The 103,633-nt window shown below is 45.6% G+C and overlaps 1 protein-coding gene across 38 annotated transcripts; it reads left to right on the forward strand.

The window, feature by feature from the left end:
• Window positions 1-7,907: 7,907 nt before the first annotated feature.
• On the forward strand, window positions 7,908-81,920 carry LOC135970120 (beta-glucuronidase-like). 38 transcript variants are annotated; one of them, XM_065541853.2, is made up of 12 exons: window positions 60,379-60,601; window positions 62,284-62,469; window positions 62,728-62,912; window positions 63,097-63,239; window positions 66,235-66,422; window positions 67,369-67,521; window positions 67,734-67,912; window positions 67,997-68,143; window positions 72,276-72,360; window positions 74,748-74,924; window positions 78,151-78,286; window positions 81,559-81,920. In XM_065541853.2, the coding sequence occupies exons 1-12, from the start codon at window positions 60,392-60,394 to the stop codon at window positions 81,723-81,725; spliced, it is 1,956 nt and encodes a 651-aa protein (XP_065397925.1). In that variant the 5' UTR covers window positions 60,379-60,391; the 3' UTR covers window positions 81,726-81,920. The 38 variants fall into 38 exon arrangements, 2 of the variants coding, with proteins under 2 accessions (XP_065397925.1, XP_065397926.1); XR_010585588.1 differs by lacking the exons at window positions 60,379-60,601; window positions 62,284-62,469; window positions 62,728-62,912; ... (7 more) ...; window positions 78,151-78,286; window positions 81,559-81,920 and adding exons at window positions 7,908-7,998; window positions 11,796-11,962; window positions 12,881-13,542; ... (6 more) ...; window positions 46,065-47,700; window positions 49,814-51,935; XM_065541854.2 differs by lacking the exon at window positions 62,728-62,912 and having other exon boundaries at window positions 60,467-60,601.
• Window positions 81,921-103,633: the final 21,713 nt, after the last annotated feature.

Below are 103,633 nucleotides of genomic sequence, written 5' to 3' on the forward strand. Positions count from 1 at the left end.
TTTTTTGAGACGGATTTTCACTCTTGTTGCCCAAGCTGGAGTGCAGTGGCACAATTTCGGCTCACTGCAACCTCTGCCTCCCAGGTTCAAGTGATTCTCCTGCCTCATCCTCCTGAGTAGTTGGGATTACAGGTGCCTGCCACCACACCCAGCTAATTTTTTTGTATTTTTAGTAGAGACAGGGTTTCACTATGTTGGCCAGGCTGGCTTTCTTTTTTTTTTTTTTTTTTTTTTTTGATTAGAGACACTTGAGCCCAGGCTGGATCTAAACTCCAGGCTGAAGCAGCTGGGAATATAGGCACATGCCACCACACCCAGCTAATTTTCTGTATATTTACTAAGACGGGATTTCCCCATGTTAGCCAGGCTGGTCTCGAACTCCTGACTTCAGGTCATCTGCCCGCTTTGGCCTCCCAAAGTGCTGAGATTACAGGCGTGAGCCACTGCACCTGGCCTGTTTTTTTCTTTTTTTTTTTTTTTTTTTGAGATAGAGTCTTGCTCTGTCACCCAGGCTAGAGTGCAGTGGCGCCATCTCAGCGCACTGCAACCTCCACCTCCAGGTTCAAGTGATTCTCCTGCCTCAGCCTCCTGAGTAGCTGGGATTATAGGCATGTGCCACCACGCCTGGCTAATTTTTATGTTTTTAGTAGACACAGGGTTTCACTATGTTGGTCAGGCTGGTCTCGAACTCCTGACCTCAAGTTATCCACCTGTCTCAGCCTTCCAAAGTGCTGGGATTATAGGTGTGAGCCACTGCACCTGTCCTCTTTTATTTTTTATTTTAGTAGAGATGGGGTTTCACTGTGTTGCCCAGGCTGGTCTCGAACTCCTGAGTTTAGGCAATCTGCCTACCTCGGCCTCCCAAAGTGGTAGGATTACAGGTGTGAGCCATGGCGCTTGGTCTTTTTTTTTTTTTTTTAAGAGATAGTATCTCTGTCGCCCAGACTGGAGTGCAGTGTTGGTCACTGTAACCTCAAACCTTGAGGCTCAAGTGATTCTTCCATCTCAGCCTACTGAGAAGCTGGGACTACAGGCACATGCTACCCTGCCTGGCTAATTTTTTGTAGAGACATGGTCTCACTGTGTTGCTCCATCTGGTCTTGAATTCCTGGGCTCAGGCAATCCTCCCACCTTGGCCTTCCAAAGTGCTGGGATGACAGGCATAGGCATGGCCTCTGGCCAATAAGCATTCTTATGCAGTGTTTACTAAGTGCCAAGCGCTATCTCAAGCACTTTTCTGGGGACTGCATATGTTTATGGAAAAAAGCCCAAGGCAGAGGCCCCAGGAGACAGGCCTGCCTGGAGGGCTGGGTTGGGAGTGAAGAGCAGGCCCCCTCAGGACCAGGGAGCCTCCAGGAAAGAGTCCCTCCTCCCAAGGGTGCAGAGCTAAGGCTCCTGCTTGGTTGGAAGGTCCAAGGGGCAATCCTGAGTGGAACACTGTGACTGTCACTCTGATTGTCTCCCTACAAGGCCCCACGGACTCCAGCAGGCAGAGAATGAAAATACTAATAAATTAAAGCAACTCAAGGCATCTGCAGACACGGTGTCAGGCAGGAGGCCATGCCTCAGGGCACAGGAATAACAGCAGCCTGGCCTGCTGCAGCAAGGTAGCAGCCCCTACTGCAGAGGCCAGTGGCAGCCACCATTGGGGGCACAGATTCTGGGGGTGCTTGTGCGTGCGTGTGTGTGTGTGTGTGTGTGTGTGTGTGTGTTTGCATATGACATTTTGAGATACCTGGATCTATCTAGGAGGTATCTGAGAGGTACTCAGCCTCCTGCAGAAAAGGTGGGGACAGACCAGGAGAAGTAGCATTTTTTTTTTTTTTTTTTGAGACGAAGTCTCGCTCTGTCGCCCAGGCTGGAGTGCAGTGGCCGGATCTCAGTTCACTGCAAGCTCTGCCTCCCGGGTTCACGCCATTCTCCTGCCTCAGCCTCCCGAGTAGATGGGACTACAGGCGCCTGCCACCTCGCCCGGCTAGTTTTTTGTATTTTTTAGTAGAGATGGGGTTTCACCGTGTTAGCCAGGATGGTCTCAATCTCCTGACCTCGTGATCCGCCCATCTCGGCCTCCCAAAGTGCTGGGATTACAGGCTTGAGCCACCGCGCCCGGCGGAGAAGTAGCATTTTGTAACTTTCCACCCTGAGTGAGCAGGAGACAGTCTGCACAGAACAACAGATGTGTGCGGGGATGTACTGATTTTCAATTACGGCAATAACAAACTGCTGCAGAAAACCCCACAAACTTATTGTCTTAAAATTCTATAGGTTAGAACAAGGGTCCCCACACCTTGAACCACAGACCAGTACCAGTCTGTGGCCTGCTAGGAACCACGTCGCACAGCAAGAGGTAAGTGGTAGGTGAGTGAGAGAAGCTTCTTCTGTATTTACAGCAGCTCCCCATTGCTCGCATTCCCACCCGAGCTTTGCCTCCTGTCAGATCAGTGGCAGCATTAGATTCTCATGGGAGCATAAACCCTATTGTGAACAGCGCATGCGTGGGATCTAGGTTGTGTACTCCTTATGAGAATCTAATGCCAGATGATCTGTCAGTGTCTCCCATCACCCCCAGATGGGACTGTCTAGCTGCAGGAAAACAAGCTCAGGACTCCCACTGATTCTACATGATGGTACTTGTATAGTTATTTCATTATCTATTACAATGTAATCATAATAGAAATAAAGTGCACATTTAATGTAACGTGCTTAAACCATTCCGAACCCTCCCTGTCTCCCAGTCTGTGGAAAAACTGTCTTCCACAAAACGGGTCCCTGGTGCCAAAAAGGTTGGGGACCACTGGATTAGGAGTTGATATGGTTTGGATTTCTGTCCCCGCACAAATCTCATGTCGAATTGTAATCTCCGTTGTTGGAGATGGGGCCTGGTGGGAGGTCATTGGATCATGGGGGCGAAGTTCTCATGAATGGTATAGGACCATCCCTTTGGTGCTGTTCTTGCAATAATGAGAGTTTTCACGACACCTAGCTCTTTAAAAGTGTGCAGCTCTGGCCAGGCGTGGTGGCTGACGCCCGTAATCCCAGCACTTTGGGAGGCCAAGGTAGGCAGATCACCTGAGGTCAGGAGTTGGAGACCAGCCTGGCCAACATGGTAAAACCCTGTCTCTACTAAAAATACAAAAAGTAGCCGGGTGTGGTTGTGCGTGCCTGTAATCCCAGCTACTCGGGAGGCTGAGGCAGGAGAGTCACTTGAACCCAGGGGGCGAAGGTTGCAGTGAGCCGAGATTGCGCCACTGCACTCCAGCTTGGGCGATTGAGTGAGAATCCGTCTCAAAAAAATTAAATAAGACCAGGCATGGTGGCTCACGTCTGTAATCCCAGCACTTTGGGGGGGCTGAGGCAGGCAGATCACGACGTCAGGAGTTTGAGACCAGCCTGGCCAACACAGTGAAAACCTGTCTCTACTAAAAATTAGCTGGGCGTGGTGGTGCATGCCTATAAATCCCAGTTAATCAGGAAGCTGAGGCAGGAGAATCACTTGAACCTGGGAAGTGGAGGTTGCAGTGAGCCGAGGTCGCGCCACTGTACTCCAGCCTGGGCGACAGAGGGAGACTCTGTCTCAAAAAAAAATAGAGAAATAAAATAATAATAATAAAATTATGTAGCTCCTCCCCTCCTCTCTTGGTCCTGCTCCTCCTTGCCTTCCACCATGAGTAGAAGATCCCTGAAGCCTCCCCAGAAGCAGATGCTGCCATGCTTCCTCTAGAGCCTGTGGAACTGTAAGCTAATTAAACCACCTTTCTTTATAAATTACCTAGTCTCAGGTACTTCTTTTTTTCTTTTTACTTTTTTTTTTGTGAGTGTGTGTGTCACCCAGGCTGGAGTGCAGTGGCGCAATCTCAGGTCACTGCAAACTCCGCCTCCTGGGCTCAAACAGTTCTCCTGCCTCAGCCTCCCCAGTAGCTGGAATTTCAGGCGTGCACCACCAGGCCCAGCTAATTTTTTTTTGGATTTTTTTTTTTTTTTTATTTTAGTAGAGACGGGGTTTCACCATGTTGGCCACGCTGGTCTTAAACTCTTGACCTTGTGATCTGCCCGCCTCAGCCTCCCAACATGCTGGGATTACAGATGTGAGCCACTGCGCCTGGTCTTAGGTATTTCTTTATAGAAGTGTGAGAATGGACTAATACAGAAGTCTTACATGAGTCTCACTGGGCTAAAATCAAGGTGTTGGTAGGGCTGCAGTCCTTTCTGGAAGCTTCAGAGGAGAATCTGTTTTCTTCTTTTTCCAACTTCTAGTGGTTACCTATACTCCTTGGCTTATGGTCCCTTCCTCTGCCATCAAAGGCAGGAACATTGCATCTCTCAGACCATTCTTCCCTAGCCACACCTCCCTTGGGTTCTGACATTAGCCGAGAATGATTCTATGCTTTTAATGACCCCTGTGATTAAGTCGATACCATCTAGAAAATCCAGGATAATCTTTGCTTTTCATCTCAAGGCCCATTCCCTTAATTGTCATGGCGATCAACTACTATCCAGGGCCAGAGGTGTAGACAGTAAATAGAACTTTTACTTGGCTCGCTGCAACCTTTGCCTCCCAGGCTCAAGTGGTTCTCCTACCTCAGCCTCCTGAGTAGCTGGGATTACGGGTGCCTGCCACCATGCCTGGCTAATTTCTGTATTTTTAGTAGAGACAGGGTTTCACCATGTTGGCCAGGCTGGTCTTGAACTCCTGGACTCAAATGATCCACCCTTCCGAACACCTTGGCCTTCTGAAATGATGGGATGACAGGCGTGAGCCACCACACCCGGCCTAGTGGGTACCATTTGAACACCCAGCTAACTCCCTACTCTAAGTCACACCTGAGCCATTTTATCATGGGGGCTGTCAGAGGCACTGCTCTTCTCCACTGAAACCCATACCCAATCCCTAGGCCTTATGTGCTTTTCCCCTCACGCACTTCAAAGGCCCATGACTTTGGGACGCGTCTCTACCTCATTAGTCATTCCCTCTTCTGCCCCATCACGTGGAAACACAATACATTGTAGTTATTTATGTCCAGAGCTGGTTCCCCAACTAGGCTGTCAGCTAGCCAGTGCAGAGGGTATGTATTAGTCACATTTGTATCATCAGTCCCCGATGGGCCATGGCCACATATTTGTTGAGTGAATAATACAAGGAGCATCTTTAGCATTTCTTTGTGGGATCCAGTCTCCTCAATGAAGGTACGGGGAATTCTCCACACTAACCAGGCCAGCTGGGTCTGGGTGGCATTTTATGTACTTTTTGTTGTTGTTGTTGTTGTTGTTTTCCGATGGAGTCTCGCTCTTTCGCCCAGGCTGGAGTGCAGTGGTGCGATCTGCAACCTCCTCCTTCCGGGTTTGGGCGATTCTCCTCCTGAGTAGCTGGGATTACAGGCGCGAGCCACCACGCTGGTTAATTTCTTTTCTTTTTTTTTTTTTTTTTGGTAAAGATGCGGTTTTGCCACATTGCCCAGGCTGGTCTCAAACTGGGTTCAAGCTATCCACCTGTCTTCATCTTCCAAAGTGCTGGGATAACAGGTGTGGGCCACCACGCTCAGCAGAGTAAAAAATGTTTAACAGCTTTATTAATGTAGGATTCATATGACATACAATTTGCCATTTAAAGTGTACAATTCAATGTTTTCAGTGTATTCACAGGGTTGTGAAACCACCATCACCATCCATAATACTTTTAGAACATTTTTGTTTCCCAAAGAGAAACTCTGTATCTATTAGCAGTCACTGCCCATCCCTGCCCCTAACCGCTCTCCTAGCCTTCTTTCTGTATCTGTAGATTGGCCTCTTCCTGGACATTCTATATAAAGTGAATCATACAGTATGTTTTCTTTTTTTCTTTTTCTTTTTTTTTTTTTTTTTTGAGAAGGAGTCTTGCTCTGTCACCCAGGCTGGAGTGCAGTGGCGTGATCTCAGCTCACCACAACCTCCACCTCCCGGGTTCAAGCAATTTTTCTGCCTCAGCCTCCTGAGTATCTAGGATTACAGGCGCCTGCCACCATGGCTGGCTAATTGTTGTATTTTTAGCAGAGACGAGGTTTCCCTATGTTGGCCAGGCAGGTCTTGAACTCCTGACCTTGTGATCTGTCTGCCTTGGCCTCCCAAAGTGCTGGGATTACAGGTGTGAGCCACTGTGCCTGGCAATTTTTGTATTTTCAGTAGAGACGGGGTTTCACCATGTTGGCCAGGCTGGTCTTGAACTCCTGACCTCAGATGATCCACCCACCTCGGCCTCCTGAAGTGCTGGCATTACAGGCATTAGCCACCCGGCCAGGTGATATGTATTATTTTGTGTCTGGTGTCTCTCAATCATTAATAGCATCATGTTTTGGGAGGTTATCCATGTTGTAGCATGTTATCTATTGATCTATTTATATGTTATATGCATTTTTTGCAACAAGGTCTCTCACTCTGTAGGCTGGAGTGCAGTGGTGTGATCATAGCTCCTGCAGCCTTGACCTCCTGACTTAAGTGATTCTCCCGCCTCAGCCTCCCCAGTAACTGAGACTACCGGTGCTCACCACCACACACCAGGCTAACTTTTCATAGAGAGGGGGTCTGGCTATGTTGCCCAGGCTGGTCTGGAACTCCTGGTCTCAAAAAATCCTCCTGCCTCTGCCTCCCAAAGTATTGGGACCAAGCCTGGCCTCCTTTTTATTTTTAAGTAGTTTTCCATTGTATAAATGTAGCACATTTTATTCATCTACTCATCAGTCTCTAGTTAATGCATCCCTTGTATTTCTTCAGATTGACTGGGGTTCAGTATCCACTGGACAAGTTTCTAGGTGAGTGACTTTTGGCAAATCATAATCTCTCCAAGTCTGCCTCGGTTTCTTCAATTGTAAAATGTCAATAATAATGGAATCTACTTCATAGAGAGTCATGGTTGTATTGCCACAGTAATTAATAAAGCGCCAGGCACATTATAAGGACTATCTGACACATTTATTATTTACAAAGTAGGGAACAGAGGCTATTGTGGTGGCTCACACCTGTAATCCCAGCACTTTGGGAGGCAGAGGTGCGAGGATCACTTGAGGCTAGGAGTTCAAGACCAGCCTGTGCAACATAGAGACTCTCCCATCATTACAAAAAAATAAAAAAAAATTCTAGCTGACCCTTTGGACAATAATTTTTTTCCCCCTAGAAAATTAGCCAGATGGGGCCGGACGTGGTGGCTCACACCTGTAATCCCAGCACTTTGGGAGCCCGAGGCGAGTGGATCACGAGGTCAGGAGATCGAGACCATCCTGGCTAATACGGTAAAACCCCGTCTCTATTTAAAAAAAAAAGGCCGGGCGTGGTGGCGAGCCCCTGTAGTCCCAGCTACTCGGGAGGCTGAGGCAGGAGAATGACGTGAACCTGGGAGGCGGAGCTTGCAGTGAGCCGAGATCACGCCACTGCACTGCAGCCTGGGCACGGTGGCTCACGCCTGTAATCCCATGACTTTGGGAGGCTGAGGCAGGTGGATCATGAGGTCAGGAGGTCAAGGCCAGTCTGGCCAAGATGGTGAAACACCGTCTCTACTAAAAAATACAAAAATTAGCTGGTGGCAGGTGCCTGTAATCCCAGCTACTTGGGAGCCTGAGGCAGGGAATTGCTTGAACCCGGGAGGCAGAGGCTGCAGTGAAGCGAGATCGCGCTACTGCACTCCCGCCAGCCGACAGAGCAAGACTCCGTCTCAAAACAAAAACAAAGAAACAAGCAAACAAATAATAGAAAACACGAGAGAATCCTGTCCGCAAACGCTTAGCAGTCTGAAGTCGGCCTGGGCAAAGGATACTGGAACACTCCCCTACCCGCCCCGCCGAGAATGGGGAACCGGCGGCGCCAGGTTGTGAGTCCGCCAAGCTCCCGGCAGGCTGCGCGGCGCTCCTGGCGTGCGCCTTGGCGTGCGGAGCTGGCACCTTGGCGCCGTGGGCGGCGGCGGGGACAGCTGTGAAGTGTGAAGTTCCTTGTCTGCTGGCAGCCAGAGGCGACGAGTCTGGATGTCATGGAAGTGTAAGTCTCCTCGGGCGCGTCCCTTTTGGGCCGAGGAGCCTAACGGTTGGACCGCTGAGAGCCGAGAGCCTTGGGGACTGGGCGACCGTCGTTCGGGAGTGAGGGCCGGCCCTGTCCGGGAGGGTCCCGGGGTGGGGACGGGGTGAACTGGACTCTCGCTTTGCCCCTCCGAACTTTCGCTTCCCCTCCACACCCTGTGTCTGGGGTGCGGGGCCGACCACCTCCGTGCCCAGCTGCCTTTCAATGTGCCCCCTCCTTCTCTCATTCATTTACCAGCATCTTTGGGTCACAGTGCGGGGGTGGAGCCCAGCCTGGTATCCGAGACGGGACTTAGAAGGCTATAAAGGCCTGAGTCTGTCCGCCCTGAAAGTAGCTGGAGAAGAGACGAATCAGGGCCGGGTAGAGCTCTGCTTTCCTCACTGGGCCCTGGGGAGCCCTTACTCAGAAGAGCTGCTCTCAGAGTTTGATGGGAGCAGTCAACACTGTGAGGGAAACGGTGAGTTTTTGGGTGGAGAAGGGAAGGATGTGAGCCAGGACTGGGACCAGAGAAACAGCACGGGGTGTGTGGGTGTGTGCAGGCGAGGGTAAAAGATTTTCTGACGGCCGGGCGCGGTGGCTCAAGCCTGTAATCCCAGCACTTTGGGAGGCCGAGACGGGCGGATCACGAGGTCAGGAGATCGAGACCATCCTGGCGAACACGGTGAAACCCCGTCTCTACTAAAGAAATACAAAAAACTAGCCGGGCGAGGTGGCGGGCGCCTGTAGTCCCAGCTACTCTGGAGGCTGAGGCCGGAGAATGGCGTGAACCCGGGAGGCAGAGCTTGCAGTGAGCTGAAATCCCGCCACTGCACTCCAGCCTGGGCTACAAAGCGAGACTCCGTCTCAAAAAAAAAAAAAAAAAAAAAAGATTTTCTGACAATTTAACTCCACGTGGTCTTTTCCATGGTTGTTCCTTGCGCCTTGTGCAAATGGAAGTTTTTGCATCTACTCTGAATGTGCGCTTTATATGATTGATATCAACTTGTAGATATTATCTCTCTTGTGTTCCCTGTGAACTGATGGATACAGTTTCCTTCACATCCTCTTGCCTCATGTTTAATGGTTATATGTACTATGGCATTTCAGATGTTTATATTTTTATTTAATTACTTTTGTTGTTTCTCAAGAAACAGAGTCTTGCTGTGTTCCCCAGGTGGGAGTGCAGTGGTGTAATCATGGTTCACTGCAGCCTCGACCTTCTGGACTCAAGCAATCCTGCTTCAGCCTCTCCAGTAGCTGGGACTACAGGCCCACACCATCACTCGCTGTTAATTTTTTTAAAAAAAGTTTTTCTAGACAGAGGGTCTCACTACAGCCCAGGCTCATCTCAAGTGATCCTAAGCTCAAGTGATCCTCCTGCCTTGTACTCCCAAAGTGCTGGGATTGCAGGCGTGAGCCACCTCACCTGGCTCCTTTTGATATATATATATATTTTTTGACTTAACACAATATGTCTGTGTAACTGAAATGAAAGGCTCATGAAACAATAATGTGTGGAGTATACTCTCATATTGTCTATTTTTTAATTAAAATGAAGGGGGCCAAGCGTGGTGGCTCATATCAGTAGTGCCAGCACTTTGGGAAGCTTAGGCAGGAGGATCACTTGAGCCTGGGAGGTGGAGACCAGCCTGGGCAACATAGGGAGACCCTGTCTCTGCAAAAAATTAAAAAGTTAGCTGGGTGTGGTGGTGCATGCCCGAAGTCTCAGCTACTTATGAGGCTGAGATGGGAGGATCGCTTGATCCCAGGAGGCTGCAATGAGCTGAGATCCAGCCAGTGCACTCCTGCCAGAGTGACAGAGCAAGACTGTCTAAAAAAAAGAAATATAAGTTGACCCACTGAATTAATTTTGCAACCTACTGATGGGATTTCATCTGCAACCTCAAAAACTATTAATATATTTTATTCTAGTACAAGCCATCATTACTAATTTTTCCCTATTTTCTAAAGCATTTCCTGTGAGCATACAATCCTGCTTTAGTGTATTCATCTTTTTTGAAATGGAGTCTTGCTCTGTTGCCAGGCTGGAGTGCAGTAGCACCATCTTGCCTCACTGCAACCTCCGCCTCCTGGGTTCAAGCAATTTTCCTGCCTCAGCCTCCCGAGTAGCTGGGACTACAGGTGCATGCCGCCACACCCGGCTAAATTTTTCTTTTTGGAATTTTAGTAGAGATGGGGTTTTACCATGTTGCCCAGGCTGGTCTCGAACTCTTGAGCTCAGGCAATCCACGCAGCTCAGCCTCTCAAAGTGCTAGGATTACAGGCGTGAGCCACCGCGCCTGGCCGCATGTCCACCTCTTACTCCATTTCTGCTTCCCATCCCAACAAAACTTCTTGAAAGTGCTGATTAGCCCCTCTTTCTCTCAACCATTCTGTTGGGCTTTCTTCCTCACTGGTCTACAGAAATGAATGTTAAGATTACCTGATCCAGGGGGCACGGTGGCTCACACCTGTAATCCCAGCACTTTAAGAGGCCAAGATGGGCGAATCGCCTGAGGTCAGGAGTTTGAGACCAGCCTGGCCAACATGGCAAAACCCCGTGTCTACTAAAGATACAGAAATTAGCCGGGTGTGGTGGTGGGCACCTGTAATCTCAGCTACTCAGGAGACTGAGGCAGGAAAATCACTTGAACTCGGGAGGCAGAGGTTGCAGAAAACCAAATTGTGCCACTGCACCCCAGCTTGGGTAACAGAGCAAGACTCTGTCCAAAAAAAAAAAAAAAAAAAAAAAAACCTATCCCTCCATTTTGTCAAATCCAGAGGTTGATTTTCTGGCCTCAACTTTTTTGATCTCTCAACAGTGGTTAATACAGAAACTCTAGAAACTTTCCTTTCTTCACGTTATATGTTCCTTTGTGATACTTCCTCCTACATCAAGGACTACTTCACAGTGTCCTTCCCTGGGTCCTGTTCCTCCCTTGCTTGATGTCTAAGTGTTGAGGTATCTTAGGTCTCAGTCCTGGGACCCTTTCTCTCCACGCTCTGTCATTTAACCCATCTGTGTGCTGATGGTTCCCATAGGTGTGTTTCTAGCCTCTTCTCATCATCTATCCAATTGCATAGACCAAAAATCTAGCCCTCTCTCCTCACTCCGTAAATCCAGTCCGTCAGTGGTCCTGTTGTCTCCACCCTAGAATGTATTTTGAATGCAGCTACTTTTCACCGTCTCCACTGTCAGCTTTGTAGTCCATCACCTCTGGGCTGGATTAAGCAATAGCCTTTGAGTGTTCACTCTTCCCCAGCCTCCATTCTGTTCTCCACATGGCAACTGGAGTGATCTTAAGTAATGACTGGAACATGTCACTCCTGGGTAAAACCCTTCATTGACTTTCCATTGCACTTAGAGGAAATCTCCATCTCTTACCAGGACCTGCAAGACCCTGTAAAACCTCACCTACTCCCCAGCCTGACCACTTGCCACTCTCCCAACCTCCCAGACACACACTTTCCACTAACAGGTATTTCCTTCTCCTCTAACCTTCTAAGCACTTTCTGAGGACAATTGCATTGCGATACTCTCTGTCTGGTATGCTTTCCTTCTCGCCCTCACCCTGTTCTCTTCTTTTTATTGTAATTTTTAAGTTTGTTTTTGAGATGGAGTCTCGCTCTGTCACCCAGGCTGGAGTCCAGTGGTGCAGTCTCGGCTCACTGCAACGTCTGCCTTCTGGGTTCAAGGGATTCTCCTGCTTCAGCCTACCAAGTAGCTGGGATTACAGGTGTGTGCCACCATGCCCAGCTAATTTATGTATTTTTGGTAGAGACAGCGTTTCCATGTTGGCCAGACTGGTCTTGAATTCCTGACCTCAGGTGATCTGCCTGCTGCTGGGATTACAGGCGTGAGCCACCACACCTGGCCACCTGTTCTTTTCTTGAAGGCTGTGTCCCTTTTCAAAGTCGCCTTTCCTCTTCAGTAAGTCTAACTAATGTAAGTTCTTTTTGTCTCTCATATCACCTTGATTTACTTTCCCTCAAATAATTACAAGTTGCAATGATAAATGTATGTTTACTTGTTTGGATGGGGGGACCATTGTGTGTTCACCTAATGCTTAGCATTGCATCTGGCACACAGTAGGCATTCAGCAAATACTTGTTCAATAAAGTAATATAACAATACTTTATTAGCTTCTTAAATACAGTCATCGCTCAGTGTCTTTGGGGGATTGTTTTCTGAACCCCCTGCGTATACCAAAATTCACAGATGCTCAAGTTCCTTATATAAAACGGTGTAGTATTTGCATGTAATCTGTGCACATTCTCCCATATACTTTAAATCATCTCTAGATGACTTATTATGATACCGTGACCTGTAATGCCAGTTTTGGCCATGGTTCCTGGCTCATAACTGCCATAGTCCTTATTACTTCCTAAGTGACTAAAACAGTAAGCATAACTTTTGTTAAAGTATTCGTCCTTTGTCCCTGGTTCCTGAAGTGGCTTTGGAACAGCTTCAGAGCAGTAAAGGTGAAAGACAGTCTTTTTTTTTTTTTTTTTTTTGAGACGGAGTCTCACTCTGTTGCCCAGGCTGGAGTGCAGTGGCTGGATCTCAGCTCACTGCAAGCTCCGCCTCCCGGGTTCATGCCATTCTCCTGCCTCAGCCTCCCGCATAGCTGGGATTACAGGCGCCCGCCACCTCTCAGCCTCCCAAAGTGCTGGGATTACAGGCTTGAGCCACCACGCCTGGCCGAAAGACAGTCTTTTGTTAGAATGTTGGGGTGCTCTAAGCCTCAGAAGCAGGCCTCAGAAAACAGAAGCTCTGTCTGTCTCTTGCCCTCTAATCATCCCCTGCCTTTCTGTCTTAGAGCTAGCCGTAAAGAAATCTCTGACATATCTTGTCTAATTGTAGGTTATAAGACCCCTGTTTCAGAAGGGGTCCTGCCCCTTACCTGCGAGGAAGGAATACAGAGAGGCCAAGGAGAATCTGGACGGGCCTTGCTGGGTTTCTGCACTCAGTCTGCTAGTATTAGATCACACTCTTTATCCAGTCAAGTACTGTGAGGTTGGCCATGCTTCAATCATCTCTCTCCAGTGAAATCTCTACAAAACGCCCAAGAGAACTTCTGGATAGCCTAACAGATGGAAGTTTCTGGAGAGTGGTACGCCTGGGGAGGGCATAGAACTCTGCATCCCCTCTCCATCCCTCACCCTGTGCACCACTTCATCTGTATCCTTGGTAATATCCTTTGTAATAAACCAGTTAAACCTAAGTGACTGTTCAAATTAATGAAGCCCAAAGAGGAGGTCCTGGGAACTGCGGCTTGAAGCCGGTCATTGAGAAGTTCTGGAGGCCCTGACTTGTGTGACTGGTGTCTGAAGTAGGGGTAGTCTTCTGGGACTGAGCCCTCAGCCCGTGGAATCTGACACTGTTTCCAGGTAGTTAGTGTCCGGATTGAATTGGATGGGAAGATACCCAGCTGGTGTTGGCTGCAGAGTTGATTGCCTGCTTATTGGTAGAGAGAAATCCCCACGCGTCTGGTCACAGAAGTCTTCTGTATAGATTGTTGTCAGGTGAGAGCAGAGGAAAAACTGTTTGATTCTCAACCAACTTATAATATCTGATGCAATGTAAAGGCTGTGTAAATAGTTATTGTACTGTGTTGTCTAGGGAATAATGACAAAAAGCAGTCTGTCCATGTTTAGTACAGAGGCAGCCATCCTAGGCCTAACTACATAGTACATGTCAGCAACAATGTAGCATTTTCTTTTTTTTTTTTTTTTTTTTTGAGACGGAGTCTCGCTCTGTCACCCAGGCTGGAGTGCAGTGGCAGGATCTCAGCTCACTGCAAGCTCCGCCTTCTGGGTTCACGCCATTCTCCTGCCTCAGCCTCCCGAGTAGCTGGGACTACAGGCGCCTGCCACCTCGCCCGGCTAAGTTTTTGTATTTTTAGTAGAGACGGGGTTTCACTGTGTTACCCAGGATGGTCTCGATCTCCTGACCTCGTGATCCGCCCGTCTCCGCCTCCCAAAGTGCTGGGATTACAGGCTTGAGTCACCGCGCCCGGCCCAATGTAGCATTTTCTTAAAAACTTTTTTTGCGTGTTTTTCATTTAAAGTTGGTTGAATCTAAGGATGTGGAACCTGAGGCTAAGGAGGACCGACTGTATAGGAATTCATTAGCTAGCATCCTAGTTGCTAGGCGTGTATATTTTCTGACTTTCCCAAGTGAAATGGTTTGAATCAAGGGTTTTTGTTCTTGTAACAGCCTGTCCACTTCTGCCAAGTAGTCAGTGATTTCTGGTGACCAATCTAGAATTTTGCGGCTAGTAATTCATGGGAAAATGAGATTTCCTGATACAGACATGTGATTTGGGAGTGGAAGGGCCCTGGAGTGGAAAGGTCTGGAAGCCTAACTTCTGGTCCTTACCTCGTCTTCATCTTCAACAGGAGGTGTGGCGTTTGGAAGTCTGCTCCTTGGAATCTTTAGTAGAACCTTGAGTTGCAGATACAGTTGACCCTTGAACAACACGAGCTTGAACTTCATGGATCTCCTTATACGCAGATGTTAAAAAATAAATGCAGTTGGCCCTCCGTATCTGCAGGTTCCACATCTGCAACCCAATGCAGAGAATGAAAATACAGTATTTCAGGGTTGAGAATATACCCACGTACGTGGAGAGCTGACTTCCTAGCTGCTGGTTCTGCAAGGCTCTCTGGTAGACAAGCATGTTCGGATTGTGGTGTATGTGGGGGTCCTGGGACCAATCTCCAATGAATACCAGGGGATGACTGTATATTGTACCTCATCAGACACTCCCAGAACCTGAAGTGAGGAGGCACAGTGAACAACTCCCCTAAGTTTTTGCTACTTTAAAAATTCTTATTGAGTAAATAACTACTAAGTAAATAATACGTAATAATGACATTAATAATAATACCAGAAATGTCTTCTTTTTTTTCAGACAGAGTTTTGATCTTATCACCCAGGCTGCAGTGCAATGGCGGCTGACTGCAACCTCCGCCTCCCGGGTTCAAGCAATTCTCCTGCCTCAGCCTCCCAAGTAGCTGCCTGGCTAATTTTTGTATTTTTAGTAGAGATGAGGTTTCATCATGTTGGCCAGGCTGGTCTTGAACTTTTGACCTCAGGTGATCCACCCGCCTCTGCCTCCCAAAGTGCTGGGATTATAGGCATGAGCCACAGCACCCAGCCCAGAAATTTATTAAAGGGGAAGAATATTTATGCTTTATTTGATTGACAATTTAAAAATAAAGACTTCTTGACCATTACTTGGAAATACATTTTCCTCAAGTAAAAGGATAGAAATTTTTTTTTTTTTTTGTAATGGAGTCTCGCTCCGTCACCTAGGCTGGAGTGCATGGTGCGATCTCAGCTCACTACAGCCGCCACCTCCTGGGTTCAAGCGATTCTCCTGCCTCAGCCTCCTGACTAGGTGGGACTACAGGCATGTGCCACCATGCAAAATATTTATATAGCGAAGCTAGGTATTTCTGTATGTAAGGTATGTATTATTTGGCTAACTTTGTCTATACATAATCATTGATATGGCTGGAAAGGTTTGTGTCAACTCTTTTATTCTTTTTATTTATTTGTTTATTTATTTTGAGATGGAGTCTCGCTCCGTCACCCAGGCTGGAGTGCAGTGGCGCGATCTCAGCTCATGGCAACCTCTGCCTCCTGGGTTCAAACGATTCTCCTGTGTCAGCCTCCGAGTAGCTGGGATTACAGGTGCCCGCCACCATGCCTGGCTAACTTTTTTGTATTTTTAGTAGAGACAGGGTTTCATCATGTTGGCCAGGATGGTCTCAACCTCTTGACCTCGTGATCCGCCCACCTTGGCCTCCCAAAGTACTAGGATTACAGGCGTGAGCCACCACGCAGCCCACTCTTTTTTTTTTTTTTTTTTGAGATGTAATATCGCTCTGTCACCCAGGCTGGAGTGCAGTGGCGTGATCTTGGCTCACTGCAAGCTCCACCTACCAGGTTCATGCCATTCTGCTGCCTCAGACTCCGGAGTAGCTGAGACAACAGGCGCCCGCCACCACGCCCGGCTAATTTTTTGTATTTTTAGTAGAGACGGGGTTTCACCGTATTAGCCAGGATGGCTCAATCTCCTGACCTTGTGATCCGTCCGCCTCAGCCTCCCAAAGTGCTGGGATTACAGGTGTGAGCCACTGCGCCCGGCAGCCCACTCTTTTATTCTTGAATGTAATATATGTATAATTAGGAAAATGGACACTATCCTCTGTACCATCTTTTTGAGGTAGTGTCAGGATTTCTCTCCTTTTACAGCTGGAAATACTGATATTTAGAAAAGGTGGACAATAGGTACTATAACAACCCAGTAACAGGACTGCAAGGAGGATGCTTGTGTACTAGCTCCCAAGAGAATGCTACAGGGTAATTTGTTCATTGACTTCAGAAGCTGCCCAGTTTGCTTGTACCACAGTTTAGTTTTTCAGAGCATGACTTGATAGCATAGGTTGGGCATAGGAGAATTTGAGCAATTCTTTTCGTCATTGCCTGCGTAGGAGTTAACTGTGTGGCAGTTAATAGGCACTGTTTGCATGTGCTGTTTGTGTGTGTGTGCTTCTAAGGAAAGTTCACCATGAGATCATTTTGTTCTGTTTATTTGGAATTCAGTTTCCCGGAGTAGTTGTTTATATCCATTTAATTGATTCACCAAGTTAAGCAAATTTTACAAATTAAGTGTGAACTAGAAAGTCAACTTCAGTCATCTAATTCATTACTTAAGGAAATTAAGTAACTGCCTGCCTGTAGTATAGATTTAGACAGTCTTTAAAATGTACTTGGAGTATTTGCTTTAAATACATGTAAATAAAATGAGTACTATTTTAAGTCCTACAGGAGAATATTAAAATTTTATGTAGTTAAGCAGTTTCTGGAAGTCTGATTGCATGTGAACGTATTACATAATAGTAAAGTGTTAGCTGTAGAGCAGACAATTCCAGCTTTGTAGAGATCTACAGCTTGTACATTTATAATTGCTAGATATGTCCATTAAGTTCTGGTAGCTCTAAAACATTTTTGAAGGCCTGGCACAGTGGGTCATGCTTGTAATCCCAGCACTTTGGGAGGCCATGGTGGGGGGCGGGGGCATCACCTGAGGTTGGGAGTTCGAGACCAGCCTGACCAACATGGAGAAACCCCATCTCTACGAAAAATACAAAATTAGCTGGGACATGCCTGTTAATCTCAGCTACTTGGGAGGCCGAGGCAGGAAAATCACTTGGACCCAGGAGGTGGAGGTTGCAGTGAGATGAGATTAGGCCTTTGCATTCCAGCCTGGGCAGCAAGAACAAAACTCCATCTCAAAAAAACGAAACAAACAAAAAAAACTTTTAGGGCAAATGTATTTTACATACTCAATTATAAGTTACAGTAATTTTATTTTTAACCTTATGGCATTCTTTATTTTAGTTTTACATTTTCATATTCCTTAACTTCTTAGCATGAAAAATTTTAAAGCCTATGAATTAGCTGCAAAAACAGTACCACAAATACCTGTATTATACTCTTTACCTGGAGTCACCACTTGTTAACATTTGCTGCCTTTTTCTTCCCTCCCCTCCCCGCCGCTCATTCCCTCCCCTCCCCCACCACTCATTCCCTCCCCTCCCCCACCGCTCATTCCCTCCCCTACCCCACCGCTCATTCCCTCCCCTCCCCTCCCCTTCCTTTTTTCTCTTTTCTTTTCCCTCCCTTACTCTCTTCCTTCCTTCCTTCCTTCCTCCCTGCCTCCCTCCTTCCTTTCCTCCCTCCATTCTTTCTTTCCTTTCTTCTTTTTTTTTTTGAGACAGAGTCTCGCACTGTCACCTGGGCTGGAGTGCAGTGGCGTGATCTCGGCTCACTGCAACCTCCACCTCCCAGGTTCAAGTGATTCTCCTGCCTCAGCCTTCTGTGTAGTTGGAATTACAGGCACCTGCCACCACACCCAGCTAATTTTTTTGTATTTTTAGTAGAGACAGGGTTTCACTATGTTGGCCAGGCTGGCTTTCTTTTTTTTTTTTTTTTTTGATTAGAGACACTTGAGCCCAGTCTGGATCTAAACTCCAGGCTGAAGCTTCCTCCTGTCTCAGCCTCCGGAGTAGCTGGGATGACAGGTGTGAGCCCCCATGCCTGGCATTCCCTTATGTCTTTTTTTTTTTTTTTTTTTTGAGACGGAGTCTCGCTCTGTCGCCCAGGCTGGAGTGCAGTGGCCAGATCTCAGCTCACTGCAAGCTCCGCCTCCTGGGTTTATGCCCTTCTCCTGCCTCAGCCTCCCGAGTAGCTGGGACTACAGGCGCACGCCACCTCGACCGGCCAGTCTTTTGTATTTTTTAGTAGAGACGGGGTTTCACCGGGTTAGCCAGGATGGTCTCGATCTCCTGACCTCGTGATCCGCCCATCTCGGCCTCCCAAAGTGCTGGGATTACAGGCTTGAGCCACCGCGCCCGGCCACATTCCCTTATTTCTTTTGCACAGGCATGAGCTTTCTCTCCATACACAGGTGCACACACTTACTTTACTGAACCATTAGAGAGTTGTAGACATCAGGTCATTTTACCCCTTCTTGTAAAAGGGCATTCTGTGTAGCTCTAATTGCCTTATCACACTCAGAAAACTTAGCACTGATATATCTACTATTATTAAGATACAATGTAGGCCAGGCGTGGTGGTTCATACCTGTAATCCCAGCACTTTGGGAGCCGAGATGGGCAGATCACTTGAGGTCAGGAGTTCGAGAGCAGTCTGGCCAATGTAGTGAAACCCCATCTCTACTAAAAATACAAAAATTAGCCGGCCGTGGTGGTGCAGGCCTGTAGTCCCAGCTACTCAGGAGGCTGAGGTGGGAGAATTGCTTCAACCTGGGAGGCAGAGGTTTCAGTGAGCCGAGATCGAGCCATTGCACTCCAGTCTGGGCAACAGAGCGAGACTTCGTCTCAAGAAAAAAAAAAAGATACAATGTAAGCTCACATTCCTTCAGTTGTCCTAATAGTGTTCTTTTTCCTCCCAATTCAGGATCCAGTGAAGAACTGCACATTGCATTTAGATGTCATGTTTCTTTAATTTCCTTTACTCTGGAAGTTTCCTTAGCTTCTTTTTGTGACATGGGCACCGTGACAAATGACATTGATATTTGAAAAGTCTAAATCTAACCCAGTTGTTTTGAAGATTGTTCCTCAATTTGGAATTCTCTGATTATATCCTCATGGATAGATTTGAATTAAACATCTTGGGGCTGGATTACTCTGAGGGATGTGTCTTTCTCATGCGTCATGTCATCATTGGTGCTGTGAAATTGGATAACTTGATTAAGTTGATGTCTGTCCGGTTTCACCGTATCCTGTTGCCAACAACCTGTCATTTAGTGGTGGTTACAGTCACTTCTCAATGATAAAAACTGCCTTAAAAAAAATTCCCCAATACATACAGCTCGTTTAGGACTTCATAAAAGGTAGATAAGGTACCTCTTGACCTTTTATTAAATAAAGAAAGGCCTAGCATACATTGGCATTTATTCTGAGAATATTTAGCGGGGTTTAAAAGAATTATCTTCCTGATAAAAGAAAATCAATGAATAAATCAGCCAGAGTCTGCAAAATGCAGTACCTGGGTAAACATCGATTGTTCTCTTGATCCGAAAACACAGATTCATTAAAACTTATGTGAAAGAGAGTTTTCCTCCTTTATATTTGTTCTAGAAGAGGCAGAGGCTGTTCTTTGGATTCTTGCATTACAATATTGATTTGTTCAGTGGTGTAGTAACTTGGAATGGCCAAGGACAAATTTCCCAGAGCATGGAATATTCTGAATGACAGAGAAGGGGCCATGATTTGGAAATGAAATTGTAACAGTGCACCTGGGATGTCTTAACACCTCTTATTTTGGAGAGCACAGGGAGTTAAGTTATAACTCAATTTCAAGCAAAGATAGGAGGAAGCCAGTGGGCTAATTTCCTGATTAAGTAGGCAAAGATGACATGTGGTTTGATTTGTCATTTTCAATTTTAAATGAACTGCATCACATGCACTAATTATGCATTGTCCTTCCTGTGTTAGGTTCCTTTCAAATATGATACTCTGTGACCTGAGTGTGTTTGTGGTCATTTGGGCAAAGCAGCACTTTTGTGAAATCATAGCTTGCATCACTGGTAGCATTTGGATCACTGGTAGCACAGAGCTGATTTGATTACAGTGCTGACATCACTGTGCTGATGACCTAAGGCCTAGGTCGAGCCCTGTGTGAACCACTGTTGGTTTTGCTTTATTTATTGGCTGGGAAATCACCTCTCTGTTTGGTCCGTGCTTTTGAAATCTTGGGTCATCATTTGCATCATCTTGCTGCACTCCTGGTTTAAGAAAATACAGGTGTCTCTGTTGCACATTATGTCAAGTGCAGACCCCTCTACCTGATTTTTCAGGATTCTGCATTATGAATTTCCATTCATCCAGTCCAGTCTCGTTTCCCACATTTCCCATCGTTACCTTCCACTTTGTTTAGGCTTCTTACTGTGTGACCTTGAGCAAGTTATTTAATTTCTGAACCTTGGCTTCCTCTCTATAGAGTAGGAATCATACGAATAGTTTCTACATCACAGGGTTTTTAATGAGAATTAACTGAGATAATATCTTACAAATAATAACCTTCCATTATGGAAATGTTAATACAAGTACCAAGAACTATTCTAAACTTTTAAAATTTGTTGTCTCACTTCATCATAACAGTTTGATGAGGTAGGAGGAGCTGGTGGTGGTGGTAGTTGCACAGGTAGTGGTAATGATAACGTTGGTGCTTATTGAGCACTTATTATGTTCCAGGTACTTTACATGTTTCCAGTGAACCCTATGAACAGTCTTACAGGGTCGATACTATAATTGCATTTCATAGATAGGAAATTTAAGCATCATGAGATGAAGTAACCTGCCCAGATTCACATAGCCAAAGAATTCAGGAGCCGGACTGAAATCCAGGCCACACTTTTAGATACTAGTTTCATCCCATTTTTATTTTAGAATGAAAACTTAGGAAGTAATTAACTAAAACTCTCACAGCATATAAATGACAGAGCTAGAATATGAACCCAAATCTGATTTCAAAACTATGTTCTTTGTCATACTCCACTGCCTCCAGACTGCTGAAAACAGTGCTTTCTGTTGTGCTATTGTAGAGTGGATTGATTGTGATTTAATATATGTAACATCGTTGTTTCTTCACTCGGGAAAGATGGCATATTGCCTGGATTAACTGTTACACAGGGAACCAGGCTTTTGGCCGCTGCTTGCCACCCTGACTCTGCCTGTTGAGTTGATGTAGGTGGTGAACACCCTTGGAGCACAGTGGATATTTGGCAGGATACTTGACCATGGCTGGAATTCCCAGTGGTGACATTAGTGTTAAGTGGCCCATTTCTGTTGATTCAGCAGGAGGCCGTGGCTGCCCAGGATGTCAGTAGCTGATGGGAGGCAGATAGTAATGGGGAGAGGACATGGCTGTGTGATGGGACAGCACTTTGATCCCAAGTCTGTGGACTTAAGACATTTCTCAGTTTCAGTTTTAGGTTGTAGCCCCCAAATTCCAAAATTGGACTACTACATCTTGACAGGAATTCTTTTTTTTTTTTTTTTTTTTTTTTTGAGACGGAGTCTGTCTCTCTCACCCAGGCTTGAGTGCAGTGGCGCGATCTTGGCTCACTGCAAGCTCCGTCTCCCGGGTTCATGCCATTCTCCTGCCTCAGCCTCCCGAGTAGCTTGGACTAAGGGCCCCTGCCACCATACCTGGCTAATTTATTTATTTATTTATTTATTTTTATTTTTATTTTTATTTTTATTTTTTATTTTTTTGAGACGGAGTCTCGCTCTGTCGCCCAAGCTGGAGTGCAGTGGCCGGATCTCAGCTCACTGCAAGCTCCGCCTCCCGGGTTCACGCCATTCTCCTGCCTCAGCCTCCCGAGTAGCTGGGACTACAGGCGCCTGCCACCTCGCCCGGCTAGTTTTTTGTATTTTTTAGTAGAGACGGGGTTTCACCATGTTAGCCAGGATGGTCTTGATCTCCTGACCTCGTGATCCGCCCGTCTCGGCCTCCCAAAGTGCTGGGATTATAGGCTTGAGCCACCGCGCCCGGCCTATTTATTTATTTTTATTTATAGTAGAGACGGGGTTTCACCATGGTCTTGATTAGCCAGGATGATCTTGATTTCCTGACCTGGTGATCCGCCTGCCTCGGCCTCTGAAGGTGCTGGGATTACAGGCATGAGCCACCGCGCCCGGCCCCCATCTTGACAGGAATTCTTTTACAGATATTTGATACGCAGAAAGGGGTGTGAGCGCAGACTGATGATAGTTTACTTTTCTTTTTCAGGAAGGATGCCAATTCTGCGCTTCTCAGTAACTACGAGGTAAATTGAACTGTTACATTTTCCTCTCTGATAATTTGCCCTTTGTAACTAAGATTGTTGAATTCATTTTGATTAGAAATGACTGAATTCAGGCCAGTTGCAGTGGCTCACACTTATAATCACAGTACTTTGGGAGGCCAAGGCAGGTGGATCATTTGAGGTCAGGAGTTCAAAACCAGCCTGAACACCAACATGGTGAAACCCAATCTTTACTAAAAATACAAAAATTAGCCAGGTGGGGTGGCACGTGCCTGTAGTCCCGGCTCCTTGGGATCCCTGCTGAAGTAGGAGGATAACTTGAACCCAGGAAGTGGAGGTTGCAATGAGCCAAGATTGCACCACTGCACTCCAGCCTGGGCAACGCAACCAGGCTCCGTCTCCATTAAAAAAAAAAAAAAAAAAATTATTTGAATTTTCCACTTTAAAACAAGACATGTGGCACCATCTGGTGGACCTTGGAATAGTCTAAACTTAATATGTTATACGTAGTACTTCAGGGAAGCTGGGGAAGACTCTAACTGAGAATAGGAAAATTTCAGTAAATCTCAAAGATTCTAGATAATCATTTGGGATGTAGTCATAGGATAGAAGCATCTATTTTAGAGCTGTTTCTGCACAATTTTACATTAAAATATTTATGCTTTTTCATAGTGGTACCCTTGATATATTTATATATTCATAATGCTTTTATACATTGTTATTTTAATCTTCAAATGGTCTTTTGGGTATTAACATCATTATTTTGAAAGTGAGTTTAGTTGACTTACCTTTCTGAATAGTAGAAATTAACAAATTTATAATTTTTTGGGCTTAGGGTAGGGTTGCTTGGGAAAGGAAAAGAAGGAAAAAGGTTGGTAAGAGAGGAGATATTCCAGCATTTTTGCCTCCTGTTTGGCACTAGCAAAACCATCTGATAGGCTCGCTCCAGGTGTAGAAAGAACCATTTCTACCTTGACCGTGAATTTTCCATGTGCTAGAGTCTAAACTCAGGAAGACTCAGAGGAGGTCTAGAAGGTAGTAGGTTAAGTGCGGTGGCTCACGCCTGTAATCTCAGCATTTCGGAAGGCCAAGGAAAGTATTGCTTGAGGCTATGAGTTAGAGATCAGCCTGGGAAACATAGCAAGACCCCCTGCTCTTAAAAAATAAATTAGCTGGGTGTGGTAACAGACACCTACTATGGTCCTAGCTACTTGAAAGGCAGAGGGGAGGTTCCCTTGAGCCTAGGAGTTTGAGGTTACAGTGATCACCACTGTACTCCAGCCTGGGAGACAGCCTTTGAGACCCTGTGCCCCCCCCCAAAAACAGCTCCCAGAGTTGAAGACAGCAAAAAGAAAGTAACCGTCCCCCCTCCGACATTCCCCCTAAAGAAGAGAAGGTAGTAGAATAAACAGAGAGTTGGCCATATTCTTTCCTCCCTAAAGGCTCAGTGTTAAGTGGTTGCAGCTTAGAACAGGAAGGAAATGGTTGAGTGGTTGTTGGCCAAGCCTTTGGCTTTTAGGAGCCTCCTTGTCCAGTTTGGACTTTGCTAGGTGTTTGGGTGTTTTATCCATTGGGGAAACATTGCTTTCATTGATCTCATGTCGCTATTTCTGAAAGGAACAGCAGACGAAAGGGGTTCCATTGTATCTAGTAATGGTGTGTGAGCCTGCATTTTCTTCACTTCTCTGATAGAATCTCTAAAACAGGAATGAGATTGAGATCCCCCCTGCCCCCAGCACTAATGCCTGTATGTGTTATCCTTGTGGGGAGAGTTTACTTCTAAAAATCCATAGCATTTTTTCTTCCCCTTTTTTTGGTAAACTCTGTTTTATCACTTACCTCAAAATTTTTCTTTTCCAGAAAGAAATTATTATGTTAGATTTTTTTTTGAGATGGAATCTCATTCTGTCGCCCAGGCTGGAGTGCAGTGGCATGATCTCGGCTCACTGTAAGCTCTGCCTTCCAGGTTCACGCCATTCTCCTGCCTCAGCCTCCCAAGTAGCTGGGACTACAGGCACCTGCCACCATGCCCGGCTAATTTTTTTTGTATTTTTAGTAGAGACGGGGTTTCCCTGTATTAGCCAGGATGGTCTCGATATCCTGACCTCGTGATCTGCCTGCCTTGGCCTCCCAAAGTGCTGGGATTAAAGGTGTGAGCCACTGTGCCTGGCCTATGTTAGATTTTTATACTAGAGAAGCAGAATTCTTTTTTAACAAAATATTTGTTTTAAGAAAATTTGCTTTCAAATAGTCTATATTTGAGATCAGAGGAGATTAGTGATGTGTATATTGATCGGAAATATTTGAATTTTTTTTTTTTTTTGAGACGGAGTCTTGCTCTGTCGCCCAGACTGGAGTGCAGTGGCGCGATCTCAGCTCACTGCAACCTCTGCCTCCCGGGTTCATGCCATTCTCCTGCCTCAGCCTCCTGAGTAGCTGGGACTACAGGTGCCCGCCACCAGGCCTGGCTAATTTTTTGTATTTTTAGTAGACACAGGGTTTCACCGTGTTAGCTAGGATGGTCTTGATCTCCTGACCTCGGCCCTGACGAGGCCCGCCTCAGCCTCCCAAAGTGCTGGGATTACAGGCGTGAGCCACCGCGCCCGGACATATTTGAAATATTTTAAGTAATTTAATTTTAATTTTAAGTAAATTAATGAATTTGGATTATTTGGCTTATATAAAAGAGCATTTTTTTTTTTTTATGTCATCTGCCTCTGGGACTTATATTTGCTCAAATACAAGAGTTGGAAGCTGGGTGATGGGCGGGTGAAAGGAAGTACTACACTTTCCTGTTTATCCTTCAAAACCACTGACCTTGGATAGATATATTTGTCAAATGTATTCATAAACATCCTTTGTGTATCTCCTCCCTAGGTGTTTCAGTTACTAACTGATCTGAAAGAACAGCGTAAAGAAAGTGGAAAGAGGCCGGGCGCGGTGGCTCAAGCCTGTAATCCCAGCACTTTGGGAGGCCAAGACGGGCGGATCACGAGGTCAGGAGATCGAGACCATCCTAGCTAACCCGGTGAAACCCCGTCTCTACTAAAAAATACAAAAAAAACTAGCCAGGTGAGGTGGCGGGCGCCTGTAGTCCCAGCTACTGGGGAGGCTGAGGTAGGAGAATGGCTTAAACCCAGGAGGTGGAGCTTGCAGTGAGCTGAGATCCGGCCACTGCACTCCAGCCTGGGCGACAGAGCGAGACTCCGTCTCAAAAAAAAAAAGAAAGTGGAAAGATTAAACACAGCTCTGGACAACAGAACTTGAACACCATCACCTATGAAGTAAGCCTGGGCTTCTGGCAGACCTACCTAAAGTACCACTGAGGGAGGTGAGTTTATTCTGCCGATGACTGGCTGCTGAAATCAAGATCGCCTTTTATCTGATCTGAATAGTTTTACTGTAACCTGATTTTTATTCTGTTTATAAAAGTGGGAGGAGTTTGGTCAAGTGTAGAGTTTAGCCAGCTACAAAGTTAGAAGGAATAGTGTAAAAGATTGCCCTTACTTCTCCTTGAAAGGGGATCACAGCTCACTGCAGCTTCAACCTCCTAGGCTCAAGTGGTGCTCCCAGCTCAGCTTCCCAAGTAGCTGGGACTATGGGCAAGCACTGTCATGCCTGGCTAATTTTTTTTGTTGTTGTCCAGGGTGGTCTCGAACCCTTGGGCTCAAGCGATCTTATCACCGCATCTTTCCAAAGTGGTAGGGACTTAGACACTTAAGGCCATTGTTTATTTTGTAAAGTTTCAGATTCCTCCCAAAATATGTAATTATAATTCCTCCCAAATTGTATCTGTATTCTTCCTCAAAAGCCACAAATTCTGTGTAATCATGAGAAAATATCAGACCATTGCAAATCAATTAAAAAAAAAAAAAAAAAAAAACAACCTTTATTTTGAAATCATTTTTCTTTTTTTTTGGAGACAGAGTCTCACTCTTGTTGCCCAGGCTGGAGTGCAATGGTGCGATCTCGGCTCCACAGCCTCTGCCTCCCAGGTTTAAGCGATTGTCCTGCCTCAGACTTCTGAGTAGCTGGGATTACAGGCATGCACGACCTCGCCTGGCTAATTTTGTATTTTTAGTAGGGAAGGGGTTTCTCCGTATTGGTCAGACTGGTATCGAACTCCTGACCTCAGGTGATCCACCGATCTCAGGCTCCCAAAGTTCTTGAATTATAGGTGTGAGCCACCATGCCCAGCCATTCTTCTCTTACATAAAAGTTGTAGAGACAGTGCTGGGAGTTTTCATGTACCCTTCCCATAGTTTTCTCTGATGTTAATATCCTACATAACCATGTTAGAGTGATCAAAACCAAGAAATTAACATTGGTACATACTATTAAATAAACTAAGCTAAAATTTTATTTGAATACCCTGTTTTCCCGCTGCTATCTTCTGGATTCCAGGATTCAGTTCAGGATACCATTTTGTATTTAGTTAACATGTCCCCATCATGTCATTTGTTCTGTGTCCTTACTCTTCCTTTGTCTTCTTTGACACTTGTGAAGGGCTGGTCAAGTATTTTATAGAACATCCCTTGATTTGTGATTGTCTGATATTTTCTTACGATTACACAGAACCTATGGCTTTTGAGGAAGAGTACCACAGAGGTGATCTCCCCTTCTCATGTCATGATATCTCAGGGTACATGATATCGATGTTTCTTTTTATTTATTTATTTATTTTTTTGGAGGGACGGAGTCTCACTCTGTTGCCCAGGCTGGAGTGCAGTGGCGCAATTTCGGCTCACCACAACCTTCGCCTCCTGGGTTCACACCATTTTCCTGCCTCAGCTTCCCGAGTAGCTGGGACTACAGGTGCCCGCCACCATGCCCGTCTAATTTTTTGTATTTTTTTTTAGTAGAAACGGGGTTTCACCATGTTAGCCAGGATGGTCTTGGTCTCCTGACCTCGTGATCTGCCTGCCTCTGCCTCCCAAAGTGCTGGGATTACAGGCATGAGCCACCGCGCCCGGCTGATGTCGATGTTTCTTATGGCTGATATTGTTAACTTTGGTCATTCGGTTAAGATAGTATCTGCCTGGATTGTCCACTGTAAAACCACTGTTTCTTCATTTCAATATTATGTTAGAAAGGATTCACCAAGTTCAGCCCATAATCAAGGGGAAGGGGGAGATTAAGCTTCACCTCTTAAAGGGAGGGATATCAAAGAATTTGTGTATGTGTGTTAAAACCACCACAGTAATTAAAAAATATTTTGTGGGAGATGCTTTGAGGCTAGGAAAACAGCCTACGCTTCCTTAAGCTTTTAATCATCAATTTTAGCATTCATTGGTGGATCTTTTCTGCAGTAATTATGACTATGGTACGGTTGCCTGAGAGTGATTTTAAAAATGTTCTCATTCCTCTATGCTTATTAGTTAGAATTATATATATATGTTTTTAAGAGACAAGATTTTGTTGTGTTACTTCAGTCTGGTCTCAAACTCCTGGGCTCAAGTGATCTTCCTGCCTTGGCCTCCCATAGTGCTGGGATTACAGGTGTGCACCACTGTACCCAGCTCATATGAGTTAGAATTCTTCCATGAGAAAAAGTTGTCTCTTCTTACTCATTTATTTATTCATTAGTATATATCCATGTAGACTTATGGCAATTTATTTTATTCTTTGGGATCCCCCTCTTTAAAAAAATTGTCCGAAATATAACATAATTGTCAGATTGAGTTTTTTTTTTTTAAGATCAGAAGAGTTTTCTTCTAAAATTTCATTACTTATTCTTCCTGTTCTAGCTACTGATTTTCTCTTTCAGGAATTCATATCGCGTGAAGCTTGGTTCTCCTGAACGCCTCTTTGTTTGTTTTATACGGGATTTTTTTTTTTTTTTTTTTTTGAGACAGAGTCTCATTCTGTCACCCAGGCTGGAGTGCTGTGGTGTGATCTCGGCTCATTGCAACCTCTGCCTCCTGGGTTCGAGTGATTCTCCTGCCTGGGCCTCTGTAGTATCCGGTATTACAGGCATGCACCATCACACCCAGCTTTTTTTCCACTATACCCAGCTTTTTCTTTGTTTTTTAGTAGAGATGGCGTTTCACCATGTTGGCCAGGCTGGTCTCGAACCCCTGACCTCAGGTGATCCGGCAACCTTGGCCTCTCAAAGTGCTGGGATTACAGGTGTGAGCCACCACGCCTGGCCTGTACAGGATTTTTAAAACAAAATTTTAGAATTTTAATTATAGCCATTGCGTTTCCTTTTTCTCATTCAGGGTTCTTTGTCTTATGCTTGGCTTTTTTCTTTTTTTTTTCCCAGACGTTAAAATACATATCAAAATCACCATGCAGACACCAGAGTCCTGAGACTGTCAGAGAATTTCTCACAGCAATGAAAAGCCATAAGTTGACCAAGTAAGTAAATCTCTTAAGTAGGAAGAGAGTGACACATGGTGAAATGATAGTTGCTACATTCATAGCAACCATGTATTGATACTCAGCTGGGTTTGAATTTAAAGGAGGATGATAGTATTGTAGATGAAACAACTGAAAGTTAGACATAGGGACCCTTCTAGAGTAAGGAACAAAACTTAATGGGGTTTTAAAAATCTTTTCTTGGAGTCCCAGTTTGTATGACCTATTGCATCACCCCCACTCCCAGAATTCAGACCAAATTGGATGAAAAGTAGGGTTTACAAGTTAAAGTATTTTTTATAAAGTTGATCAATGAAGTTCTTTGATGTTTGTGTTTGCTTGAGGCAAAAGTGGCTTGATCGTATTCTGTGAGTTCTTGTAGTGTCCAGTTCCTTTTCTTGGTTTGGAATGAGTTCAACCTATTAAAATGGAAAATGTCATGTATCAGTAGTTTATAGGAGAAGAAAACTAGCCCAAGTTTTTTAGATTCAGTTCCAGAACTGATAAATTTCAAAAGCTTTTGTCATTTCACTTAGGATAATCAGTAATTTTCTTTTGGAGGAACCATTTGGTGTTACAGCAGGCACACAGGTGGTACCATCAGCAAACTAAATGCACTTCTCCCACTCCTTCCTCAAGAGAACTCTGAAGACAAAACAAATTCCGTGTGTGTGTGCGCAAATCTTCCATGTGTATCTTCTGTATTCTGTATTCATGTTTTTAAAAACTGTAGTAAAATACACATAACATGGCTGGGTGCGGTGGCTCATGCCTGTAATCCCAGCACTTTGGGAGCCCGAAGCAACTGGGTCATCTGAGGTTGGGAGTTCAAGACCAGCCTGACTAACATGGAGAAACCCCGTCTCTACTAGAAATACAAAATTAGCTGGGTGTGGTGGCACATGCCTGTAATCCCAGCTACTTGGGAAACTGGGAGGAGAATCGCTTAAACCTGAAAGGCAGAGGTTGCAGTGAGCTGAGATCGCGCTATTGCACTCCAGCCTGGGCAACAACAGTGAAACTCCATCTCAAAAAATATATAAATAAATACACTTAACAAAATCTACCATTTTAGGCCAGGTGCGGTGGCTCATAGCTATAATCCCAGTGCTTTGGGAGGCTGAGGCGGGCGGATCACTTGAGGCCAGGAGTTCAAGACCAGGCTGACCAACATGATGAAACCTCTTCTCTACTGAAAATAAAAAATTAGCCAAGCGTGGTGGCGGGTACCTCTAATCCCAGCTACTTGGGAGATTGAGGGAGGAGAATTGCTCAAAGCTGGGAGGTTGCAGTGAGCCAAGATCGCGCTACTGCACTCCAGCCTGGGTGATAGAGCAAGACTCTGTCTCAAAAAAATTACCATTTTAACCATTTCTAAGTGTACCGTTCAATTGTTGCAACCAATATGCAGACCTTTTCAGTTTGCAAAACTGAAATTCTGTATCCCTTAAACAATTCCGCACTTGCTCCTCCTCCTGTCCCTGGCAGCCACCATTCTGCTTTTTGTTTCTATGAGTTTGACTCCCTCATACAAGTGGAACCATACAGTGTTTTTTTTAAAATCATACCTGAATGTTTAATTTTTAAAATCATTTTAACAATTGAAGTGTGCAATTCAGTGGCATTAAGTACATTCACATTGTACAATCACTGCCATCTATCCACAGAACATTTTATCTTGCAAAACTGAAACTCTGTGCCCAGTAATCAATAAATTCCCCGTTCTCCCTTCCTCCTAGCCCCTGGCAACCACCAATTTATTTTCTGTCTTCATGAATTTGACTACTCTAAGTATTGCATGTAAATGGAATCATACAGTATTTATCACTTAGCATAATGTCTTTGCCCGGGCGCAGTGGGTCACACCTGTAATCCCAGCACTTTGAGAGGCTGAGGTGGGTGGATCACCTGAGGTCAGGAGTTCGAGACCAGCCTGCAAAATTAGCCAGGTGTGGTAGCGCATGCTTGTAATCCCAGCTACTCGGGAGGCTGGGGCAGGAGAATTGCTTGAACCCAGGAGGCAGAGGTTGCAGTGAGCTGGGATCGTGCCATTGCACTCCAGCCTGGGCAACAAGAGCAAAACTCCGTCTCAAAAAAAAAAAGGGCCAGGCACGGTGGCTCACGCCTGTAATCCCAGCACTTTGGGAGGCTGAGGTGGATGGATCACCTGAGGTCAGGAGTTCGAGACCAGCCTGTCCAACATAGTGAAACCCGGTCTGTACTAAAAATACAAAAAAAATTAGCTGACTGTGGTGGCGGGCACCTGTAATCCCAGCTACTCAGGAGGCTGAGGCAGGAGAATCGCTTGAACCTGGGAAGTGGAGGTTGCAGTGAGCCAAGATGGTGCCATTCCCGCCTGGGGTACAAGAGCAAGACTTCGTCTCAAAAAAAAAAAAAAAAGAAAAAGAAAAAAAAGATGTATGAGAAATTTTTTTTCTTTGTAAAAGTGAATAATATTCCATTTTTTATGTAAATCACATTTTTCTTTCTTTCTTTATTTTTTTTTTTTTTGAGATGGAGTCTCACTCTGCTGCCCAGGCTGGAGTGCAATGGCGCCATTTCAGCTCACTGCAGTCTCCCCATCCCGGGTTCAAGTGATTCTCCTGCCTCAGCCTCCTGAGTAGCTAGGATTACAGGTAACCACCACCAAGCCCGGCTGATTTTTTTGTGTTTTTTAGTAGAGATGGGGTTTCACCATGATAGTCAGGCTGGTTTTGGAACTCCTGACCTCAATTGATCCATCCACCTTGGCCTCCCAAAGTGCTGGGATTACAGGTGTGAGCCACCGCGCCTGGCCCACAGTTTGTTTTTCTAACATCCATTGACATACACTTGCTTCCATCTTTTGGCTATTGTGAATAATGCTGTTATGAGCATGGGGGGTTCAAATATCTCTCTGAGACCCTGCTTTCAGTTCTTTGGGTACTCAGAAGTGAAATTGATACATCATATGGTAGTTTTGTTTTTAACTTTTTTGAGGAACCACCATACTATTTTTTTCTATTGGCTACAGCATTTTACATTCCTATCAGCAGTGCACCAGAGTTGCAACTTCTCCACATCCCTGCCAATTTATTTCCTTCCTTCTTCCCTCCCTCCCTCTAGCATCTATGAAATGTGAAGCAGTCTCTCATTCTGGTTTTATTTTGCATTTCTGTAATGATAAGTGATGCCAAGCATGGTTTTATGTGCTTATTAGCTATTTGTATGTCTTCTTTGAAGAATATCTATCCCAGTCATTTTCTCTCTTTTTTTTTTTTTTTTTTTTTTGGTGAGACAGGGTCCCAGTCTGATGCCTAGGTTGAAGTGCAGTAGTGCTATCTTGGCTCACTGCAGCCTCGACCTTCCCAGATGCAGGTGAGCCTCCCAAGTAGCTGGGATTACAGGCGTGCCACCACCATGCCCACTTAATTTTTGTATTTTTTGTAGAGTCAGGGTTTCTTTGTGTTACCTGGGTGGCCTCAAACTCCTGGGTTGCCTGCCTCAGCTTTCCAAAGGGGTTACAGGTGTGAGCCACCACACCTCATCCTTTTCCCATATTCGAATGAGGTTTTTTTGTTCGGTTTTAGGAATTTTATATATATTCTGGATATTAATCCTTTGGTAGATATATGATTTGCAAATATTTTCTCCCATTCTGTGGGTTGTCTTTTTACTCTGTTGGTGAGTCCTGTGATGCACAAAGTTTTTAAATGAAGTCCAGTTTGTCTCTTTTCTTTTGTTACCTGTGCATTTGGTATCAGAGATCCAAGAAATCATTATCAAATTCAATGTCATGCCCTGGCACAGTGGCTCACGCCCATAATCCCAGCACTTTGGGAGGCTGAAGCGCGGATCACCTGAGGTCCAGACCAGCATGGCCAACATGGAGGAACCCCGTTTCTACTAAAAATAGAAAAATTAGGCCGGGCACGGTGGCTCACACCTGTGATCCCAGCACTTTGAGAGGCCGAGACAGGTGGATCACGAGGTCAGGAGATCGAGACCATCCTGGCTAACACAGTGAAACCCCGTCTCTACTAAAAAATACAAAAAAACTAGCCGAGCGAGGTGGCGGGCACCTGTAGTCCCAGCTACTCGGGAGGCTGAGGCAGGAGAATGGCGTGAACCCGGGAGGCAGAGCTTGCAGTGAGCTGAGATCTGGCCACTGCACTCCAGCCTGGGCGACAGAGCGAGACTCCGTCTCAAAAAAAAAATAAATAAATAAAATAAAATAAAATAAAATAAAAAATTAGCCAGGCACGGTGGTGGGCCCCTGGCGTCCCAACTGCTTGGGAGGCTGAGGCAGGAGAATGGCGTGAACCCGGGAGGCGGAGCTCGCAGTGAGCTGAGATCGCACCACTGCACTACAGCCTGGGAGACAGAGCGGGACTCCATCTCAAAAAAAAAAAAAAAAAAAAAAATTAGCCAGGTGTGGTAGCACATGCCTGTAGTTCCAGCTACTCGGGAGACTGAGGCAGGAGAATTGCTTGAACCTGGGAGGCGGAGGTTGCAGTGAACCAAGATTGTGACACTGCACTCCAGCCTAGGCAACTGAATGAGACTGTCTCAAAAAAAAAAAAAAAAAATTCAGTGTCATGAAGCTTTTTCCTTATGCTTTCTTCTAAGAGCTTTATAGTTTTAGTCTTATGTTTAAGTCTTTGATCCTTTGTGTAAAATTTTTAAAAATTTTTTTAAATTAAAAAATTTTAGGTTGGCGCAGTGGCTCATGCCTGTAATCCCAGCACTTTGGGAGGTGGAGGTGGGCAGATTACCTGAGGTAGGGAGTTCAAGACCATCCTGGCCAACATGGAGAAGCCCTATCTCTACGAAAAATATAAAATTAGCCGGGCGTGGTGGCACATGCCTATAATCCCAGCTACTTGGGAGGCTGAGGCAGGAGAATCGCTTGAACCTGGGAGGCGGAGGTTGTAGTGAGCTGAGATCTTGCCACTGCACTGCAGTCTGGGCAACAGAGCGAGACTTGTCTCAAAAAAAATATTAATTGAGATAATAATTTGTGCATATTTCTGGTGTATAAAGTCGTGTTTTGATATGTATATAACGTTTAATGGTCAAGTTAAGGTAATTAGCATATTTGTCACTGCAAATATTGATCCATTTTCAGTTCATTTTTGTATGTAGTATAAGGTAAGGATCCACCTTCTTCCTTTACCTGTGGATATCCAGTTTTTCTGGTACCATTTGCTGAAAAGATGATTTCTTCTTTCTTGAATGGGTCTTGGTCTCCTTGTCAAAATCATTTGACCATATATGCAAGTGTTTTCTTTCTGGGTTCCCTACTCTATTGGTCTGTATATCTGTTTCTCTGCTAATACTACATTATTTTGATTGCTATAACTTTACAAGAAGTTTTGAAATCGGGAAGTTTGACTACTCAGACTTTATTCTTTTTCAAAATTGTTTTAGCTATTTGGGGTCTCCTCGGATTTCATATGAATTTTAGAACGGATTTTCCTATTTATGAGAAAAATGACATTGAGATTTTTGTTTGTTTTTGTTTTTGAGACGGAGTCTTGCTCTGTCACCCAGGCTGGAGTGCAGTGGCGCGATCTCTGCTCACTGCAACCTCCGCCTCCCGGGTTCACGCCATTCTGCCTCAGCCTCCCGATTAGCTGGGACAACAGGCAACTGCCACCGCGCCTGGCTAATTTTTTGTATTTTTAGTAGAGACAGTGTTTCACTGTGGTCTCGATCTAATGACCTTGTGATCCGCTTGCCTTGGCCTCCCGAAGTGCTGGGATTACAGGCGTGAGCCACCACGCCCGGCCGGTTCTGCACAAATTTTTTTTTTTTTTTTTTTTTTTTGAGACGGAGCCTTGCTCTATCACCCAGACTGGAGTGCAGTGGTGCGATCTCGGTTCACTGCAAGCTCCACCTCCCGGGTTCACGCCATTCTCCTGCCTCAGCCTCCCGGAGTAGCTGGGACTACAGGCGTCTGCCACCACGCCCGGCTAATTTTTTGTATCTTTTAGTAGAGATGGGGTTTCACTGTGTTAGCCAGGATGGTCTCCATCTCCTGATCTCGTGATCAGCCCGCCTCGGCCTCCCAAAGTGCTGGGATTACAGGTGTGAGCCACCGCGCCTGGCCTATTAGTAGTGTTTTAACGTTTACTTTCTGTATTCTTACATATTTTAAAGAACTTAAGAGAACAGAAATAGTCTTTTATGTCTACCCAATGTCATCGTTGTTTTTTACTCTCTATTCCTGAAGTTCCCTGTGTCTTTTTTATCATTTACTTCACCCGGAAGCATTTCCTTTGGCACTTTTCTGAGAATAGGTCTGCTGGCTACAAATTCCCTTATTTCATTTAGCTGAGAATGTTATTATTTTCTTTCATTCCTGAAGGATAATTTCACTGGGTTGATTGGACTTTTCTTTCAGAACTTTAAAGATGTCATTTCAGTGACTTCTGGCTGTCGCAGTTTCTGATTAGAAATCTATGATCAGGCTAGGTGCAGTGGATCATGCCTGTCATCCCAGCACTTTGGGAGGCCAAGGCAGGAGGATCACTTGAGGCCAGGAGTTTGAGACCAGCCTGGGCAGCATAGTGAGACCCCATCTCTTTTTTAAAAAATAATTAATTTTTTAAAAACTTTTAAAAAATCTGCTATCACTCTAACCCTAATGTGTCCTTTTCCTGTGGCTGCTTTTAAGATTTTTAAAATCCCGTCTCTACTCCCACTGCTTCACTTCATTAGCCTAAAAAATTTTTTTTAATAAAATTAAATTTTAAAAAAGATTATTCACGTCTTTGGTCCTCAATAATTTGATAATGATATATTTCAGTTTTTTTGCCACAGTTTATCTTTACTGAGCTCCTTGATTATGCAAATTTATGTGTCTTACTAAATTTATGAAGTTTTCAACTATTCTTGAAATATTTTTTCTCTCCCAATCTCAATCTCTTTATCCTCTTTTTCTTGAACTACAGAAACACAACTGGTAGACCTCTGATGCTGCTGTACAGGTCTCTGAGGCTCTGTTTCTTTCTAAAACAATTTGTAGTTCAAATGGAATAATTAATTTCTCTTTTTTTTTCCTGTCTCTCTCTCTCTTTTTTTTTTTTTTTTTTTTTTTGAGACAGAGTCTCGCTGTCACCTAGGCTGGAGTGCCATGGCATGATCTCGGCTCATTGTAAGCTCTGCCTCCTGAGTTCACGCCATTCTCCTACCTCAGCCTCCCAAGTACCTGGGACTCTAGGTGCCCACCACCAGGCCCAGCTATTTTTTTTTTTTTCAGTAGAGATGGGGTTTCACTGTGTTAGCCAGGATGGTCTTGATCTGCTGACCTCATGATCTGCCTACCTCGGCCACCCAAAGTGTTGGGATTACAGGCGTGAGCCACCGCTCCCGGCCTCTTGTCTCTTGTTAACAGAGACAGAGTTTCACTCTGTTGCCCAAGCTGAAGTGCGGTGGCGCTGTCAGGCTCACTGCAGCTTCAAAGTCTAATGGGATAATTTCTGTTGATCTGTCTGTATATGCACAGATTATTCTGGCATCTTCCATTATCAAGCCTACCAGTGAATTTTTCATTTCAGGTATTTTTCAGTTCTAAAGTTTCCGTTTGGTTATTTTTTACACCTTCTGTTCTTTCCTGAGAACTTGTATTATTTCATTCATTTCAGGAATGTCTACTTTTACCCCCAGTTGTTATAGTAGCTAAATTCTTGATAACTTTAATGTCTGGGGTATCATGGGCTTGGCACCTGTTGATTATCTTTTCCTTGTAGAATGAGTCGTATTTTCCTCGTCTGGGTAATTGTAGATTGTATCCTGGGCATTTGAGTTGTATATTGTTTGGACTCTGGGTCCTGTTAAAAGCCTCTGGTTTGTGTTTTAGGAGGCTGTTAACCCAATTAGCTTCAGACTTCAAGTCGGTCTTGCCTTCTGGGGCAAGGATTTCAGTGTCATTTTGTTTTGAAACCCACTCTGGGTGTTTGCATATGGGGCTGGACTGGTGGTGTAACTCGCTCCTTTCTCACTGGGGGTCTTTGCTGTGCTGGGTCTGTTCCATGCTTGCTGTTTTGGTGCTGTTCTGCACGTAGCTCAGATGAACCTAGGATTTGTGTTGATTGAAATTCAAATTTGGAGTCCCCTTCTCTAGCTCTCCTCTCTGGGACTCCCTCAATCCTACTCTCTGGCCCACATGAGACCCCTTTTTTGGTTCTCTATCCACAGGTTCCAAGCTTCTCTCAAAAGTTTACCTGCCTGCCTGTGTGTAGTTGTTACTAGAGCTATCCTTGGAGCAGAGCAGGGAAAGTAGAAAAGACAAAAGGACTCTTAGGCAGTCTGGACAGCAAGGGCTCCCTTCCTGCTGCTGGTCCCCGCCTGTGGGGCTGCCCTTGAGTTGTGAGCTCCTCCTGGGTCTCCAGCCTTTCTGTCTCCTGGCCGGAAAGATTGGATTTCTCCTGGAGCTGGAGCTGTCTGTGGGGCCACCACAGCTGCACCAGGATTGAGGCCCTGAGACAAAAGAGGGAAAAAGCCCCAAGAAACTCACATCCATCCTCCACTCCAGATGGTTCTTGGGTTTTGTTTCCCTCCCAGACCACCTGCTTTTTTTGCTTTTCAGAGTCCTCAGGTGTATTTTTGTATATTTTGTCTGGAGATTTTTTTTTTTTTTTTTTTTGAGATGGGGTCTCGCTCTGTTGCCTAGACTGCAGTGCAGTGGCACAGTCCTGGCTCACTGCAACCTGTGCCTCCCGAGTTCAAGCAGTTCTCCCACCTGAGCCTCCTGAGTAGCTGGGATTACAGGCACATGCCACCACACCCGGCTAATTTTTGTATTTTTAATAGAGATGGGGTTTTGCCATGTTGACCAGGCTGATCTCAAACTCGTGACCTCAGATTATCCTCCGCCTCAGCCTCCCAAAGTACTGGGATTACAGGCTTGAGTCACCGCACCCAGCTGACTGGAAATTTTTCATTGTAATCTGTGGGGATAGAAAGGCTTTTGTGGGCTTTCTCAATCTTCTCCTGTAGCAGCAGTGCTAACAGTTGATTTTTAAGGCCTCTTTTCAGCTCTTTGTGTGGGCTGATGTATTGCTTCCTAAGCCAAACATCTTTTCCACTATAAATATGGACAAATACTGTTCAAAAAAAACCTACAAATAGGCATTATCTTGCAAGCCGATTCATGATTGTCCATAATCTATATAAATTTAAAACAGATTTTAATATTAAAGGATTAATTAACTAAAATCAATTAATTTTAACTCCCTTTTTTCCACTAGTGATCCTAAAATTGAGGATTTTAAAAAATCTTTTTAAAAGGCTTTCTAAACCTTTTAACCTCAACCGTTTCGTTAATTGCTTAGTTTTGTGACTCTGGCAAGAGCAAACGCTACAGGTGGTGTTGTCCAACAGCCAGTAGAGGGAGCGGCAGGCTTCTTCACTGCGGCTGGGCCTGGCTCCTCCTCTAGGAACTTGGCAGCCCTTGCAATTCAAACAGCCTCAGTGTCCCATGACCCAGGGGGCTGCTTGACCAAAGCCATGAAGACCTGGACCATCGTGTGCTAGCTGTTGCAGTTTAAGACATTACACTTACAACAGGAACTGCTGAAGCATCTTTAATCCTGGTGTTTGAATATCCTCAACAGAATTTTTCTCTGCTATTCTCTCAGGGAGAGGAGATTCAAGATAACAGCCCTTAATGAGTCTGATTCTATTAGTGCAAGCTGGGGCTCTATTAACTTGCTTAAATACCTCCACTACCAGAGATCTTGTGGGTAGGGTAAGAATCATGTTTTGGTTGACTTTATAACCTTATTCAGCAAAACAATAGTGTTGGGACTCAACTGCAAGTCACTGTGATACGATGTTCTGTGTCATTTTTTCTTTCTTTCTTTTTTTTTGAGACGGAGTTTCACTCTTATCACCTAGGCTGGAGTGCAATGGCATGATATCAGCTCACTGCAACCTCTGCCTCCCAGGTTCAACCGATTTTCCTGTCTCAGCCTCCTGAGTAGCTGGGATTACAGGCGCCTGCCACCATGCCTGGCTAATTTTTGTATTTTTTAGTAGAGACGAGGTTTCACCATGTTGGCCAGGCTAGTCCTGAACTCTTGACCTCAGGAAATCCACCCGCCTTGGCCTCCCTAAGTGCTGGGATTACAGGCGTGAGCCCCCGTGCCCGCCTCTGTGTCATTTTTTTCTACAGCATGTTACTTCCTCTGAAGCATTTGACTCTTTAATCATTTTAGTTTTTTCTTCAGGCATCTGTTTCTCAAAGAACTGCAGCCTGGCTTGTAGCCCCAGCTCTCATGCTGACATCTCCTCCCTAAGGTATACACTCTGTCTTAGGGTTGGGATTAGGTCTGCCAGGAATGGAGCAAGAGGACTTGCCTTCAAGACCCAGCTTTGGTAGGGTAGTAAATAACTTTGCATCCCTAAAAGGGACTCTTCTGGGCACAGATTATTCTTGGGAGTGGACACCATATTTGGAATGTGTTCCTCTGGGACCAGCAAAGCTCAGAGTCGATGGATGAGTTGTCGGGTTCCCTAGTGTCTGGAGTCCTGGTACCCTGGCTGCTTTCAGAGCATGGAGTCCTGCCCCGTATCTCCCCAGAGTTTTCCCCTTCTCTCCCATGAACTTCTGCAAGTCGGGGCTTCCCTAGCTCTTTCTCTTACATATGCTTCAGATTACGTTTACCTCATGGTAGCTTTGTCTCGGTTGTTGGGGACACAAAGATGAACACAGCGGAAGTGCTATGGTAGGGGCACGGTGGAGAGACACCGAAGTGTCAGCAAACACCATGTGCCAAGTAAGGCCTGAGGTCAGGAAGTAGCCTCGTGCTTTTCTGTAAGGTGTTTGCAGTTGGGGTCAGTTGGGATGTGAGTGCAAAGTAGGGCCATACAAAACTGTAGAGACTGACAATGACCAGATTTCAGAGGGTTCTGGGGGCTGAACTAAGGAAATTCAAGTTCAGACCACAACCTGTGAGGACAGTGGGAGGATTACAAGCAGGATAATGAGATGACCATGTTTCTATCTTGTAAAAGAGACTTTATTTGTATGAGTGTAGACAGATTGAAAAGGTGGCAGCCCACTGAAAATGAAGGTCATTGTCCTCTAACCAAGAGGTTGGAGTGGGCTGTAGAAATGGTGAGGAGGGGAGGAGTATCTTTTTTTTTCTTTTTTTTTTTTTTTTGAGACGGATTCTAACTCTCACCCAGGCTGGATGCAATGGCATGATCTTGGCTCACTGCAACCTCTGCCTTCCAAGTTCAAACGACTCTCCTGCCTCAGCCTCCCGAATAGCTAGGATTACAGGTGCTGGCCACCGCGCCCAGCTAATTTTTTGTATTTTTAGTAGAGATGGGTTTTCACTATGTTGGCCAGGCTGGTCTTGAACTCCTGACCTCGTGAGTCTCCCGCCTCAGCCTCCCAAAGTGCTGGGATTACAGGTGTGAGCCGCTGCGCCCAGCCGGTATATGGGATATTTCAATAGGCATACAACGTGCAATAATCACAGTAGGGTAAATGGGGTAGCCATCACCTCAAGCATTTATCCTTTTCTGATAAACATCCATTTATACTCTTGTAGTGGTTTTTAAATGTATAATTAAATTATTGTTGACCATAGTCACCCTGTTGGGCTATCAAATACTAGATCTTATTCATTCTTTCTATTTTTTCATACCCATTAACCATGCAAACTTCCCCCCACCTCTCCCACCCCACTGCCCATCCCCGCCTCTGGTCTGCTACTCTCTGGTCCTTCTCCTCTCTCTGTCTCCAGAAAGCATGGACTTCTTGGTTACAGCCTGTAGTGGTAGCTGAGATTGTGAGGCCTGGGTGAAGACATCAGTAGGAGGGTCAGAGGATGAAAGTCAGCACCATGAGCATGCCAGAGCCTTGTGGGAGAAGAGAAAATCCAGAAGGAGATGAAGAAGGGAGAATTGGAAGGATCAGAAAAGAATTGAGAAAGAAGGTGTCATGGAAGCCCTGAGGGCAGGCAGTTTCAAGGAGGGAATGATCAACAGTGTCACATGTCACCAACAAGATGGAGTGGGACCGAGGAGCAGCCACTATGTGTGGAGGACACCAGGCCCTTGAAGCAAGAACAGTTTTGGTGATCACTTGGGCAAGAGCTAGGGTGTGGGGAGTTGAGAAGCAAGGGGAGAAAGTAGACACAATGAAAGAGGCTTGGTTAGGCCAGGCGCAGTGGCTCATGCCTATAATCCCAACACTTTGGGAGGCCATGGTGGCAGATCACAAGGTCAGGAGATAGAGACTATCCTGACCAACATGGTGAAACCCTGTCTCTACTGAAAAAAAAAAAAAATTAGCTGGGCGTGGTGGTGCGCTTCTCTAATCACAGCTACTCAGGAGGATGAGGCAGGAGAATCCCTTGAACCTCGGAGGCGGAGGTTGTAGTGAGCCAAGATCACACCACTGCATTCCAGCCTGGGCGACAGAGCAAGACTCTGTTTCAACAAAAAAGAAAAGAAAAAAAAAGGCTTGGTTCTGAAGCCAGTGGGGAATGTTTGTAGCCTGACCCTCTTAACTGCCCCAATACCCCAGACTGGAGTGTGCAGTGTATGGGGGCCTGCTGTGACCACAGCAGTGCTCAGCTCCTTGGATGTAGGACAGGGAACTTGCTTGGTGGTTTGACCTTGAGTTGGGGTTCTTCAGGGAGCGGTTGTGAATGTCGTTGCTGATCTTACTTCTGGTCGTCTCGTTACAGATCCCCTGCAGCTTTTAGTCCTTGCAATCCCTCTTCTCCCTCTTCACGTGGAGACCTCTCAGATGGGAACTGAGAAAACTACCCGGAATGAACTCATCTCCCTTCCAGTCATTTCTGACTGACTGCTGTTTTCCCCTCACCGTGGTCATGATGGAACTGTCTCGGTCTTGCTGGAGGTTTGGGCAGCAGTTTCTGAGAGTCTTTCCGTTTCCCTCCTGGAGTTTCAGCCTCTCCACGTGTTTGTCTTCCCAGCTGGTGGCCATTCTCCAGTCTCCCTCCGGACCCTCCCTCCTCAGGCAGCAGTTGCTTTTTTACTTCTGTGTTATCAAGAGGCTGTTTGCTCCACAATCATTCCTCAGTCCCCCGAGACCAGTTGTCATTCTGCTGAAATTTCCACTGTCATTCCACTGCACTGCACAGGCCACCAATGACTTCTTGGTTAGCAAATCCAGTGACTTCTACATTGACACTGTCAACCTATTTTTCTCTCTGTGTCGCCCAGGCTGGAGTGCAGTGGTGTGATCATAGCTCACTGCAGCCTCAGACTCCTGGGCTCAAGCAATCCTGCCTCAGCCTCCCGAGTGGCTGGGAGGACTACAGGTATGTGCCACCATGCTTGGCTAATTGTTTTATTTTTATTTTTTGTAGAGACAGAGTCTCAGTTTGTTGTCCAGGCTGTTTTTGAACTCGTAGCCTCAACTGATCCTCCTACTTTAGCCTCCCAAAGTGTTGGGATTACAGATGTGAGCCACCGCGTCTGGCTTCTGGCCCCTTAAATGGAGGCGCTTTATGGTGTTCTGTCCTGGTTCACTCGGTCCACAGTTGGTCTCTGGAGCATAATATCCACTCCATGGTTTCATGTAACTCCTTGCAAATAAAGCTAGTGCTAGTTTTTTTCTTTTAGTTCTAGACCAAATTAGACCTCAAACTAGACACACTTTTTGACAGAAGCCTCTTCAGAGTTATAAAGGTACTACAAACTCAAATTTCATTTGAAATAATATATTTTTTTGTAAACACCCTAACCTTGACTCTATCTGTTCCTTCACTCCTCCTCCCCGCACACAATGTACGCAGGTCCTGTTAACTTTACTTGAGGGTGACAGGAAGAATTTCACATCTTTAGACGCTTACTGGCATGCCTATTGCTGCTGGCCAACTTTATAACCTCATTCTTACATTCTCGCTCACCCAGGGGTGTTACAGTGTGTTTCTCACTGTCTACCTCCATTTTTTGTGGGTCTTCCAGAATCGCTGGCAGCACCAGCCAGAGCATGCCCCTCTTCCTTGGTTGCTCTCCTGTATTGACCAAATCACACCCAGCATCTTGATAAGTCAGAGCCTTTTTGATCTTTTCCCAGATGGTTCTTTCACCCCGTGTCCCACCCCTCTCTAGCTGTTTCCTAAAACTCTGGGAGGTTTCTTTCCTATGGGCATGTCCTTGTGTTGTTCCTGCCCTGGCTATCTGTCCCTGTCCCTCCCATCCCCCCCCCCCTTTTTTTTTTTTTTTTTGAGATGGAGTCTCGCTGTCTTCCAGGCTGGAGTGCAGTGGCGAGATCTTGGCTCACTGCAAGCTCCACCTCCCAGGTTCATGCCATTCTCCTGCCTCAGCCTCCCGAGTAGCTGGGACTACAGGCGCCCGCCACGATGCCCGGCTGATTTTTTGTATTTTTAGTTGAGACAGAGTTTCACCGTGTTAGCCAGGATGGTCTCGATCTCCTGACCACATGATCCACCCGCCTCGGCCTCCCAAAGTTCTGGGATTACAGGCATGAGCCACCGCGCCCGGCCCCTCACATCCCCTTTTGAGTTGAAAAGTCATCAGGGTCGAGTGCAAGCGTCATCTCTGTGGAGTCTCCCTTCTTGAGTCTATAGTAAATGTTTGGGGGATTACAAGAAGTAGAACTTGACTAGAGCTGCCCTAACAATGACTGCCATTTATGGAGAAATTATTGTGGGACAGATTGCATTATGACGCTTTCCGTCCGTTATCACATGTACACTAGAAGCAGATGGCCAAGAACAGGAGCTTTTCTGCCATTTACTAGCTTTGCAACTGTGGACAAGTTAATTACTATCTCAGTGTCAGTGAAATCTGAGGATTCAATGTACTTCCACATGGAAAACAAGCAATAAATGGTAGCGGTGGCCTCTGGGAAGATTTTCATCCCTCTTCATCCTCTCATAAGATAGTAAGTACTGTTATCGTTCCTATTTCACAGACGAGGAAACTGAGGCTCAGGGAGAGTGGGTAATTGTTCTGCTTCCCCCAACACATGGCTGCAGGAGTCGTGGCTTCTTCATGTTTTCACTCCAGAAGGTCTTTAATGCAATAAATACTTACTGAGCTGATTGGAAAGATGGATCTGCAGCCCCAGAGTCAAATTGAGAGAGAAATATAGAAGTTGTCACCTGCACGGGGGTGGTCATTGCAGTTGTTTGATCTCCTCGAAATTCTGTAGTCTTTCAGCGTCCACACGATTCAGCCCCCCTTTCAGCAATGAGCTGTGTCTTTCTTTGAGGTAGATGATCACTATATCTAACTGTCACTCAGATGTTTTGTTGTGAAAATTTGCATGTATTTGCCTTCTTTCTCCAGCTGGGTTAAGTGCTTTCAGGGCAGAGGGATTGTACCTTGTATTTCTGTGTATTAACTCCTGCCTCTTTTAGTCCCTGTTTTGTTTACTAAGATAATAGGTCAAATCTGGGAAACAGTAAGTCTTAATCTCAAAAAGGAATTCACCCATTTCTAAGAGACGACCAAACAAGATAATTTGGTGTGTTTTAATTTTTTAGTTTTAGTCAGTTGCAGCCCGAACCTGGCTCTGCCAGCGTTCTCACCTGGCACTGTCATTATTTCTTTGGCTTGATCTTTGATCAGACTGTGGGATCAGGAGAGAGAAGGAGTCCTATTTATTGTTGCTTCCCATGTACTCTGCAATATCTAACACAGCATGCGCTAAATAATACCTACTCAGGGCATGGGTGAGATCTTAGAGCCATGTTTAATCACTCACTTTGTCCTTTTGTTTTGCTTTTTTTGAGATGGAGTCTCACTCTGTCACCCAGGCTGGAGTGCAATGGCATGATCTCAGCTCACTGCAACCTTCACCTCCTGGGCTCAAGCAGTTCTTTTGCCTCAGCCTCCCAAGTAGCTGGGATTACAGGCGCCCACCACTGTGCCCAGCTAATTTTGTATTTTTGTAGAGGCGGGGTTTCGCCATGTTGGCCAGGCTGGTTTCGAACTCCTCACCTCAAGTGATCTGCCTGCTTCAGCCTCCCAAAATCCTGGGATTACAGGCGTGAGCCACCATGCCTGGCCTTTTCTCATTTTTTTATCCATTTCATTTTTTTGCCCTCCTCAACAAAGTTATGTTGCTTTGTCTTGTGGTTTTTTTGTTTTTTTTTTCATGTGGATTGCTGAACCCCACCCAGCCCCTCGTACCCTCTCCAGCCAGCTCACACTCGTTTGTCACAGCTCCTGGAACTCCCATTGACACACAGGGAATAGCCACCCACAGTGGACTGTGCTGTTCTGTTTTCTCCCTTAAATTTATCGTGCTTACAGAATGCCACTTCTGCAAACTATAGTCAAGTAGGAGGCAATGGCTCGTGGATATGCTCGCTTGCTCATCCTCTTTGAAAAGGTAACCAACTCTGAATTCTTTTATCTTTGAGACAGAGTTTCACTCTTGTCACCCAGGTTGGAGTTCAGTGGTATGATCTTGGCTCAGTGCTGCCTCCGCCTCCCAGGTTCAAGCAGTTCTCCTGCCTCAGCCTCTCAAATAGCTGGGATTACAGGCGTGCGCCACCACACCTATCAAATTTTGTATTTTTAGTAGGGGTGAGGTTTCACCATGTTGGTCAGGCTGGTCTTGAACTCCTGCTGAGATTACAGGTATAAGCCACTGTGCCCAACCCCAGCTCTGAATTATTTATTTATTTATTTATTATTTTATTTATTTATTTTTGAAACTAAACCAGCCTGGTTTAGTTTAATTTCATTATTCATTCATTCATTCATTCATTCATTCATTCATTCATTCATGACAGGGTCTCGCTCTGTCACCCAGGCTGGAATGCAGTGGTGTAAACACAGCTCACTGCAGCTTCGACCTCTGGGGCTCAAGCAGTCCTCCCACCTCAGCCTCCCAAGTGGCTGGGAACACAGATGTGTGCCACCAGGCTTGCTAATTTTTGTATTTTTTGTAGAGACGGGGTCTTGATGTGTTACCCAGGCTGGTCTTGAACTCCTGGGCTCAAGCAGTCCGCCCACCTCAGCTTCCCAAAGTGCTGGGATGACAGGTATGAACCACTGCAACTGGCCCAAAGACGTATTTTTACTTATAGTGTAGTTCAGCCTTAAGACTGTACCAGCGGATAGAGGTGGAAAAGTAATGTAAAGCGAATATCAAATTACGTTTACAAATAAAGCAGTTGCTCATTAAGGTTTTTTTTAAAACCTCCTTTTTTATTCTGGGTTACATCATTCCCTGGCTGTCTTTACCCCAGCATCAGTGAGTCCTGCAGTCACTATAGCCCCCTGCGAGGACAGATATTTTGGTCACCATCAAGTGGATCTTTATTTTTATCTAACTTTACAATTCTGCCAGTTCTGACCCTTACATTCTCTTGCCTTGAATCCCAGGATCCGCCTCTGGTGTTCACTGTGGTCCAGTGTGGTTCTAACTTGACCCATCAGAAGTCATCTGAATCGCTTTGTGTCTTTTTTTTTTTTTTTTTTTTAGCACCGCTGAGAGTGCTGGGGAATAAAAAGGGGGTCTTCACTAGGCAGAGACAACCAAAAGGTGCAGCGTTCCTTTTGCGAGAGAGATACTGGAAGATTGCCAATGAAACCAGGTATCCCCACTCAGAAGCCAAGTCACAGTGTTTGGAAAGCAGCCCATTTACTTGAGCAAGACTGACACCACCTGTGTCCCTTCCTCCCCGAGTCAGGGCGACTTCCACAGCAGCAGAAAAGTGCCTCTCGGACTGTTCACGGCAGACTAGAACGTTTCTGGCCTGGGTTTTATGGTCATCTGTGCTAGCAGGGAACACAAGGTGGAAATAAAAGATTTTCTAGTATGGAAATAAAGAGTTGGCATGAAAGTGGCTACTGAAAAGCATCTGAAATCATTTCTGTGCGTCGCGCTGTTTTCAGAGCCTTAACTATGTGTGGACTTTGGAGAAACTGCTGCTCCAACACCCCCACCATGTTCAGAGCAGCTGGTTCCAGAGGGCATCTGCAGAAATAGCCCCATGGTCCTAGGGCCGCCGTGTTTGTGTAGCAAACCGGGCCAGCCTCAACAGGGAGTGAGTAGAAGACTTTCACAGCTGCTGTTCGACTCCTCAGACGAGCTAAAGTCCCACATGTACCAACAAATTCATAGAAACGCTGTCATGCTGCAGCACTTAGCAGGGTCTGTGAGCCAGTTTCCACATAGTTAAGCTGGCAGTGTCTGAACTGGAAGGTTAGAGGTAACTGGTTCTCCCCAGACATCGTTCTGACCTCAGCCATAGGGTCTTGACAGAAATGGGCAGATGAGTGTAAACGCCCATTGGCTTTATCATAATGGATGCCACTGAGTGTGACAAGACCTCCTTAAACAACTCTGCCTACAAATCAGCATTCTATGGCTTTACACCCCGAAATGACGCCACCTACCCCCTCCCAGAGCACAGTCTTTCCTTAAGGAATCTCTCCTCCCTCTCTTCACGGGCTCCAGTAAGGCAAGGATGGTGCATCAGTTCTGATTTGAAGTATATGCTTTGGAAAAATATTCCTTTTGGTGTCCAGTCAGTTGGAATACAATGAACTGATAGAGTCTTTTTTGTTTTGTTTTGTTTTCTTGAGACAGTCTTGCTCCATCACCCAGGCTGGAGTGCAGTGGTGCAATCTCGGCTCACTACAACCTCCACCTCCGGGGTTCAAGCAATTCTCCTTCCTCAGCCTCCCAAGTAGTTGGAACTACAGGCACCTGCCATCACACCCAGCTAATTTTTTTTTTTACATTTTTAGTAGAGACGGGGTTTTGCCATGTTGGTCAGGCTGGTCTGGAACTCCTGACCTCAGGTGATCCGCTTGCCTCACCCTCCCCAAGTGCTGGGATTACAGGCATGAGCCATTGCGCCTTGTGGGGGCAGTGTCCCTTTCCACAGGTCTTAAGTTCCAGCACAGAGCACACTTGTTCTAGTCCTTGAAGGATATCTCAGCTGTATTTCCAACGGATTCATCTTTCTTGCCGATGCTACCTTTTTAGAGGATTATACATGGAGTATTCAAGGTAAGCTAAAGTAAAACTATGGAAAAACAGCTCATTAATACATTCTGAGTGTTCACAGAACAGTAGGCAGTGACACATTTTATCATTAATTCTTGACAATCACATATATCATAAACCCACAGGAATTCCAAGATCTAGAGGTCTGAGGACTCTGAATCTTCTGCAAGTTACGTATGATTTAAGAGAAAAAGAATCAACCCTATATACCTTAGAAATGAGGTTACAGTATTGACTTCAAGAATATAAGGCTCCTACCGAGTCTAAAAAGACCTCGTTTCAGCTTCTTTGTTGGAATGCAACCCTGCAGTTTAAGAATAATAGGAGCACAACTTCCACAGGTAACTTCTACATTTATTTTATACCAAAAAAGTTATGTGCAACAAATAAACATTCTTACATATTTACATTTGGTTTTATTTATCAGTTAGCGAAACGGTGCCTTAAATCTCTGATAAAGAGTATTTCTATCTAGATTAAAGGGGAAACCTGCCCACTGAACTCCATTTTAAATGAATGTTTACTCTGGAGCTTAAAGCACTAGTAAGAAATCTTTCTCATGGAACATTCTAGACAGATCATACACCTAATACTTAGGTCATGCCTAATACAGTTTTATAACAAAACATTTCACCTTTTCTAGGTGAATTTGTAGTAAAAAAATGTTTAGCCAAGTAGCTGGGGCTCCCACCCTTGCCTTTTTTGTTTGATGGAAGGGTAGTTGTCACAATTAGAAACCGTAAGTGCTGCCTGAGGTGTCTGAAATGTTTCACCAATGCTTGTGTGTTGGAGGAAAAGACATGAAGACAGAAACTGTATCATAGGTCATTAGCTCGTCTCCCCAAATAGGTTACCAGAAGTCACAGAGGGTCTCCTTGTTGGCATCTAATACTGATTTTCAAGACAAGATCTCCTGTCACTCTTGGTACCAATCTAAGTTACGAAGAAACTGCTGAAGGTAACTCTGTACTTTTGCCAATAGTCTTTTCAAAAACTAAATGAAAAACAAAAGTCAACAAATAGTTTGTTGTTGTTGTTGTTGTTTTGAAACAGTGTTTCACTTGTTGCCCAGGCTGGAGTGCAATGGTGCAATTGGGAACTCACTGCAACCTCCACCTACCGGGTTCAAGCAATTCTCCTGCCTCAGCCTCCGGAGTAGCTGGCATTACAGATGCCTGCCACCATGCCCAGCTAATTTTTGTGTTTTTAGTAGAGACAGGGTTCCACTGTGTTGATCAGGTTGGTCTCGAACTTCTGACCTCAGGTGATCCACCTGCCTCGGCCTCCCAAAGTGCTGGGATTATAGGTATGAGCCACCATGCCCGGCCAGCAAATAGTTTTAATTTCACTGTAGTCTTGGTCCTCTTTGAATGTAGTCTCTTTGAATGAAAATAGTCAATGCTTTGAACATCATTTGAAAATAATGAATTTAAGGAGAGGACACATGTATAAAGGAACAGTGATTCTGGGCACACAGCCAGTTAACCCTGAGTTATTTCACCAGAAATTTACTTTTACTGAGAGCAACTAGCTGTAATGCAAAACCAAATGAAATCCTCCAAATCACCCAGATTCCCTAGAATTTATCATCTAACCCCAATTCGTCTTATTTCTTCAAATGATATTTGTGAGCATCAAGTCAATAAATGGCTTCATTTGGAACAAATTACTTTAAAAAGATGAAGCATGGAGTTACTGCTAAAAACAAAAGTTTCCCCTCATCTGTCCTTTAACACTTGTGGCTAGTAATGCTGCAGTGTTCAAATATTCAGTCTAAAACAGGCAAAACAATCTTCTAATTTTATAACACTGGTGATTCCCCCCTCTTCTGGGCAGAATAGAAGGTATAGAAGGGAATCTGAATTCTCCAGGGCAAAAAACACCCAATAAACACCACCAGGGTTCTGTTACTTACTGAGACACTGGCATTACAATGCTGTTATGACAGGCAGTACGTGTTCCTCTCTCAGTGAGATAAAAGGGTATTAATCTGACTGGGCCATAAGAATGTGGCAAAAAAAAATTTATACAACTGAAACAGTGGTTTCACCGAGGTTTAGAAAAGCAAAGGAAAAACTGAAAGGGTCTGGCTGACCATTTTCCCATGTTTTCTCAGGTAAGAGTTGAAGACATTTGCAAGAATGCAACATCAAGACAAGCTTTAACTATACTCTGCTGATTGATACAAAATAGGATGAAAAACCATTGGATCCTGGGACATGAGGAACTTGTTTAGCACAACCGGTGTTATGTGTACCACAGTTTTAACCATTAGGCCATTTCCACTGTAGCTTAGAGAAAAGAACCAGAGGACTGCCTTGGTAGAGCTGGACGTGCTGCTATAAGACGGCCTCGCTGTACAGCCCTCAAACGTGAGGACTTCTTTCTCCATAGGTACCAGATGGCCAATCAGTGCTTTCTAGAGTTCTTTAACTACTTCAGAATACAAGAATAGTACATCCATACTCCAACAGCCATTGAAAGATTCACATTCATGGGAAAACACAAGTCTTGATGAAATCTTGAGTTAAGCTATCTTTTAAGAAACTGGTTGAAACTGGTGAAAAGTTCATTACAATTCAGGCTTGATACCTGCCTCGGGCCAGAAGACCTACGTTGCATCAATTCTGAGTCAGTGGAAGCTACAGAATTGTTGCTGACCCTACACATTTGAATTTACAGAGCAGAGCCTGTCCCCTCCCTTCAAAGAGAAGGCAAATAAAGCACTCAAGAGGTACTGGTCTCATTGACTGTTTTTAACATAAAATGATTAATCAGATTGGAAGCAAAAACATTACTGCTGCTTCCCAACCGGAGGAGTGAAATGATCACACAGGACCCTTCTGCAGAGTGCGGGTTTTCTACCTGACGGTGAAGACGGGAGGGCAGGACACTTCTGCCCAAGGTCAACACACAAAATATTTGGTTTGAGATTTAAGACAGAAGGCACTTTTAACATTCTGATATCAGATGTTAACCATACAAACGTCCTGTCACAATTTCATTTGGGTTTACTTGAATCCCCTTCCAAAATTCTTCTTACTGCATGTGTGTCATTATGAGAGCAGTGGCGACACGACCAGATTTAGCCTTGAGATGTGTCTACCTGTTCCTATTCTCCCATGAAGCAAACTGCGCAGCATGTCAGCCCTGAAGGTTACAAATCCAGTATTTGACTGCAAAACAACTAAATTACACATCCGAGTGGTTAGTGCAGAAACAGTGAGCAAGAACACTGGCTCCCACGCTGGAGCGACGGGGCTTAGACTGGTCTTTTCCATCATAATACTGTTTGGTTGACTGGTACCAACGTTAAGGAAAAATATCTGCATGAAAATTCAACTGGTGGAAGAATCTTTACCTAATAATGCCAGGCTTATATTTCCAGCTTTTCTCCAAAGAAAAAATACCCATTTTTGGTCGGGTGTGGTGGCTCACACCTGTAATCCCAGCAGGCCGAGGCAGGCAGATCACGAGGTCAGGAGATTGATACCCTGGTGAAACCCCATCTCTACTAAAAATACAAAAAAAAATAGCCGGGCGCGGTGGTGGGCACGTGTAGTTGCAACTACTTGGGAGGCTGAGGCAGGAGAGTGGCGTGAACCCGGGAGGCGGAGCTTGCAGTGAGCCAAGATGGCACCACTGGGCTCCAGCCTGGGTGACAGCGAGACTCCGTCTCAAAGAAAAAAAAAAAAAACGATTTTCGCATCCTTAGTGTCCTGAAGGCCTTGAACTTGAAGGTCTGGCCACATGACTCATTCTGTAAGGTTAACAATTGGTCCAGTTTTATGACTGGACACAATCTGGACTTGAACGTTCCAATTCAATTTCTTCCTTTCAGAAGAGGGAGATGAAAGGGAACCAACCACCCTATTATTATTTTTTTCACCCTATTATTTGCTGCAACAACAGCGGCCAGTACTTTCCACAAGATGCTGTGTATAGGCTATTTTCACTATCTCCTCAGTCAATGCTGAACTGACAGTTCTTCAGTGCTACACTCCAACTAAACTGTACGGTAAGTTCTGCAGAAATGGATCTAATATTTCTATCTTTACAAATATCACATAAACGGATTCTAGTTGAATCTACATGTTTAAATCCATTGGCTAAAAACATACTACATATTGTAAACATGGCAATATTTAATACAGTATCTATTCTAGAATATTTTCATGTTATGATCACATTTGTTATACCTGAAATTGAATTTATGCACATTAAAGAATTACTAGCAATGGTTGCTGACTTTACAATTGAGGGCAGGGGGCTAGGGCTACATTTTATCATTTCAGAAACATCTTCAAAGTAAAGTTAAAGCTTGTCTTTGATTGGCTCGGCGTATCCTTTTTGTATCCATATTTAAAATGAAGATTGACACAGAAATTAGCGAGGGCCCCTTCTAATTTACAGGATTTTTAAAAATCAGTTTGAGATTCTTAGGGAAAGTATCTGTTGTGAATAATAATAATAATAAAAACCTGCTGCAAAATAAACTGAATGGAAAACGGGCTTGAGACTGTCAGGGCAGAGTCCGTCGGGCATCAGTCCTGCTTGGGCTGCAGCTGCCACTTCCAGGCCTCGTTCAAGTAAACTAGTCGTTTGTAGTTGATACTGAGAAGAAGGAAGTTCAGCATGTACGTGACGACGCAGATGATGCAGAACTCCGTCAGCACAAAGTACAGAATGTAGGCCAGGTACAGGGACCCCACGACCGACATGATGGAGGACGTCATGAGGATCAAAGCCGCCACCGCGCTTGCTGTCATGCCTGTAAGAGAAGAGACGCGGGCTCAATCAGGCCTTGGCGCTGGAGAGAGGCTTTCTGAGTGACAAGGACTAACACTGTGTGACTTGCTGCGGTGTTTGAATACTGATCTTCCTGCCAAACTCTGAAAATTGAGAACAGAAATACTGGTCTGTTTCGTTAAAATTATACAGGTTGACTCTAGCAAAATGACAGTTTTTTGGCTTTTTTTTTTTTTTTCTTTTTTTGATACAGAGTCTCACTGTATCGCCCAGGGTGGAGTAGAGTGGCACAATCTCGACTCATGCAACCTTCACCTCTTGAGTTTAAGCAATTCTCCTGCCTCAGGCTCCGGAGTAGCCAGGATTACAGGCACGTGCCACCATGCCTGGCTAATTTTTGTATTTTTAGTAGAGACGGGCTTTCACCATGTTGGCCAGGTAGGTCTCCAACTCCTAACCTCAGGTGATCCACCCGCCTCAGCCTCCCAAAGTGCTGGGATTACAGGCGTGGGCCACCATGCCCGGCCAAATGCCAGTTTTATAGCTGCAATGTTTTTGATTTCTCAATCTTTCAGGTGAAATATTACTAATTTCATAAACTAACCTAGTTGAAAATATGCACACAAAGCAAATATGCAGTCTCACAATCACATTACGCAATGAAGCTGACTTGTAACATCAACAGCCCCAAGACACCAAATGAATAAAGGGACATGAGGACCGCAGCCTTTTTCTTCCGAGCTGCACACATTTGGTGAGAACCTTCTCTGGTTTTCACTACAGCCTCCCCATCTGTGGAAAGTAAAATTTGCTTTTCCATGTTTAGATCAGATTGATTAAAAATCCACAATGAGAGGTGACTACACCAACAAGTTGCTGAGGAGAGAAAAACTCTTGCTAAACATTCCAGGAAGGGCTCACCCTGGTGGATAAGGGAAACCACAGTTAGCTCGTTGGCTGTATGTGGGCCAAACCCGATCAAGAAAAATGGTGGACGTGTGTGCTAAACCCAGGCTCTCAGTACAAAAAGGCACCTAAAGCCAGGCGCGGTGGCTCATGCCTGTAATCCTAGCACTTTCAGAGGCCGAGGCAGGTAGATAAGATGTCAGGAGTTTGAGACTAGCCTGGCCAACATGGTGAAATGGCGTCTTTACTAAAAAATACCAAAAAAAAAAAAAAAAAGAAAAAGAAAAAGAAAAAGGAACCATTAGTTGGGCATGGTATTGTATACTTGTAACCCCAGCTACAAGGCAGGCTGAGGCACGAGAATTACTTGAACCCAGGAGGCAGAGGTTGCAGTGAGCCAAGATTGCGCCACTGCACTCCAGCCTGGGTGACAGAGTAAGACTCTGTCTCAAAAAAAAAAAAAAAGAAAAAGAAAAAGAAAAGAAAAAAAAGGCACCTGAATTCTGGACTCTATCTTCACATGTATTGTTTTTAATTTCCTGTGGTCAACAGTATGGAGAATATGTGCATTTATTTTCAAGGACAGAGAAGGCAGAGCATGTTAAACTACCCTCCTACCCAATGACTCATGGGTAAAACTACCCTCCTACCCAATGACTCATGGGTAAGGATAACAGAAACAGGAACAAAATAACAGATGGGAGCAGGTTTGAAGAAGTCAATTAAAGAGACAGATTTTCTTTGTGTAATGTTTTATATACATATTTTTTTCCAGATAGAGTCTCCCTCTGTTGCCCAGGCTAGAGTGCAATGGCACAATGTCAGCTCACTGCAACCTCTGCTTCCCGGGTTCAAGCAATTCTCCTGCCTCAGCCTCCCAAGTAGCTGGGATTAGAGGTGTGCGCCACCACCCCCGACTGGTTTTTGTATTTTTAGTAAAGACAGGGTTTCACCATGTTGGCCAGGATGGTGTCGAACTACTGACCTCTTGATCCGCCCGTCTTTGCCTCCCAAAATGCTGGGATTATAGGTGTGAGCCCTTGAGCCTGGTCTGTTTTTAAAACTTTTGAACCATGTGAATGGATTACCTATGAAAAAATTAAATTAAAAATGCTGTATCTCAAACAGCTTAGAAGTGAGTACAGATGCCATGCTCTGGAAACTGTTGGGTTAGTTCAAATGTGCCTCCCGTAAAGACACCAACATTAAAAAGCATGTGAAGCATCTAAATGCAAGTCAAAAAAATGCAAATGAAAAAAACACATATGATACATATGATTTAAAATATGTATACAGCATGGCATTAAATTAATGGCATAAACAGAAATTTGACTGTAGCACCTCTATCTTCAAAAGTTAATCTAATCAAAGGCTTTTCTTTCTTTCTTTTTTTTTTTTTTTTTTTGCGACAGACTTTCCCTCTGTTGCCCAGGCTGGAGTGCGGTGGCATGATCTTGACTCACTGCAAGCTCTGCCTCCTGGGTTCACGCCATTCTTCTGCCTCAACCTCTCGAGTAGCTGGGATTACAGGCGCCTGCTACCACACCTGGCTAATTTTTATTTTTTAGTAGAGATGAGGTTTCACCGTGTTAGCCAGGATGGTCTAGATCTCCTGACCTCGTGATCCGCCCATCTGAGCCTCCCAAAGTGCTGGGATTACAGGCGTGAGCCACCGCACCTGGCCATTTCATAGTATTTTCTAATTTATTCAACCATTACCTATTTCTAAGCTACTTTTTTTTTTTTTTGCTATTTCACACTGTACTGCTATGAATATCCTTGTCCACACATCTTTGTACTTCTGCAAGATAAACAGATATGGAACTGGGGAAACTCGACAGAACAACTGACAATGATTTAGATTTACAATTTGCCTTATAACAAATCAATTTCAGATAGACAGAAGAGTTACATGTATTTTTAATTAACCAAATTAGAAGAGCTGACAGATAATGGAATATTAATAATTAAAATACAAAGACATTGGTATGCAACAAGATCTTTAAAAAAGGAGAAAAATAAAATGCAAAGACAACAATGGATGGATTTAACTCTAAAAATTTAATACAATACAAATTCATAACAGTAACAAAAAGGATAAAGAATGCGCTAAATGTTTGTAACACATATAAAAACATACTACTGTCGGGATCCCAATAACTAAATGGGCAATAAAAGGAAATTAAAAAGACTAAAATTTAATGTAATAGGTACTAATGTGTAGCTATTAGCAATTTTTCCAGGTTAAGATTATCATTACAATTAAAAAAAAAACAAATTTTACAGAACACTTTTTAAAAATGAAGACTGCTGGAACTTCAGGGAAACCAAAGAACTGAGAGAAAAGCAACTTGGTAACACCAATTAAAATAGAAAAATCTGTGTTTTTTGATCCTATGCCTGGAAATTTATTTTGTGGAGATAATTCAAAGAAGGAAAGAGCAGAAGGTCTTTAAACAAAGTTGATCACTGCAGCATTATTTAGAAGTAAAAGGTGTGGGCCGGGCACGGTGGCTCACACCTGTAACCCCAGCACTTTGGGAGGCCAAGGTGCGTGGATCACGAGGTCAGGAGATCAAGACCATCCTGGCTAACACAGTGAGACCCCGTCTCTACTAAAAATACAAAAAATTAGCCGGGCATGTTGGCGGGCGCCTGTAGTCCCAGCTACTAGGGGGGCTGAGGCAGAAGAATGGTGTGAACCCGGGAGGCAGAGCTTGCAGTGTGAGCTAAGATCGTGCCACTGCACTCCAGCCTGGGCGACAGAGCGAGACTCTGTCTCAAAAAAAAGTCAAAGGTGTGAAACCTAGATGTTAACAGTAACTGGATAAACAACACTATGTTGAAACACAGTTCACATTAAATTATTATTAGTTTTTGAGACAGGTCTTGGTCTGTCTCCCAGGCTGGAGTGCAGTGGTGTGATCTTGGCTCCCTGCAGCCTCCATCTCTTGGGCTCAAGTGATTCTCTCACCTCAGCCTTTCAAGTAGCTGGGACTACAGGTGTGTGCCACCACACCCAGCTACTTTTTATATTTTCTGTAGAGATGGAGTCTCGCCATGTTGCTCAGGCTTGTCTTGAACTCCCAGACTCAAGTGATCTGCCCTTCTCAGCCTCCCAAAGTACTAGGATTACAGGCGTGAGCCACCGCACCTGGCCCCAAATTATTATTATTATTATTATTTTTTTTTTTTTTTTTTTTTTTTTTTGAGATGGAGTTTTGCTCTTGTTGTCCAGGCTGGAGTGCAATGGTACGATCTCAGCTCACTAAAACCTCTGTCTCCTGGGTTCAAGGGATTCTCCGGCCTCGGCCTCCCGAGTAGCTGGGATAACAGGCACTTGCCACCACGCCTGGCTAATTTTGTATTTTTAGTAGATACAGACTTTCACCATGTTGGCCAGGCTGGTCTCGAACTCCCAACCTCAAGTAATCTGCTCACCTTGGCCTCCGAAAGTGCTGGGATTACAGGCGTGAGCCACCGTGCCCAGCCCCAAAATTATTTTTAAAAGCAGAAGACTGTAGAAATAGTGGATATGTAAAGGTGATGGGATTATGAATATGGTTTCTTGTTAATGTTCCCTCAATATGTGATATTTTTCAAGGCTACACAGTCTATAAAATAAGGAAACACATTTACAGGGAACATGGGAGTGATAATTTCTGGAATGGGACTGGTTTTTCTGGACATCATGAGATACAGCTCTCCATGATTAAACAGCAATTGACATAAATTCAACATTAATATAAAAAAATTTTAGTGAATCAAGTTTTCACAACACAAAAATGTTGTACATGCTAGTGGCTCTATAACACATGCTTTTATTTAACATCAAGACACTTCAAGGCAAAGACACAAACTACTAAACGGAATATAACAACCTTATTTTTGTATTGATAAATACCAAGTAATAACTGTAGTATATAAAATATAAGTCCTAAGACACTGTTTGGCTGGTTTAATACACCATCCTTTCCAAAAATAGAATAAAAAAGACCAAATTTTCGACCCCATCTGTAAAATAAGGAAAACCAGTAACCCTATATTTGAATTTCCCTATTTAAAAAAATGTAAAATTATTTGAGAACGTTATCCAATTCTAAAATCAACTAAGTTGCCATATGTCTTAAATGTCCTGTGTTGAGGGAGTGATTTACCCCAAAGAGGGAGGCCAGTCACTAGATTTCTGATTAAAAATAATCATCTAAAATGAACATATCTAAAAGTGCCAGTATACCCATCTGAATCAGTTGCCAATTTCTATATATTCTCTTTTCCAAAAGGTAGGGCAAAGTATTCATTTTCCAGTGGCATTAGTATTTGCAGAAGGAGACTTCTCTCTGCTTAAGCCAGGGTCTCTTAACAGTGGACCACTGACATTTTGGGCTACATAATTCTTTGTGTTGTGAGGTGTTCTGTGCATTACATAACAGTACCCCTGGGCTCCACCCACTAGATGCTGCTAGTACTCCTCCACCCCAGGTGTGGCTACCAAAAACGCAGTCACAGCCATTGCCAAACGTCCCTGGGACACCACTGTCCCCATTTGAAAGCCATAGATGTAAGTTGTGCTATTTATTCACTCAAATAATATAGATTGAAACGTTTTTTTCTTCACGAATTTCACCAGGATATGCATTAAGAAATATACTGGGAATGTATTTTTTTTTTTTTTTCTTTTTTTTTTTTTTTTTTTTGAGACGGAGTCTTGCTCTGTCGCCCAGGCTGGAGTGCACTGGCCGGATCTCAGCTCACTGCAAGCTCCGCCTCCCGGGTTCACGCCATTCTCCCGCCTCAGCCTCCCGAGTAGCTGGGACTACAGGCGCCCGCCACTTCGCCCGGCTAGTTTTTTGTATTTTTTTTTAGTGGAGACGGGGTTTCACCGTGTTAGCCAGGATGGTCTCCATCTCCTGACCTCGTGATCCGCCCGTCTCGGCCTCCCAAAGTGCTGGGATTACAGGCTTGAGCCACCGCGCCCGGCCGGAATGTATTTTTTAAATGTAGGGCTGGGCATGGTAGCTCACGCCTGTAATCTCAGCACTTTGGGAGGCCGAGGTGAGCAAATCATGAGGTCAAGAGTTCGAGACCAGGCTGAAACCCCTGTCTCTACTGAAAATACAAAAAATTAGCTGGGTGTGGTGGCACACGCCTGTGGTCCCAGCTACTCAAGAGGCTGAGGCAGGAGAATCGCTTGAACCCAGGAGGTGGAGGTTGCAGTGAACTGAGATTGCACCACTGCACTCCAGCCTGGGCAACAAGAGCAAAACTCCATTAAAAAAAAAAAAGGTAGGATAATATCAAAAACCGTAGGTCTTTCCTGGAGTCCTATCTCAGAAGTAAAAAACCAGATACATTATATGCCCTTTCAGGTTTTATTTGCAAGTTAACTTTAAATCTTGCATTTGACTTAAGATTTTTTAAATCTGATTTTCTTTTTATAAATTGTTAATACTGATTTGATAAAACTTGATACAAATATCAAACTAGCACTCATTTTGAATAAAAAAAACCTTTAAAGGTAATGTTAACTCTGGATGGAACAAGAGTGCTTCTTAAATACTAAAAAACATAACCAGTTATGGTGTTAAGTCAGTACAGAAATACTCTAAATAAAATCTAAACTTAGGTTCTGAAGACAAACTCCCCCAAAGCAAGGATAAATAAGTGATTCTTCACTGGCCACAATAGTTTAATGGCACTCGATGCCCAAGATATAGAATGAAACCCCTGCATAATGATGATGTTGGACGAGAAAAATCACCCCGATTTTACAAACAAGTGAAAGCCATGAAGATTTTTATTGTACAATTATGCAATCCTTTTTTTGCGGGGGGGGGGGGGGGGGGGGCGGGGCGGGAAGGGGACAGGATCTTTCTCTGTTGCCCAGGCTACAGTGCAGTTGCAGTCATGACTCACTGCAGCCTCAACCTCCTAGTTTCAAGTAATTCTCCTGCCTCAACCTCCCAGTTTCAAGTAATTCTCCTGCCTCAACCTCCCAAAGTAGCTGAGACGACGACACCCAGCCTTTTTTTTTTTTTTTTTTTTTTTTTGTATTTTTTGTAGAGTTGGGGCTTTGCCATGTGCCAAGGCTGGTCTCGAATTACTGGGCTCAAGCAATCCTCCCACACTGGCCTCCCAAAAATCTGGGATTACAGGCTGAGCTATCACACCCAGCCTTCAGTTATACGTTTCAAAGAAAATAAAATAATTTCCATTATATTCATTTCTTCTTTCACTCATCTAAAGACTTATTGGGCATGTACTGTGTGCACTGGTGCTAGGTGCTGGGGATGCAGAAGTGAACGAGCCAGACAAGGTGCTGCCCTTGTGGACCTTAAATTCTATTTAGGGAAGAAATAAACAGGTAAACAAACGCCAGGTTACCTGCAGAAATGGACACACCTGGTAACAGATACACGGGAAAACACTGGCCTCAAGTGATCCGCCCCCCTCTGGTTCCCAAAGTGCTGGGGTTACTGTTCCTGGCCTCTGTCCCTGCATCTTTATGTGCCTGCAACACCAAGAGGGAGCTCTTGGCCCCTGGATTAGGGTCAGGGCCCCAGAGGCCCAGGGTCAAGGCTATGGCTGCATCCTAAGGACAAGAGGCTGCATCTGACAGGTATGGAAGAGGCTCTGCTAAGGCCTCCTTGAATTCCTGCTGGGGAAAGCAAGTGGAGGTGCTCCTTGAAGAAACAGGGGGATCCCACCGATCTCAGGGGTTCTGTTCTGGCCTGCGACCCTGGATCGTCCAGCCTGGGCCGGGATGGGGAGCAGACCTCGCCCTTCTTGGCTGGGGCTGAGGGTGAGGGTCCCGTTTCCCCAAAGGCCTACCCTGGGGTTCCAGCCGCAAGCCCCCCTGGGCAGCGCCCAGCCTCGCCCCGCCCCGCCCCTCCAGGCCTGGCACTCGTCCTGAACCAAGATTGCGCCGACGGCCTCGGGGGCGTCACGCCACCTGCCCGTGTCTCCCGACCCGCCCTAGGGGCACCTCCTGCGCTGCTCTTAACCCCGCAGATGGTGGCCGAGCGGGAGAGCGGGAAGCATGGCCCGGAGGACGGCGGTGGCCTGGGCGGCGCTCGGGCCGCTGTTGTGGGGCTGCGCGCTGGCGCTGCAGGGCGGGATGCTGTACCCCCGGGAGAGCCCGTCGCGGGAGCGCAAGGAGCTGGACGGCCTCTGGAGCTTCCGCGCTGACTTCTCCCACAACCGACGCCGGGGCTTCGAGGAGCAGTGGTACCGGCGGCCGCTGCGGGAGGTGCGATCTGGGGGCAGGGCCGGGAGGCGCCCGGAAGCCCGGCGATGGGAGTGGGGGAGCCCGGGCCCCCCCGCAGGCTCCTTCCCCTGGGCTTCCCGGAGCTGGGAGCCCGCAGGAGGTTAAAGGTCAACGGGCTTAGGGGGCGTGGGGTTGGGGGACGTGGGAATGGGAGCACCCTGGAGGGCCGGGGTGGAGGAGGCAGGAGGAGGAGAAAAGGCTCCTGCCCAGCCCCTTCCCGAGGCGAAGGCTGAGCTTGGGCAGTGTCCTTCCTTTTAATATTTATTTTTAATTAAAAAAAATTTTTTTGAGATTGGATTTGCCCCTGTCTCCCAGGCTGGAGGGGAGTAGCGCCATCCTAACTTCTGAGCTCCAGCAGTTCTCCCGCCCCAGCTTTGCAGTTTAACTGGGGCCACCACGCCTAGCTAAGTGAAAACAAACACACACACACACACAAAACCTTATCCAGGCTCGGTGGCTCACGCCTGTTATCCCAGCACTTTGGGAGGCGGAGGCGGGTGAATCACCTGAGGCCAGGAGTTTGAGACCAGGCTGGCCAACATAACATGGTGAAACCTCGTCTCTACTAAAAATATAAAAATTAGCCGAGTGTGGTGGCTCACGCCTGTAATCCCAGCACTTTGGGAGGTCGAGGCGGGTGGATTACAAGGTAGGAGATCAAAACCATCCTGGCTAACATGGTGAAACCCCGTCTCTACTAAAAATACAAAAAAATTACCTGGGTGTGGTGGCGGGTGCCTGTAGTCCCAGCTACTAGGGATGCTGAGGCAGGAGAATGACATGAACTGGGGAGGCGGAGCTTGCAATGAGTCCGATATCCCGCCACTGTACTCCAGCCTGGCAACAGAGCAGACTCTGTCTCAATAAATAAATAAATAAATAAATAAATACTCACTCCGGTACCCAGGCTGGTCTCAAACTCCTGGCCTCAAGCCATCCTCCCACGTTGACCTCCCAAAGCGCTGATTACAGTCATGAGCCACCCAGACACTTGTCAGGCCAGAGCGACAGGCGCTGCACAGAACTGGGCCAGGGGATCGGGAGGAGGGGACAGTTTAGACATCCTGAAGTCAGCTCTGCTGAGGAGGGAAGGTCCCTTGGTTTTCATGGTTCAGATAGAGGACAGGACCTGACATCAGGCCAAGGACGCGACCCCTGTTCCTCTCCTGACTTGGATGTGGTCAGCAGAGAAGTGGGACCCGGTGAGGTCTATATCCTCTTTTTCCGACTTTGCAGCATTCAGTACAGGAGGGAGAGAGGAGGGGGCTGGGTGCCAGTGTGCGCCCCATTCACAGTGTCCTAAGCAAAGTTCCCCCCTATCCCCCCAACCAGCCTTCCTCCCTGTGACAGGCAGTGGGCCATCTGCCTCTTAGTCACGGGTCTGAACCTTCTTGCCTCTGGCTGGGATGTGGCCCTGGGCTTGCTCCTGTCTCAGGAGATATTGGGCCCCACCCATTCCGAGGAGGAACTCCTGGCTCCCCTGGCCCAGGTGCATGAACTGCCCTGGCAATTGACCTGTTATCAGCAAGTTATCTGTCTGTTCCGCCAAGAGTCCTCACAATGTGTCAGGGCTTTTGCACTAAGCCTGGGACACAGCTGTGCAGCACACTGGTCCCGGATCCCTTTGGGGGCCTAGGAGCTGAGCCCAGCCCTTCTCTCCACAGTCAGGCCCCACCCTGGACATGCCGGTTCCCTCCAGCTTCAACGACATCAGCCAGGACTGGCGTCTGTGGGATTTTGTCGGCTGGGTGTGGTATGAACGGGAGGTGATCCTGCCGGAGCGATGGACCCAGGACCTGAGCACAAGAGTGGTGCTGAGGATTGGCAGTGCCCACGCCTATGCCATCGTGGTCAGTGCGGTCAGGAGCAGGCAGGGTGGGTGGGCACGGCTGTTGCACGGCATGGGACCCCCAGCTGCCACCCACAGCCTGTCTGCCAGGGTGGGATGGTTAGGTGGCCTGATCTACCCCATTGGAATGCCATTCTTCCTGTCTGGTGGGCAGGCCCCAGAGCCCCATGCTGCAGGTTATATGAGGGAGTGCCTGATAGCAGGGCCCCTCCTCATGCCCTGACCTGCCACCCCCTCCCCATGTCTCCTGTGTCTGCAGTGGGTGAATGGGGTCGACACGCTAGAGCATGAGGGGGGCTACCTCCCCTTTGAGGCCGACATCAGTAACCTGGTCCAGGTGGGGCCCCTGTCCTCCCAGCTCCGCATCACTATCGCCATCAACAACACACTCACCCCCACCACCCTGCCACCAGGGACCATCCAATACCTGACCGACACCTCCAAGTGGGTACCATTCTGCTTCCATTGCACGCACCACCTTCCCGCCCCACCCCATGGTCTTCCTGCTAGGGACAGGGTGGCCTTTGCAGAGTGGAGGCCCTGGATCTGGGGAGGCTGGGAAGGCATGTGAGCTGAGGTCAAGGGACCTGGGGTAAGGGCCCAGCGAACCACAGTCCTCCCACCCTAGGTATCCCAAGGGTTACTTTGTCCAGAACACATACTTTGACTTCTTCAACTACGCGGGACTGCAGCGGTCTGTGCTTCTGTACACGACACCCACCGCCTACATCGATGACATCACCGTCACAACCGGCGTGGAGCACGACAGTGGTGAGGGCTTCTGGTAGGATCCTCCCTCAGCGGGGCCCAGGGTGGCTCTGTTTGTTCCCTGTTTGGAAAGCTCTCCCAGGAAAAAGGTGCTCCCAGCATCTCTAAACCCTCACAGGTTCCCATCCACCTACAAAGCTAAATTCCAGGCTGTCTGAGTGGGCACGGGCTCCCGAAATCACCCGTGTGGTTGACCTCCCTTGGAGAAGAGGGGTCTGGCCTAACGTCACACAGCTCAGGGTGGCAGTCGTGTCCCTTCGCCACTGTGCTGCTCTCACTCCAGCTCCCCTTGCTACACATCATGTTCAAGGAACAGGCAGCTTCAGGGGGCCGGGCACGGTGGCTCACACCTGTCATCCAGCACTTTGCAAGAAGGCCCTGGTAGAAGGATCACTTGAGGCCAGTAGTTCAAGATCAGCCTGAGCAACATAGCGAGGCCATCACCACAAAAAATTAAAAAATTAGCCAGGCATGGTGATGCATACCGGTAGTCCCAGCTGCTGAGGCAGGAGAATCACTTGAGCCTGGGTGCAGTGAGCTATGACCATGCCACTGCACTCTGGTCTGGGCAACAGAGGGAGACCCTGTCTTTCTTTCTCTCTCTCTCTCTCTTTTTGTTTTTTGAGACGGAGTCTCTCTCTGTCGCCAGGCTGGAGGGCAATGGTGCGATCTCAGCCCACTGCAAACTCTGCCTCCTGGGTTCAAGTGATTCTCCTGCGTCAACCCCCCGAGTAGCTGGGATTACAGGCATCCGCCACCAGGCCTGGATAATTTTTGTATTTTTTTTTAGTAGAGACCGGGTTTCTACTAAACCCTCTACTAAATCATGTTGGCCTGATTGGTCTTGAACTCCTAACCTCAGGTGATCCACCCTCCTCAACCTGCCAAAGTGCAAGGATTACAGGTGTGAGCCACCTCACCCAGCTGGGATACATCGTGTGCTTTTTTTGTTTTTGTTTTGTTTGTTTGTTTGTTTTTTGAGATGGAGTCTTGCTCTGTTGCCCAGGATGGAGTGTGGTGGCATGATTGTGGCTCAGCAACCTCTGCCTCCCGGGTTCAAGCAATTTTCCTGCCTCAGCCTCCCGAGCAGCTGGGACCTCAGGTGTGTGCCACCATGCCCAGCTAATTTTTGTATTTTTAATAGAAACAGGGTTTCACCATGTTGGCCAGGCTGGTTCGAACTCCTGACTTCTGGATCCACGTGCCTCAGCCTCCCAAAACGCTGGGATTACAGGTGTGAGCCACCACACCGGGCCTGGGATATCCTGTATTTAAGAAAAATCTTTGTTTTAAGTTTTTTCTTTTTTAAAAATAGGTCTTTTTCTCTTTCTGAGATGAGGCCTTGCACTGTGGCCCAGACTAGAGTGCAGTGGTGAGACTACTGACAGCTGTTGTGGGGCCACAGTTCTAAGTTTAAAAGAATTTAGGCTGGGTGTGGTGGCTAATGCCTGTCATCCCAGCACTTTGGGAGTCCAAGGTAGGCAGATTGCTTGAGCTGCAAAGTTCGAGACCAGCCTGGGCAACATAGTGAGACCCTGTCTGAAAAAATAAATAAATAAAAAAGAATTGAAAGAAGAATCACACAGCCAAGGCGATGGAGCATAGAGCAACTTATTGCCCAGGAAAAGTATTTTGGAAGTAAAGTTTAGAATAGCCTGGGTGCAGTGGCTCATGCCTGTCATCCCAGCACTTTTGGAGGCCGAGGCGGGTGGATCACTTGAGCTCAGAAGTTCAAACCAGCCTAGCCAACATTAGCTGGGCATTGTGGTGTGAGCCTGCAATCCCGCTACTCAGGAGGTTGAGATGGGAGAATTGCTTGAACCCGGGAGGTGGAGGTTGCAGTGAGCTGAGATTGCAACACTGCACTCCAGCCTGGGTGACAGAGCGACACCCCAACTCAAAAAAAACAGTGAAGTGCAAAACACACGGTTCACCCTGAGACACAGAATTCAGGACAGGCTGCTCGTAAGGATGAGACAGCACCGATTATTACTGGGGAAACTCCCTTTCTGGGAGTCTTCCATGATGAATTCCTAAGGAGCTGGGAAGAGGTGTTACTGTAAGCACGTTCTGGGCTGTCCTCTGGGTGCTGCACATGTGCAGTAGCTGTACATGCGTGTTCACACGTCACGTGTCTCAACGCCGTGGCTGGCATGTCCAAAGGGCACAGTCACTTCTTGACTACCTACCCTGCCTCAAGATCATAGCTCACTGCAGCCCCGAACTCCTGGCTCAAGCAGTCCTCCCACTTCAGCCTCCCAAGTAGCTGGGGCTGCTGGGGCTGCAAGCACGCACTAGCACGCCCGGCTGATTGTTTGTGTTTTTAGGGAAGAAGTGGTTTCCCTGTGTTACCCAGGCTGGTCTTGAACTCCTGGGCTCAAGCGATCCTCCCACCTCAGCCTCCCCAAGTGTTGGGATTACAGGTGTGACCACTGTGCCTGGCCAAAAAATATCTTTTTTTCAATTAAAAAAAGTACTGGGTGCGGTGACTCACACCTGTAATCCCAGCACTTTGGGAGGCCAAGGTGGGTGGATCACCTAAGGTCAGGGGTTCTAGAGCAGCCTGGCCAGTATGGCAAAACCCCATCTCTACTAAAGATACAAAAATTCACCAAGCATGGTTGTACAAGCCTATAATCCTAGGTACTTGGGAGGCTGAGGCAGGAGAATCACCTGAACCCCAAAGGTGGAGGTTGCAGTAAGCTTCCAGCCTGGGGGACAGAGTGAGACTCCATCTCAAAAAAATAATTAAAAAATGAGGCAGGAGAATGGCGTAAACCCGGGAGGCGGAGCTTGCAGTGAGCTGAGATCCGGCCACTGCACTCCAGCCCGGGCTACAGAGCAAGACTCCGTCTCAAAAAAAAAAAAAAAAAAAATTAACTTTAAAAAAAGCAACAGAAGCAAATGGCTGCCTGGCAGCGGTGGCTGCAGGGCACTCCCGTTTGTGCCACTCAGGTCGTGTCCCTCCCACAGCCCTGCTCTCTCTCGTTTCTCGCAGGGCTGGTGAATTACCAGATCTCTGTCAAGGGCAGTAACCTGTTCGAGTTGGAAGTGCGTCTTCTGGATGCAGAAAACAAACTCGTGGCGAACGGGGCAGGAACCCAGGGCCAACTGAAGGTGCCGGGTGCCAGGCTCTGGTGGCCATACCTGATGCACAAACGCCCCGCCTATCTGTACTCGTTGGAGGTAATGGTGGTTTGGGGCTTGCCCAAGGGAGGTCTTTTGCCCACATCTGGTGACCTTGGCTTCAGCAGGAGCCCAGGACAGGTGAATGGGCAGCGTGGTCCTCTGAGCTTTCTGATGTTTCTCACCCTTGGTGGGAGGCCCAGTTTTTTTTGTTGTTGTTGTTTTGTTTTTGAGATGGTCTCACTCTGTCACCCCGGCTGGAGTGCAGTGGCCTGATCACAGCTTACTGCAGCCTTGAGCTCTCAGCCTGCAGCAATCCTCCTACCTTGGCCTACTGAGTAGCTGGGACTACAGGCACATGCCGCCATGCCTGGCTAATTAAAGAAAAAAATTTTTGTAGGCTGGCCATGGTGGCTCATGCCTATAATCCCAGCATTTTGGGAGGCTGAGGCAGATGGATTACTTGAGGCCAGGAGTTTGAGACCAGCCTGGCCAACATAGTGAAACCCCATCTCTACTAAAAATATGACAATTTGCTGGGCATGGTGGTGCACACCTGTAATTCCAGCTACTCGGGAGGCTGAGGCAGGAGAATTGCTTGAACTCAGGAGGCAGAGGGTGCAGTGAGCTGAGATCACACTACTGCAGTCCAGCCTGGGGGACAGAGTGAGACGGTCTCAAAAAAAAAAATTTTTTTTAATAGAGATGGGTTGCAGTCTGTCGCCAGGCTGGTCTTGAGTTCCTGGACTCAAGTGATCCTCCTGCCTTAGCCTCCAAAAGTGTGAGAACTCCCGGCATGAGCCTCCTTGTCTGGTCAAGGGGAAGGCCCCAGGGAAGGCCCCATTTTGAAGGGCACTTCCCCAGGGTCAGCCAGGGAAGGGCAGAGCCTCTGATTGCTGCATCTCTGCTTATAGGCCCAGGGGCACCTGCTGGGGTGCACGAGGGGCCTTCCCAGCAGAGGGCTCAGGCTGTTGGGGTGCTCACACCTGTGCTTTGGTTGTTGTAGGTGCGGCTGACTGCACAGACATCACTGGGGCCTGTGTCTGACTTCTACACACTCCCTGTGGGGATCCGCACTGTGAATGTCACCAAAAGCCAGTTCCTCATCAATGGGAAACCTTTCTATTTCCACGGCGTCAACAAGCATGAGGATGCGGACGTGCGTTGGGGCTCCTGGGTCCTTGTGGGGGCTGCTTCTGGTCACCCTCCACTTTCACCTTCCCTGTGTCCTGCAGTTGAGGGCAGCTCAGGGCAATGAGGCAAATGGCTCCAAATGGAGAGGGGACTCGTGGGGTGGCTCTCCAGGGTCCTGGCTCTTGGAGAAAGTGCACCTTTGACAGGGACGGGTCATTCAGTTCTGTTGTCCCGTAGATCCGAGGGAAGGGCTTCGACTGGCCGCTGCTGGTGAAGGACTTCAACCTGCTTCGCTGGCTTGGTGCCAACGCCTTCCGCACCAGCCACTACCCCTACGCCGAGGAAGTGCTGCAGATGTGTGACCGCTATGGGATTGTGGTCATCGATGAGTGTCCTGGCGTGGGCCTGGAGCTGCCGTGAGTTCCTGCTGTGCACCTGCTCCGCCTGCCCAGCCCGTGGGCTGCACCATGACCCTCTGTCCCTTCCCTCCTGGCCTGCAGGCAGTTCTTCAACAACGTGTCCCTGCAGAACCACATGCAGGTGATGGAGGAAGTGGTGCGCAGGGACAAGAACCACCCCGCCGTCGTGATGTGGTCTGTGGCCAATGAGCCTGCGTCCTACCTAGAATCTGCCGGCTACTACTTGAAGTGAGTGCCCCCTGCCTGCCCTCGGCTAGGTTGGGGAGGAGACCCTGGCAGGTGGCTGGCTGGGGTGGGCGTGTGCTGTTCGAGATCAGCCTCCCATCCAGCCCAATGGGAAGGCCGTCTATACCTGGACATTCAGGGGACCAAATACCCACCCACATTGTGGTTTTCTATTTATTTATTTTTATTTTTGAGATGGAGTCTCACTGTGTTGCCTAGGCTGGAGTGCGGTGGCGTGATCTTGGCACACTACAACCTCTGCCTCCCGGGTTCAAGTGATTCTCCTGCCTTAGCCTCCCGAGTAGCTAGGATTACAGGCACCCATGAGCCACTGTGCCTGGCCTGGTTTTTTTTTTTTTTTTTCGAAACAGGTTCTCACTCTGGTTGCTGAGGTTAGAGTGCAGTGGTGCAATGTTGGCTCACTGCAGCCTTGACTTCCCAGGCTCAGGTGATCCTCCTGCCTCAGCCTCCCAAGTAGCTGGGATTATAGATGTGTGTCATCACACTCAGCTAATTTTTGCTTTTTTTTGTTTGTTTTTTGATATGGAGTCTCCCTCTGTTGCCCAGGCTGGAGTGCAGGGGCATGATCTCAGCTAACTGCAACCTCTGCCTCCTGGGTTCAAGCGATTCTCCAGCCTCAGCTTCCCGAGTAGCTGGGATTACAGGCATCGGCCACCACGCCCGCTGACTTTTGCCTTTTTTGTTGTTGTTGTTGAGATGGAGTCTCACTCTGTGGCCAGGCTGGAGTGCAGTGGTGCAATCTCAGCTCACTGCAACCTTCACCTCCCAGGTTCAAGTGATTCTCCTGCCTCAGCCTCTTGAGTAGTTGGGACTACAGGCACATGCCAACACACCCTGCTAATTTTTGTATTTTTAGTAGAGATGGTGTTTTACCATTTTGACCAGGGTGGTCTCGATCTCTGATCTCGTGATCTGCCCACCTCGGCCTCCCGAAGTGCTGGGATTACAGACGTGAGCCACCGCGCCTGGCCAACTTTTGCATTTTTCAGTAGAGACGGGGTTTCACTATGTTGGGCCAGGCTGGTCTTGGACTCCTGACCTCAGGAGATCCACTTACCTCGGTCTCCCAAGTGCTGGGATTACAGGTGGGAGCCACCGTGCCCGGCTAATTTTTGTATTTTTAGTAGAGACTGGGTTTCACCATGTTTGCCAGGCTGGCCTGGAACTCCTGGCCTCTAGTGATCCTCCTGCCTCAGCTTCCCAAAGTGCAGGGATTACAGGAGTGAACCACTGCTGGCCCCCTTTTCTTCCTTACAATCGTGCAGTTCTAACTTAGTGTCCAGAGTAGGTTTTTCACTTGCGGTAGAGGCAGCAGAGGTGGTAGAAATGCTTCTTGACTCATACAGCACACCCCAATTTCATGCAGTGCTTTGGGCTGAGCCAAGTCTGCAGCAGGCAGAAGGCTCTGAGAAGTTGTCGCAGCCTGGGCCGTGGACAATTCAGAGCTCAGGCCACAGGTGTGTGCTCAGCAGGACTGGGTGGACAGGACGTTTGTTGCGAAGGGAAGGGGAAGAGTACAGGCTTCCAGGAGCAGGTGTTTGAGGCTTCTAGACAGGCTTCTTTGGGAGGTGGCCAGAGGAGATGCCTGTTTTCTGGGGCAGGATTTGGAGGGAGCCACCCAGGCTGGAGAGGTTCAGCCAGGCTGTCCCAAGACTTTGAAGCATCCCATCTGAGAGCCTGGCTGTTGGAGAGTGTGGGTTTGGAACCTGAGGTAGGGGGTTCTGTTCTGATCTGTGCCAGTCACAGCCTTTGGATGGGCAGAGCAATGATTGGGGAGGGCGTAAAAGAAGAAATGAACTGAGGAAGGAGGAAAACAGGCTTCAACAACAGTCTAGGCTGGGCGTGGTGGCTCACGCCTGTAATCCCAGCACTTTGGGAGGCCAAGGTGAGTGGATCACCTGAGGTCAGGAGTTTGAGACCAGCCTGGCCAACAGATATATTGAAACCCCATCTCTACTAAAAATACAAAAATTAGCCAGGCGCGTAGGTGGGCGCCTGTAATCCCAGCTACTTGGGAGACTGAGGCAGGAGAATCACTTGAACCTGGGAGGCGGAGGTTGCAGTGAGCCTAGATCATGTCATTGCACTCCAGCCTGGGCTACAGAGTGAGATTCTGTCTCTTAAAAAAAAAAAAAAAAAAAACACAAACAAACAAACAAACAAAAAACCAGTCTACTGTGGAGGCCTTGGGTGGGTGCTGGGAGCTCTGAGCACAGATGGGTTCTTCTGTTGGGTTTTTCTTCTTTTCATCCCTCCTGGTTAACTCTACTCAGCATCAGGGCCATTTCTTCTTCTTCTTCTTTTTATTTTGAGACAGAGTTTTGCTCTTGTTGCCCAGGCTGGAGTGCAATGGTGCCATCTTGGCTCACGGCAACTTCTGCCTTCCAGGTTCAAGCAATTCTCCTGCCTCAGCCTCCCGAGTAGCTGGGATTACAGGCATGTGCCACTATGCCCGGCTAATTTTGTATTTTTAGTAGAGACAGGGTTTCTCCATGTTGGTCAGGCTGGTCTCAAACTCCCGAACTCAGGTGATCCGCCCCCCTCAGCCTCCCAAAGTGCTGGGATTATAGGTGTGAGCCACTGCGCCTGGCCTGCGGGCCGTTTTTTCTAAGAGGCTGTCCCTGACTCTCCAGTCCAAGTTATGTTTATTGTCTAGCAGAGCCCAATTCCTGCCACCACTTGTCACTTCCATTTGAAACATTTCTTTCATTGTTTGTTTTTCAGAGTCAGGGTCTCGCTGTTCCCCAGGCTGGAGTGCAGTGGTGCAGTCATGGCTCATTGCCACCTCGGCCTCCTGGGCTTAAGCGATCCTCCCCACTCAGCCTCCCAAATACCTGGGACCACAGGCGTGCACCGCCATGCCAGGCTAAGTTTAAATTTTTTTTTTCACACGATGGAGTCTTGCTCTGTTGCCCAGGCTGGAGAGCAGTGGTGTGATTTTGGCTCACTACAACCTCTACCTCCTGGGTTCAAGCAATTCTCCTGCTTCATGTGTAGCTGGCATTACAGGTGCGTGCCACCATGTCTGGCTAGTTTTTTTTTTGTATTTTTTGTAGAGATGAAATTCCATCATGTTGGCCAGGCTGGTCTGAAACTCTTGATCTCATGATCCATCTGCCTCAACCTCCCAAAGTCCTGGGGGGATTACAGTCATGAGCCACCATGCCCGCCCCTAATTTTTAAATTTGTTGTAGAAACAAGGTCTTGCTATGTTGCCCAGGCTGGTCTTGAAATGCTGGTCTCTAGTAAGCCTCCAAAGTGCTGGGATTCTAGGCGTGAGCCACCATGCCCAGCTCTTACAACATTTCTCTGTGCATACGTCTCCACTCCCACTGCCCAGGACCTGTGGACTTAGATTTGATCACTGCTGAGCACCTCGCACCCAGCCCCATGCCTACTTTCCAAGGAGTGCCCCTGTTTGCTTGATGCATTAATAAATACCCCACCCAATTCTGCACCCATCCACTCCTGTGTTCAAGAGCTGTTTCAGGGAGTCAACCTCATTTTTAGCAGTGTTCAGCCCAGTGGCCTCGGCTCTGTGTACCTGGAAGGGTGGCTACTCTTCTGGGAGGATAGGATTCAGAGACGGGGGGAGAAAAAGTGATGTTAGAGAGCTCGGTCTAGGACTAGAGGAACATGTGCCCTTACTTAAAATACATCTCCAGTTAGGGAAGAAAGCAGCAGCTCCATGCTTTTTTGTTTTTTGTTTTCTTTGTTTTTGTTTGTTTGTTTTGAGACAGGGTCTTGCTCTGTGGACCAGGCTGGAGTGCAGTGGCGCGATCTCAGCTCACTGCAACCTCCACCTCCCGGGTTCCAGTGATTCTTGTGCTTCAGCCTCCCAAGTAGCTGGGGTTACAGACACGCGCCACCATGCCCGGCTAATTTTTGTATTTGTAGTAGAGAAGGGGTTTCACCATGTTGGCCAGGCTGATCTTGAACTCCTGACCTCAGGTGGTCCACCTGCCTCGGCCTCCCAAACTGCTGGGATTACGGGTGTGAGCCATCTTGCCTGGCCCCTGTTGTGTTCTGGCGGGGGAAGATGGGACAGAGAGGATGGGAGGGTGTCTGAGCCCTTGGACTGACAGAACCCGTGTCTTCTGCCTTTTGTGGACAGGATGGTGATCGCTCACACCAAAGCTTTGGACCCCTCCCGGCCTGTAACCTTTGTGACCAGATCCAACTATGCAGCAGACAAGGGGGTGAGCCTGGGGGCCCCCGTCCCACTTCTCCCTGACTTTGCCTAGGCTCGTCCTGAAACCTGCTCATTGGAACATCTGGAAAGAACCATGCGCTGCCAGTCTGGGTTTTTTTTCATTTTGTTTTTTACTTAAAATTATAGAGACAGGGTCTTGCCATGTTGCCCAGGCTGGTCTCGAACTCCTGGGCTCAAGCGATCCTCCTGCCTCAGCCTCCCAAAGGGCTGGGGTTACAGGTGTGGGCCACTGTGCCCAGCCACATCCAGTCTGTTTTCACAGATGGTCTTTGGGTTAATGAGAATTCTCCCCCTGCTTACTGGCCAGGCAGTGCGGCTTTCTCAATCCAGTGAGGCTGGGCATAGGGAGATGGGATTTGTTTGCTCAGTTTGGACTCAGCGTTTTTTGCACTTCAATGTAATAGACTCATAAAACATCAAAGGTTTAAGGGAACTTAGAGTTCATCTGGTCCACGCCTGGCTGATGAGAATCTCTAGGGGAAGTTTTTATGAAATGCCAGATCTCTACATTCTTAGATCCTGATTTAGTAACTCCAAGGTTGGAACCTAAGTTTTCCTTTTTCTTGTATAGAGGCAAGGTCTTACTCTGTTGCCCTGGCTGGAGTGCAGTGGTGTGATCACAGCTCACTGCAGTCTTGAATTCCTGAGCCCAAGTGATCCTCCTGCCTCAGCCTCCAGAGTCTCTGGGACTCCAGGTTTTCACCACCGTGCCTGCCTAATTTTACATTTTTTTTGTAGAGGTGGGATCTCTCTATGTTGCCCAGGCTGGTCTCAAACTCTTGAGCTCAAGTGATCTCCTGCCTTGGCCTCCCAAAGTGCTGGGATTACAGGGACGAGTGACAGGGCCTGGCTGACATTAACATTCTTTTTTTTTTTTGAGATGGAGTCTTGCTCTGTTGCCCAGGCTTGAGTGAAATGGCGCAATCTCAGCTCACTGCAACCTCCTCCTCCCGGGTTCAAGCAATTCTGCCTCAGCCTCCTGAGTAGATGGGATTACAGTGGACAACACCACACCTGGCTAATTTTTGTATTTTTTAGTAGAGATGGGGTTTTGCCATGTTAGCCAGGCTGATCTCAAACTCCTGACCTCAGGATCCAACACCTCGGCCTCCCAAAGTGCTGGGATTACAGGTGTGAACCACCGCACCCAGCCAGCATTTTTGCTAGAAAGAAGTGTGTTCAGGACACATTAGAAACTAGCCAGTTGGACACAGAAGCCTCTGCTGCTCAGCCGTGAGCACTGCTTTGCTGAAGCTGGGGGTGGTCCTACTCAGTCTTCCCTGCCCTGCTCCTAGGATGGACTCTTGCAAGGCTTCTACAGCCCACAGTGCTGCCTCGTGAAAGCTGCCTCAAGATTCTCTGTGACAGCCAGGCATGGTGGCTTACGTCTATCATCGCAGCACTTTGGGAGGCTGAGGCAGGCAGATCACTTGAGGTCAGGAGTTCAAGACCAGCCCAGCCAACTGGTGAAACCTCGTTTCTACCAAAAATACAAAAAACTAGCCAGGCGTGGTGGTGCGCACCTGTAATCCTAGCTACTCGGGAGGCTGAGGCACAAGAAGCACCTGATCACGGGAGGCAGAGGTTGCAGTGAGCTGAGATCGCACCACTAACATTCTAGCTTGGGCGACAGAGCGAGACTATGTCTCCAAAATAAAACAAAAGATTCTCTGTGAGAATGACTTCATCGGCCCCTCGGGTGGGAACGCTTCTCCAGGGCAAGGTGAGGGGAAGCCCAGTGATGGGAGTGCTGCCTGGAGAGGACGCAGTTCCAGTGGCGGGGGCCCTGGGCTTTGGCTGAGGACTGTGCGTTGGCAGCTGCTGTGCCTCCCACAGCCCTTCCCAGCTGCGCATGTCGTGAGCATCAACGTGGAGTGACAGGCCTGCCTCCTTTGGGCCACTATGTGACCATGTTTCCTGCCTATGGAGCAGGGTAATTTCAGGATCTAAATTGGTGTACTTGCATGTTCTCAGCCCCAGGAGACAGCTCTTCCCGTTCTAGGTGTTTTTTTTGTTTGTTTTGTTTTTGTTTTTAGTAGAAATGGGGACTTGTGATGTTGCCCAGGCTGGTCTCGAACTCCTGGGATCAAGCGATCCTCCCACCTTGGCCTCCCAATGTGCGGGAATTACAGGCATGAGCCACCGTGCCCTGCTAATTTTCTTACTACTATTTTTTGTAGAGCTGGGGTCTTGCTGTGTTGCCCAGGCTGGTCTCGAACCCCTGGCCTCAAGCCATCCTCCTGCCTCAGCATCCCAGAGTGCTGGGATTACATCCCCTTCTTACCTTCTCTGTCAGAGAAGCCCCCACAGTGTGTGAGTGCTGAGTCATGCTGTCTTCTGGGTGCTGAACGGTCTCTGCCGCTCTGGTCCTAGGCTCCGTATGTGGACGTGATCTGTGTGAACAGCTACTACTCTTGGTATAATGACTTCGGGCACCTGGAGTTGATTCAGCGGCAGCTTACCACCCAGTTTGAGAACTGGTATAAGACGTATCAGAAGCCCATTATTCAGAGCGAGTATGGAGCGGAAGCGATTGTTGGGTTTCACCAGGTAAGCGGTGTTGAGCTTTCTGTTTGTGTGTTCTCTCGAGGCAGAGATGTCACTCACCTCCCCCGGCCTGCCCTGCGCCCACTGCACTGCTCCCCTCACTTCAGCTTTGGGCTCTCCTCCCTCTGCCCTGCCCACGTTCTCTCCTGCCAGCAGCCAGGCCTTGGCCCCCTTTGCTTGGTCCTCAGAGGTGGCCTCCTTACCGGCTTTGTTTCCAGACAGCCTCCTATCACCTGTGCCCAAGTAGTCTTTCTAGCAAATCCAGATTTGTATTTGTTTTTGAGACTGGGTCTCTCTGTCACTAAGGCTAGAGTGTGGTGGTGCAATCACTGCTCACTGCAGCCTTAACCTCTTGGGCTCAAGTGATCCTCCCACCTCAGCCTCCTGAGTAGCTGGGACCATAGGCACATGCCAACATGCCTGGCTAATTTTTTTTACTTTTGTAGAGACGGGGTCTTGCTGTGTTGCCCAGGCTGGTTTTGATTCCTGGGCTCAAGTGATCTCCTGCCTCACTGAGATTACAGGTGTGAGCCTCTGCGCCAGCCACAGGTGACAATTTTGGGAGTCCTGTCATCGGCTCCCCCAGGCCCACAGGACAAAGCCCTAAACCCTGGTCAGGACACTCAGTGTCCTCTGCTCTCTCCTGGGTTTTCATCCTCTTCTCCCCTCACTCCCGGCCACTGATCTGTTTCCACTGCCCTCGTTTGCTCTCTCGCTCTTGCTTGAACTGTTTCTTCTACCTGGAATTCCCATGTTGGCAACATAATCACCAACTAAAGGATCCTTTTTTTCATCTTTATTGTTTTAGAGATAGGGTCTTGCTGTGTTGTCTGGGCTGGTCTCGAACTCCTGGACTCAATTGATCTTCCCACCTTGGCCTCCAAAAGTGCTGGGATTATAGGCGTGATCCACTGCGTTAACCTTTTCCTTTTTTTTTTCTTTTTTTTTTTTTTTGCAGGGTCTTGTTGTGTTGCTCAGGCTGGGATGCAGTGGTGCCATCATAGCTCACTACAGCCTTGAACTCCTGGGCTGAAGCGATTCCCCTGCCTCAGCCTCCTGAGTAGCTGGGACTACAGGAATCACCACAATGGGCAGCCTATTTTTAATTTTTTTTGTAAAGATGGACTCTCGCTATCAGGCTGGTCTGGAACTCCTGGCCTCATGTGATTCTCCTGCCTTGGACTCCCAAAGTACTGGGAATCCAGGCATAAGCCACCATGCCCAGCCTGTCCCCATGTTTTTAATCCATCTCATTTTTTTGTCCTCCTCACCAAAGATATGTTGGTTTGTCCTGTGAGGTTATTTTTTTCATGTGGATTCCTGAACCCCGTCCAGCCCCTCGTACCCTCCCCAGCCAGCTCACACTTGTTTGTCACAGCTCCTGGGACTCCCGTTGACACACAGGGACTAGCCACCCACAGTGGACTGTGCTGTTTTGTTTGCTCCCTTAAATTTATCATGCTTATAGAATGCCATGCAAATCCTTTTAGAAAAGGTAAACAGCTCTGAATCTTTTTTTTTTTTTTTTTTTTTTGACATAGTTTAGCTGTTGTCGCCCAGGCTGGAGTGCGGTGGTGCAATCTTGGCTCACATACCTCCACCTCCTAGGTTCAAGTGATCCTCGTGCCTCAGCCTCCCGAGTAGCTGGGATTACAGGCATGCACCACCATGCCTACCTAATTTTGTATTTTCAGTAGAGATGATGTTTCACCATGTTGGTCAGGCTGGTCTTGAACTCCTGACCTCAAGTGATCCACCCGCCTTGGCCTCCCAAAGTGCTGGGATTACAGGCATGAGCCACCATGCCAAGTCCCAGCTCTAAACTCTTAAGAAACTCTTGAGAGGGTCTAGGTCAGTGCTGATAGAACCTCTGCAGTGCTGGGCCTGGTGGCTCGCACCTGGAATGCTAGCACTTTGGGAGGCCAAGGTCAGAGGATCTCTTGAACCCAGGAGTTTGAGACCAGTCTGCGTAACACAGACCCTATCTCTACAAAAAATTTAAAATTAATTGGGCATGGTTGTGAGTGCTTGTAGTTCAAGCTACTTGGGAGGCTGAGGTGGGAAGATTGAGCCCAGTAGGTCGAGGCAGCCATGATTGCACCACTGTACTCCCACCTGGGTGACAGAGTGAGACCTTGTTTCAAAACAACAACAACAACAAAAAACTCTTGCAATGATGGAAATGTTCTACATTTGCACTGTCTGAAATGGTACACACTAGCTACACATGGCTATTGAAGTCTTGATATATGACTAGGATAACTGAATTGATTTAGTTTAATTAAAAACAATGTTTTTGAGACAGCCTCACTCTGTTGCCCAGGCTGGAGTGCAGTGGCATAGTCACAACTCACTGCTCACCCTCCTGAGCTCAAGCGATCCTCCCTCCTTAGCCCCCAAAGTAGCTGGAACCACAGGCGTGCGCCACCACGCCTGGCTAATATTTAGGCTTTTTGTAGAGACTGGGTCTCACTGTGTTGCCTAGACTAGTCTTGAACTCCGGGCTCAAGTGATCCTCCTGCCTCGACCTCCAAAAGTGCTGAGATTAGAGACCTGAGCTACCATGCCCAGCCTGGTTTAGTTTAGTTTAATTTAATTTAATTAATATACATATATATATTAGAGACAAGGTCTCACTGTGTCACCTAAGCTGGAGTGCAGTGGTGTGAACACAGCTCACTGCCACTTCGATCTCCAGGGCTCAAGCAGTCCTCCCACCTCAGCCTCCCAAGTAGCTGGGACCATAGATGTGTGCCACCAGGCTTGGCTAATTTTTGTATTTTTCATAGAGATGGGGTCTTGATGTGTTGCCCAGGCTGGTCTTGAACTCCTGGGCTCAAGCAGTCCGCCTACCTCAGCCTCACAAACTGCTGGGATGACAGGTATGAACCACTGCAACTGGCCCAAAGGCATATTTTTACCGGTAGTGTAGGTTAGCTTTAAGATTGTACCAGCAGATAGAGGCAGAAAAGTAATGTAAAGTAAGTATCAAATTACATTCATAAATAAAGCAGTTGCTCATTAAGGTTATCTTTTTCTTTAAACCTCCTTTTTTATTCTGGGTTACATCATTCCCTGGCTGTCTTTACCCCAGCATCAGTGAGTCCTGCAGTCACTATAGCCCCCTGCGAGGACAGATATTTTGGTCACCATCAAGTGGATCTTTATTTTTATCTAACTTTACAATTCTGCCAGTTCTGACTCTTATTCTCTTTGCATTGAATGCCAGGACCCGCCTCTGATGTTCACTGAAGAGTACCAGAAGAGTCTGCTAGAGCAGTACCATGTGGTTCTGGATCAAAAACGCAGAAAGTACGTGGTTGGAGAGCTCATCTGGAATTTTGCCGATTTCATGACTGAACAGTGTAAGTGGCAGTTTGGCTCATGGGATAAGGTACCCGTCCTTATTTTTTCAGGTTGCCTTGCCAATGCTGGCCATTTCGATTGTAAGAATATTGGAAACAGTGGGGAAGCTGGTTTAATCCATGTAGGTTGCGTTGAGAATTTCGTAGGAAAAGTAAGTTGTGCTTAGGAAGCAGGAAAGCAGTCAGACCCCCGCCTCCTCCCAAATGTGGTCAAAAAGCAGACAGGAGAGTCAGCTATGGTGAGATGGAAATGGCTAGCTTACCTTGTTCTTGTCTATTTCATAGCCAAGGAGGAAGGAAAAACGGGACCTCATTATGGATTTACTTTTGGGAAACACTCATTATTCCATAGTAGGGTACAAAGCCTGAGAAGCTTAAGGTATTTCAGGCTGTTGTACATTACTCACTTGCAAAAGTGAATACAGGTGAGTTTCAACGCATCTTGAATGAGGCAGCATTTAAAAGTCTTAAGGCTGGGCATGGTGGCTTATGCCTATAATCCCAAAACTTTGGGAGGCCAAGCTGGGAGGATCGCTTGAGGCCAGGAGTTCAAAACCAGCCTGTTCAGCATAGCAAGACCCCATCTCTACAAAAACAAATTAGCTAGGCGTGGTGGTGTGTGCCTGTAGTCCCAGCTGCTTGGGAAGCTGAGGCAGGCGAATCACCTGAGCACAGGAGTTGGAGGCTGCAGTGAGCTGTGATTGCACCACTGCGTGAGAGCCTGGGCAACAGAGCGAGACCTGCCTTTAAAAAACAAAATTGGTCTTCAAAGAGAATAAGATCTGTGTTCTCACATGGGGACAGATGAGGGGCTGCCATGTTCGCAATGAATGTGTCCCATTTCTTCTTAGTTTATGGACTTACTGTAAACTCAGGATGGCAGTTTGGTGGGTTGGAGAAGGATATGGTAATGGTGGGAATTATATTACTTACAGGGGAAGACAGGCCTTTGAAAGGTTAAAGCTTAAAAGTGAGAGTGGAAAAGGGATGAATGAATGAACAAGATGAGGTGAGAAGGAAGAGGGAAAGGGAAAAGGAGAACAGGAAGCTCTCCTCTGCGTGGCACCTGCAATAAATGGTTTCTGGGGACATCCGTGATGGCAGTTTTGTGGAGAGGCGTGAGGCTTTATGCGATAAGAAATGGTCTGCGGGCTGAGCGCGGTGGCTCACGCCTGTAATCCCAGCACTTTGAGAGGCCGAGGTGGGCAGATCACCTGAAGTCAGGAGTTTGAGACCAGCCTGGCCAATATGGAGAAACCCCGTCTCTACTAAAATTACAAAATTAACCAGGCGTGGTGGCGCATGCCTGTAGTACCAGTCACTTGGGAGACTGAGGCATGAGAATCGATTGAATCTGGGAGACGGAAGTTGCAATGAGCTAAGATCACACCCTGTACTCCAGCTTGGATGATAGAGTGAGACTTCTTTTTTTTTTTTTTTTTTTTTTGAGATGTAGTTTTGCTCTTGTTTCCCAGGCTGGAGTGCAGTGGCGCTATCTCAGCTCACTGCAACCTCCACCTCCCGGGTTCAAGCAATTCTCCTGCCTCAGCCTCCCAATTAACTGGCATTACAGGCATGCGCCACCACACCCGGCTAATTTTGTATTTTTAGTAGAGACGGGGTTTCTCCATGTTGGACAGGCTGTGCTTGAACTCCCAACCTCAGGTGATCCGCCCGCCTCGGCCTCCCAAAGTGGTAGGATTACAGGCATGAGCCACCATGGTGGGCTGAGACTCGGTCTTAAAAAGAATAAAATGAGCTGCATCACGATGGGCAAGTCACGTAAGCCTATCATAAGCCTGTCCAGTGGGGATAATGCCGCCACCTTGTGGGTGTTGTAAGGGCTGCATTTGACAAAGTACTTGGCGGTGCCTGTGTTCACTCATGGAAGAAACAGTCTTGAACCTTTTGGTGGGGAAGGCCTCCTTTCCATTTAACATTTCCATTTACTGGTGGTCTCACCGGGGACGGAGAGTGTCCTGAGAGCACAGTCCTGATAGCTCGATGCCAGCTGTGCTCCCCTCCAGGCTCAGCTCAGGCCTAATGACCACTGGTGGTGGGTGCTGCCATGCTGGACATTGGCCCCAGAAGGCTTTGAGCTCCACCAGTAGGTCCCACATAGGCACCTGTGGTTGGTCAGGACCCTGGCTCCCACTCGGCGCTATCTCTTCAGAAAGGCCCAAGTGTTTTGAAGGGTAACTGTCCCAGATACCCCCAGCTCTCTGCCGACCCAGTTACCAGACAGCTGGGTACCCAGCATGTAAACCTTATTTTGCAATTAAAAGATAAACTTTTGGTGTTTTTTTTGGGGGGGGGGGGGGAAGGAGTCTCACTCTGTCGCCCAGGCTGGAGTGCAGTCACAATCTCAGCTCACTGCAACCTCTGCCTCCTGGGTTCAAGCAATTCTCCTGCCTCAACCTCCTGAGTAGCTGGGACTACAGGCGCCCACCAGCATGCCCGGATAATTTTTGTATTTTTAGTAGAAACCAGGTTTCACCATATTGTCCAGGCTTGTCTTGAACTCCTGACCTTGTGATCCAACTGCCTTGGCCTCCCAAAGTGCTGGGATTATGGGCATGAGCCAATGCGCCTGGCCTGTTTTTTGTATTTTTAGTAGAGATGGGGTTTCCTCATGTTGGACAGGCTGGTCTCGACCTCCTGACCTCAGGTGATCCACCTGCCTCAGCCTCCCAAAGCGCTGGGATTACAGGCATGAGCCACCACACCCAGCCACTGTTTTGGGTATTTCCCCTAACAGAGTAGAAAATGAGGAATTAACACACCAGGGAACCCGGGTGTTTGAGCAGAGCAGTGGTATTTAAATATTTCAACCCATAAATTGTCACTTCACAGCAAGCATCCTGAAACTATAAGAGGACATTTGGCTGAACATGGTGGCTCGTGCTTATAATCCCAGCACTTTGGGGAGGCTGAGGAGGGCAGATTGCTTGAGCCCAGTAGTTTGAGACCAGCCTGGGAAACATAATGAGATCTTGTCTTTACTTAAAAAAAAAATTAGCCGGGCATGGTGGTGCTTGAGAGGCTGAGGCAAGAGGATCGACTGAGCCCAGGAGGTTGAGGCCACAGGGAGCTATGATTGTGTCTCCGCATTCCAGCCTGGGGAACAGTGAGATCATCTCAAAAGAAAAAAAAACAAGACATTTCTATGTAGTGCCTACCTTGGCTCCAGTGTGGTTCTAACTTGACCCATCAGAAGTCATCTGAATCGCTTTGTGTCTTTTTTGTTTTGTTTTGTTTTGTTTTGTTTTTAGCACCGCTGAGAGTGCTGGGGAATAAAAAGGGGGTCTTCACTCGGCAGAGACAACCAAAAAGTGCAGCGTTCCTTTTGCGAGAGAGATACTGGAAGATTGCCAATGAAACCAGGTATCCCTACTCAATAGCCAAGTCACAGTGTTTGGAAAATAGCCCGTTTACTTGAGCAAGACTGACACCACCTGTGTGTCCCTTCCTCCCAGAGTCAGGGTGACCTACAGCAGCAGAACAAGTGCCTCTTGGACTGTTCATGGCAGACCAGAACATTTCTGGCCTGGGTTTTATGGTCATCTGTGCTAGCAGGGAACACAAGGTGGAAATAAAAGATTTTCTAGTATGGAAATAAAGAGTTGGCATGAAAGTGGCTACTGAAAAGCATCTGAAATCATTTCTGTGCGTCGCGCTGTTTTCAGAGCCTTAACTATGTGTGGACTTTGGAGAAACTGCTGCTCCAACACCCCCACCATGTTCAGAGCAGCTGGTTCCAGAGGGCATCTGCAGAAATAGCCCCATGGTCCTAGGGCCGCCGTGTTTGTGTAGCAAACCGGGCCAGCCTCAACAGGGAGTGAGTAGAAGACTTTCACAGCTGCTGTTCGACTCCTCAGATGAGCTAAAGTCCCACATGTACCAACAAATTCATAGAAACGCTGTCATGCTGCAGCACTTAGCAGGGTCTGTGAGCCAGTTTCCACATAGTTAAGCTGGCAGTGTCTGAACTGGAAGGTTAGAGGTAACTGGTTCTCCCAGGACATCGTTCTGACCTCAGCCATAGGGTCTTGACAGAAATGGGCAGATGAGTGTAAACGCCCATTGGCTTTATCATAACGGATGCCACTGAGTGTGACAAGACCTCCTTAAACAACTCTGCCTACAAATCAGCATTCCATGGCTTTACACCCCGAAATGACGCCACCTACCCCCTCCCAGAGCACAGTCTTTCCTTAAGGAATCTCTCCTCCCTCTCTTCACGGGCTCCGGTAAGGCAAGGATGGTGCATCAGTTCTGATTTGAAGTATATGCTTTGAAAAAATATAATATATATATACACACACACATAAAACATATATAATATATAAATATATAATATATAAACTATATAAACATATATTATATAATATATAAAATATATTACTATGTGTAATATGTACTATATATAAAATATTATATATAATATATACTATATATAAAATATATTGGCCATGTTGGCCAGGATGGTCTCCCACTCCTAACCTCAGGTGATCCACCCACCTCGGCCTCCCAAAGTCCTGGGATTACAGGCATGGGCCGCCATGCCCGGCCAAATGCCGTTTTATAGCTCCAATATATATTATATATATACTATATATAATATAATATATAAAAACCTGCTGCAAAATAAACTGAATGGAAAAGGGGCTTGAGACTGTCAGGGCAGAGTCTGTCGGGCGTCAGTCCTGCTTGGGCTGCAGCTGCCGCTTCCAGGCCTCGTTCAAGTAAACTAGTCATTTGTAGTTGATAATGAGAAGAAGGAAGTTCAGCATGTACGTGACGACGCAGATGATGCAGAACTCCTTCAGCACAAAGTACAGAATGTAGGCCAGGTACAGGGACCCCACAACCGACATGATGGAGGACATCATGAGGATCAAAGCCGCCACCGCGCTTGCTGTCATGCCTGTAAGAGAAGAGACGCAGGCTCAATCAGGCCTTGGCGCTGCAGAGAGGCTTTCTGAGTGACAAGGACTAACACTGTGTGACTTGCTGCGGTGTTTGAATACTGATCTTCCTGCCAAACTCTGAAAATTGAGAACAGAAATACTGGTTTGTTTCGTTAAAATTATACAGGTTGACTCTAGCAAAATGCCAGTTTTTTGACTTTTTTTTTTTTTTTTTTTTGAGACAGAGTCTCACTGTATCGCCCAGGCTGGAGTATAATGGCACAATCTCAACTCATGCAACCCTCTCCTCTTTGAGTTTAAGCAATTCTCCTGCCTCAGCCTCCAAAGTAGCCAGGATTACAGGCACGTGCCACCATGCCTGGCTAATTTTTTATTTTCAGTAGAGACGGGCTTTCACCATGTTGGTCAGGTTGGTCTCCAACTCCTAACTTCAGGTGATCCTCCTGCCTCAGCCTCCCAAAGTTCTAGGATTACAGGCGTGGGCCACCATGCCTGGCCAAATACCAGTTTTACAGCTGCAATGTTTTTGATTTCTCAGTCTTTCAGGTGAAATATTACTAATTTCACAAACTAACCTAGTTGAAAATATGCACACAAAGCAAATATGCAGTCTCACAATCACATTAAACAATGAAGCTGACTTGTAACATCAATAGCCCCGAGACACCAAATGAATAAAGGGACATGAGGACCGCAGCCTTTTTCTTCTGAGCTGCACACATTTGGTGAGAACCTTCTCTGGTTTTCACTACAGCCTCCCCATCTGTGGAAAGTAAAATTTGCTTTTCCATGTTTAGATCAGATTGATTAAAAATCCACAATGAGAGGTGAGGTGGATAAGGGAAACCATATTTAGCTCGTTGGCTCCATGTGGGTCAAAACTGATCAAGAAAAATGGTGGACATGTGTGCTAACCCCAGGTTCTCAATACAAAAAGGCACCTAAAACCATGCACGGTCACTCATGCCTGTAATCCTAGCACTTTGGGAGGCTGAGGCAGGGAGATCATTTGAGGTCAGGAGTTTGAGACCAGCCTGGTGAAACCCCGTCTCTACTAAAACATACCAAAAAAAAAAAAAAAAAAGGTGGGCATGGTATTGTACACTTGTAATCCCAGCTACAAGGGAGGCTGAGGCATGAGAATTACTTGAACCCAGGAGGCGGAGGTTGCAGTGAGCTGAGATTGTGCCACTGCACTCCAGCCTGAGGGACAGAATGAGACTCTGTCTCAAAAAAAAAAAAAAAAAAAAAAAAGGTGGAGGGCGCCAGGTGCAGTGGCTCAAGCCTGTAATCCCAGCACTTTGGGAGGCTGAGGCGGGCAGATCACAAGGTCAGGAGATCGAGACCATCCTGGCTAACATGGTGAAACCCTGTCTCTACTAAAAATACAACAATATTAGCCAGGCGTGGTGGCGGGCACCTGTAGTCCCAGCTACTCAGGAGGCTGAGCCAGGAGAATGGTGTGAACCCAGGAGGCTGACCTTGCAGTGAGCCCAGATCACACCACTGCACTCCAGCCTGGGCCACCTAGCGAGACTCTGTCTCAACAACAACAACAAAAAATAATAATAATAAAAGGAAAAAAAGCACCTGAATTCTGGACTCTATCTTCACATGTATTGTTTTTAGTTTCCTGTGGCCAACAGTATGGAGAATATGTGCATTTATTTTCAAGGACAGAGAAGGCAGAGCATGTTAAACGGCCCTCCTACCCAATGACTCATGGATAAGGATAACAGAAAGAGGAACAAAATAACAGATGGGAGCAGGTTTAAAGAAGTCAATTAAAGAGCCGAAATCCCGGTGCCTGTTGGCAAAAAGAAAAGCAACAAGAAGACGCCTATGGGCTGGCTGGGCTGGCTCGGCCACAGCCACGGGACTAGATGCTTTCATAGGGCACTTCAAGACTAAGGTGCTGCTGAATTACTGCAGGGACTAGCAAATCTGGCCAGCTACCTGCTTTAGTAAATAAAGTTTTATTGGCACTCAGCCATGCTCATTCATTTATGTAATGTCTGTGACTGCTTTCACACTAGAAGGCAGAGTTGAATGGCTGCAGCAACTGGCAAAGTCAATTTTCTGCCAGGCCCTTTACTGAAAAAGTTTGCTGACTTCACCTATGCTAAACAACTAACATTTCAAAATTAATGCGGTCACAATTTTATCTAAGAAAGTTAATTTCAAAATGAGACGGGCAAGTCATTTCTTCCTGCATGCCTCTCTTTTCTCAACTGTAAAATTGGGATGACAATCATGCTTACTTCCCAAGACTGCTGGACAATTAAATGAGCTGAGATAATGCAGGGTTAAAGCACTTAGAATAGTGTATAAATACCAGCTCTCCATTAAATACTACCGTAATGCAACTAGGTACTTGTGGCTCAGGGTAAAATTCCCAATGGAATTTAAAATGTGCTGTAACTCTAAATAAATGATGGTACAATTATGCAATGGATTATTCTGCAGCTGTAAAAAAGAATGAAGACATTTAATAAACTGATATGGAAAAATCACCACTATATATCCATCAAACAAAAAAAGAAAAGAACATGCAAGCTGTAGAACAGTGGGTATAGCATCTGACTTTTATATTTTAAAAAGGAGGAAAATTAAGATTGTGTATGTGTACTTTCTCGTATATGCAAAAAGAAACTCTAAAACAATAACAAGCTACCAGTTGGGGCTGAGGAGCAGTGGAAACCAGGGAAAAAGAGAAGGGGTGGGACAGATTTTTCTTTGTGTAACATTTTATACATATATATTTTTTTCTAAAGGAGTCTCACTCTGTCACCCAGGCTGGAGTACAATGGCGTGATGTCAGCTCACTGCAACCTCCACCTCCCGGGTTCAAGCAATTCTCCTGCCTCAGCCTCCCAAGTAGCTGGTATTACAGGTGTGCATCACCACGCTTGGCTGGTTTTTGTATTTTTAGTACAGATGGGGTTTCACTGTGTTGGCCAGGCTGGTCTTGAACTCCTCACCTCGTGATCCACCCATGTTGACCTCCCAATATGCTGGAATTATAGGCATGAGTCACTGCATCCTGTCCTTTTTTAAAAGTTTTGGGCCGGGCGCGGTGGCTCACGCCTGTAATCCCAGCACTTTGGGAGGCCGAGACGGGCAGATCACGAGGTCAGGAGATCGAGACCATCCTGGCTAACACGGTGAAACCCCGTCTCTACTAAAAAATACAAAAAACTAGCCGGGCGCGGTGGCGGGCGCCTGTAGTCCCAGCTACTCAGGAGGCTGAGGCAGGAGAATGGCGTGAACCCGGGAGGCGGAGCTTGCAGTGAGCTGAGATCCGGCCACTGCACTCTAGCCTGGGCGGCAGAGCGAGACTCCGTCTCAAAAAAAAAAAAAAAGAAAAAAAGAAAAAACACATATGATACATATGATTTAAAATATGTATATACCATGGCATTAAATTAATGGTAAAACAAAAATTTGGCTGTAGCACCTCTATCTTCAAAAGTTAATCTAATTAAAGGCTTTTCTTAGGTTCTTTGCCTTTAAGGGAAAATGCCTTGCATTTGGGCTTATACTTCATATTCTTCTCTAGAAATCCAGCAAAACGGAAATATGCAGAATACAGAGTGAAATTTCTCCCTCCTCCCAACCACCAGACCCTTTTCTATGCATTTACATGCATGTATACAAACATGTTTGTCCTATATTTATTATACCAAAATTTGCATTTTTCACTAAATAGTGTCTTTATCTTTCTAGGATATAAATATAGATCTCCTTTTTCCTTTAATGGCTACGTAGTATTTCATAGTATTTTCTAATTTATTCAACCATTATCTACTTCTAAGCTAACTCCTTTTTTTTTTTTTTTTTTTTGGCTATTTCACACTGTTCTGCTATGAATATCCATGTGCACACATCTTTGTACTTCTGCAAGATAAATACTTAGATATGGAACTGGGCAAACTTGACAGAACTACTGAGAATGATTTAGATTTATAATTTACCTCATAACAAATCAATTTCAGATAGAAGAGTTGCATGTATTTTTAATGAACCAAATCAAAAGAGCTGACAGGTAATGGAATATTAACAATTAAAATACAAAAGCATTGGTATGCAACAAGATCTTTAAAAAAGAAGAAAAATAAAATGCAAAGGTAACAATGGATGGATTTAACTCTAAAAGTATAAAAATACAATACAAATTTGTAACACTAACAAAACAGGATAAAGAATGCATAAAATGTTTGTAACATATATAAAAATGTACTATTATCGGGATCTTAATAAGTAAATGAGCAATAAAAGGAAATTAAAAAGAGTAAAATTTAAGGTAATAGGTACTAATATGTAACTATTAGCAATTTTTCTAATTATTGTCATTACATGATTAATGTAATGATTATCATTACATGATTAATATAATGATAATCATTACAATAAAGAAGATTATCATTACAATAAAAAATAAATTTTACAAAACACGTTTTAAAAATAAAGATGGCTGGAGCTTCAGGGAAACCAAAGAACTGAGGGAGAAGCAACTTGGTAACACCAATAAAAATTGAAAATATCTGTGTTTTTTGATCCTATGTCTGGAAATATATGTTGTGGAGATAATTCAAAGAAGGAAGGAGCAGGAGGTCTTTAAACAAAGTTTATCACTGCAGCATTATTTAGAAGTAAAAGGAGTGAAACCTAGATGTTAACAATAACACTTAGGATAAACGACACTATGTTGAAACAGAGTTCACATTAAATTATTGTTAGTTTTTGAGACAGGTCTTGCTCTGTCACCCAGGCTAGAGTGCAGTGGTGTGATCTCGGTTCCCTGCAACCTCCATATCTTGGACTCAAGGGATTCTTTCACCTCAGCCTTTCAAGTAACTGGGACTACAGGTGTGTGTTGTCACACCCAGCTATTTGTGTATATTCTGTGGAGACGGAGTCTCGCCATGTTGCCCAGGCTTGTCTTGAACTCCTGGACTGAAATGATCTGCCTTTCTCGGCCTCCCAAAGTGCTAGGATTACAGGTGTGAGCCACCACACCGGGTCCCAAATCATTATTATTATTTATTTTTATGAGATGGAGTTTTGCTCTTGTTGCCCAGACTGGAGTGCAATGGCACGATCTCAGCTCACTACAACCTCCGTCTCCCAGGTTCAAGTGATTCTCCGGCCTCAGCCTCCTGAGTAGCTGGGATTACAGGCATGCACCACCATGCCCAGCTAATTTCGTATTTATAGGGAAAAGAAAGAGAGATCAGACTGTTATTGTGTCTATGTAGAAAAGGAAGACATAAGAAACTTCATTTTGAACTGTACCTTGAACAATTGTTTTGTCCTGAGATGCTGTTAATCTGTAACTTTGCCCCAACCTTGAGCTCACAGAAACATGTGTTGTATGGAATTAAAGTTTAAGGGATCTAGGGCTGTGCAGGATGTGCCTTGTTAACAAAATGTTTACAGGCAGTATGCTTGGTAAAAGTCATCGCCATTCTCCAGTCTTGATAAACCAGGGGCACAATGCACTGTGGAAAGCTGCAGGGACCTCTGCCCTGGACAGCCAGGTATTGTCCAAGGTTTCTCCCTATGTGATAGTCTGAAATATGGCCTTGTGGGATGGGAAAGACCTGACTGTCACCCAGCCCGACAACCGTGAAGGGTCTGTGCTGAGGAAGATTAGTAAAAGAGGAAAGCCTCTTCCAGTTGAAATAAGAGGAAGGCCTCTGTCTCCTGCCTGCTCCTGGGAACAGAATGTCTCGGTATAAAACTCCATTGTACATTTGTTCAATTGTGAGATAGGAGAAAAACTGCCCTGTGGTGGGAGGTGAGACATGTTGGCAGCTGCTTTGTTATTCTTTACTCCACTGAGATGTTTGGGTGGAGAGAAGCATAAATCTGGCCTAGGTGCACATCCAGGCATAGTACATTCCCTTGAACTTATTTGTGACGGAGATTCCTTTGCTCACAGCTGACCTTCTCCCCACTATCACCCCGCTCTCCTGCCACATTCCTCTTGCTGAGATAGTGAAAATAGTAATCAATAAATACTAAGGGAACTCAGAGATTGATGCTGGTGCGGGTCCTCTGTATGCTGAGCACTGGTCCCCTGGGCCCACTCTTCTTTCTCTATACTTTGTCTCTGTCTTATTTGTTTTCTCAGTCTCTCATCCCACCTGACAAGAAATACAGGTGTGGAGGGGCAGGCCACCCCTTCATCTGGCGCCCAACGTGGGGCCTTTAGGGTGAAGGTATGCTAAGAATGTAAGCATTGAGGACAGTCGACCAGAGATTCCCAAATATGTCCACGGTCAGCGTTGCAGTAAGCTTGTGCACTCGGAGGAGCCCAGGGTAACAATGGGACAAACTGAAAGTAAATATGCCTCTTATCTCAGCTTCATTAAAATTATCTTAAGAAGAGGGGGAGTTAGAGCTTCTACAAAAAATTTAATTATGCTATTTCAAACAATAGAACAATTCTGCCCATGGTTTCTAGAACAGGGTACTTTAGATCTAAAAGGCTGGGAAAAAAATTGGCAAAAAATTAAAACAAACAAGTAGGAAAGGTAAAATCATCCCACTTACAGTATGGAATGATTGGGCCATTATTAAAGCAACTTTAAAACTGTTTCAAATAGAAGAAGATAATGTTTCAGTTTCTGATGCCCCTGAAAGCTCTGTAATAAATAGATTGTAGAGAAGAGGCAGGAACAGAATCCCAGAAAGGAATGGAAAGTTCACATTGTAAATATGTAGCAGAGTCTGTAATGGCTCAGTCAACACAAAGTGTTGACTACAATCAATTACAGGAGGTAATCTATCCTAAAACATTAAAATCAGGGGGAAAAGGTCCAAAATCATCAGGGCCACTGGGACTAAAACCACAATGGCCACCTCCTCCTCAGCTGAGTGAGTGCTGGGGGAGGGAACCTGAAACTAGGCTCACTGCGACTTGGCTAGTGGTGCCCATTATTGCCCAACCTACAGTTCACTACGGTGAGGGAACAATTCAGACTCACCCTGTAGCATCCTGTCTGGGTCATGCAGTGGTTGCTCCCTAAGAAAAAGTTGGGGGCGCTACATAAAATAGTCAAAAACTATTTTAAAAAGGAAATGTTTCACCTATTTTTCTCTCCTTAGAATTCTCCAGTGTTTGTAATTCAAAAAATATCCAGCAGAAGGCGCATGCTGACCGACTTAAGAGCCGTTAATGCCATCATTCAACCCATGGGGGCTCTGCAACCTGGACTGCCCTCTTCACCCATGATCCCCAAAGATTGGCCTTTAATTATAATTGATCTAAAGGTTTGCTTTTTTACCATTCCTCTGGCAAAATAGGATTTTGAAAAATTTGCTTTTACTATACCAGCCATAAAAAATAAAGAACCAGCCACCAGGATTCAGTGAAAAGTGTTGCCTCAGGAAATGCTTAATATTCTGACTATTTGTCAGACTTTTCTAGCTCAAGCTCTTCAACCAGTTAGAGGCAAGTTTTCAGACTGTTATATCATTCATTATGTTGATGATATTTTGTGTGCTACAAAAACAAAAGACAAATTAATTGACTGTTACACATTTCTACAGACAGAGGTTACAAATACAGGACTGACAATAGCATCTGATAAGATTCAGACCCCTACTCCCTTTCATTATTTGGAAATACAGGTAAAGGAAAGGAAAATTAAACCACAAAAAAATAAAAAATACAAATACAAAACACATTAAAAACATTGAATGACTTTCAAAAATTGCTAGGAGATATTAATTGGATTTGGCCAACTCAGGCATCCCTACTTATGCCATGTCAAATTTGTTCTCTATCTTGCAAGGGGATCCAACATTAAATAGTAAAAGAACATTAACTCCAGAGGCAACTAAAAAAATTAAATTAGTTAAAAATTATGTCAGCACAAGTAAATAAAATGGATCACTTAGCCCCACTCCAACTTTTGATTTTTGCTACTACACATTCTCCAACAGACATTATTGTTCAAAATACAGATCTTGTGGAGTGGTCATTCCTTCCTCACAGTACAATTAAGACTTTTACATTGTATTTAGATCAAATGGCTACATTAATTGGTCGGGCAAGATTATAGATAGTAAAATTGTATGGAAGTGACCAGATAAAATCATTGTTCCTTTAAACAAGGAACAGGTTAAACAAGCCTTTATCAATTCTGGTACTTGACAGATTGATCTTACTAATTTTGTGGAAATTATTGATAATCATTACCCAAAAACAAAAATCTTCCAGTTTTTAAAATTGACTACTTGGGTTTTACATAAAATTACCAGACATAAACCTTTAAAAAGTGCTCTGATGGTGTTTACTGACGGTTCTAGCAATGGAAAAGTGGCTTACACCAAGCCAAAAGAACGAGTCATTGAAATTTAATGTCACTCAACTGAAAGAGCAGAGTTGGTTGCTGTCATTTCAGTGTTACAAGATTTTAATCAGCCTATTAACACTGTATCAGATTCTGATATGTAGTACAGGCTACAAAGGATATTGAGACAGCCCTAATCAAATATAGTATGGATGATCAGTTAAACCAGCTGTCTAATTTGTTACAACAAACTGTAAAAAAAGAAATTTCCCATTTTATATTATTGATATTCGAGGACATACTAATTTACCAGGGCCTTTAACTAAAACAACCAAGCTGACATGCTAGTATCATCTGCCTTCATAAAAGCACAAGAACTTCATGCTTAACTCATGTAAATACAACAGAACTAAAAAATATATTTGATACCACATAGAAACAGGCAAAAAAATATTGTACAATATTGCACTCAGTGTCAAGTCCTACACCTGCCCACTCAAAAGGCAGGAGTTAATCCCAGAGGTCTATGTCCTAATACGTTATGGCAAATGGATGTCACACATGTACCTTCATTTGAAAAACTGTCATTTGTCCATGTGACAGTTGATACTTATTCACATTTTGTATGAACAACCTGCTAGACAAAAAAACAAAGTACTTCCTATGTTAAAAAACATTTATTATCTTGTTTTACTATCATAGAAGTTCCAAAAAAAAATTTAAAACAGATAATGGGCCAGCATACTGTAGTAAAACATTTCAAAAATTCCTAAATCAGTGAAAAATTACACATACAACAGGAATCCCTTATAATTCCCAAGGACAGGCTATAATTAAAAGAACTAATAGAACACTCAAAGCTCAATTAGTTAAACAAACAAAAAAAAAATAGGAATATAACACTCCCCAAATAAAACTTAATCTAGCACTCTATACTTTAAATTTTTTAAACATTGACAAAAATCAGACCACTACTTCTGCAAAACAACATTTTACTGAAAACAAAACAAAACAAAACAAAACTGATTTGGTGAAAAAACAACAAAAATAAGACATAAAAAATGAAAAAGTTAATAACATGGGGAAGAGGCTTTACTTGTGTTTCGCTGGAAAAAAATCAGCTTCCTGTATGAATACCCACTAGACATTTATCTACAATAAACCCATCAAAGCTGCAAAAAACAAACAAACAAACAAAAAAAACCCTCTGCAAAAACGAAAAACCCACAATCAAGCATCATCAACTTGCCAAGTAAACAAAATTGCAATATCAAAAAAACAGATAAAGCTACCATCCACCAAAAAAGTGGAACCGCTGACCTGGGGTCAACTAAAGAAGCTGACACAGTTAGCTAAAAAAAAAAAGCCTAAAAAAAACAAGGGTAACACAAACTCCAGAAAATATACTGCTTACAGCTTTGATAATTGTATCAACGGTGGTAAGTCTCCCCATGTCTGCAGAAACAGCTGCAGCTAGTTATACTTACTGGGCCTATGTGCCTTTCCTGCCCTTAATTCGGGCAGTCACATGGATAATAATCCTATTAAAATATATGTTAATAATAGTGCATGGGTACCAGGCCCCACAGATGATCGTTGCCCTGCCCAACCTAAAAAAAAAATAAATAAATATTTCCATTGGGTATTATTATCCTGCTACTTGCCTAGAAATGCTTAATGGATGCTTAATGCCTACAACCCAAAATTGGTGGGTAGAAATACATACTGTCAGTGGCACCAGGAGATTTACTTATCACATGGTAAGTGAAATATCACTTGAGCCACAGATAAATAATTTACAGGACTCTTCTTATCAAAGATCATTAAAATTTAGGCCTAAAGGGTAGCCTTGCCCCAAAGAAATTCCCCAAAAATCAAAAGGCCCAAAAGTCTTGGTTTCGAAAAACTGTGTGACTGATACTGCGGTGGTATTACAAAACAACAAATTCAAAACTATCATAAACTGGGCCCCTTGAGGACAATTATATTATAATTGTAAGGGCCAGACTCATGTTCACAGGCCCCATCTGTCTGGCCCATTAATCCGACCTATAAGAGTGATTTAACTAAAAGGGAAGACCAGGTTTATAAAAGGTCAAAACCACCCTATCCATAAAAATGTGGTAAAAAGAGAATTTCATCACCTCAACCAAAGTTAGTTAGTCCTGTTACTAGTCCTAAACATCCAAAATTATAAAAACTTACTGTGACTTCGCACCACATTAAAATTTGGTCTGGAAATCAAGCTATAAAAACAAAAAATTACAAGCCATATTATACTATCAACCTAAATTCCAATCTAACAATTCCTTTACAAAGTTGTGTAAAACCCCCTTATATACTAGTTGTAAAAAACATAGTTATTAAACTAGATTCCCAAGCTATAACCTGTGAAAATTTTAGATTATTTACTTGCATTGATTCAACTTTTAATTGGCAGCATTGTATTCTACTAGTGAGGGCAAGAAAGGGCGTGTGGATCCCTGTGTCCGTAGACTGACCATGAGAGGCTTCCCCATCCGTCTATATTTTAACAAAAGTATTAAAAAAAGTTCTCACAAGATCCAAAAGATTCATTTTTACTTTAATGACAGGGATTATGGGTCTTACTGCAGTCACAGCTACTGCTGCGGTTGCTGGAATTGCTTTACACTCCTCTGTTCAAACTGCTAAATACGTAAATAACTGACAAAAGAATTCCTCAAGATAGTGGAATTCTCAGACCCAAATAGATCAAAAATTGGCAAACCAAATTAATCATCTAAGACAAGCTGTCATTTAAATGAGAGATAGGCTCATGAGCTTGAAACATCTTTTTCAGTTACACTGTGACTGAAATACGTCAAATTTTTGTATTACACCCCGAGCCTATGATGAGTCTGAACATCACTGGGACACGGTTAAATGCCATCTACAAAAAAGAAAAAATAATCTTACTTTAAATATTTCAAAATTAAAAAACAAATTTTTTAAGGCATCAAAAGCCCATTTACATTTGGTACCAAAAACTGAGACAATTGTAAAAGCTGCTCATGGCCTCACAGACCTTAATCCCATCACTTGGGTTAAAACTATCAAAAGTTCCACTATTGTAAATTTTTTATTAATCCTTGTATGCCTGTTCTGTCTGTGTTAGTCTGCAGGTGTACCCAACAACTCCAAAAAGACAACAACCAGCAAAAACGGGCCATAATGACGATGGCGATTTTGAAAAAAACAAAAGGGGGATACATAGGGAAAAGAAAGAGAGATCGGACTGTTATTGTGTCTGTGTAGAAAAGGAAGACATAAGAAACTCCATTTTGACCTGTACCCTGAACAATTGCTTTGCCCGAGATGCTGTTCATCTGTAACTTTGCCCCAACCTTGAGCTCACAGAAACATGTGTTGTACGGAATCAAGGTTTAAGGGATCTAGGGCTGTGCAGGATGTGCCTTGTGAACAAAATGTTTACAGGCAGTATGCTTGGTAAAAGTCATCGCCATTCTCCAGTCTTGATAAACCAGGGGCACAATGCACTGCGGAGAGCCACAGGGACCTCTGCCCTGGACAGCCAGGTATTGTCCAAGGTTATTTCCCATGTGATAGTCTGAAATATGGCCTCGTGGGATGAGAAGGCCTGACCGTCCCCTAGCCTGACACTCGTGAAGGGTCTGTGCTGAGGAGGATTAGTAAAAGAGGAAAGCCTCTTCCAGTTGAAATGAGAGGAAGGCCTCTGTCTCCTGCCTGCCCCAGGGAATGGAATGTCTTGGTATAAAACTCGATTGTACCTCTGTTCAATTCTGAGACGGGAGAAAAACCCCTGTGTGGCAGGAGGCGGGACATGTTGGCAGCAATGCTGCTTTGTTATTCTTTACTCCACCGAGATGTCTGGGTGGAGAGAAACATAAATCTTGCCTACATACACATCCAGACATCCTGCTATCACCCTGCTCTCCTGCCACATTCCTCTTACTAAAATATTAAAAATAATAATCAATAAATACTAAGAAAACTCAGAGACTGGTGCTGGTGCGAGTCCTCCATATGCGGAATGCCAGTCCCCTGGGCCCACTTTTTTTTCTCTATACTTTGTCTCTGTGTCTTATTTCTTTTCTCAGTCTCTCGTCCCACCTGATGAGAAATACCCACAGGTGTGAGGGGCAGGCCACCCTTTCAGTATTTTTAGTACAGAGGGGTTTTCTTTATGTTGGCCAGGCTGGCCTCAAACTCCCAACCTCAGGTGATCCGCCCACCTCGGCCTCCCAAAGTGCTGGGATGACAGGCATGAGCCACCACGTCCAGCCCCAAAATTATCTTTAAAAGCAGAAGACTGTAGGAATAGTGGATATGTAAAGGTCATGGGATTATGAATATGGTTTCTCATTAACGTCCCCTTAATATATGATATCTTTACAAGGCTACAGAGTCTATAAAACTAGGAAACACATTTACAGGGAAGATGGGAGCGATAATTTCTGGAATGGGACTGGTTTTTCTGGACATCATGAGATACAGCTCTCCATGATTAAACAGCAAGTGACATAAATTCAACATTAATATAATAAAATCTTAGCGAATCAAGTTTTCACAATATAAAGATATTATACATGCTAGTGGCTCTATAAATAACACATGCTTTTATTTAACATCAAGACACTTCAAGGCAAAGACACAAAGTGGTAAATGGAATATAACAAACTTACTTTTGTATTGATAAATACTTACCAAGTAATAGCTGTAGTATATAAAATATAAGTCCTAAACCCGGGAGGCGGAGCTTGCAGTGAGCTGAGATCCGGCCACTGCACTCCAGCCCGGGTTACAGAGCAAGACTCCGTCTCAAAAAAAAAAAAAAAAAAAAAAAAAAAAAAAAATATATATATATATATATATATATATAAGTCCTAAGACACTGTTTGGCTGGTTTAATACACCATCCTTTCCAAAAATGGAATCCAAAAGACCAAATCCTCAACCCCATCTGTAAAATAAGGAAAACCAGTAACCCTATATTTAATTTCCCTATTTTAAAAAATGTAAAATTATTTGAGAACGTTATCCAATTCTAAAATCAACTAAGTTGCCAAATGTCTTAAACGTTCTGTGTTGAGAGAGTGATTTACCCCAAAGAGGGAGGCCAGTCACTAGATTTCTGATTAAAAATAATCATCTAAAATGAACCTATCTAAAAGTGCCAGTATACCCATCTGAATCTCTCAGTTGCCAATTTCTATATATTCTCTTTTCCAAAAGGTAGGGCAAAGTATTCATTTTCCAGTGGCATTAGTATTTGCAGAAGGAGACTTCTCTCTGCTTAAGCCAGGGTCTCTTAACAGTGGACCTCTTAACAGAGAGACCCTCTTAACAGGGTCTCTCTGCCTTAGCCTCCTGAGTAGCTGGGACTGCAGGTGCCTGCCACCATGCCTGGCTAATTTTTTTTTTTTTTTTTTTTTTTAGTAGAGAAAGGGTTTCACCATGTTAGCCTGGATGGTCTTGATCTCCTGACCTCGTGATCTGCCCACCTTGGCCTCCCAAAATGCTGGGATTACAGGTGTGAGCCACCGTGTCCGCCCGAGTATGTTTTTTTAATAAGGAAAGGTATAAGGAAATGTATAAGGCAATGTAGTGGTATTGATGAGGAATCAGAGAGACCGAAGGGACTGAGGAGAATATTTATTATTTAGGTGCGCCGGCCCAGTCAGCTTAACAACCAAAGGACTGAGCCCTGAATATAGAGTTAAGTTACCTTTTAAGCATTTTGTAGGCCAGGCACGGTGGCTCACGCCTGTAATTCTAGCACTTTGGGAGGCCAAGGCAGGTGGATCACCTGAGGTCAGGAGTTCAAGACAAGCCTGGCCAGGATGGTGAAACCCTGTCTCTACTAGAAATACAAAAATTAGCCGGGCATGGTGGTGGGCCCTGTAATCCCAGCTACTCAGGAGGCTGAGGCAGAGAATTGCTTGAACCCAGGAGGTGGAGGTTACAGTGAGCTGAGATTTCGCCACTGCACTCCAGCCTGGGCCACAGAGCGAGACTCCGTCTCAAAAAAAAAAAAAAAAAAAAAAAAAAGAAAGCATTTCATGGGGTAGGGGGAGATCTGTGCAGGGGAAGCATATTACAGAAGCAAGAAACAAGACAGTTATTTAATTAATTGAGACATGCATTACATCATTTCTTACTTTTCAAGGAAAAACATGTTTTATGACTTGAGTTTCTCTGTCTAGTGACCTTGCAGCTGCACAGCTAGGGAATCAGGGTCTTCCCAATGCCTGGGAAAGGAGGAGAGATAAGGCTCGCTAGCCACAGAAAAACAGGCAGCTAATTTTTAAAGGACTTCAGCTCTTTCTTTCTCAGGGGGAATTGGGTTTTCTTACATACAACTGAGTGTCTGCTTACACATTCTTTAATTTCTTTAAATTCCTGTTCCAGTACAACAGACATGTTTCCACTGATGGAAAAGAGATGGCCGGGCGCAGTGGCTCATGCTTGTAATTCTGGTACTTTGGGAGGCCAAGGCGGGTGGATCATGAAGTCAGAAATTCAAGATCGGACTGGCCAAGGTGGTGAAACCCTGTCTCTACTGAAAATAGAAAAATTAGCCAGGTGTGGTGGCACGTGCCTGTAATCCCAACTACTCAGGAGGTTGAGTCACCAGAATTGCTAGAACCTGGGAGGTGGAGGTTGCAGTGAGACCGCATCACTGCACTCTAGCCTGGGCAACAAGAGCAAAACTGTGTCTCAAAAAAAAAAAAAAAAAAAAAAAACCTAAAACCAAAATAAAACAAAATCCCTCAGGGCTTTTCTTCAGGGAAAGCAGGAGAAAATTGTAACTCAGTTTTGCTATAATGTTCAGCTAATTTTTAAAAGAAAATAAAATCACAGAGCTAAAAAGATTATTTCTGATGAATTTTGGTACAAAGCAGAATTATAGAGTAAATGTTTGATTTTAAAACATTAAGAGGCAAATAACCACACATTCTATGATTTCATTTATTTATTTAGTTAGTTAGAGGTGGAGTTGCACTCTGTCACCTAGGCTGGAGTGTGCTGGCACGATCTTGGCACACTGCAACCTCCACCTCCTGGGTTCAAGTGATTCTTCTGCCTCAGCCTCCCAAGTAGCTGGTATTACAGGCGGGATCACCAAGCCTGGCTAATTTCTTGTATTTTTAGTAGATAAAAGGTTTTGCCATGTTGTCCAGGCTGGTCTCAAACTCTTCATCTCAGGTGATCCACCTGCCTCGGCCTCCCAAAGTGCTGGGATTATAAGCGTGAGCCACGGTGCCTGGCCTCTATGATTCCATTTATATCGCCAGCCAAAGAAAAGGACTGAGATGCGTCTGATTCATTTTAGTTGATTTTGCCAATGTTGAGGGCGTGTCCAGGAAACACACACACACACACACACACACGCAAAAGTACAGGACACATCTGCTATCTGTGCTTTTTCCAAAGAGGGTTTGGGGACTTCTACAAATAAAGGGAAAAGAGCAGGCAGTAGGGGAAAAAGCAAAGAAAGAGAAAAGAGAAGGTATATATCTAACAGAGTTGCATTTGAAAGCAGTTGCATTTGAATCTTTTGATCAGTGTTTACTGAATCCACATTTTACATGTGGAAGGAGAGGGTAGAAGAACCACCTGCACATTAATTTTGCACTTAGTGAATCTGCATTTTACATAAGATAAATAAACATAGAGTAGAGGAGGCAGCCAGACATGGATTTGTCTCAGGTGGGTGGAAGCGTGACTATTAGTTCTGTCGTTTGTTCATCACTTGTGAACATAAGTTATCCATAGACATTATCAGGGTGAAATTCAACAGAACTCTTTTTTTTTTTTCCTGAGGTGGAGTCTTGTTCTGTCACCCAGGCTGGAGTGCAGTGGCATGATCTTGGTTCATTGCAACATCTGTCTCCCGAGTTCAAGCAATTCTCCTGCCTCAGCCTCCCATGTACCTGGGATTACAGGCACCTACCACCATACCTGGCTAGTGTTTGTATTTTTAGTAGAGACAGGGTTTCACCATGTTGGTCAGGCTGGTCTCGAATTCCTGACCTCAGGTGATCCACCTGCCTCAGTCTCCCAAAGTGCTGGGATTATAGGCATGAGCCACTGCACCCAGCCTCAACAGAACTCTTTTAGGGTCAATATCTTGAGGCACACAAGGAATTTTCTTGGAGCAAATTCTGAGGGAGGTATGCAGACTTTTATCTTTGTAGATATCTTTTTTGTTTTTTTCTTTCTGAGAGGGAGTCTCTCTCTGTCGCCCAGGCTGGAGTGCAGTGGCGCTATCTCGGCTCACTGCAAGCTCCACCTCCCGGGTTCACGCCATTCTCCTGCCTCAGCCTCCTGAGTAACTGGGACAATAGGTGCCCACCACCATGCCTGGTTACTTTTGTTGTTGTTCTTGTATTTTTCGTAGCGACAGGGTTTTACCGTGTTAGCCAGGATGGTCTCGATCTCCTGACCTCATGATCTGACTGCCTCGGCCTCCCAAAGTGCTGGGATTACAGGCGTGAGCCACAGTGCCTGGCCTGTAGTTATCTCTTTATCAAATAAAATGGGTGACAGGTTTGCGTGACCCAGTTCCCTGCTTGACTTTTCCCTGTAGCATAGCGAGTCTGAGGTCCCGAGATTTTATTTTCCTTTTATTATATAAACATGAAATAATAATATATATTTGTAAGATCTGAAAACTACAGTGTAAAAGAAAGAACACACACAAAGAATACACACACACACAAACATATATACATATATACACAAATGCACATATATGGTCTCTGCCCCTGTTTCCTGGGTGCGCAGCTCCTGAAACCCTTGAAATCTGCAAAGTGGTAAGTGTCTTTGTGGATGCTAATGAGACGACTGATTTCTGGGGCCTCGTGAATAGCCTCAAAATGAGGACTGGTTGCCAGGGGAGTCAACCTTGTGATTAGGGGGTTGGAAATTTCAGCCCTCTGCCCCCAGATTTCCAGGGATAGGGAGGAGCTGAAGGTTGAGTTGATCATCGGTGACCAATGATTTAATCAATCATGTCTATGTGGCCATCGCGGTGGCTCATGTCTGAAATCCCAGCACTGTGGGAGGCCAAGGCAGGAAGATTGCCTGAGGCTAGGAGTTTAAGATCAGCCTGGGCAACGTAGTGAGAATCCATCTCTACAAATAAAACAATTAGCCAAGCATGGTAATGCTACTCAGGAGGTGGAGATGGGAGGATCACTTGAGTCCAGGAAATCAAGGCTGCAGCAAGCTATGATTGCACCACTGCTTGCCAGACTTGGTGACAGAGCTAGGCTCCTGTCTCAAAAACAAAACAGAACAAAAAACAAACTAAAAACCAAATCATGCCTATGTCATGAAGTCTCCATGAAACTCAGGACAGCAACTGGGCATGGTGGCTCATGCCTGTACTCCCAGCACATTGGGAGGCCAAGGCGGGCGGATCACTTGAGGTCAGGAGTTTGGGACTGGCCTGGGCAACATAGCAAGACTCTGTCTCTATTTTTTGTCTTATTTTGTTTTGTTTTGTTTTGTTTTTGAGACAGAGTCTCGCTCTGTTGCTCAGGCTGGAGTGCAGTGGCGCGATCTCAGCTCACTGTAGGCTCTGCCTCCCGGGTTCATGCCCTTCTGCTGCCTCAGCCTCCCGAGTAGCTGGGATTACAGGCTCCTGACACCATGTCTGGCTAATTTTTTGTATTTTTAGTAGAGACGGGGTTTTGCCGTGTTAGCCAGGATAGTCTCAATCTCCTGACCTCTTGATCTGCCTGCCTTGGCCTCCCAAAGTGCTGGGATTACAGGTGTGAGCCACCGCACCTGGCCTATTTTTTTTAAGGTTTTTTGTTTGTTTGTTTGTTTGTTTTTTAAAAGAGAAAGTAAACATGGGGCAGAGGAAGCAGTCAGATACGCAATTGTCTCACGTGAGCAGAGGAATGACCTTGGGGTCTATCCTTTGTCCTGCAAGGATAAGCTATCAATTTACATTTTCAGGGTGAAATTCAACAGAACTGTTCTAAGGTCAAAATCTTGAGGTCCACAAGGAATTTCCTCATGGGCGAATCGCGAGGGAGGTACGTAGCTTTTTTAAAAAACATCTTTGTAGGTCGGGAAGGTGGCTCACGCCTGTAATCCCAGAACTTTGGGAGGCTGAGGCAGACGGATCATGAGATCAGGAGATCGAGACCATCCTGGCTAACATGGTGAAACCCCGTCTTTACTGAAAATACAAAAAATGAGCCAGGCGTGGTGGCGGGCGCCTGTAGTCACAGCTACTGTGCAGGCTGAGGCAGAATGACATGAACCCAGGAGGCAGAGCTTGCAGTGAGCCGATATCGCGCCACTGCACTCCAGCCTGGGTGACAGAGCAAGACTCCGTTTCAAAAAAAAAAAAAAAAAATCTTTGTAGCTATCTATTTAGGGACAAAATGGGAGAGGCAGGTTTGAATGATCCAGTTTCCAGCTTGACTTTTGCCTTTGGCTTAGTGAGTTGGTGGTCCTGAGATTTATTTTCCTTTCACAGTCATTATTCAGGGAAGAGGGTAGGGTCTTGATATTCAAAATTTCTTGGGTTGTATTACACTTGTTCCTTCAAATGATAAAAGGTTTTGCAGCTATGATCGTTCATCAGAAAACTTCAGCACAAGTGTGTTACATAAAACCTCTGCAGGGTGATAAATCTACTAGGGTTTGGATGAGGCCAGACATTGCTCATTCAGTATCTCAAACCCAGAAAGATGAGTTACTGACATTGAATATGTGAAAGGAAAACCAACAGTTTGGTTTAATTTCTTGAATTTCATGTAAAACAGTTCTGGTTTTGTTTTGTTTTGTTTTGAGACGGAGTCTTGCTCTGTTGCCCAGGCTGGCATGCAATTGCACCATCTCAGCTGATTGCAACCTCTACCTCCTGGTTCAAGCCTTCCTCCTGCCTCAGCCTCCTGAGTAACTAGGATTACAGGTGTGCACCACCACACCTGGCTAATTTTTGTATTTGTAGTAGAGATGGGGTTTCACCATGGTGGCCAGGCTGGTCTCCAACTCCTGGCCTCATGCAATCCACCTACCTTGGCCTCCTAAAGTGCTGGTAGTATAGGCACGAGCCACCATGCCTGGCCAAAACAGTTCTGTTGAATTTCACTCTGACAACATAAACAAAAAACTTGTCTTCACAGGTAAAGGACAAAGGACAGAACTAAAAGTCATCCCTCTGTGCACCGGAGACAAGCGTATCTGGCTGCTTCCTGTACTCTATGTTTATTTATCTTATGAAAAAATGCAGATTCACTGAGCGCAAGATAAATGCATAATCGACTATTTCTCCTTCCTTTTCTTTCCATATGTAAAATGTGGATGCTGTAAACGCTGATCAACGACTGAAAGGAACACAATCGTTTGGTGCTTCCATTTGTTCTCCCTCCCCGCTTGTTTTTTAATTTTGCATTCCCCTACTACTCACTCTTTTTCCATTTATTTATTTATTTATTTATTTAAGACCGAGTCTTGCTCTGTTGCCCAGGCTGCAGTGCAGTGGTGCAATCTGAGCTCACTGCAACCTCTGCCTCCTGGGTTCAAGCAATTCTCCTGCCTCAGCCTCCCGAGTAGCCGGGATTACAGGCATGCACCACCACGCTCAGCTAATTTTTGTATTTTTAGTTGAGACAGGGTTTCACCATGTTGGCCAGGCTGATATCAAACTCCTGACGTCAGGTGATCTGCCTGCCTAGGCGTCCCAAAGTGCTGGAATTACAGGCATGCGTCACCCAGCCTGGCCTCTTTTTCCCTTTAAATATTGAAGTCCCCAAACTGTCTTTGGAAAAAAAAAAAAGCATGCATCACAAATATTTCCTGTGGTTTTTATTTCTTTTTTCCTCCCACTGCATCCTCAACTTTGGCAAAATGACCTCTAAAAATGACTGAGACATGCTTCAGTAATTTTCTTTGATTTACAAATGTTTACCAAATTCAGATACTTTAATTCAGTAAAACACAACAGCTAAAACAAAGATATCAGAAAAATGTTGAATGACTGGCCAGGTGTGGCAGCTGATGCCTGTAACCTCAGCACTTTGGGAGGCCGAGGCTGGAGGGTCAGTTCAGGTCAGGAGTTTGAGACCAGCCTGGCCAACACGGTA

Source organism: Macaca fascicularis, chromosome 3 (assembly GCF_037993035.2).
Source record: "Macaca fascicularis isolate 582-1 chromosome 3, T2T-MFA8v1.1".
NCBI classification, from domain to species: domain Eukaryota; kingdom Metazoa; phylum Chordata; class Mammalia; order Primates; family Cercopithecidae; genus Macaca; species Macaca fascicularis.

Excerpts from the sequence above, each read along its gene's own strand:
- LOC135970120 (XM_065541853.2), top strand. The coding sequence starts at position 60,392 with ATGGCCCGGAGGACGGCGGTGGCCTGGGCGGCGCTCGGGCCGCTGTTG. Across the intron at positions 62,913-63,096 it reads TACCTGACCGACACCTCCAA|GTATCCCAAGGGTTACTTTG; the intron begins GTGGGTACCATT and ends CTCCCACCCTAG. Across the intron at positions 78,287-81,558 it reads CGATTTCATGACTGAACAGT|CACCGCTGAGAGTGCTGGGG; the intron begins GTAAGTGGCAGT and ends TTTTGTTTTTAG.